The sequence below is a fragment of the Diadema setosum genome, chromosome 15 (genome assembly GCF_964275005.1).
Source record: "Diadema setosum chromosome 15, eeDiaSeto1, whole genome shotgun sequence".
NCBI classification, from domain to species: domain Eukaryota; kingdom Metazoa; phylum Echinodermata; class Echinoidea; order Diadematoida; family Diadematidae; genus Diadema; species Diadema setosum.
In genome coordinates, this window is record NC_092699.1 from 16,916,521 (window position 1) to 17,060,699 (window position 144,179).

Consider the following 144,179-nt stretch of genomic DNA (forward strand, 5'->3'; position numbering starts at 1 on the left):
TTGTTCTGTCTTCAAGATCAGTATGAAAGGGTACCGCAGGACGTACCTCGTGTTCATATACATAAGGATTTGGGAGCACAGTCATCCCGCGTTCATCCCAGACTCTGGTCTGGTAAGACATCCACGGATGCTAATATGAAAGTTGTATCACATTCTCAGCTCATAACTACAGAAGCGCCGCAACTTCTAAACTTTCGCGCATGAAGTATAAAGGTCATAATGAAATCTTGTCCACAACTGACTGGACGAACGCTGGTACATTTTGAACCTTCTACCTTCTAGCAATTGATTCCACATTAGTTCAACAATTCTCAGTTCTGCTGAGTTAGAAAGATACATGTAAATTGTGATAGTATGTGTATACCTGTATATTAGTATCTCAGTTAAGAACAATGTCATAATACGAGTCAGATAAGACACAAGACCATAAATCACGTTACGTTGTGCATTGGAAAATGGCGACACATTATTCGGCCACTCGTTTAGGAGATTCGGTCCACCAAACTGATGAATTTAAACTCTAATATCAACCCAAAATGCAATGGACTTGCCTCTAATTATTGCTGCAATATTACTATGCCGAGTATGAACTGGTTAATGTCTAATTCTTCCTTCAAATGTACATGAATATCAAGGAACATGATTAGGATTATGTCTTGATTGGAAAATCGGTACAAGAGGTCCATTGTATTTGATTAATTTGTCTGTGCGCTATGCTCCAGTTAAAGCACGCAAGGTATCAAAATGATATCATACTCAAAACCTATGCCTTACACCTTATACTAGTAGGTTCTCAAGCAAACTTTGCTCGAGTTCTTCTCTTGTTTGCGACAATGTGTGTCACCATCGATAGACATTCTCTATGCATGAGGAGTCATGACCAAAGTTTCAACCTTGTTGTGAAAACTGTCCATCATCCTTCTTGTCCTCTTGCCCTCACTCATGCCACTAGACTGACTTCTGTACGGAACTTTGAACATGCTAACCTCTGAAGACTTATACGAGTATTACGTAATAGAATTCCTAAATTATACAAGTAATAAGAAGTATAATTAGAATTCTATTAGTAATAATGAAGTATAAATCGAAGAGGTTCCCACCCAGCATCTCATTTGATCGATACTCTTCAGTTCTGAACCCTCCCTTTACAACACTGTACAGAAGTAAAAACTGGTGGGCCCTTATACTGTATGCTGATGTTCTGCTTAATTGCTTGACTTGAGATGTCCATACGTATAAGAATGCTCCGTGCCTTTGGAACAGCAATGATTGTGCTTTATTTATTGCTTGTCTGTATGATGAGAAGGACCAGCGAGCTAATTGTCTGCATTGCATCCAATACTGCATGGTGTTGCTGGTCTGTCTATTTAAAGCCGTATTCTCTTTGAAAAGATGCTTACTGCTCACTGACACGGGTATTTATAGCCAACTGGGAATGCCTGGAATTTTTACCTACTTTGAATTTCATTATGTGACTTCACTGCCTTAAACACCTGGGAAATGCTAACCTCTTCGACTTATACTTCATTATTACTAATAGAATTCTAATTATACTTCTTATTACTTGTATAATTTAGGAATTATGATCGTTCAATCGTTTGGTATCGTTTGTCATTTGTTACGTGAAAATGTTTTCCCATGGGAGAACATTACAAAAATGTTCTGCCCAAGGGCGAACATAACCAATATGCCTGCATCACGTGACTGTGTTTAGCGAATCACTAACCGGTATTTGACTAACCCATTTAATATCAGTCAATGTTTTTCTCTTCTTCCTATAAGGCTCTGTATACGATATCTCTGGGCCGTCTGTGATACTATAATAAGAGCAACGTAACGATCCTCGTGCTCTTCCTGTCGCAGCTCCATTTCCTGGCATCGTTGGGAAATGAATTGATGTCCATGACATTGGTATTTCTACCATGTTTGGGGTACGAGGTATAGCTGAAATACAGACAGGTCCCTTTTCACCGTGCTTTCACGTAGTACAGCTCAACTCCAGTGAACAATGGAAATTGCAGTCACCATACATGAAAGAAGCTATGTATACACAGGTGTAGGTCACGGTCAAGTGGCCTTGAGTATTTAAGGGGAAATTCACTCAATCAAAGTGACCCGGTTTTCTTGACTATACTATGCAGGGCCCCCCTTATATAGCATTTTAAATCTCTCTTCACTGCTATAGCTATAGGAGAATATCAAAGTCTCTTAGCATTAAGAATTATTTCTGAATCTTGGGGTACACCTATGGCACACATTCATTTAAAAAAAATCTCCCTCTCTCTAAAAAAAATCGAGTGAAAATTTTCACTCTAAAAAGAGTGAATACAAAAAAGAGTGAATTTCGAATGAAATTGGAGTGAATTTTGAGTGAAAATGCTCATTTTCACTCATTTTGGAGTGACGTCAGGGATCACTCCAAAATCTTCGAGTGATCCCTGACGTCACTCCAAAATTAGTGAAAATGAGCATTTTCACTCAAAATTCACTCCAATTTCACTCGAAAATCACTCTTTTTTGTATTCACTCTTTTAAGAGTGAATATTTTCACTCGATTTTTTTAGAGAGTAATTACTCTTTTAAATCTCCCTGATTTCGCTGTTTGGTGGTGTGATGTGTGTATGTGAATGTGTGTTCTTGTGCGTACGAATTAATGTGCATCAGGATATTTCACGACACATTATATTCTTCAGATAATAAATAAGAACGAGATATGAAACTCGTCAGACTGACGAGTTAGGTGATACGCTTGGGGTTATCAGATGTCGGTCATCTGTGATCGACAAAGAAAAGAATGTGATATAGGCACCTTGAAGTTATAATTGAGTTTGCATGCAAAACCGTTTCCCTAACCTCTCGGCCACGGGACATCCACGGAAATGGTAAGGCAAAAAAGAAATGTATAGATATTACAGGGAGAAAAGTCAATGCCCACTCAACCAACGTGGCCGCGTGAACATGTATTGCATTGCTAGACGGAAATGCGGCCTTGTAACTACTGATGTCGCTATGCCATTTCTGGCAACTTGGGAAAAATACGTGCCGTAAACATAAAACCTATAATCGGCTGGTTTTGATACCTTGCCTTTAATCACAATTTTCAGTGTGATGACGTCATCAAAGTACAAAACAATGATGTGGTCTTGAAAGACAATTGTTCAAAGTACAACACCTTCGTCGTCGTCATTACATATTATGATCAGTTTGACAAAGTCAGCCTGCAAAATTTTGCAGCAGTCGAAGCAATATGGTCTCCAACACAAAAAAGAGGGATATGGTGTGTGTGTGTGTCTGTGTGTGTGTATAGGTGCGTTTATATACGAATGTGATTTCTACATGGACGATATATGTAATACAAAATTGAAGAAAAAAAAAGTAAAATAGCTAAGTATTTTGTTTCGTGATCTTGTGGGGTTCGAACCCGCACGTGTGCAACCTCACGTCTCTGAGACGTCGCCTTTAACCACTCGGCCATACGTCTCGACGAGAAAAAAAAAAAAGAGGAACGTAAACTTATGTATGTGAAAGATGAATCAGGAATCGTTTTGTCCACATTCCATTCTCATTTTCAGTTTTAAACTGCAAAATTGTCAAACTAATAAGGAGATTTCAAAGAATAACATGCATGATTACTGCAGCTTATTGTCTCAGTTACCACACACTTAAGTTACAGAGGAAATGGAGCAAAATCATCTGAGATAAAGGTGCTTAAACGTTGTCAAGTTAATGCACATAAAAAAAAAAAATCACCTCCCATAGAGATAACACGTAAACTTGTCTGATTTTGAGTCTTTACCTTTAATAACAATTTGAAGTATGATGGTAAGTCTTCTTGAACCAAGAGTGTGGAACGCAAGCTTCTACGTGAAAGATGAATCATGACGATCACCCGTGACCGACACATCTTCAAAGGGATCAGTTATTAGAAGTGGAAGCCCTCGTGCCAAGCATATTGTCTCAGCAATTCCAAAGCAATGATACCCTTACATTTATGCATACCATAATTTCCCTCTGAAATCAATGGTAGGTATATTCATGTACAATTGCTTGCCTTGTCCATAAACTTTGCTTTACAAACTTTCAGTGAAACGTGTCATAACATAATTCTGTAACTCCATTAGCAGGGATTGACTTCATAAAGAAAGATATATCAAATTGAACGCTTAGCGCGTATAACTAAGGGGGATTTTAGCCTGATGCTCTGTTCTTCACTGCTCAGATACCAACAACACTCATTACCTACGGCTACGTATAGAGAAACAGCCATGACGAAAATAAGTTATTCCTTTTCTTTGGCAGATAGACACACAACCCCTTTAAACCACACTATAATTGACATGGAGGGACATGAAAAAGTTCATTACTACTACTGAACAGTGATGCCTTCTACTCATGTGGCACAAGATACCTCTATAGCAACATAAAACCTGTCTACAACTCCGTTATTGCGTCAAACAATAACATCCTGGAATTTCAAAGAGATGAGCGAGACGCCATACACCTGGCCTAGAGTTAATTCATTCAGTTGCCATTCCTGCTCCAGTTGAGTTATGCAAATTATTTTCCGACCTGTCTTGTGACAATATAACAGGAACAAACGTAGAGAAAAGGAAAGGGAAAAGGAAAGGTGGCAAGCGGGGCACTGTACCAAGGGCAATTTAAACAATACGTATGATAAATGAAGCAAATCCAACCTAGAGCCTCCGACAAAAAAAAAAGAGGAACTTGAGCGACTGTGTGTCGTGGGGTAGTATAATTGATAAGATAATACGATAAATGACATCGATCGGAATAAAGCTGAACTGCCAAAAGAAACACAAAGAAAGAGAGAGAAAAAAATGATAGCGTCCTGCGGGTCTCGAACATCTCGTCCTAAGGTAGTGCATAATGACCATGCAGCGCGCTAAGTGACTATAAAGCCACACGGCTGTACCAAAGATTGGATGTGAAATTTATCTTTAATCTTTTTTTATTTATATATATATATATATATATATATATATATATATATATATATTATCTTAAATATTTATACCATATACAACATGAAAAAGTTCATTACTACTACTAAACAGTGATGCTTTCCATTCATGTGGCACAAGATACCTCTATAACAACATATAACCTGTCTACAACTTCGTTATTGGGTCAAACAATAACAACCTGGAATTTCAAAGAGATGAGCGAGACGCCATACACCTGGACTAGAGTTAATCAATTCAGCTCCCATTCCTGCAAGTTATTTAAACATACATGTTCCTACCTATCCTGTTACAGTATAACAATAACCAATGAAGAGAAAAGGAAAGAGCAAACGAAAGGTGGCAAGCGGGACACTGTAACAAGGGGCAATTTACAACATTAAGTGTGACAAAATTAATGAAGCAAACCCAATCTCCAAACTCCAATACAAAACAAGGGAAATAGAGCAGCCGTGTTCACGGGTTACGTACACTTGATAAAGTAATACGATAAATGACATCGGAGTAAAGCTGATCTGCCGAAAAAAAAAGAGAAAAAAAGAAAGAACGGATAAAAGTCCTGCGGGAGTCGAACCTCTCGCCTTCCGATATGGCGTTATGAACAACCAGCGCGCTAACCGATTATGCCACATGGCTGTCCTGAAGATCGAGTGCGAAACTTAAATCTAAATACTATCGTGACAGTGTTGACTTGTGATGGCGCTATTCAACTTCCCACAAGTGGCAGCGTGGATTCGATCAATATACAGTTGCAAAGAAAAATTGGGAATCGTTCCGTACAGATTGCATTCTCATTTTCAGTTTTAAATTGCAAAATTGTCAACCTGATGAGGAGATTTGAAAACATAAAATGCATGATTACTAAAGCTTGTTGTCTCAGCTACAACATATTTATGTTTCAGAGGAAATGGAGTAAAATCAGATGAGGTAAAGGTGCTTAAACGTTGTCAAGTCAATGCATGGTTTAAAAAAAAAATCACCTCCCATAGACATAACACGTAAACTTGTCTGATTTTGAGTCTTTACCTTTAATCACAATTTCTAGTATGATGACGTCATCATATTTCAAAACCATCACATGGCCTTGAAAGGCAAATGTTCAAAGTGCAACATATCTGAATTTGGGGTAATATTGAGCTTAAACAACAGAGATACGAGCAAATGAATGTCAGAAACAGTACCTCAAAAAAATCAATTCCACTTTTTTGATTTAAAATGACGATATGATGACGTCATCGCGTATTCCTGGCAATACTGATACTTGGAATGTTACTTACAATTCATATACTTTTGTAATATGCAATAGAAATATAGGGTCAACGGACGATTTAAAGAGCTATGGCGAAATAAACAAAGACATGTTTTTTCACTATATTTGCAGAAAGACGCGCACGCGGAATTTCAACTTTGACGCCAGTGCATTCCTTTGTTATAGGTCGTAATCGATCGGAAATCAATGGATATTATTACTCAAAGTATCAGGAATCCAAATCAGTCAAAAAAATTGCATTTTCATGTTGCTAACGGGCTCTGCGCGCGAAATTGCGCGGACGGACGCGCACGCGAGAAAATGTTTGAAACGCTTAAAATTGTCGGAAACTTCGAGATTTCCCATTGGGAAGTCGTTTTGAGCCTTTTAAAATTTTGACGCGCGCTTACGCGCGCGTAATGATGACCTGTGTAACTAGCGTTAAAAAGTAAGATAGAGCGTGACCTGAACTTCATGTCCACCGAAAATGATACAGAAATGACATCTAGTTATGAAGTTATGATCGATCATGTGACAAGGTCCGAAAATCACAAAATGGCGCCTAGATGACGTCATAGATATGTAACTGTCATGAAAACCTTATTGTGGCTAGATTTTGTCATGAGACATGTTGACTGAAAATGTCATGTTATTTCGTAATGTCATTCTTGAGATATTGACGACACAAAATTGTCCAGAAAGAAAGAAGAATAAAAAAAAACGAGATATGAAACTCGTCACACTAAGGACGAGTTAGGTGATACGCTTGGGGTCATCAGATGTCGGTCATCCGTGATCGACAAAGAAAAGAATGTGATATAGGCACCTTGAAATTATTCAGCGTGCATGCAAATCCGTTTCTCTAACCACTCGGCCACGGGACATCCACGGAAATGGTTAGGCAAAAAAAAAAAATGTATAGATATTACAGGGGGAAAAAGTCAATGCCCACTCAACAAACGGGGCCGCGTGAACATGTATTGCATTGCTAGACGGAAATGCGGCCTTGTAACAACTGATGTCGCTCTGCCATTTCTGGCGACTTGGGAAAAATACGTGCCGTAGACATAAAACCTATAATCGGCTGGTTTTGATACCTTGCCTTTAATCACAATTTTCAGTGTGATGACGTCATCAAAGTACGAAACAATAAGCCAGTTCGGGGTTCCACTTTGAGCATGAGCAGAAAAAGGTCATCTGTACCAGCAGAGCATGGTGGTTTTTAAATTCACTGAGATAAGCATCTGTAATGTAATGATTATTCAACTGATCCCTATAAGTGGTGCTTGCCAGCACATCCACATGACAGCAAAAGCGGTGTCTGACAATATCAATAGAAAGAGATTGTTAATACATTCAATGCAAAATAATGAAATGGATGCTTTCCAAAATGTCAATGGAAGGATCATTCTGGTCACCTGGTCTATGCAAGTTCATCCTTTGTTTGAACATGACTGATGAATTCCATAAATTGTTACGTTGGGCAAGCTCATGCCTTCTGTCGCTTGAAACTAGTGGAGTGCCTAATCAACTGAGAAAGAAGAAAGGTCATTTGTACCCATGTGCCCATGAGCTAACCCCGAACTGGCTTATTGACATGGTCTTGAAAGACAATTTTTCAAAGTACAACACCTCCGTCGTCGTCATTACATACTATGATCGGTTTGACAAAGTCAGCCTGCAAAAGTTTGCAGCAGTCGAAGCAATGTGGTCTCCAACACAAAAAAGAGGGATATTGTGTGTGTGTGTGTGTGTGTGTGTGTGTGTATAGGTGCGTTTATATACGAACTTGACTTCTACATGGACGAATATGTAATACACCATTGAAGAAAAAAAAGTAAAATAGCAAAGTATTTTGTTTCGTGATCTTGTGGGGTTCGAACCCGCACGTATGCAACCTCACTTCTCTGAGACGTCGCCTTTAATCACTCGGCCATACGTCTCGACGAGAAAATATGACGAACGTAAACTTATGTGTGTGAAAGATGAATCAGGAATCGTTTCGTCCACATTCCATTCTCATTTTCAGTTTTAAACTGCAAAATTGTCAATCTGATGAGGAGATTTCAAAGAATAAAATGCATGATTACTGCAGCTTATTGTCTCAGCTACAACATACTTTAGTTTCAGAGGAAACGAAGCAAAATCAGCTGAGATAAAGGTGCTTAAACGTTGTCAAGTCAATGCATGGTTTAAAAGAAAAATCACCTCCCATAGACATAACACGTAAACTTGTCCGATTTTGCGTCTTTACCTCTAATCACAACTTTCAGTGTGATGACGTCATCAAAGTACAAAACAATGACATGGTCTTGAAAGACAATTGTTCAAAGTACAACACCTCCGTAGTCGTCATTACTTATACTATAATCGGTTTGATAAAGTCAGCCTGCAAAATTTTGCAGCAATCGAAGCAATGTGGTCTCCAACACAAGAAAGAGGGATATTGTGTGTGTGTGTGTATAGGTGCGTTTCTATACGAACGTGATTTCTACATGGACGAATATGTAATACACCACTGAAGAAAAAAAAAAGTAAAATGGCTAAGTATTTTGTTTCGTGATCTTGTGGGGTTCGAACCCGCATGTGTCATGGTATACCCTACTGTAAAGTCATGTAATGTCGTTGTGTTTCTACTGTCTTGTTCTCTCCTGTCTTTGTAAAAAAAAAAAAAAAAAAAAAAAAAAAAAGTTTAATGTATTCACAAGAATCCTTTTGAGTGGTTCACAATTTACAAGCATGCTTTTCAGTGAACCTCTCAGTTCTTTCTTTTTTTTTTATCCTCCAAACATAACTTTGTATTTTGCCGGTATGCATGTATAATTTCGTATTTGTTAACCATTATCTACCATGTAAAGTCGAATACATGCCTATGTTATATTTTCTGATACATTTCGTGTTATGTTTGACGAAAAAGAAAGAAGGAATGAAATAAATGAAATGAAAATGAATGAATGAATGAATGTGTGCAACCTCACGTCTCTGAGACGTCGCCTTTAACCACTCGGCCATACGTCTCGACGAGAAAATATGAGGAACGTAAACTTATGTATGTGAAAGATGAATCAGGAATCGTTTCGTCCACCTTCCATTCTCATTTTCAGTTTTAAGCTGCAAAATTGTCAACCTGATGAGAAGATTTGAAAAAAAAAATAAAATGTATGATTACTGCAGCTTATTGTCTCAGCTACAACATACTTAAGTTTCAGAGGAAATGAAGCAAAATCAAGTGAGGTAAAAGTGCTTGAGCGTTATCGTCTATGCATGGTTAAAAAAAAAAAAAAAATCCCCCCATAGACATAACACATAATCTTCGCTGATTTTGATATCTTGCCTTTAATCACAACTTCTAGTATGATGACGTCATCAAATTAGAAAACATCGACATGGACTTGATAGACAATTGTTCAAAGTATAACATATTCAACGTATGTCGTCAGTTTGGTATTGACTGGACGATCAAACACAGGAACATGAGGCAGCGATTAGTAATCTTCGCTGATTTTGATATCTTGCCTTTAATCACAACTTCTAGTATGATGACGTCATCAAATTAGAAAACATCGACATGAACTTGATAGACAATTGAAGGGGTCGATGCAATATAGTGCTAACCCACACAATGTTCATTTTGAGATAATCGCTGTTGAATGTTTGGAAAGTCCATACATTGTATATTGATAAAACATGAATGCATGCATTTTTTACCATCTTATTGGTTGAATTCAAATATGATATTTTCACGGAGGTTAGAGTGAAGGATAAGGATTATGAAAATGCTTAATCGTGTCATTAATTCCCAATCAATGACATCCCTACTATAGGCATATCATAATTTCTCATCTAAAATCAATGGTCTATAGGATTCATGCACCATTACTTGTATAGTGCATAAACTTTGCTTTTTAAGCTTTGAGTGAAACGTGTCATAGCATAATTCTGTAATTCCATCAGCAGTGATTGACATAATGAAGAAGAAATATATATCACATTGAACGCTTAGAACCTAACGGGGGGGGGGGGGTATTATAGCATGATACTCGGTTTTTTACTGCCCAGCTAGATGCCAACAACATCCATCACTCACGGCTACGCATAGAGAAACAGCCATGGCGAAAATAAAACTTTGCTTTCTCATAGGCACAATGACACAGAACCCCGTCAAACACACTTTTCTTGGCAGGGATGGACATGAAAAAGTTCATTACTAATACTAAACAGCGTATGCATTCCATTCATGTGAAGCTAGATACCTCTATAGCAACATAAAGCCTGTCTTCAACTCCGTTGATAGAACAATGACAACCTGAAATTTCAAAGAGATGAGCGAGACGCTATATACACCTGGCCTAGAGTTAATTTATTCAGTTCTCATTCCTACTTCAAGTTGGGTTATGTTATTGTAATCATTCCCATCTGCAGTATAACAAAACCAAAGTGAGGGAAAAGGGGAGAGAAAAACGAGAGGTGGCAAAAGGAAAACTGCATGCACAACTGCAATCCATAGCATTGCGTGTGACAAGTGAAACAAATGTTTTAGTTGTTATAGCAGTGTTTTATGAGCATAAACAGACAAATAGACAGACAATGTCAAATTTAAAAACCATCAATTTAATGTCAGAGAAGATGGTAAACAAGATGCATTGAAACCGTAACTAAATCGAACATATTCAGATATAACATTCTTGAATTAAAAACAAGATAAAGAAAAATAATGTCCACGTCAGGATTAAAAAAAAAAACCGCCGCACGAACATGCATTATATTCTTGATGCAAAGTTCCAAGGATTGTCTCATTAATTTAAAAGCAATGATTCCCTTACCACCACCAGCACCACACCACAATGACGTCTCTAAAATCAATGGTAGCACATATCATTGTATCTTGCATTGAATTAGCTCCCTTTTCCTAAACTACCAGTGAAACGTGCCATATTATATGGTGTAATTCGATCAGTAGTGATTGACTTTAAAGAAGAAAGATAATGCAACAAATTGAATGCTTACCACATTGCTTATAGGGCTATTCCAGTTTGGTACTGATCTGTTCTATTCTCCCAGATGCCAACAACACATATCACCTATGGCTAAACTAGTGAAACAGCCATGACGAAAATAAACGACAGAGAACCCTGTCAAAATCACTACACTAATTGGAAAGGTATTGCCCGAAATTCCTCATATAATATGAAGCAATATCAAGTCACTTCCTTCCCTGCCTGTCTTTAACTCCGTTTTTGTCAAACAATAACAACCTGGAATTCTAAACAGATAAGCGAGACGCCATACACCTGGACTAGAGTTAATTAATTCAGTTCCCATTCCTGTTAGTTATGTAAACGTACACGTTCCTAAATATCCTGCTACAGTATAACAAGAACAAAATCTAAATGAAGAGAAAAGGAAAGAGAAAAAGAATGGTAGCAAGCGTGGCACTGTTTCAAGGGGCAATTTACATTACGCGTGACAAAATTAATGAAGCAAACCCAACCTCCAAACTCCAATACAAAACAAGGGAAATAGAGTAGCTGTGTTCATGACATCAGAGTGAAGCTGAACTGCTGAAAAAAAGAAAAGAAAAAAGAAATAAAAGGAAAAAGTCCTGCGGGACTCGATTAACTTCTCTCCTTCCGGTCGGGCATTATAAACACGCAGCGTGCTAAGCGATTCTGCCACACGGAAGATCCGAAGATCCTGTGCGAAACTTAAATCTATCTATGTATGCTATACACAACACAAATTTACATTGATATTCAGTTTTTTGGCGATATACGTCAAGTGACTGATAGCGCTGTTCAACTTCCCACGAGTGGCCGCGTGGATTCGATCAATATACAGTTATAAAGATAAATCGGGAATCGTTTCGACCAGATTCCATTCTCATTTTCAGTGATCGACAACGAAAATAATGTTAAGTAGCGACTTGAAGTATAATATAATATTGAGAAATATTCGTGAAGTCCAATTCTTTATGCAGTCCTACATAATTCAGATGAAATTGTTTCTGTCATGCAACCAATTGAAAATTTCGTGTGGTGTCGGCGTGTCCAAGTAAGTTGATTGGAAAGGATATGTGAATGAATATTTACCAATAGGTCTTTATATTGTAAAAAAAAAATCAAACATGGCCATGCGGTCTTTTAAGAGCCATCTTCACTTTAACATTTGTAATTTCAAGTCCAAGTTGCCAGTCAAAGCAATGTGGTCTCCAACACAAAACAAAGGGATATTGTGTGTGTGTGTGTGTGTACGTTTACATGAAAACGTGATTTCTACATGGACGAAGGTGAATACTCCATAAAAGAAAAAAAGCAAAAGATGTAAGTATTTTGTTTCGTGTTCTTATGGGGTTCGAACCCGTACGTGTGCAACATCACGTATCTTGTGACGTCGCCTTTATCCTCTCGGCCATACGTCTCGACGAGAAAATATGAGGAATGTAAAGTTATGTATGTGAAAGATGAATCAGGAATCGTTTCGTCCACATTCCATTCGCATTTTCAGTTTTTAGCTGCAAAATTATCAACCTGATGAGGAGATTTGAAAAAATAAAATGCATGATTACTGCAGCTTATTGTCTGAGCTACCACATACTTAAGTTTCAGAGGAAATGGAGCAAAATCAGCTGAAATAAAGGTGGTGAAACGTTGTCAAGTCAATGCATGGTTTAAAAAAAAAAAATCACCTCCCTTAGACATAACACGTCAACTTGTCTGATTTTGAGTCTTTACCTTTAATCACAATTTGAAGTATGATGGTAAGTCTTCTCGAACTAAGAGTGTGGAACGGAAGCTTCTACGTGAAAGATGAATCATGACGATCACCCGTGACCGACACATCTTTAAAGGGATCAGTTATTAGAGGTGGAAGACCTCGTGCCAAGATATTGTTTCAGCAATTCCAAAGCAATGATACCCTTACATTTAGGTATACCATAATTTCCCTCTGAAATCATTGGTATTATTCATGTACAATTGCTTGCCTTGTCCATAAACTTTGCTTTATAAACTTTCAGTGAAAGGTGTTATAACATAATTCTGTAACGCCATTAGCAGTGATTGACTACATAAATAAAGATATATCAAATTGAACGCTTAGCGCGTATAAAAGGGGGATTTTAGCCTGATGTTGTGTTATTCACTGCTCAGATACCAACAACACTCATCACCTACGGTTACGTATAGAGAAATAGCCATGGCGAAAATAAGGTTTTCCTTTTCTTTGGCAGATAGACACACAACCCCTTTGAACACACTATAATTGACATGGAGGGACATGAAAAAGTTCATTACTACTACTAAACAGTGATGCCTTCTACTCATGTGGCACAAGATACCTCTATAGCAGCATAAAACCTGTCTACAATTGCGTTATTTGGTCAAACAATAGCAACCTGGAATTTCAAAGAGACGAGCGAGACGCCATACACCTGTCCTAGAGTTAATTTATTCAGTTGCCATTCCTGCTCCAGTTGAGTTATGTAAATTATTTTCCGACCTGTCTTGTGCAGTGTAACAGGAACAAACGTAGAGAAAAGGAAAGAGAAAACGAAAGGTGGCAAGCGGGGCACTGTATATCAAGGGCAATTTACAACATTACGTATGATAAATGAAGCAAATCCAACCTCCAGCCTCCGACAAAAAAAAAAAGGGAACTTGAGTGACTGTGTGTCGTGGGGTAATGACATCGGAATGAGGCTGAACTGCCAAAAGAAAAACAAAGAAAGAGAGAGAGAGAAAAAAAAATAATAGCGTCCTGCGGGTCCCGAACATCTCGTCCTAAGGTAGTGCATAATGACCATGCAGCGCGCTAAGCGACTATAAAGCCACACGGCTGTCCCGAAGATTGGATGTGAAATTCATATCTTTATATCATTTACAACATGAAAAAGTTCATTACTACTACTAAACAGTGATGCCTTCCATTCATGTGGCACAAGATACCTCTATAGCAACATAAAACCTGTCTACAACTCCGTTATTGGGTCAAACAATAACAACCTGGAATTTCAAAGAGATGAGCGAGACGCCATACACCTGGACTAGAGTTAATCAATTCAGCTCCCATTCCTGCCAGTTATCTAAACGTACATGTTCCTACCTATCCTGTTACAATATTACAAGAACCAATGAAGAGAAAAGGAAAGAGCAAACGAAAGGTGGCAAGCGGGACACTGTAACAAGGGGCAATTTACAACATTAAGTGTGACAAAATTAATGAAGCAAACCCAATCTCCAAACTCCAATACAAAACGAGGGAAATAGAGCAGCCGTGTTCACGGGTTACGTATACTTGGTAAAATAATACGATAAATGACATCGGAGTAAAGCTGAATTGCCGGAAAAAAAAAAAAAAAGAAAGAGAAAACTTCCGCGGGAGTCGAACTTCTCGCCTTCCGGTATGGCGTTATGAACACCCAGCGCGTTAAGCGATTACGCCATATGGCTGTCCTGGAGATTCTATGCGAAACTTCAATGTATGATTATACTGTCGTGACAGTGCTGACTGAGATGGCGCTATTCAACTTCCCACAAGTGGCCGCGTGGATTCGACCAATATACAGTTGCAAAGAACAATCGGGAATCATTCCGTACAGATTGCATTCTCATTTTCAGTTTTTAACTACAAAATTGTCGACCTGATGAGGAGATTTGAAAATATAAAATGCATGATGACTGCAGCTTATTGTCTCAGCTACAACATATTTATGTTTCAGAGGAAATGGAGCAAAATCAGATGAGGTAAAGGTGCTTAAACGTTGTCAAGTCAATGCATGGTTTGAAAAAAAAATCACCTCCCATAGACATAACACGTAAACTTGTCTGATTTTGAGTCTTTACCTTTAATCACAATTTCTAGTATGATGACGTCATCATATATCAAAACCATCACATGGACTTGAGAGGCAAATGTTCAAAGTACAACATATCTGAATTTGGGATAATATTGAGCTTAAACAACAGAGATACGAGCAAATGAATGTCAGAAACAGTACCTCAAAAAAATCAATTCCACTTTTTTTATATAAAATGACGATTTGATGACGTCATCGCGTTTCTCTGGCAATATTGATACTTGGAATGTTATTTACAATTCATATGCTTTTGTAATATGCAATAGAAATATAGGGTCAACGGACGATTTAAAGAGCTATGACGAAATAAACAAAGACATGTTTTTTCACTATATTTGCAGAAAGACGCGCGTGCGGAATTTCAACTTTGACGCCTGTGCATTCCTTTGTAATGGGTCGAAATCGATCGGAAATCAATGGATACTGTTACTCAAAGTATCAGGAATCCAAATCAGTCAAAAAAATTGCATTTCCATGTTTCTTAAGCGCTCTGCGCGCGAAATTGCGCGGACGGACGCGCACGCGAGAAAATGTTTGAAACGCTTATAATTGTCTGAAACTTCGAGATTTCCCATTGGGAAGTCGTTTTGAGCCTTTTAAAATTTTGACGCGCGCTTACGCGCGCCTAATGATGACCTGGGTAACTAGCGTTAGAAAGTAAGATAGAGCGTGACCTGAACTTTATGTCCAGCGAAAATGATACAGAAATGACATCTAGTTATGAAGTTATGATTGATCATGTGACAAGGTCCGAAAATCACAAAATGGCGCCTAGATGACGTCATAGATATGTTACTGTCATGAAAACCTTATTGTGGCTAGATATTGTTATGAGACATGTTGACTGAAAATGTCATGTCATTCCGGAATGTCATTGTTGAGATATTGACGACACAAAATGTGGCAGAAAGAAAGAAGAATAAAAAAAAAGAGAAATTTTGACAATTACAATAGGTGATACGCTGATAGCGTATCACCTAATAAAGAGAGATTTTGACAATCACAATAGGTGATACGCTGATAGCGTATCTTCACCTAAAAAAGTCACCGTGTAACCCTCTTCACAGTGGAGGACTCGAACTGCATGACAAGTCAACGTATAGTGTACATCATCATGTAATAATCATTCCAAAAATTTGTAACATGTGAACCCCCCCCCCCCATCAGATTGTGTTCAGCAATGCATGCCCTTTTTCCTTCCTGTTGTCTGGCTTGCAGAAAGTGTGCTTTGAATGTTGATGAATATTTATTCATCTGGTATAAAAGTGTTTCCGCATCTGTGGTTTTTTTCTTGGCCTCTATTTGGCTCGACATTATGTCAATATTTGGACGACAGTGATGAATAGCGTGACCTTCTCCACCGCCTTGTCGAGTCATGTTTTATGTTTCAATTTGTTATATGCAATTACTGCAGCTCTCAGGGTATAGGTTGCAGCTGGGCTAATAACCAATTAGCTTCAAATGTCTGTTACCCTCATGATGACGTTTATTATCACATGTACGTGGTTATTGCAGAGCCCTCTGAGAAGTAAGGCCGCGGTTGAACCTCCCACACATTCTGCCTTAATTGTTTGAATTTAATTAGGAGGTTTAATATTGGAAATTATGATTGGATATGAAATCGATCACTTATATCATTTCCTTTCTTCATGCTATGATTGCATATTAGATCACTTCGCGAGTCGCCAGTTCGCAGACTTTATCATCTAGCATCAAACAGCTCCCACCCTGAACTGGAGGGCGAATGGAGTCGGCACCATGTCCCGTCAAGCGCTCTGTTTTAAGGTGAACTACTCAGGGCTTTCGTCAGAAGTGCATTTATGTCTATATTTATATCTGTATGAACTTTGTATCAGTGTTATTTGATTTTGTTTTCAGGTGTAGTTATATAACGTTGTCAGAGAGATCACACGTGAAATTTCAGGCACAGCAACACTGGTAGTATCTGAAATTCTTGAACTGAATTTTAGTGGCAAACCTAGTATAACGTGATATCTCTGAACGTGGAAGAAAAGAGAATGAGAAGATCAAGGGGCGGGGTGTCATCCAGGGACGTGTGTCACACATGCCTGGAAAGATCATAAAATGACGGAGTTTGTTGTGGATCGAATCATGTGTGCAAAGTATGACAATCTTTTGTTGTTGTTGTTGTTGTTTTCACTCTGCTTCTGTGTCGATCATGAGTACATGTTTAGTATAATATATTTACGCTCGTCTTTAATAGTACACTGCAAAAAGTCCGGTGTTAAATATGAAACACCGAGCTGGTGTTAAATTTTCGGTGCTCATTTTTGGTGTTAAATTAACACCTGGTGTCACTTCAATGTATGAAAATGTTTTTTGACTAGTTACTTGGTTACTGCTTTTCTTGTTGATTTTGAACTTTAACAAAACGATCAAGAACTTTCCGATAAAGTACTTGATTTTGGGAAAAAAGGTGTGAAAACATCTACACCACAGTAACACTAGTTGGTGTGGTCCCTTATTGAAGCTGGGCGGGTGTTATACCATTGAAATTAACACCAGCAATATCAACTCAACACCATGTGGTGTCAATGTTGAATTAAGACCAACGCAGTGTCAGAATATCACCAGCTACAGTGTCAAATTAACACCACGAAGTGCCAGGTGAACACTTTTCAACACCATCACAAAATACTTTCAACACCTGTCGGTGTGGTCCTCTATTGACACTTGATCGGTGTTAGATTTAACGCTCGTCTTTAATAGTACACTGCAAAAAGTCCGGTGTTAAATATGAAACACCGAGCTGGTGTTAAATTTTCGGTGCTCATTTTTGGTGTTAAATTAACACCTGGTGTCACTTCAATGTATGAAAATGTTTTTTGACTAGTTACTTGGTTACTGCTTTTCTTGTTGATTTTGAACTTTAACAAAACGATCAAGAACTTTCCGATAAAGTACTTGATTTTGGAAAAAAAAAGGTGTGAAAACATCTACACCACAGTAACACTAGTTGGTGTGGTCCCTTATTGCAGCTGGGCGGGTGTTATACCATTGAAATTAACACCAGCAATATCAACTCAACACCATGTGTGTCAATGTTGAATTAAGACCAACGCAGTGTCAGAATATCACCAGCTACAGTGTCAAATTAACACCACGAAGTGCCAGGTGAACACTTTTCAACACCATCACAAAATACTTTCAACACCTGTCGGTGTGGTCCTCTATTGACACTTGATCGGTGTTAGATTTAACACCCATGGTGTTAAATCTAACACCAATGTTTTTACAGTGTAGGGTGAAGAAAAATCAGGAAATAATAGCAATGGAAACAAACTTTACATGGTGATGTCAGCAGCTCTATGTCAGCAGCTTCTAAAATAAATCCACATTCTTCTCAAGCGACTCGTCCTTTCTGATCTCTGTGTGAAAGGAATGGTGACGTTTCCGTTGAAAAGAAGTATCTTGGCTTTGTATAGATACCCGTATACGGAAGTCGCTCCTAAAATATAAACAGAGTTCCCTTTCAGGAGATTTAATGGTTTGTCGGGAAAGCTTTTGTTAAATTTTGGTCCAACACGGCTTCCCAGTTTTGCAATGAGAAAACATTCCCCGAATCAGTTTTCGTTCGAGGTAATTTCTTGTGTTCTTCACCCAAACAATGAATACATTTCGGTCATGCTTTCCTGCAGATTAATAATTAAGATTGGTCGCGTAGTGAAACTTGCAAACAATTTTGCCGTATAGTTGTTATAACTATGGTTCCTTTTGGTGATGACCACATTTACTAAAGAAAGTGCTGGGCTGTTATTTTTGTTTGTTTGTTTGTTTGTTTGTTTGTTTAAACTAGAATCTTTGGTACTGTTGTCGATGAGCTCTGTCTTCTCGTGTACCAAATTGGCTGCAGTCATGTTGCACGACTAAGTGAACTGCAAACATGGGATAATCTGGGCCCCATTTCATAAAAAAAAAAAAAAAATTGATATGATAGCAACTTTTCCTAGAATGACAGTTGTCAAGGTAACGACAAGAATCAAGCTTCCTGATTGGCTGTTGCTATGTGGGAAGTTGCCTTTCCAGCAAGAGTTGCAGTCGTCATCTTTTATGAAATGGGGGCCCTGATGTGTATCTCTCCCTCCTCAGTCACTCCCTCTGTGATTTTAATGTCTGTCTCTGGGATCAGGTGGCCCTTGCGGTTGTTGTGACGATGGCCTGTGTGTCATTCAGCTACCTCATCGTCTCGTCGTCGATGGCCGACACGATCTCCATGCCCGCCCACATGCTGGGATCTCCTCGAGCGGCAGAATTTTTCTGGGACCGTCAAAGCGACCAATCAGAAACGAGAACCGACTATGTCGCTGGAGCTGCTGGCCAATCAGAGGCGAGATCGGAGCACTTCTGGAGAGTAGGCGACGCGAGTCCAAGCAAAGGTATTGACCAATCACAGTCTAAGTCGGAGCAGGTTTTGAATCTGGCACATAAAACCACGCACACGTCTAATGCTAGTGTCATTCGCATTCCTGCTGATGCAAATGAGAAGGATACATCAGGGTTAAAAGAAGAAAAAGCGAGAGCGGCACCGACGAAGGGGAAAACCCCGAAGCTTCGATTTGAGCAGATGATGCAGGAAATCGGCGCAGAAACTATCGGTGATCCGATAAGTTACGATAGAAACAACATTCCACAGGAGCTGAGGCAACTTGCACCCCAGGTAAATTTTCCTAAAGTTTGAGATCACCAATGTTAGAGTGCCAAACGAATATATATATATATATATATATATATTATAGAAGTAACTTTCAATATTCTTTTGTGATCTTTTCTTTGTTTTTTACTTTGATGGATTTGTCAATCCACTGATGAAACAAGCATGATTCAATGATCATGTGTAGGAATTGTTTGTTATTCAAGTAAGAAAAAGAATAAAGGCTTCCTTTTTATACTAGGTGTTACAAAAAAACATTTCCCAATTTTGATGCTTAATAGCTCAAAAACAATATATCAGATAAAACTGTCATTGATATGAGTAATAGCTGAATAGGGTACAATTTAGTTGGAGGTGATTTGAATATGAAAGCCATTACCAGTTTCATGAAATCCATGATCAATTTCAAAGTTAGGTTTCAGATTTTGGTCAAATTTGAACCCTCTGTACAAAACCTGAACTTTACACAGGAACTAATGATGTGTATGTGAGTGTGTACTTACAATGACCCTGAACAATGGACCTGGATACCACCTGTTCAGAGCTCTGCTCCAAGGCACATGAATGCTTATTGATTATTCATGATGGATTGCCTTAGCTGGGCACTGCTAGTCTAAATTCCTAGCAAAGGGTGAAATGCGTGCACATGAAAAAAGTAAGCACATGTTTCCATGTGCTTGCATGCATACACCACATTTCAGAATGAATAAAGACTAGCTGTGATAGTGGAATTACTCATTAATAGATAATGGAGCATTCAAATCCTGGTCATTGTCCAGGACAGGTCTGGGTGTCAACTACACACTCCCATACACACCAATTGACTTCTGTGCAAAGTTAAAGTTTTGTTGAGGGTTGAAGGTTGAAAATAGAGCAAAATCTGAAACCTAACTGAAAAATTAATGTTTAATTTCATGAAACTGAATTATGCTGTCATTTTAAAATTGCCTCCAGCAAAATTGTGCACTATTCAGCTATTGCTCATATCAATGTCAGTGTTATCTGATGTACAGTTTTTGAACTATTCAGGATCAAAAGTGGGAAATGTTTTTTTTTTTTGTTTTTTTGTAACACCTAGTATATCGCAGGGTAAATTCAGTTTACGGACTGCGTTGATCCTTTCAGTTTTTTTCTTCACCTCTTTTTCAGTGATCAATGTCAGTTTCTCGCCAATCTTCACGCAGGTTTTCAGCCGTTTCCCCCACTCGTCCGAATTTCTTCCCGAGTACAAGAGTCCCTGTTGGAAGGGAAAACAAAGTGGCGCCCTAAGGTGTCTGCCGTATTTCTTTCTCGGGGGATTCCCCAAGTGCGGAACGACGGATCTGTGGGGTAAGCTCATTCGGCATCCGGACATGGTGAAGACCTTGAAGGAACCCCATTGGTGGACCACCACCGATAACCTGAGTAAGCGATGATTCTAATCTCCATCTGTTCATCCATGCGTTTTCTCCACCCCCTCACCTGACTTTTTTTTCTTCTTTCCCAGAAACCGTCAACCTTTGAAACAGCTTACCACACTCAAATGTTGATCTTAAAGGCTTGGAACTGGTTCATATTTTAGATCTTTCCTGTATAACTAAATCTGCAAATTAGGCAAGTCTACTCCTGCTTGCGCTGCACATTTCGGTCTTATGTTAGTCCCTGGACGGACCTTTAGCAGATATCAGCAAAAGATTCAAGCTACAAAGCAGTGTTTTATCGTGTGTTTTTTAAAGTATCACTCCATACAAACAAAACAAATTAAAACAAAGCAATTATGCGTTTTATTTTGTCTGCTGCTTTCGATAGATCTATGTCCTATCCTACCTATTTCATTCAGTAGGTGTTACTTTGTCTTTATTGTCAAGGAAGAGCATGTATATCAGTTTAATGTAAAAGAAAAGGGAGAAAGCGTAGCTTGTGTTGCCCTCTTCTATATTCGGTTTCTTCATTACAGATGAATCTGAACCATTAACGGCAGTACACACTAAGTATATAACGAGATCTGATTGAACAAAATGCGAGATTATTCGGTCCCAATGAAATGCAATGATATTCATTATATTGAATGTAGGAAAATATCAACACTGTGTTACAAAATACTGATATAATAATGTTTTTTTTTTATTCAATTATTTTTCTTTAACGAGTTTCGTACCTGTTAGATAAAAAATCAACCACTTCTTTACCCTATCGTCCACTGACTAGTTCGCTCTTGTTTTGTGAACCTCGCATTTCTCTTTACTTCCTTATTTATTGTTTCAATTATTTTGTCTAGACGTGGAGAAATACTTCAGTCATCAGTCTGCACTTGTGAAAAACATTCAGACAACAGGAAAAAAATATCTAACCACATGTAAGTATCACTGACACGAAAGCATAATTATGAAGAGCAATGTTAACCCTTTTTTATAAAATGGGTTCAAGAATGTGGCCAATTGGAAGCGCTGAAATGAGTTACGTGTGCGTGCATTAATTTCTTACTAACATGCACGCCGTAAAGTCACTGACGTCACAATGTTTACACTAGCAGTGCACGCTCAATCAGTTTTTACTATTAGTGCGTCGCGCGCTACTATACGCGCTGTCAATCCTGTAAACAACTTCTAGTTCGGGCTGCCAGCCGGCCTTTCTTGCTTTTGCATAACATAATGCGTACGTATGCTCTTATACGTACAGTACTTATATGTGCGGGATTTCCGAGTGCGACGTGCGTAAATGTTTTGGACGAACATCTTCGGACGGACATCTTACTTTTGAGCGAGTGCTACATGTAGCTGACTGGTATTGACCCACAAAGGTACGTGAAAATGCTGTTAGTTTTCGACCCATTTTATAAAACAAATGATGCACAGGATTATTTTCGTGGCGTTAGTGAAGGTGCGGCGCACCTTCACTAACGCACTCTATCCTGTGTATCATTTGTATAAAACTGCACTCGAGTGTTAAATTTGTATAGATTAAAGGGATTTTACATACATGTAGTTTCGGTTGAGACCAAACGTCGAGTTTCTAACATTTTTGGTGAGATAATGAGAAACTTGACTTCTTACAACATAATATGTAATTCCAAGAGGAATTCAACATTTATTTGACGAAAATTGGTTTTGAAATGGCTGAGATACTCCCTAAAGAGCAATCCTAATAAAAGGTGGGAAACATGTTTTATTACAATCGCTTTGTTTTACTTTGTTTGGTTTTTTATGCATCCGCCAACGAAGTGGCCGGAGGCATTATGTTTTCGGGTCGTCCGTCAGTACGTCCGTCCCGTTTTGTGTTTGTCGATATCTCAAAAACCGTGTGGTGGTTTTACATCAAACTTGGTATGAGGGTATATCCTGGGGGGATAATACTTTGTTTGGATTTTAGGATCACGGGGTCAAAGGTCAAGGGTCAAATGTCATGTGAAAATGTTAAAATTTAACTTTTTTCTCCATATCTCACAAATATTTCAAGATATAGGCCTATCTTCATGGAACTTAATATATATATGCATGTACTGACTGACAGTGATCATTTAGGGTATTTATAGGTCATGGGTCAAAGGTCAGGGGGTCAAAGGTCGAGGTCAACTCATCAAATTGTCATTATTTCCCTCTCATCTATGCAATGCCTGTAGAATTTTTCCTTGAAACTTAGTGTATGCATGGGATTGTATTACCCAATACAGATTCTCTTGGAAGTTTCTTGTCAAAAGGTCAAAGGCCAAAAGGTCAAGAGAAAGTGCTAAATTTCACTTCTTCTTTAAACTTATAAAAGGGTCAAATGTTGGGTACAAATCCCTAAATACCTGCACTCTATATTAGACAGTATAGCCATTCATCCAAATAAACCTAGTTCAAGGAAAGTGAACATTCATTGCATTTGTGACAAACCTGTCATTTTTAGTATTTTGCCAGTTATGTGAAACTGTCATCACACATTGTCAAGACATTGTGCTATAGGCCTATTCGGAGAACCATGCATTATGGCGGAGGCATACCAGTCGCCATAGCGACATTTCTAGTTTGTTTGTTTGTTGTTGTTTTTTTTTTTTATGGCTCGGCCATTTCAAAACCGATTTTAACCCTAATCAGGCTGGGCTTTTTTGGCTATGCTATATCTGGGGGGGGGGGGGCGGATTCCGCCCCCCCTTCAGATCTCGCCTATGGAACGCGCGATTGCGCCGAAAATCGACACATGCGACGCCCGCGACGTATTCTATCAAAATGTATGGTTGCTTTCTCCGAAAAATTTTTCTTATATTTTATGTTAATTAATTATTGTAATTTATGCATAAAATCAGTTTTGGGCTCTAAATCACTTAATAATGCTCCAATTAAGCTAATTTCTTTTTTTAAAATGTTTCTTGTATCATTCTTCTGAGACATAGGATAAAAAAAAATCTGTATCGAAATTAATTTCTTATGTATTTTATTGTTTTTTGAATTTCTTATGTATTTCTTTGTTTTTTGACCTTTTGTTTTTGTTTGTTTTTTGGCCAAAATTTGTCACAGACATTTTTCGAAGCATTATTATGCTAATATAGATTAATTTCGGCCATTCTAAGTGAAGATATGAATTTTTATGTGAATTAATTGAAAAAACACAATTTGCATTGGATTTGTACACAAAATCACGTTTTGGAGCAATTTTGGGGTTGACAAATTTTTTTCGAACGGGCGTCGCGTCAAAACGGTACGCGCGGGCGCAACAATTTGGGTCTCAAAAGTTGCGCGAAACTTGAAAGAAAAAAGTCATGAAACATCGCGGCGGGAGCTTATCGCGTTGCGAAGATATTGCGCGAAACGTCGAGGGGGGGGGGGGCGGATTCCGCCCCCCCCCCCCAGCCTGATTAGGGTTAATCAAATAAACTTTGAATTCCTCTTAGAATGGTATGCTCTATACTATTTCATAAGTGATTTTTCGGTATCTCGCAAAAAGTTAAAAGCCAAATCCGCTTCTCTACCACTCTACTATACCATCCCTTAAAGACTTTCAGTCCTACATGATTATCGTAGTACAATGTTTTCGTACAATTTCTACGCGACTTGAGGATAATTGTCCTGAAAAGTTTAATGTATAATTTTTTAATCGTCTGCTGACTTGTGATTTTCATGAAGCAAAGCAATACAGAAAAGACGTTAAAACAGAGATATGTAGTGTCACGGAATACATAAAAGTATAACTTTAAAATTTCTTGATTTTGTCACATCCATCAGGACGGTTTATAGAATTCTCTAGTTTTTAGCACGTTAAGAGTTTCATTGTGATATGTTTTGTAATACTACGTGTGCAGCCTTCATTCAGACCAACTTAAAGTTAAAGAATGTTTGGGTCTGTAAACTCCATCAAGACAATAGTGTAAGAAGAGTGAATGAAAATCGAGTCAGTCTGCAGCCGCCTAGCCAATTTGAAGTGGAGAAATAGAGAAGAAAATGCAATCGAAGGCAAGCAATTGAAAGCGAGGAATTATTGAAAGCGATTGGAAAGCCACTTGGGACCAAGCCAGTCGACGTCGATAGAATCAAATCTGTCGCCTCATTACAATTTCCTCAAGTCATTTGTCTTGATGTCGAATGAATGGCTACACATTTTCTCGCCCAATAGAGAAGATAAGACATTACTGTAGTCCAAGTACATTTACCTCAAGGAGACCATTAACTGGTTTGAATGGCATTCTCGAAGTCAACTCCGCGGATCTGGCCCCACAAGTTGAGCAAAATGGGACAGGTGCCAGAACAAATGAAAAAGGATTGGATTTCAGCTAGTCATTGAACATGATATCGTCCAGCAGGGACCTCGAAATAGCCTTCTTTGGCATTGTGAACCATTATGTCGCATACTATCTTTTCGTGATTATGAATTGTCTTTCATTCAAAATTATAAAAATAAAGATACATCAATCATATGTACGTCAACATTATGACTTATATAATTATGTTCATATATTATTGATACAAACCATACGGCAATTCTGCAATAAATCTACATTAACTTGGAAAAAATAGTTCATTCATAGTTAATATCAGGGTAGAGATGTTCAGGAGCGGATTCAGGAATTCCGGAAAGGGGGGGGGGGGGCGCAAAAAAAAAAATCTTCCGCCACTTCCGGGTTTCATTTAATTTTTTTTTCTTTTTATTTCTTTGGCTTTTAACAAAAAATAAAGGGGGCGCCAGCCCAGTGCGCCCCTCTGGTCCGCCACTGATGTGATAAAACTGCTGTAAAGTGTGCTTAATATGCTACTTTTCGTCACTCTCTCTTTTTTTTTTTTTTTTTTTTGTCAGGCGATGCATCTGCCCTCACGTTTCAAGACAACAAGCGGCTGATACAGCGCATGCCACCTCATCTTCAGAAGACCCTCAAGTACGTCAACTCGGATATTCTACGCGCCGTTCTTCCCGATACGCGCTTCGTCGGGATCTTGCGCAACCCTACCGACCGCGCGTACTCCTCCTACTTGTACTTTGACGCTGCGTGGAAGCGCGTCAAATCGCCGATGGATTTTCACAAGCGCATCGTGCAGGCAATCGCCGAATACTACCGCTGTACCGACGCACATGGTCCACGGTATTGTTCGTACGTGAAAATCGTAACGGTAAGGCTTGGTTTTGTTTTGTTTTGTTTTGTTTTGTTTTGTTTTGGGTTTTTTTTTGCTAACGAAATCAAATCTATATTCAGTTAGTAATACTAATAATGCACACAATACTCTCTGCTGGAATATTAATGACTATCAAATCTTCAAATGATTGCCTTGAACACTGCCACTCCACTTTAAATGAAAGAATATCGCAGAATGATTAAAGTACAAAGCGAATAGAATGATTGCTTTGCCAAATAAAAGTGCTCGCTGTCGTTTCTCTTTATCATTTCAGCACGTAAACGTGGGATGCTATTCCATTTTTGTGCGGGATTATTTGAGGAGATTCCCGCGGGAACAGCTGTACTTCTTGAGGACAGAAGATTGGTCCAAGGACCACTCACACTACATGAAAGAGATCTACACATTCCTTGATCTAGGTAAGACAAAGGCAGTGTGATGTTAGGTACAGGCCACGCCTGTTTGAGCGAACAATTCCACACACACACACACACACACACACACACACACACACACAAAATAATTTTTCATGAAAATTACGCATTCCACCAACTTGTTACAGACATTATGTTAAGGGTAATATCATTCTCCCTGCTTTCTGAAAGAAGTTAGTCAAGTGCTCTTTCATTAAGCTAGAAAAGTGAAAATATGTTGAATTCTATTTATATTTCTTTATATTGTTGTCCACACATGACCTCATGAACTCTAATAGTCTCCGTGTCCTGTAGTCTCAACACCAAATCTTTAAAAATTCATAACTTTTACATCGATTGTCCGGTTTTCCTCAAACTTTCACTGATGTGTTCTACTGATGTTTCTGCTTTCACTCAATCCACATTGCTCTTTGGGTTTTGGTTTGTTTTGAATATCCCATCATTATATTCAAATATTCTCCTTATTCGGTCTTCTTGTCCATTCTCCTTCCTAAGACCCGATGTCGGAAGAGTTTCGGAGGAATGCCTCACTGGGGGTGAACCTCAACCAGAGAAAAGTCGTTGATAAGCGAGTCGGGCCCATGCTACCCCAAACCCGAAAACTCCTGGACGAATTTTTCCGGCCATGCAACGAAGACCTGGCCAAACTATTGAACGACGACAAATACCTATGGCTCGATTGACGTCGGAGACGATCCAGACAGGATCGACTATGGTCATAGTTTAACCATGAGTTATGTGTGACGAAGTCTTTGTGTTATCCCTGGTCAAAGGGAACATGGCCAAGGTCTTTGGGTGTGGGAGGGGCCGGAATGTGCAACCCTTGAAAGCTACAGGTGGAGTGAGACACAGGAGAGCACGTGATATCCGGGTCGGACCAATCACAAGCAGGATGAGGAGAAGAGAACGACGTAAGTGAGGATCGTGCTGCCTTTACCAATGAGCACCATTTTCAGCTAATGATATTTTCATCTTGGGAAACGACCAAAAGACTAAGCTTTGCAGAGGCAACTTAACTCCTGTTCGCTGTCTGCTGCAGCCACTCTTCCTGTTCTTTTTCCCCCTTGAAACGAAACTAAGTTGGTTTCTTGTAGGGATGCAATTCAAAAGTCAGATTTGACTGAGTCGGCCATTTTGAGGACCACATGCACTTAACCAGGAAAGAAGAAATCTACATGTTGAACCATAAATCCACCGATCCTGAGACTCTCAACTCGCAAACTCCTATAGAGAGCATCTGAATGGCTCCTGCATGTGGTCAAATGTCCATTAGGCCAGTGCTCCTATCTGGCGTGTTATACCAAACGACCGGAAGTGCTGATATTCTATCTCTGAATCCTCACAAAGGTTACATAATATGTGTGATGATGTGTGGAAAGGAAAGGAGCCGGTGGACCAGGATCACGCCAATCTGTTTTCCCCGTGCATATGAGAGGGCGTCATTAGCGACATTTTCACCGAAACGCGAGGGAAATTTTAAGGCGACTTGTATTGAACATTTCAGTTTCATGCGGTGAGATGCGAGTTCTCTGCAGGATCGGACGAGATAACACATTTATACACAATCGGTCTGATTGACTGTGAAATCAGTCTTCACGTTTTCCACAATTTGCTCATCTCGTCAATTGCTCTTACACTTTGATTTCGTTATTTTTCGTCTGGGGAAAAACTCGCCAAGGAGAACAGATTCTCAGGCAGGCGTATTGGTTCGTTATTGTTTCGTCATAGCGAATGGACTAACTACATTCTCTGCACGAAGACGAAAACGAATATAACAGACTCGTGACACAGTATCAGAAAAGAAAATAATTACAGAATAACGTCTATAGTACCTTACATAGTACAAAATATTATATATAATATATAAAAATTTGTTCTGTGTGTGCTGCTTTTGATTATTCCCATATAGTCAAGCGATTGTATTGTAACAACAAAGTCTTTCTTTCCTATCTTATTCTAAAAATGAGAGGTGTATACAGTAATATATTTCAAGGTCACAGAGTTGTCGTCTTCTGCAGTGCAAATCTAGCTTGGTGTAAAAAGTAAAGAACTTAGGCGGAACTTCAGTGCTGTTCGTGACTACTTGGTATATTGAGGAAGAAATCCACCCCAAATATAAATAAAGTTCAAAAGAAAGAGAAGAGATTTTCCCTACAGAATGATACGAAAATGACAAAAATCGGATGAGATATGACATTTTAAACTTTTCACAATTTTTTGGAAAACGTTTCTTGACCAGTCTTTATGAAGATTCAAATGAGCGAGTTGATGATGTCAAACCCTCACAATTTTTCATATATGTTTTATACCCTCACAATTTTTCATATATATATCATTATGAAATTCGGAAAAATTGTTCTTTTTAGCTAATACAAGAAAAAGCATGTTCCCATACCAAGATATATCAGAATTAACATTGTCCTTTTTATTTTAGGTGTTTCTAAGACAAGTTTCATATTATCTATACAGCTGATATATGAGATTCTTGTCATTTCTGTAAGTGACATGAATAAGAATTTGTGAGAGCATGACATCGTCAACTTGTTGATTTGAATATTCATAAGGACTGGTCAAGAAATTACTCCCGAAAAATTGTGAAATGTCAAAATGTCGTATCTTCCTCATTTCTTATCCGATTTTTGTCATTTTTTATCCGTAGGGAAAATGTTTTCTGTCTTTTGAAGTTTATTTATTTTTTTTTTTGGGGGGGGTGGATTTCCTCTTTAACCTTCCCGGGACACTTGATTTTTTACACCCTTGTCGTCTATGCCTTTCTAACGAGTCATTACATTATCGTGAAGGTGTACCTGTCCGTTGTCCTAAACCATCCCCAGTAATTGCAGGGCCATGGTTTATTGTCCTGGTGAGTAACCTTAAAGGGATGGTATAGTATTGGTAGAGATGAGAATTGAGCTTTTAACTTTTTGTGAGATATTTCGAAATCACTTATGAAATGTTACAGAGCATATCATTCTTATAGGAATTCAAATTTATTTGATGAAAATCAGTTTTGAAATGGCTGAAATATCCAAAAACAAATTGATCCTGATAAAAAGTGGGTTTTGTAATGGCTGAGATATCCAAAAACAAATTGATCCTGATAAAAAGTGGGTCACACCACCTTTTATCCAGATCCCTTTGTATTGGATATCTCGTCCATTTCAAAACCAATTTTCAGTTAATAAACGTTGCATTCCTCTTATGGAATTTCATAAGAGGTTTCTCAAAATCTGAAGCCAGGTCTCAAATGAAAGTATACCACCCCTTTAACACAAGTCAGGGGCGGATCCAGGAATTCCATGAAGGAGGGGGCGCCATTACAAGGGGAGGCGTGTGTGCCCCTGCAATTTTTTTTCTCTATTCATTTCTTTCGTTTAAATAACATAAGGGGGCGCGCGAACGCTGCGCCCCTCCTGGATCCGCCACTGCCAGTAATTGCTTCTTGTCGAGGATAGACCGAAGCATGCTGTTTCCTTTTTGTGCCTAGTTATATGTCGCAAATGTCCCATAATCAGATGTATTTTGATTTTTTTTTTTTCATTTCATGTATGGTGACGGTGACGCGAGGGCTGTTTTGGATGCCATTCTAATTATGTTTACAAGTATACCGAAAAGAAATATGTGTCTTGTTTCTGCAATATGAGGCCGCAAAGTTGTCTCGGTAGTTTTCGAAGTTTTTACGCATCTATGCGTCTATTGTTATGTGAATTGGTTTGTAATTCGATGAACCAAAGACGGGCTGCTAACAAGTTTAACATTTTCACAATATCTGTAATAATTGAGTTCTTTTTTTTTTATGTATCTGAGATACTATGTAAAACAAAGTGTGGTGTTATGTAAAATGTATCTAAAATGTGCTTGCATTGTACATGAATTCACAGTATTGTAATGAAAGTTTGATGAAAGTTCTCAGGTACTTGTGATATTATTTTACCTGTTTATGTGCAATGAGTAAAACTCGTCTGCGATTGCGACGCTCTGTATTCTAGTCCTTGGGCACAATTTATACGTGCATGAGAGTTACATTCCAAGTACAAACACACGAACACACAAACACACACACACACACACACACAAATGCATAAGACTATGTATGAAAGGTTTTTTTTTTCTTTGTTGTTATTTGTTTTGTTTTGTTTTCCAGCGCCTACATCACACAAATTAAGTTACGTAGTCCCACACTTACATGCCATCAAAAAGTGCATCAGTATTCATGACGAGATATCGGTTATGACGTGGAAAATGCCTGGATCCCGACAGCGTTAAATCAAGTTTCCCCCATGTACATAACAGATATATTACTTTATATGCAATGTATGATTTTGTAAACTTTGCGATATATATCAAAATGCATCGCATATTGGGAATTCATCTCATATATGAAATTATATTTTCAATGCACACACCCTGTGTAGGTGCGTGGAATGAGTTGTGTTCCGTCCCCTACCATCTGCTGTTTAGTAGTACTGCTGCAGAAATGAATTCACTGAAATAATTTGATAGAGTTGTTTATTCAAATTCAATGTTCAGATCTGCTCACTAACAATTATACACAAGCTAAATGCATAGTTCTTGGAAATGACTCGTGGAGTGAGCAATACATTTTTTGTTGTTTTATTGCAAGCATGTCTGTGTGTATGTGTGAAACATGGCTTTATTGTAATAGAAGACATTACATGGTATTGAGAAATCATTCACCGAGGATTTTGATTTACAAAGGCAATGACTGTATGGCATTAAGTGTGTACACAATTCATAAGGTATGAGAAGACTTTTCACAACAATAAAAATATAAACAAATACACAACTGAGATTATTTTTTGTATGTGTTTATTTTACGAAAGACTTTTTTTCTCCCGAGTATAAAAATGATCACAATACAGTACGTCCTTCCAATGACATTCGATAAGTTGGGAAATAGAAGGGTCTTAATTCCGTGTATTGTCCATACAGCCTTTCCAGTTATCAACAAAATATGTACAGTCATGCTTTTGCGTCCTGGTAACAATGTTGCAGTTCAAAACAACAATAACAGTTTGGCTGGTGGAATTATTATATAGATGGATCAATGGGCAATGAATATATACTTTTTTCAACCCACATACTCCATATCTGTAGTGAAGAAGATACATTTTCGATTTGAAGTAGAAAAAAACAAACTTTGTGGACTTTTTACAGTGATATCACCCTTATAACTTCTCAGAAGGCACAGACAAATTCACAACTTCTTGGGCTTTATGAACACCACATTGATGACAAATAGCAGTATGCCAATATATCACCCATCCACTGTCATTTCTCTCAGAAAAATCAGTCTTAAAAATTGCCATGTACACACACAGAGAAGCCACTGGGAAACATACCAGCAATTTGTAGTGTGCATACATTGTACTATTTGTGCAGTCTAGAACCCCACATCTTAATATGAGAGCATGTTTAATTAAAACATGCATATGCACAAATACTTGCATACATGGTGATTTTACTGAACACATTAAAGTGCAATCTGCGTATGTCATTTTTATTTTTGCGTCACATCTATGTGTTACTGTCATAAAATGATCTGCAAGACCATTTGTCCAGAAAATCAGTGTTTGATTGATTTCTATGTGCAAGTTTGAAATTTGCTATTCTCTAATTCTGCATATCGTAACTGTGACCATCCTGGTCAGCGAAATATGGCATAATAATTGTGAAAAGGCATTAGAAATAGATATTTGTTCCTTCTCTGTTCCTTGCAAAATATTTGTGTATACTATATGATGGTAAATTACACATACATATGAAAGAAAGAATAGCATCTACTCTCGATGATACATGTATTTACAGAGTAAAAATTATTGAGGGCTGACATATCACTACAGCCTATATTGTTTTGTTCATTTGAGAATGGTTGAATCCTTCAGTTTGCCTTTTAGCTGATCACGCTCCCCTTTCGAGGATCTACAAAATAAGCACACCTCTGAATTCAACTGGAATGCAGCAAAATCAGCTCATCTGAAACAAACACATACATTTGGAGTTCTTTTTGAAATCTTTTTTTTTCCCTAAATGTATATAACACCTCTTTCTGTAATGGAAGCACAAAACATTTGTCATCTTAAAACATGATAATATACATATAATTCTTACTTAAATATTGCGGTCATTCCAATCAACTGAATTTTTACACCATGGCCACAGACAGGATTGCATATTAAAATTTTCACCACTCTTCACTGAGGCAAAAATATTACAATTATATATTTACACATAAAGCCTAATAGAATTTTTTTTTTGTCATTTTTTTTTTCAGTATTCATTACCTCAAGGAACATATGATTATAATGATATAGAATTATCTAAATGCAATGAAGAATGATAATGCATATTCATAAATGACATTTGGTAGCAAGTATTTATACATACAAATTTTCTCTGTCATTGAAAAAAAAAAATCAAATTTCTTCAGTAAATACAACCTGTTTGTAGATAAGAGAAGTGGAAGTTTAATTACCTGGTATACTCTTATCTCCTCCCCCCCCCCCCCCCAACAATGACCTCTCTCTTCTTGTCATTAAGTCCATATATACCTATTCAGTTTTAAGACACTGTGATGGGGGGGGGGCATCCAGGGGCATTCAAAATAAGAAGAAAGGATTATTCAATGGGTTATGCAATAAGTCAGCTGCATTGCTATGTCAGTGCATAAATCAACTACTGTTAGACATACTGGAGCCCCCCCCCCCCCCCCCATTGCCATGTCAATGCATAAATAAACTATTGTTACGCATACTGGAGCCCCCCCCCCCCCCCCCCATTGCCATGTCATTGCATAAATAAACTATTGTTAGACATACTGGAGCCCCTCCCCCTTCCCCTCCCCCTGATTATGGCTGAAATAGGCATTAACATGGAAGTTAAACAATAGTCAAAGAGCTGATAACAAGTGAAGCAATTTTAAGTCGATTGATTTTTCACATAAGCCTCGTAAAATATGTGAAAGAAAGTACGTTGCAGATGGATTGTAATGGCACTTAATGATGTAAATGTTTATTCCATAATAATGGTACTATCATATAATCTATTTCTTGAAAGAAAAGTAACATACAATATGTCTCAAAAGACCCTCCATCATGAATAATAATAATAATAATAATGACATTTTTATAGCGCATATAACAAATGAATGTTCCCTATGCGCTTTACAATGAATGAACAATGAATGAAATTTGCCAATAAATATCTCACGAAATATATGCACAAATTACATGCATTCGGTGTGTATGACTATACCCTCATGATAGGGAAAATTACAATATGAATTACAACAATGCGATATTCTTCTGACACTGAACATAAACATATTAAAATCTATATGTATAAGCCTTGATTGAGTGAGAAAAAGTGAGTAAAAATGTCTTGTGCAAAGATACATGTGCTGCGTAGGATTCAAACCAAGAATATTCTGTCACCAGGGAACAGAACCTCATCTGCTTATTCACAGCAATCCCAGCACTTTGGCAATATTCAAAATTTATTCTTATCTATATTTTCCTCTGGTATAATACATTTATGCCAAAGAAATCGTTCATGCAGAACAAGAAGATTGATATACAATGCGTTCTTTGTCTATTTTGAACTTGTTACTGTTTCATTGTTACATTTTGCATAGAATGATATGATACCTTGAGATATCAAGGTACCAGTAATCTAGAATAGTAAATGCACAATACTGGAATAAGACAGCATTATAAACCTCTGTGTGATCAAGACAAAACAAGGGAACCTTAGGACTACTAAACTTACCTCTTCAGATCAGTTATCTTGCTATACTCTGTACCTATTTTTTTTTTTTAAAGGAAGAGTTCTAATAGAATATTATCAGTAGTAAGGTGCAAACTCTACAATATAATAATATCTACAATTCTAATACTTTCTGTTTCACAAATACACACTTACACCTTCTCTTGTCCATGAATAGTACTTTCCTACAAATTCTGCCCTTATAGGCTCTCTTCAAAAGGCTTATTCTAATGCAAACCTTTACAGCTTTATATTGATTGTCAAAGTAATGACCATCACTTCTTGATTTTACATTTTGCTTTCATTGTATCTTTTGTTTTCCAAATTAGGTATGAAACTAGTATAAATCCTACCAAATCAGAACAAATCAAGTGTGTGTGATTGCAGCGATCGTCCATGCACTTTAAACTTATTTCTGCAAGAAAGATGGATCCCAGGCATTCTGAGGTGGTATTTGATGTCGGGGCATCATGGATAGATTCACACCAAAAACTACAGCTGGATAACTCATTAAAGGAGACCTCCGGATGATTTTCAGATTTTTACATAATGAACAACTATGAATTAGTTATACTGAGGACAGAGTTTCGGGATTTATGATAACTGGGATGAGGAATAAGAATATTTTCGAAATTTATAACAAATTCCAATGAACAAGGATGATGACATGGCAGGGTCATCATAAGAATGCATGAGTTGGGGCTCAAGGAAGCAGAACAAAAGAAGAAGTCATGCATAGAGTATACACAGGTGAACTCGCAAGCAAGCGGTATTGTAATAAAATATTACACTGAGCATTTCTAATGAATAAATAAGCCTTGTATGTCATCATCCTTGTTCTGTGTAATTTGTTTAAGGTTTTTCAAAGTATTGTTTCTCTGCTCAAGAACCACAATAAATTCCACAAATTTATACATGGAGCTGTTGATTTATGTACTACATGATGTGAAATCATGAAAATCGTCTGGACAACTCATAACTTGCTTTTTGGGTCCCCTGATTCTCAACAAACTAAAATGTCTTGTAATAATTGATAATACAAGATTTCACAATCGGGGTAATTCCATGTCAAGTCTACTAACTACACACAGCGTCATGTGACACAATCGTCACAATAAGACATCAAAGTGACATTTTTTTTTTCTGTTTGAAGCCTACCCCCCCCCCCCTCCCCTTCACACAGGAAAAATAGGGGCTTCTACTTATAAAATGACTCAAAACAAAATTAGAGTCAAGTTAATCTTGTTTTTCACTCTCGGGGGAGATAATTTGCTTTGACATAATCTTTTAATCACTGATGAGACAAATGGTCCATTCTTGCGGAAAGATACATTTTCTCATGAACTTTTAGACAGTTTTGGTGTATTTCCTCCACTTTCCCATTTGTTACCTTCAATGGCTAATGATCATAAACACTCATTGTTCTTTTTAATCAATCTCGCTTTAATTTTCCCTTCCAAATCATAGCCAATTATTTCATATTTCAGATTATAATGCGTGTTGCTGGAAGGCAGGAACATCAAAATATGCAGATTTCAATGACAATAAGTGGTACAAAAATAGAACACCAAATTGATTAAAATTTTCCATTTTAGACACTTTAACATAAAGATTCTTCCCTGTGCGACCAGCGCTTGAAACAATTCACATTTGGAGTGATTTCTCCCAGAAACCAAAAACCAAAGAAAAAAAAAAACACCCCAAAACAAGCAAACACCAAACATTTGATTATTAAGAGAAGATTTGAAAAGAACATTGTTATGATACACAGCAAACCATTTATACCAAAAGTAGTGTCGGTCATATCAGAGACGAAAAAATGATCTCTTCATAATGGAGCATATTAATTACTTTAACCCTGCATCAATACAAGGCAATGGGACAACAGCATTCCTATAGTGTCTCGCTTATATTAGCAAGATGCCAACATTATGACGGAAAAGAAAATAGCATCTGTCCAGTTCTGCAAGAGATCACTTCTACGAACCTATGACGTGAAAGCACAAACACTGCATAGCAGAGTGAAGGATTCGATTTTAGTGTCAGTAAACCCATCACCCAGGAATGCTAATGCAGCTTTTGATTTATCCAGGGGGTTAAGTTAGATAATCAGAACCTACTTTTTTTCTCTCATTCCACCCAATACGCTTCAACACAGCCAATTACCCCAGCAGAACAAAGCATCGAAGCAGAAACAGAACTACATGGTACACCTAATCTAGTGACAATGAAATATTTACAAGGATGAGCAGACAGGGGATTTTTAAGAAGCCATTCAACAAATGATTTCACAACCACCAAAATCTGGGTTCAGGAGGACACTAGTGACTACACATCATTGCTCGAACATTCAAATAAGACAGGACAGCACTTAAGAGGATATGGATTGAACAGTTCTGGATGAGCACCCGTGGAGATTTGAACAGAGGCTCTGGGAAGCCATTTATTCTATGTGAATTCAAGAAAATGCTTCTCTATTCAACAGAGGAGGTGAACTGAGAATCAACCTTTCAAGTGTGTGTGTGTACAAACTGTTGTCGCTCAGACGATTCCATGATGCCCGGATAATTAAGGCATTACAATGGCCTCTTTCCCTAGCAATGGTGACTGCCCATCTGTCCAGCAAGGACTGGCCAGGTGACCTGCATGAGTTGTTACATACTGTACTAATCATTAATGGTAAGGGAATCACTTTGATTTCAGAACAAACTCTGCAAACCATTAATATGGTGATCTCCACATCTTAAAGGCAAATCACTAGAATTTATCCAAGCTCTTCTTTAAAAAATAAACAAACATAATCTGTCAGATGCACTGATAGTCACACCAAGAACAGGACATTCGGAGTGTGTTTCTGCTAGCATTAAAGTGTATCTGTACAAATAAGACTAAGAACATCTGTACAATCGTGACCACATCGTATTCTCCCCGCACAAATATTCTAACAAATTTTGTAAGCTTTCAAATGATTCTTAACCCGTTGAGGACGGTTTGATTTTGCTACAACACGCATTTCCCATAGACACCTGCCCGAGTATACTCGGGACTCGTCCTCAACGGGTTAAGACTCTCACAATGTTCATGCACACTGCACTTGTGAGTCCTGTGTCCATGTCTTACAAGTGATGATCCATATTTATTACACACACTGTACAATATGAATAGATATATAACTGCATAAACATCATACATATAAATGCATATGTGTGTATAAATGCTCTGTGCAAGATACATGGTAATTATGCTGAAAAATATGAATACACTTACTACAGCTTCTCATAAGCTGTACCACATATATCTATCCCATGATTCACACACTCATCAAGGATCTGCAGGTGCACACTTTAGAAGTCAACTTTGTGAATGATTTTACTTTGATACCTCTCTACGTCTATCTCAACACCATGGCCACACAAAGCTTGAAGTCCATCTCCTATTTCTTCAGTCCCATGCAAGGCAAGCTGAAATCTGGAGAACAACATTGTTGCTATTGTTTTTCACTTCTTCCTTTTATTTTCTCAAACAGTCCTTTCCACAAACAGAACAAGCATTTCACATGCCAGATGAAAGACAATAGCTTGTTTGATGGAGTAAGATGACCATCATTTAAAAGCTTTCTTTCCATTAAAATTTAAAGATTTTCTAAACAGCCCTGTACTCAAACAGACTACAGGAGTGCCAGACACTTATCATATAGCAACTATTTTCATAAATCAGAAACATCTATAATACATAATAAGGGGCAACAACAAAAGCATAGGCCTACTGTATAACCAGAAATATTTGTGGCATGGAATTTTTTTTTTGCAAATTGGAACCAACGGCCTCTTTTAGTGAATTGCCGCGGGCATTCAATGCATATATATATATATATATATATATATATATATATATATATATATATATATATATATAATGTAGGTAAGATCTTTTGCGTGCATTTTGATTTTTGGTTTTACAGTATGAGATGAGGGGATGTGATAACGTGAAAAGGGAGCTATTGTATCTCCATAGTAATATGCCCTAGGAATTCTGGGAAGGTTGGGAGTGAGGGTCAGGGGTCAACAGGAAGGGCTAAATATGATCTTTCCCTCATGCTGTGCTGACCCCATCCAATCAGGAAAAAGGTATGGCATCCACAAGAAATCATTGTCGTAGGATCAGATGGCAAGGTGTGTCATACAGGATGAGTTGGTGGTTGGTTGGTTGGTATCACTCCTCTGTCATTCAGTTCCCCTGCTGGAACATCTGTAATGTGGGAGAAAGGGAAAAGGAATTCATAATGATGTATATATTTCCCCTCTTCTTCTTCAACCTGTTTTTACAGTACTATGAATGGTTGCAGATGTATAAATAAGTAGTTTTTGTCTTCACTTTCAAATGTTTGTGTGTTTGAAACAAGACATTGAACTCACTTTCTCGAGGGTTGCAGAATGTTTGTCAGTGGGTGTGGGTGTGTGTCAGGGTTTGTAGCATGTTCAGGGTTCAGGGGGTCGTGCTAGCTTTCCCCCTTCTATTCTGAGGTAGGAACCAATTTTATGCTTCTATTTTCAACTTTTTTTGAAGTGCCAAATTGGGCAGTATAGCAATTTTATGTTAATCTGGCATCAAACCTAAAGAGGTGATATGGATAAAACAATGGAAAACCACATAAGGAAGTAAGTGAATATATGTATGCAGACTGGTCAATACACGTCAGTAAGTGATAATGAAAAATAAATTCATACACTCAGTAGTAACAAACTTATCAATACATGAACAAATCTATAGACATATCCAAGACATATCCAAAAATGAATGTTCAAAAAAAAATTACCGAAATCAGCTACAGAAAGCAAGAATGAAGCAGGAATGAGAATACCTTCATTCTGTCCTGCACCGTTCCCTTGCTGACTTTTTCTCTGTCAGGTGAGGGCGCCCTCACTGAACTCCTGTTTCCAGCCGAGACCGTTCCCTCCGATTTCTCTCCGTTAGATACCTGAGACGTCAAAGGTGTTTTATGACAGACAAACACAAAACACAGATTTGATTAGAGTGGAAAGAATCAAACTAGTCAAAGTTTATTACAAACTGGACATACTATGACTAGAAAGTAATGGCCTGATAAATATCATGCGTTTTCTGGAAAGAGTAATATTCATCAAAAACAAGTATGCAAATTAATAAGGGCAATGATGATATGGTAGTCCCCTCATAGCCAATTCATTGGTCTGTACATAATAATATTTGGAAATCCTGTTTGAGCCCTAGTTCATTAACTACATGCTCTTTCCCCTTAAAGTTATCAAAGCTGCTCTATCACTGCCCCAATCTGATCCCCCTTCACAGGGTCCTGACGGGGTACACCCAGATTTGCCTAGAACAAACTTGAATCTACAGTCATCAATCTCCTTACACATAGAAGTAAACTTAGCTTTATCACTTTTGGTTCTAGAGCGCAAGATTTTCAAAGATTCCAGAATTTGGCCGGGGCTTTTAGTCCTGCACGGTTTGTCCTGATTTGAACAAATTGAGATTCTTTCACTCAAGGGATGCTACTTGCCAAGTTTAGTGAAAGTCCATCATGGGATTTTCAAAAAGAAGCTAAATATTCAAAAGGTCTTTGCACAATGCCCCATAAATGATGAATGATCACAACTGCTCATTTGATCCTTTGGCTCTGGTGAGCTAACTGCTCAAAATTACCGTGTCTTTCTTTGGCGCTGTGGCTGACTCTATCTCCACCGAAATCTTGACCAGTTTCTTGTTGATCTCTGACCACTCGCTCTGCGCCGCCTCAACCTGCTTCTTCAACTTCTCCTTCTCCGTCGGATCAGACTCAGACATCATCTTCGCTCTGGAAGAGAGAGCGAGGGAAAGCAAACAACATGATGGTCAAATAAGATTAAATTTATTCATCCTTCTTGGCAACTTTTTATTTTCATGAAATTCTATCTGCTCATAACTGTTAAAGGGATGGTACAGTATTGATGGAGATGAGAATTGGGCTTCAAACTTTTTGCGATACCAAGAAAACACTTATGAAATAGTACAGAGCATACCATTTTAAGAAGAATTCAAATTTATTTGATGAAAATTGAGTTTGGAATGACTGAAACATCCAAAAACAAAGTAAAACAAAGCGATCATAATAAAATGTGGGTCCCGCACTTTATTAGAATCGCTCTGTTTTGGATATCTCATTTCAAAACCAATTTTCATCAGATAAATGTTGAATTCCTCATGGAATTACATGCTCTTTCATATTTCATAAGAGGTTTCTCATTATCTCACAAAAAAATGTTAGAAACTTGAAATTAGGTCTCAACGACAACTATACAATCCCATTAATATTTTAGAGATTACACACTGAAATGAACTGCTATGTTGAGCTCTGGACATCTGCGTCTCAGACACACACACACAGAAAAAAAAACAACATTACTGCAAACACAGCCTTTCCTTTAATTTCATGAGAAAACATACTCTCATCTATGCCATAAATATAAGGATAGAATTTATTATATTTTTGTTAAACTACAGGGGAATCTTGTCATAATGAGAACCTAAAACCTATGACAATTACCTTGCTTCATCAAGGTACAAAAACAAAGAAATATATATAGTTGGAACCTACAAATCACCTTGTCAAAAAATGAATTGTGTTACATCTGATCTCTTTAACCCCCTTCCCCTCACTTCAGTATTATTTAAGGTATGAATTTGCTCATTTCCTCCCTTCGACAGAACTCCCCATCACTGTACTGCCAAATTTCTGAACCCCATTTCATAGACTTTCTACAGGCCTTTCCTGCCTTGGAGACCCCTAAATCTGGAACACTGCTCAATGCACCCTCAATCCCAGGTGAGCTCTTAATCCTAACCCCCGATCTCAGGACAGAAACCCCTACATCATCTCAAATAAACTATCATCATACAATACCTGGTAATATAATAATGACAATCTTTCGTGTTCATTTGTTCAAAATGGAATCTCAGACCTCATGAGAAACCTAACAAAATATCTCAAAACACACCTAACAAAAATTCATAACTCATAACACAAATGTTTAAATACTCTTTTTAAGTTTCTTGGGAGTCCACAGAGAAAGAGAGGAAGAAACCCCCCTTTTAACATGAAATCTATAGGTGAAAAGACAAATACACCCCCTTTTATTATAATTCTTAGGCAAGACTTCTTTTTGCATGAAAGAACCCTTTTGGGGAACATGCATGCATTCCCTCCTATCCTGGAGTGGGGCCTCTTTATAACTTATCAGGGCAATCACCCCCAGAGGGCAATTACCCCCCCCCCCCCCCGGCTAAATATTGGTTTGTGGTATAAAGTTTGAGTAAAGATTAGGGTTAGGCTTAGGTTTCGGGTTACAGTTTGGGTTATGGTTGGGATTAGTTTCAGGACTAGGATTAGAGTTAGGGTTGGGGGAAGGGTTCGGAGCAATTGCCCATGGGGTAATCGCCCTAGACCCCTTTATAAGGGGGTTCCACTGTAAGAGAGATACCTGAGGTCCGCTTTCTTCCTGGTGGCTGCCCTCTTCTTGTCCTCCAGCTCCTTCCTCTCCTGCATCAGTTTGTCCTTGAGGAGTAAGTGGCTCATCTCTGAGTCTTTGAACTTGTTGAGGGTAGCTGCAAAGACCAGTTTACAGACAAGAAGTTTGCAAGTTGCATTTCTTTTAAATTTCTTTTCGTTTCATTCATTTAAAGGGATGCTATAGTCCTGGTGGAGATTAGGATTGGGCTTTTATTAAACTTTTTGCAAGATACCAAGAAACAAATTATTAAATAGTACAGAGCATACTACTCTAAGAGGAATTCAAAGTTTATATGATGAAAATTGGGTTTGGAATGGCCGAGACATCCAAAAACAAAGTAAAACAAAAGTGAAACAGAAGCAACCGGCCCAAGACCTTAAACCCATCACCACTGCTCATTTGGCAGCGACACTGCCAACTGAGCTTATCAGTCAGTTCATGGCTGTAACACAATGAAGTTTACCTAATGCCTCACCTTGCTTCCTTTCTCACTGGTCTTATTGACAATTCATTAGTTTCCACAAACACATAAAGCATATACAAAGAGGATAGATTAAGGTGTGGGGTTTCTTCAATTTGTCTCCCTCTACAAATAAAATTTGTTAAGATTGCAACTGCTGATCTGTAAATTAACAAACACGTCACAAAAAAGGAACCAGTGGGACTCGAACCTGTCATCTACTGAGTTTCGGGCAGCGACAGTACCACCAGGCTGTCCCTGGTTGCCGGCAGTGACACGATGAACATGGAACAAATACCCAAGCTCCGAAACGCTGACATTATTAAGTTAAGTGGTCCACGATGGACAAGGCATATTAAATGAAAGAAAGATATTAATCAGAAGGTTGAAGGTACAGGTGTGGGTTTCTTCAATTTGTCTCCCTCTACAAATTGAATTTGTTACAGGTTGTTGTTTTTGCTCTTTTTTTTTCAGGAAGAGTGTGCAAATTGTACATGGCTCTTGCCTCTGCTGAAATTCTTTTCCCAACGGAATTTTGCGGCACTTTATGACAATTATTGCACAAGAGTGGTATTACAAACCAGAAGGTTTCCTTTCCAATCCAGGGGACTTCTTCACTTCCTCCTTCTTGACTGCTCCCGAGTGCAGGCTTCCTGGAGAATGGGACCCCGGAGACGGGGCTGGTTTCTCCTCCTCTTTCGCGGCTGCCGCATCTTTCGCTGCCCCTTCTTTCGCTGCCGCCTCTTTCGCTGCCGCCTCTTTTGCTGCCGCATCCTTCGCCGCCTCTGCGGCTGCTGCTTCCTCCTCCTTCTTCTTCTTCTTCTTGTCCTCCTTTTCCTTCTTTTCCTTCTCCTTCTTTTCCTTCTTCTCTTTCTTCTCCCTCTGCTTCCGCTCCTTCTCTGTCTCCACCTTTTCACCTTGGGGTACATCCAAGGACAGCGAGATGGCCTCCTTCTCCTTCTTCCCGCCTCTAAATTGCTATAATGTCAAATTTGTTGTGAGTAAAGAAACTGGATTAATGGTATGTCAACATTTAGAATGATGAGGCATCATGTTCACATCTTTAATGCAGACAGTTGTAAAAGCAATGTCTACAAAGAATATAAGTACCTTTAATTTCTTGATTACTTTAATTAATTTTCATGCTCAAATTGGGTAAATATAAAGTTTTTATCAATATATTTTAATACATTCATGTATGCAGTAGAATTATCTCACAACCTGGAATCACAAGAATCCTTAAAAAACAAACAAACAATAAATAAAATAACTTCTTATCAATACGAAAGAATTAATGTGTTTGTTGTTTTAAAATTGAAATCAAAGCTAAATATCAAAGTACTATAAATCAAGTATTTTTTTTTCATTTTTGAAAAGATTTGGATGTGCATACATACATGACTTGTTCTCTTTTTCTGCATGCTGTTCACATAATATTCACAACAATGGTGCATTCTACACATTCTGAGTGAAACTAGGTACACAAAATGATGCAGATTCTGCTGGACGAGTAATATGATAGTGCCACACTAGGACAGGAACATGACAGGACATACAGACTGTGTTATATCTATCACTACATTGTCATATGAATATTATATGAATTCCTCCATGCATGTACCACAAATGCAAAAGAGAAGTTGAATGATTACTGTCTTGTTGTCAGTGGCATGCATGGTGACTTTTTAACATGCAGGGCAAGACAGACAGACAGACAGACAAACAAACAAACATTGACAGATATGTTCTGGGAGCGGATGTAAAAAGAGCAGCATGCTGAGGGGGAAATACAATGTATCAACAAGTGAAGTGAATTCAAATTTACACTAGGTTTTAAAAAGTCTCCATTCTCAGGTTGCAAATGCACAGCAGATAAAGCAGTGCATGTACAGATATCATACAGATAAATAGGTACAAGATAGATAAGCAGATATATATATGTTCAGAAAACAGACAGCCATCCAAATCTACAGAAATTAGTGAAAATCCTTCTGAAATGAAAGATATCAAGATATAGCATCTTCAATCACTCATCGTGAGCTGTGAATATGAAAACTATTATTCTGTGGTGACACTGTAACACCTAAGTCAATGCCACATCCTGAATGAAAAACAAGTTTTCTTATAAGATGGTGAATGGAGACACGGGTAGGTTTCATGAAAGCAACGTCTGTTTTTTGATGGGCAAACTGCTGCTACATCACTGCGATGAAATTTCACTCATTTGCACCACACAAAGACAATTATGCAGAATATGAGGAGGAGGGGAGCAGAGGTGCAGATTTGGAGGTAAATATATCGGATGATTTTTTTTTTCTTTAATTTATTAGCATGTGTTCATGCGTGAATTTATGCCACACAAGTAGATATATTAATGCATTCAGGAATGTGTATGGTGCAATAAGAACACAACAAACATGCTGTGGACTTTCTTGCCTTGCTATAACAGTGAGGATTTCATTCACGGATTTCAGGTTTCTTCAAATGAATCATGAATATTCATCACGTAGGAATTTAATGCTGAACAGCTGAGCAAATCCACACTCTCAGAACAGCAAAAGAATTATTTGATGAATATATATTTCGTAACACCATGTACAATGGGACACGATGTACACAATATGATTTTTCAGCACGAAAAGAAATGTATGTCTATAATCATATGTATGTGCGTAAAACAGAATGCATGTGTGCATATATAATGCAAACATATATGTACATACGTGTTCATTATGTCGTCTATGTGACATAAGTGAAAAAAGTGGGGACAGTGCATGTGTTCAGTACTTTTAGGATCATCACTCAACACAAAAAGATGTATTTTAAATGAGGCAGCTGGAGGGGGGGGGGGGGGGGAGCAGGGAATGATTACAACATGTTTTTCTATACCTAGAGAGAAATAATGACTGTTTCATCATCACACACACATCATCAAAGTGCTCATGTATGTTTCGATACACAAGAGATGCATTCCGTGCATTTGGCCCATTTGTTATCATACTATTGCATGCTTCATCACAGAAGGAATAGCCAAAATGTGCAAACATACATATACAAAGAAAAAAAAACAGAATAAAAATCATATACCAAACAGTTTAACTTTTCCTGGAATTCAGGTATATATATATATATATATATATATATATATATATATATATATATATATATATCATGTTATACTTTACGCACCTTAATTTCTGTTATCAAAAAAGTGATGTTCATATCTTTTTTGTCGGAAAATGAAATAAAACATTGAATTGAATTGAATTGAATCAACAAGACAAAGTGTTCACTCTTTAGAAATTAGATATGGCCACTGGTCATCATTCACAACTCATCGTTAGTGCTTTCATTAAACATAAGGAATTTGAAAGATATGCATAAGTAAGTCAGATAGAACAAGCAGCATTGAGGAACATTATTTTGTGTAATATGCAGAATAAATTGTAAATTGCAGAATACGTAGCTAGACAGTGCACAAGTACCACAGAAGATTTGAAAGACAGCCTTAGAAATGCAAGGTCAAGTTAACGGACAATTATTCCATATCAAAACCAGGAAGACCCAGTAATAATAAGCTATGACTTATACATACAAGAGGTCTTTTTTGTTTTTGTAAATTTTTCCCTCTTTCTGTAGATCCTAAGGTTGTTTTGAGCATGAATATTGCATTAAGCCCATTTTGAAGAAACTTAAAATTACAAAAATTTCCCTTCCATATTGTAAAGAATCTTCCAGTAAATTGATTCTTCGTTGTGACACTTGCATCTCATGAAATTCATACGAACAAGTTTTGCCGATGCTTAAAAGGGATAGCCACGTTGTACACACCACAGGTGCAGTTGCTGGTTACCAAATAGTTCCCACTCCCGGATCACGTATGATGGAAACAAGACTTGGGAGATAAAAAAGCACAGCACGCAAAAAAGAAGGAAGCATGAGCCTAGGAAGTTATGCAATCCAAAATTCAGTACGTCCTCTTCTTCCACTGAAAGCTCTTCCCATCCGGCAGCAAGACACATAAAGGTGAGTTCACAATGCCCCTGAAGCACGCAAGCAAAGTCACACCAATGTACAATGTAACAGGTATTTGAAGGGAGGGAATACAAAATGCTCCATGTTTGTGTGTGTCGATGCAATGCAGGAAGGTAAATATTATGGTATATGCAATAAACGGGACTACTCAACTACTTGACTACAGGTGCCTGGCAGTGAAAATTACATGTAAACATGGAAACATTTACACTGGTACTCTTTTTCAATAGCCTTTACTAATTCCTCTGAACTTTTCTTTTTGGAAATTACATGCATGAAAGCATTTCTGTACATATCTTTAAATTTGTTGCAAGGTAATGCTGTGCTGCACTATTCATTTGAGGTCAAATTCATGAAACTTTTCACACTGTAAAATATTCCATGTTTACAGTACAATACTGTAGATGTTTGTGTGTGTGTGACGATGGGTAAGGGTCTGTAACTTTGTATGTAACCGGAAAAGAGAGACAGACAGACAAAAAAGAGACAAACAGACAGACAGAGAAAGAGAGAGAGAAGGATGAAGAGGGAAGGGAGAGAGAGAATGTGCCTATATCTGTGTCAGTCAAAACGCATGTATGTGCGAGTAAGAGAGAAAAATATAATAGATAGATATCTAGATAGATAGATAGACAGATGGATAGATAGATAGATGGATAGACAGATGGATAGATAGATAGATAGATGGATAGATAGATGGATAGATAGATAGATAGATGGATAGATAGATGGATAGATAGATAGATAGATAGATAGATGGATAGATAGACAGATGGATAGATAGATGGATAGATAGATAGATGGATGGATAGATAGATAGATAGATAGACAGATGGATAGATAGATGGATAGATAGATGGATAAATAGATAGCTAGCTAGCTACATAGATAGATAGATAGATAGATAGATAGATAGACAGATGGATAGATAGACAGATGGATAGCTAGCTAGACAGATAGATAGATAGATAGATAGATAACATAGGTGGATGGAGAGATTGGAGGGAGGGACAGATGTAGCGAGAGAGAAAGAGATAGAAAGATGGACAGAGAGATGAAGAGGGAAGGGGAAAGATAAATGTGAGATGGAGAGGGAGAGAGAAAATATGTGTGCATATATCTGTGTATGTGAGAGAGTGGAAGAGTGTGAACATGTGGTGAACAGAGTGTGGTGTAGGTCTGTGTATACAACAAAGAGATGGAGAGAGAGAGAGAGAGTATGTGTGTGTGTGTGTTTGCTTGAATGTACGTACTATAGACACACCTAGTGCATGTTGTGACTGGTTGCGACACTTTCACTTACTAATTTTTTCAAATTCTTTATGCGAGATTGAGGGGTGGAGGGGGCTTGCGGGGAGACTGGACTAGTGAGGTCGTCATTCGGGGATACCGGAGCCAAGTCGTCATCCCCGACCACCTCGAGATAGAGTTCCTCGAACGTCGGTTGGGATTTATCCTGCGACTACGAGTGGGTGATCGATGACAGCATTGAGTGAGAAAAAAAAAATCAGAAAGTAAATGATGAAATGTGCCAGCAAACTGGTGGACTTTTTACTTAAATCAGTTTGGTTGTCTCTCCCTTGAAGGGGGAAATTGGGCATGGGGAATCCACAGCAAGAACAAAGTCTGTGTTGCGTGTGCATGTGTTGTGTATATTGGTATCGGATGCAATCCATCACATCCGTTTGGTGCCACAAGCAGAAGAGGAGTGATTTCTCATCTTATCTTCTCGTGCTTCGGTGAGAGGACAAAGCAATGCTGCTAACGGTGTATATAGACCGATTCAAACAGAATTACCGGTATACATGAATCCTAAATCAAACATAACATGTATAAATCTTCCTTCTGTACAAGGCAGAAACAAGTAGCATCTACTGAAATCAAATCAATGTAATTAATTTCAGGGTGGGGAAAGGAAGGTGGAAGCTGCCACAGGAGGAAGGAAAAAAACTCTCACCTGTTGATAAAAAACAACAACAAAAGCACAAAATGGATATCTCTGCATTATCAGCAGAATATACAGAGTTTTACCTGACAGTTCAACAAATGTTCACCATGAGGGGGGAAAAGGGCATGCTCATCTTGTTTCTTCATGGCGGAGGTGGAAATCTGAGGCACTGATATGCTTCTTTTAATATTTCAACAAGATATTATATGGAAATGAAAGTTCAATAAGGTGATAAACACTTTCCATGTAAATCCAAGTGAATGCTGGGGCTAAATCATTCTATAGGAAGAAAATAAATCTCTGCCATATCCTAGTAACTACTGTCAAGAATGTTATGATATTATGATACATCAGAACAAAATTATAATTGTGCCTTAAGTAAAGAATTGCATGCTACTTGGGGAAGGTGATTGTTGATTCTTGCATGTATGATATTCCTTTGCATGGTCTGTTTTGGCAAAGTGTTTATCTATACAGACCATACCACAGCAATCTTGACCAACTTGCGGCATGCTTTCAAAACTGAATTTCAAGCTTTCTGATGCACAAATAATCAACATTTTAGTCCTAGAAGGACGTGAAATAAATGATTGAAGCCCTCAACATATTCTTACAACCTTCTTTATTGTAAGCCACTGTAGATGTTTTGGTGTTGCATACAGCTTCACTGCAAATCATACATTTCTCATCAATTATTCACGCAACAATCTTCCCACAGTAATATGAATCTTATGATAAAGGTGCTGGGAAGGGAAAAAAATGGACATGGACAAACTTAATGATACACAAAACAAGGACACACATCATACTTATTAAAGATATTCAGTAATGTGAAGTGAATTAAATCTGCAAAAATTAAATCTGAAGCTGAAATGGGCTGTTGAAGAGCAATTCCAGCAAAAATATGGGAATGGCACTGTGGGAATTCATCGCAATGGGATAACGCAAATGCGGCAAACACAACCCGAGTCATGGACACAGATAATTCAAATCCACATTTCGACACAAAATATTTGACAACTAAACATTTGAAAAATTACGAACCTTAACTGCATGCATCAACACACACATATTTTAATCTTATCTTGTCGACTTTGGACCAAAAATAAGCAAACAAACAGTAACACATATTCAAGAAAAACATGCTGCATATTAACTTGTCACTTCTATATACTTCATACACTCATCAACATTTACTCACTTTTGTGCAGGAAGTATGCCTGTTTGTGAGAATACATGATAATTAATGTGATATTGGAAATAATGCTCTCTTGTCTCTTACAGATGACAATGAAAACAAATGTGCAAAAATCTAAAACACACCCAGCAGGATACCAGTGGTCATACAAAAGATGATTTGAGCAAGAATATAATATACACCTTCCTTTGTCTGCATTTTGATATTGTGCCAAACTCATGGTTGATATGTTGTGAGCAAAAAAACCTGAACTAATGAAAAATAATTCAATGAACTTTCAATACTGACACATCATGGTGATATGATTATGCCTCTTTCTTCAGAAAACATGTTCATAAGTTTTCTTCAAACACACAGCTCAAAGTGTGATCTTATTTAAGCTAATCATCGTCAAGATTAGGCAATCCAGCTATCACACCATCCCAACATGCTTTTTAAAAAAAAATGATGCTTTTTTTTCCTTCCACGAAAGTATTTCATTACAGCAATAACAACCTCGTGATGATGACCTCATGAAACAGAAAATGATGGTGTGGAATGTAAGTCCACATTCTAATACCATCAGCTGGAGCATACCATAGAATATATAATACCAGCATACAAACATTCAATACACATCACTTCCATGGTACCTTTGAAGTACGAGAAGAGGTTTGCGGTTCAAAGCATTGTTGATGTAATGCAACATAGCTACAAGCCACATGATACCCATGAAAGCACAGACTTTGAATATTTACCCGTTGAGGACGAGTCCCAAGTATACTTGAGCAGGTGTCTATGGGAAATGCGTGTTGTAGCAAAATCAGTCTGTCCTCAACGGGTTAAAGAAGTCACAAATTTTGGACAGTTTCTCACCAGCAAGCTCGACTCCTTCACCCCCATATCAAACCAAAATCAAATCCACCACTCAAGCACACTGTGGCGTGTACACTAATCGACAGCAAACAAGAGATCAGAGGGCAGTGTTTTACATGTACAATGTAATGTACAGATTGTTGGATTTACATCTCACTTGGGATGAGCTGTTGCATTTTTTTTTTTCAAATCCAAAGAAATAATGCTATCATTTGATTGCTGTCAGTATGGTCAAGAGTAAATTCAGCTGAACAATGTCCTTTGATGTCAAATATGTAGAAAAACTTTGTATATTTCATTTGCTTATAATAAATGTTATTTTTTTTTTTTATTTTGCTTGCTTCTTTGTGTTTGTTTGTTGGTTTGTTTGAAGGGTAGGGCAAGTGGGGGCTATAATAGTCATAAACCCTTTCCAAACCATAATGGAAATAACCAAGCCATCCCATATCCCATCCCATATAACCCCTTCCCAAAGCATGGTAGAAATTAAAAAAAAAAAAAAAAATGTCCCGTCAAGTCCTGAAGTAATTTTGCTGCAGAAATAACCATCTTCTTATCCTCAAATTGGCAACTCTGAATTTCATCCTTTTCATCTCTTACTTTGGAGAAAGATTATAGGAACTGGTTTATTTTGTGAGATCCACACACACATACACAAAGAGAGAAATATATGCCAAGTTGAGAAAGAGACGGGACTGCCAATCTTCCTAGACGTATTGGCAATCTATGAATTAGTTTTAGATATGGCAAATACACAGTCTTTTGAAAATTCTGCCACTGAAAAAACAAAAAAAAAAAAAATCACATATGAACAATTAGGGGACTATACATCAAGTTAGTGGTTATCTTTTGGATATCCATGATTCTCTGGTTTCTTAACAGGAAGTACAACTGGCGCATATGGACATACAGCATGTCATCTTATCACACTATGTCATTGTCCATTTTGAGCTCAAGGTTTAGCAAATACACAGCTCTCGTCACACATATCACTTTCATCAGAGTAGAAAAGAGCAGACTGCAATAGATTTGTTAGACATCCTCTAATATGACCATGTTGAAATATTATTACAGGAGAAGGGGATGGAAAAAGCCCAACACAAACCCAGAATCTGAAAGCGTCAGTCACTAGATGTTACACATCAGAGACAGGCTTCTATAATTGATTAGACATGATGGGTGCAAAATAAGAACATCCATCAACAGCCCCTAGATAGAATGTGCTCGTGAGTAATCCCGTGCTCACATTGGACCCACATCGCGGGGGCAGTCACCAAAGTCACCAGAGATCCTATCTTTTTTATGAATGACTGGTCACACTGCTATTTACACTGTCCCCATGCTGTGGGGGCAATTGGAGCTTGGGGCAAGTCCTGCCACTTGAAACAAGACTTTGCGCATGTGCACATTTGACGAATACAGCTGGGCGCTATCAATTACAGCCCAATGTTACTCTCCCCTCGAAATTAAGTCCCTGGGCCCGACTTGCTTCGCGTGGATGGCAACAATAAGTCCCGAGCATTCACATTATGGTTTTCGAGGGGAAAGTCCCACAGCACACAAGGCTTTCTGCACGTCACGACTAGGACTAATGTGAACACGGGGAAGATATCTAATTTCAATAGAAGCAGCTCAACTCAGTGAAAATTAGAACAGCTCCTAACCAAGGCCAAATATGGTATTTGGGGTGGGGAGGGGGCAGAAGTACTCTGCACCCCCTCCCCCTGCTCTTACTCTTTAACATCTCAACACGAGAAATAAAATATTTTTGACGAAGCCTTCTGACACACTTGTCACACTCTCAAACATTACTCTGACAATTTCAAGGGGGGGGGGGGAAGCTAACTGCCCCTGCTTCTCCCCTTCACCCTAAAAAAGCTGCAGCATCATTTTTGGAAAGCCAAAAGAATAAAGCAACTGATAATAAGCAATGGGCTGCATGTGCTCATTACACACCAACTAACATCAATCTCTCAACACGTGTTACATTCAGCAGTGAAATCTTTGGATGATCTGCAATAATTTTTCTTTGTGCGTTTTTCTTTGTTATCTTTTAAAAGATAAAAGAGAAGCGTTTTTGTTAGTGTAAAAGCAAGAAGATGGAGAGAGTGTACAAAACGACAAGAACTTGTGTAGCTGGTAACAACTCACAGCCATGGAAGGTAGGGTCATGACCTTTCGTTGCTGGGGGGTCTTTTGAGGAGCAGCGGGCAAGTCAATATCATCGTAAACCTGATCCGGAATATCGCTAGGTGAGGTAGTGTTCTCATACGTCACGTCCAACTCCGGTGCGCACGACTTGCGGTTGTTCTGAAACTAATGAGCCATAATATAGTTCTACTCGATGAGACATCGTGGTATGAAAGGTCAAAGATCAGTGTTGCAACAATAGTCATACTGTACAAACCAATAGATCTCTTTATAGCCGTTCTGGCTATATGTGCGTTTTTGGTTTTTTTTTTAAAATGAGAATATATTTAGTCTCACAATGTGGTTCATGACTTGCAATCTGGCCGATGTTCTGTTTTTAGAGCAAAGATGAAAAAAAAAAAAGAAGCTGTGATCTTGTCTCTGTGAATGTGATTAAAAAATGATGCAAACTACACTCATGGATGCAATCAAAGCAAATCATTAAGTGCTGAATTTCATGCATTTCAAACACAAATATCTTTTAAAATGACATTTTTTAGATACATTTGTGAAATCATCCAACAGCTGCCTGCACAGTGAAATTTGCAAGACAATACTTGCAAGCAAATGGGAAAAACCACTGATATGAAGAAGAATAAGAAGAAATATTGAAAATAAAATCAATATGAAATTAAAACCCTTTTACATGCTGGTAAGCAAAAGTACAAATGGAAATAACACAGATAAGGCTTGAATAACAGTGATACAAGTATCTCATGACCATTTTGCTCAGTGAACCCAGAAAAAAAAAAATAGACGACAAAATAAGTATCATAAAATTGAGATCCAAGGCTAAATTGTACGAAGGATGAGTTATGACCATTTTACATATCATCAAAACACTAAACATGGGACTTGAAATGTGACCAGTCACCAAGACAGCCTGATCAAGTAACCAAACACTGATTCTCTGAAGGTAGAACTTTCAAAATTTTCAGACTCTAAACTTTCTATTACAATTTGTCACATTTAATTTCCACAACCCTACCATAAAAGTGGTCAGAAAGCCAGCCACAAGGCAAATAGAGCTTTGCAAAAAAACTGACTTTGAAGTTTAGATGGTGTTAAACTTGTAGAAGATGAGGCATATAAACACACCAATACAAAATATTAAAACAGCATGCCTAATGAAGGCAGGAAATGTTTGACGAGCTTCAATACATTTGTTGACCTTGAAACTTGAACAGGAAATAATCAAATGTCCTTCTCACGTGATTTTTTTTACCGATATCACTTTATTTATTTACTAATTTTTTGCATTTTGAGGCCAAATCAGCATTTTTCTCCAAACCTTTCTGCTTTCAATTCTACAACTTTGTCAGGTTGGCATGGCAACGGGTCACATGTTCTTCATAGCCACCTTCTTCTTGAGACTATTGGGATTTCTGCTCAGTACATCTTATTTTCTCTCTAACAAAAAAAAAAAGAAGACAAAGAGATACCCACTGATTAGTGACAGCATGTGCCCAAAATATTTGATGTACCATGATAATCATCGTCTCAGCAGCTCATTCCACAAGATCAAGAAGGCTACTCTATGGGCCCATTTTGGAGCATAATGAATTGCTGTGTTAGCTTTTACACAGTCCTCCAGTGACAAACAGATCAGACCCCATGTTAGCTTTCTCTGCGGTCCCAATCTTTACAAATAATAATGCCTTGTTAGCTATTTTTACAGTTCTCACTTTGAAAATACCACTAAATGTTAGCTTTCTAAATTCCGAACCTGAAATTGCATTGCAATGACAAATGACTCACTGAAAAATATGGACTCCATGATTCTACTATCTTCATTTTCTGTGTTTTCCTAGAGTTTTTATGACTATGTAATTTTTGTTCTGTTACTTCTAAATGGGACGACACACAATGTTCAGCTTAATAAAAAGAATACATAAATAAAATCAAACAAGCAGAGCAGTGATTATGCCATCATGATTGTAAAAAAAAAAGCAAACAAGCTTTTTTTTTTAGTCTTAAGTGTCAAATATTCTCAGTGATATCAGTCATAATCACAAATATGCAAACAAGGTTGAGGTGTTGCCATAATCTCACTGGTCACCAAAAGACACACATTTTTTACTACATTTCTTGTTTTATAGAAGATTTTCAGGGAGAAATGTATTAAATTCTGTTCGAAAATTACACCAGAAGTAAAAAAAAAAATAAATAGATAAAATAAAATAAATAAATAAAATGAAATAAATTTGTAGTACTAAACACAAGTCAAAATCTCTCGGTGCAGTCAAATTGGCTCATTTTGTTTGTGTGTTTTTTCTCGACATTTACAACCTGTTATTCTGTCGTTGTAACATGAAGACAAGTCAGATCACATTATAACTATAAGTATGTTTTCAGCATTAGCCCAAAGAGCAGTGACTTTGAAAGTGACTTATCATTTTGCATTGGGGTGGTAAAACAAAATAAATTGAAAACAAGAGTTTGTGAGCAAAATAAGACAATATCAGCACATATCTATTACTCTCAAACTGCTGTCATGTAGTGTGAATGGTGACCTGTGTACATCTCACAAAAGGCTGCTGTGGTGTTTTAATTCAAAGTGAACATAAACATTGAGAGTCACTTTATTCTAATAGCTGTGAGCGGCTGTGTATCTGGTCCACAAACGCTAGCCTCCACTTCTGTACTTCTTAACTATACTACCAAGAATTGCTACAAAATATTTCTGACATTATGAAAGTTTGATCTTACTTGTTCAAGACTCCATGCATGAATGTTTACTCTATATTGATCTGTGAGTGCAGAATCCTTACAGCATCAACACTTCATGTATAAATTATAACCATGGGTGTTGAACCTGTAATATGTCATGTGAATGTTTACTCACCTCACGACATGAGTACTAGATTAGCATAAGCAAGTGAAGAGTTTGTTTGCAAAAACCAATAAGTCCATTTTTGAAGATTTTGAAGTACGGTCTCTGTCATACAGTACAAAATAATACCTTTTAAATGATATATTGGTCACTACATATAAAGGTACATTTCTGAAGTTATTGTCAAAAGAAGCAAAAAATGTCTTATTATTCCCTTTATTTTTCTTGACCTTTAATCGCAAATATCTCCATTTGACAATTTTGGACTTATCGGTTTTTGCGAACAAACTCTTCAAGTAATCTGCCACAAACACATGCTTACGTTTTCTCTTGCAACTGGCACAGTCATTGTCTATACTGCCTAAACAATTCATCTTCATGGATTGTTATAATAAGGATGACTGATTCTATTGTTTACATCTTCCCAAAGCAGTCCAGTTTTACTTCCTCGCCTGTAAAAAAGACATGTTTTGACGAAGTTGAAATACCGAGTACTGCTTCCTAATAGAATTTAACTCTGTCTTCAAATCCATGTGGCACTGAATGGTTTGCGTCTTGGCACCAGTTGAAAACTTACTCGGCACATGAAGGGTTAAGACAATATAATCTGTGTTCATCAGACATTTAAGTACCATGTTAGATTACTTGAACTTGATGCACATTTGAGACGTGTGTGCTTATGTTAGTCAAGTGCACTAACGGTCAACGGCACAAATTATTATTATTTTTTTATATATGTGAGTGTCCTTCCGTTTCCTCTCACAATTTCATGGAACCACATATTACAGAGATGCGTGCACAGTTTAATCCAACATCACTTTTAGTATCACTGTGCAATTTGTGCGAGACTGCACTGCACCGATACATTGCGTGTGCATCTTTGGTTTGGATGAGATAATCATGAATACAAACCCCCGAAGACATCTTAAACAGCTGTTCGGAGGTGAAAAAGAAAGAACAGTGTGAAGTGTGTCAATGGTAGATGTACTCAGGTGATTACAGACACAAAGTTCATGATTTTTGGATGATAATTGATGTACGTGGCGGATGGAAACAAAATGCATAGTCACATGGGAGAGAGAGAGAGAGAAAGAGAAGTCTCAGTCTTGTTAATTCTCCGACTATCATTGCCGACAAAATGATAGTCAGGATGTAAATGGTAAATCAAAGTGTTGGTCTCTGGAGGGTTAAACAAAAGTTACATTTTTTGGTTTCATTCTCAGTGACAGAGAGGAGTAAAGAGTGGGGTCTTTCAATTCTCTGGAAGCCTCAACATACAGGAATATATCCAAGATTGTATCCTAGACTGTATATGAAACATAAATGTAGAATCTATACACAATCATATAGAATAAAATTATGTCCTAGAATATGCCTGATACTGTACAAGTGGATATTTTCGCGCAACTTATTTTTCGCGCTCGGCCGGGAAAGAAGACTTCCGCGTGTTTTTAATTCCGCAGAATCAAGACATCAACTACTGGAACATATAGCAATCAAAAACATTTGCGTGCTTTTATTTTTGCGCTAGTTTCTGGTTTGCCTGAAATGTGCAAAAATTTCAACACATAAATTTCCACTTTTAAAGTATCTGCTTATAATATTTTCTTCTTTGTTTTTAGATGAATGGTAGCTTTGTGAAATGAATACTATGTGATAGCATCTTAAAAGATGTTTGACTCGAGTGGGCGAACATTTTCACTTTACGGTTGATATAAAATTGTGTGAATATGCTATATTTCCTCATAATCATGCACCACAATATAGTAGCCCTATAGCAAAACCATTTACGGAAGTCTTGGCAAAAACAAGCTTCTCGTTTTTCTTGTAAATCAAATAAGAATGGACATGACATAAGAAAATGGCAAAATCGCTTCAATGCCTAAATGTGCTTTTTGTATATGAATCGCCCAGCATTTGTGACTTTGCTTAATATTTGCTGGTCCACAAAATCAAGAATGACTTAGATTTTGGAAATTCTGGCCACTCAGAAAGAGAGCACGAATAAACTTTTTCTTTTCCTGAAGGAAAGATTAGTACCGAATCTTTTTATATAAGAGAATACATTTGTGTAATATTGACATGCAATATAATAAAAGAATGTATCCCAACCAATGCAAAAAGACCATACATACTTTCATAAACAAAAAAAAAAAGAAGGTCAGAAATCTTTGCTGTGCCCTTTATTTGCAAATCACTCATATTGAATATTCATTTTAGTACAGTCAAACCTGTCTATGGCGGCCACCCAAAGGAGACGAAAAAAAGTGGCCATTACAGATATATGGCTGCAATTGATGTGATGGGGCCATTAACATGGCTTATCTCACAGGGGCAATTGTTTGTATACTGACCGCATACAACAGGTGGCCACTATATACAGGTGGCCGCTAAGGCAGGTTTGATTGTATGTCTTAGCAGCGAACGTACAAGCGGATTTTCCATATTTTGACTAAATTTTTGTGAAATAGAGCAATATCTATTTTTTTTTTTTCATGATTTGGGTTTTACAAACTTTTTTTGATACTTGGCATGGTGAAAAAAGAATGATTTCATGGAATAACAAGCATTTATCTGGTATGACTGCAAAGATATGACTCGCTGTGTTTGAGTTCTAAAAAAAAAAAAACCCACAAAACTACATGAATCCATCATCATTTCAAATCATTTGTGGCTTTGGGGCTGTGAAATTTGTGATTAATGTGTGTTTGCAAAGCAAATAAATGGCCAGGTGCACAATATCCATGTGATGAAAACCTCTGTGCTAATATTTGTAATTACATTTTATGATTATATCCACACAGTGACATATGGTTCCTTTCTCTCTCTCTCTCTCTCTCTTTATTTGGTCATTTGAGTAACCACTTTGACCCATTTTGGTTGGTGTGTGTTTGTTCGTCTGTCTGTTCATTTGTAAGCACTGGTCTAATGACTTGAAGTAGCTCCAGGCTATTGAGCAAGTTTAAGTGCGTTCAAGCAAAAGGCCAAAAGCATTTATCAGATCGAGGAAAATTTGGTCTGGTGCTAATGACTTCCCCCATATCAACCTACTCTAGGGAAAAAGAATAACCACTTCAAGAGAGCTTATGAATACTCAAATGAGCAGGCCAAATCAATTGAGGCAAACATGTAGGTATCACTCCCTGGGCAAAATATCATTTACTCTGGTGCTCAATGTCTGCGATTACCGAAGCAGTTACTCTATTGAAGAAGGGAGTTTTAGTAACAACAGTTAAAAAAAGTAGTCAGAGCTTAGTTTTTAAAAAAGTAAAGAAAAAAGTACAATCTTCAGAATAAGGAGAGAAAAAAAAAATCACTAAAATCATTCATCAGATGAAAATGTGTTTCATTCAAACTCACTTTCATTCTTGGGAAGAACCCTTTTAAAGAACACTAATCTCTTATTCCAGGCCAGGAGCTGGTATCAAAGGTTAAATCCAGCACTTTTCCACTGACTACTTTATTATCACCATGTTTCTGTTAAGAAAAAAAAGATCTACATTTCCTTTTTCACAAATACTTTTTTTTTCCTCATGAGAATGGACATTGCTAAAATCCACCTTGTTGTTTGTTAATAGAGCCAGTTCTACTTTGCCATACTTAGTGATTACGTATCAAAGGGGGATTACTGTATATGCCGCATATTCAGTGAATCTAGTTTTTCACGAATTGGGACTTTTCTACAATTTCACCAGTGGTTAAATCTGCGATCCGCGAGTACGGTAATGAACCAAGAAATGTAAGCGTGCACGTCCCTTTCATGTCAAGATCAGAGTTGATATTTTTCATGTGTTATTAGATTTGCGATGTGCACCCAACTAGCAAAATTCACGGAAAATAAAAACCTCATGAAATACTGTATATGGCCCAAACAGAAGTTTGTTGCCAGATTTGAGTCCACATTAGAGTAATTCTAATCAGTACAGTGCCCGATATGCCCCGCCATTTACAATCCAAGATTTGAAGTGAGTAAAATGCCACACAGGGAAAGTCAGTGAGAATACAGTGGTTACTCTGTCACATAGGAAGTAAAAAAATGAATAAATAAATGGGTTTAAGAAACCCAACTGCAAAGGAATAAGCAAATTGAAAGGCTTATAAAATGATCCGCTGTTATCAAACTGAGAAGGCAATGTACAAGAAAATCCAACCCAGCAAAGCAAATGCATTTTCATCATGCAAATCAATCTTGCAAAATAAAACTACATCAGTTACTGCTGCTGAATGTGAAGTATTATTTGGCACATAAAGCACATTAGAAGCATATGAGGAAAAAGCAAAAAGAACAGGAGAGAGTGAATACATCCTAAACTGTAGTATTTCCAACCTGTTACCTGAGGAGAAATTAAAACATTGAATTATATGCATAATATACAAATATATGATAGTTTGCTTGCATGAGAGAACTTGCAACAAGCCATAAGTGTTCTTTAAAAATGAAATATTGCATAAACATAATATGCAGTATTAATGATAAAATCTTGTCTGCTTCATTCTCCATGAATCAATCTGTGAATAAAATGAGTTGAACAAACTAGAAGCACTTTTTGTTCCCACATGTTATATCTCCAACACCCATCAAAGCTGCTCATTTGGACAATCAATCCTGTTTGAATCTTGTTAAAGGGACATTCCAGACGATTTTCATAATTTCACATCATGTAGTACATAAATCGATAACTCCATGTATAGATTTGTGGAATTTATTGTGGTTCTTGAGCAGAGAAACAATACTTTGAAAAACCTTAAACAAATTACACTGAACAAGGATGATGACATAGGAGGTTCACATATTTCAGAAATGTAGCAGTGTAATTCCATTGCAATACCGCTTGCTTGCGAGTTCACCTGTGTATAATCAATGCATGCCTTCTTCTTTTGTTCTGCTTCCTTGAGCCCCAACTCATGCATTCTTCCGTTGACTCTGCCATGTCATCATCCTTGTTCATTGCAATTTGTTCTAAATTTTGAAAATATTCTTATTCTTCACCCCAATTATCACAAATTCTTAAACTCTGTCCTTAGTATACCTAATTTATAGTTGTTCAAATGTAAAAATCTGAAAATCATCCGGAGGTCTCCTTTAATGCATTATTTTGTTTCCTGTTTCTGTCGTTTTTCCCCCAGAAACACCAATAGAGATAAATAAGGGTCTGTACCTTAGACAAGTAACATGGCGGAATTAGAGTCCCACTTAAGATTTGGTTACAATATGTGTCCATCCACAGAAACTGCTTTGAGTGCAGGCAAGCATGCCTAAATGTGCATGTACTTTGAGTTAGACCAGTCTCAAATAAACAAAACAGCTGCAAAGCAATAGCTTCAGATTTGAATTTGTTACACCAGTCCTAAATAAACAAAATGGTTGCAAAGCATTAGCCTGAAGTCTGTGCATTCTTACAGACAGCAAGGTGAATGAGGACATAAAAGACTGTAAATAATGAATAATCACATTTTTCATACAATAAATTTCATCAAGTAAAAAACTAGTTTTTCTCAACATGTCACATACAGTATACTTCTACAGAATGTGACTCCAAAACTCTTTGAAAACTTGAGTGAAATGCACTCACTTTACCTGTCAATAGAGGGCTTCTGATGAATTTTTTTTTCAAGGTTTTAAAAGTGCGCGTGGCATTTTTTGGTTTTTGTGCCTACATGAGATTATGCATTTCAAAATGTAGGCTTGTGCTCTCATTGAATGTCTGAGGCCAATTGGTGTTTTTTTTTTTTTTTTTTTAATAGCAAAACAAAAACAAAAAACTGAAAAAAAAAAGACTCACAATCTTGCCGAGTTTCCGGCGACGCGACATGGTGTCGTGGGGATTTGTTGTGATGGAACTGTTTACGTAGACACTTTCTTGACTCGGTGATTCTGTTATGCCGACATACGTTCCGTCAGGGATGTCCAAAGATGCTGGCCTCTACATTTTTTTTTTTTCGGTTGGTTTTGTTGGTTTTGATACAACAATCATTACTAAGTTCTTCCACCAGTCACGTTACACATAAAAAGTAATTACCAAATTTCCTCCATCTCTTTAGCTTATACCCTAAACACGGTGTGGATATGTCAGAGAGAGTGAATAACACTGTATAATTGTAACTTCTAACTATTCATATGCCATAACAACAAACTTGACATGATATAGAATTACTTGGATGATACATCTGTATGATGAAATGTATGCTACAAAAATGAGAACAGGAAAAGAGCTGAACTCTCAAAAATTATATAGATGTTATTGAAGAAGAAAAAAAAGATCCTATTCTTGAAATGCTCAGATTCTCAACAGCTAGTCTAATTTTCTTCCTTTATAGAGGATGCATACACACTACAAGATGAAATATAACAGCACAGAGCATACATAATTGTAAGTGAAGGGAATTACTGTATTAGATGCATCAAAAAGATATCAATGCCTCAAAAGAACACATTGAAACAACACGAAAATCTGCTGGCTGTTGTCCCACAAGAGGACTAAGCAGCATCTTAGGCACTTGAAAAACAAACAAACAAACAAAGAAACAAAGAAACAAATCCGCTGCTGATTTATTCACATGCATCACCTACAATCACCTGCAAAGAAAAAAATAAATATCAATTCATTTTGAAAAGAAAACCCAAAAGGGCAAATAATAATAACAATAATAATAATGTCAATCTCCTTGAATCCCTTCTAACAAAGGGTTTGAACAGGTCAGACATGCGTGCAAGTGAGCATTCGCTGGTGCCGATGTGTCCAGGTTTACTGGAGGAGCTGTGCACGACAGAAAGCAATTTGAACTAGAGAACCAGTCTGGAGTTATGGGCACTCACATCATACCATTCTGATTCAACATTCATGAGTCTGATCATTGCTGCCATTTTGGATTTCAGTGTTACAAATCAGCTGTTAAATACATGCACATCCACTGGATTTTTTTTATTTTTTTTTTAAGAACATCACAATCAAACACGCATACACAGTAAACAAGCCTTGGGATTTCAAGCCTAGTTGGTTTACTCATCACAGGTAGCCATGCTGGGGTGGGCACAAAAGCTATTGTAGTCCTGTCTTAGCAAATGGTGGGGGGGGGGGGAGGGGAGGGGTAGGGTGAGGGGAAGGAAGAGGGGAGGGGAAGGGGAGAGAAGGGGAGGGGAAGAATGGGGGGGGCAAAATTCTTCATAGTATACAATTATACAGGCCTTGGATTGTAAGCCTGGTTGGTATACTTGTCGGTGGTAGCCATGCAGAGTTACAACAAAGGATCCTGTAGCCCTGTCCAGGCAATGGCTGGTCGGGGGGGGGGGGGGGGGGGGGAGGGAGGGAGGGAGGGAGGAGAGGGATAATTTGGGAAAGTGGAGGGGTAGGGGTACAAGGGACGGGTGGGGTAGGAGAGACGGGAGAAGAGAGTGAAGGAGATTGGGACTGGGAGGGGACGGCAAAGAGAGAGGATGGGGAAGGAGAAGGGGCAAAGGGAAAGAAGAGGAGGAGGAGGAGGATAGGAAAAAGAAAGAAAAGAGATGGGAGGAGAAGACAAAAGGAAGGTTAGGGGACGAGGAGGGGAAGGGGTGGGTAAGGCAAAGAGAGTGGATATGGTTGGTTGGGAAGAAGAGGTGAGTGAAAGGGGGATTGGAGGGACTGGGTGGACAGGTGGGCTTCTTCCTACTACAAACCAACAAACCTTGTTTGCTTGGGTGTGACCTCTCTTGACTCTTCTCAACTAAAATTTTACCACAACAGATTCAAAGACACACAGACAAAACAATTCTAGGATTAGGGATGGGAACTTGCATGCAAAGAAAAAGTGGACAAAATGTCTTTATATTGGTAAACTTGATCTGCGCAACCTTTGTTTTATCACGCTCAATACCAAGTTTCATTCCCTTATATCTTTATAACACATTCATCACAGACACACTTGGATAAAACAAGCCACTGTGGAATGGAAGGTTTTCCCAACAAGTACTACACCCAGAAATAATTCACCTTACCAGAGAAAAGAGACGGTCATATTGCAATTATCAATGTTCAGAAATGTCAGCTTTTTGTCTTGGTCTATTTCACAGAACATTCATATTATATTTGAAAATCACTTTGTAAAGCCAAAATTCCCTATAGGTAATTGACATGTTTTCATTCTAAGGAGCTTCTTTCTGAATTTCTCTTTCATTTTTTTGACTCAATTCTCCACAGAGAAAAAAAAAATTCTCATGCCTTGCAACAGATTATTTCATGGGAAACTGAATGGCGCTTGTGTTTGATCACTGTTTACTTCATAGCCTACGCAGCTCTATATTCAAGGACTTCATTCAAAGTTCAACATTTATCCATGTGACCATACTCTAACTGCAGCAAATACAAATTGTTTGACCAACTCTGTATGTCTTAGCTCTTATGACAGTAAAGGAAATGAACACATTGAGACAATAATTGTTTATATAATATATACTCCGCGAAAGAGTCACATATATAGATGACAAACATGCCACTGTTTGTTTGAAATTAGAAAATAAGAGAAAACAACAACTGAAACATAACCAAGAATGTAGAAAATATCATGCATAAATAACATACATCCCACAGTGAAAGAGTAACCAAGAATGAATAACACAGGAATGTTATTTTTTCAAAGAACTTTCTTCACATCAGAAAACACAAGCCCCTGTCCAAATCCCTAAAAAAGAAAAAAAAACACAAATACAAAACAAAATGCAAACTAAAAGGTAATAAATTGAGCAAACAATGAACAATGTTTGAAGGGACTGAAGCCCTCTCTTACAGAAACACTTATTCTTAATTGCCAATTTCAGAAAAAAAAAAAATGTTCAAAACATACAGAGCTGGCTACAGAGGGCGGCCTTTTTTATTGCTGAAGAGAAGAGATAAAAAAAATTAAACAACAACAACAGACTTTAATACCAGGAAGATGTGTATAAAACATGAGAGAAGACACCAACGTACCTGGATGTTGTCTGTCTCGTCCGACTTTGACGAGGAGTTCTCAAAGGCGGCCAGCAGCTTCCGGACCATTCCGTCCTCCGCCGACTCATCACTACCCACTGTGCTGGTTCTGTCAGGCTGCTTGCCAAGAGAGGGCGCCACCAGCGCCTTGAGCAGGTAGCCTGCATCTAGAATGTTCAAGGTCTGAGGGGGACCAGAGATATTTGATGGAACTCATCAGACATGTGCACTTCAACAAAAATCTGTGTCTTTTCTTTTTCGTACATGCATCTCAACATGGCACTTTAACCCAATGAGGACGGTCCCGAGTATACTCAGGCAGGTGTCTATGGGGGGATGCATGTTGTAGCAAAATCAAACAGTCCTCAATGGGTTAAGATGTTGCTCGAGACAATGTACACTTGTAAACCACTAAGTCAGAAAAGAATTCTTGGCTGACTCTCAGTCACCTATTAAGATAACTTATTCACTTGACAGTGAGAAAAACAAAAATGCTAGTTTTGTGATCTGGTTACACTGACATAACATTACAGCTGGTAACTTACTAAAAAAAGAAGAAGTTTCTCACTGAATTTCTAGCATGGCATCAAATGGGACAAAGGCACACTTTGCAGATTTTTCTTTCTTTCCTGGGATTAGCACAACATACTTCATGCGCCAGTGTGTTATACTGCCCTCTTACGGGCAGTGTTTGAGAAGTATGTTAAATTGTTGTGTACAACCTTCGCCCCTTTCGGCCGGCAGTTTGTGTTGCGTGAGCATAATAAAGTTTGCTTAAACCTTAACTATTGTGACTGGTTATCCATCCCCGAACAATGTTCTTTTAATGGCGTGGTGGCAGCTACATGGGATCAAGTACCCTTCTCTTCCCTCATTACCGATGGATTTTATGCACGATATGGCAGCCAGTTGGTCGGCAAAATCGTGTCGTGATAGGTAGTTATGGTTTGCTCGCATCTGCTGTAGTCCCATACATAGCCCTTGAATGGCTGTTCCCTGTCCCCTCTTGAGGCAACGACCTCGCCCCCAGGCCCGAGAGAGAGGCCGCCCCCACCAGTATTCTAACCAGAAGTACAATGTACCAGGTACCTTACAGTGTTTACGATTCTGAGTCAATTCAAATCAAAAGAAATGAAAGCAATGAATGGATGACTGAGGATGATTATGTCGGTCTTGATTATGATGATTTCTGTGACGATTATGATGGTGAAAGTTATGACAGTTGTGATGAGCCCTTCGGGGACCCTAACCAACCTCGTCCCCATGAGGATCTAGTATTGCATGCTACTCGGTATGATGGCGTCAATCCAAGTTCATGTAACATTACTCCTCGTCCTGTCCCTATGTGTATGAGTAGTCTTAGTGTTAGTGAGTCCAGTCGTTCTAATGTTAGACATACAGTTCACAGTTGCCCAATATGTCTCGTGGCCAATCGCCCGAACGAACATCACATCAGTGATTGCTCATTCCTGCCAGAGCATGAAAGAGATATCATTACATGTGCTCGCCAAGCGGCTTCTATCCTTGGCTACTCTGATTCCCTGTGTCCATATGACAATTATCTGGATGATTATGATGAGCTAGAGTCAGAATGTGATTTCTCAGAAGTTGATGAATGTTTTGATGATCTTCATGACAGTGCTTTGGCTACAGATATTGTCTGCTTGTCTGCTAGAGTATGTGTTGCTGATTCAAACAGTACTAGTCTTGGAGATGCAAAGGATATGTCAGATTTAGACAGGTCAATAGGGTTTCAAGACAATTCTTACTGCTATGATCGTGGCTCATCGCAGTCGGATGAGCTCCACTTCCGGGTTGATCAGTCACCACAGTGTCCAGTAGATAGTCCCTCGGTGTTGCCTGAAAAGGCCTGTATGTCTCCCTACATTGATCTTGACCATGGTCAACAGACTATCCGGGTTACTCTTGCCAGTGGTTCTCCACGGAACTCCATTGGCTATTCAGTATTCAAGAGTCTTGGAGGTGTTTTTACGGACTCTTCTGAGGCTTATCCAGTTGACCATTCTTCACCGTATGCAGTTGTTGGAGGGACGTGCCTAACACTTACCAGAGATGGAAAGGCATTTCTCTTTGAAGGGTTAGTTGTTGACTCTCCGGATGTTATAGTTGAGGCAGGCATTCCGTTCATAGTGTTGCACGACATTACCATCCGTCCCGCAAAGCGCCGTATCACAATTGGTGATGGACCTTCGTACACCTATGGTCCTGATCCTCCGCCAAAGGCAGATATTCGGCTTTCCCGTACACCTCCGATGTCTCTCAGCCTTCCCCGGTACAACCCACCTTCATTCATCTCAAATAATGTGACCGAACCTTCACCAGCCAGCAACGGTCACCACCAAGGCATAGGCCTATGTCCCCGTTCCCAGGATGCTGAGCCTGAGCGTCAGTGTCTAGCTCAGTCGGAGCTAGCCATCATTCCAACCTCTGAGATGAATGACACCATCCCTGATATCTACGACGATGATTCCTGTGATGCCCTAACCACACCTCGTCATCTCTCTGGCTGGCCAGCATGTCAGCCATCTTCAGATGTCAATAACCACTGTTCCTTGGACACCTCACCCACTGATGAGCTTCCTCAGGATGTTCTCAACATCAGTGTTGGTAGCATCACCTCTCCCCATCAACACGGTGGTCCCCCAGACCATCCTCGCCTTATCGAGATCACTGACCCTCCTGGGCGCCCCCCAGATGCATCCAGTGGACCCCGTGCCTTCACCAATGCCTCCACACCTGGAGGTACATCTCGTTTTCCACGGCGTGAGAAGATTACTTCACGTCATTTTCATCTTCGCACACCTGTGATGTCTCCAACCTCAGACATTGCTTCCACTCCTCGACCAGGTCTCTCCACATGCTTGCATGTAGGACCCCCTCCTGGCCGTCCTCCAGACATTGACTGTTTATTCAGAGGCTTCATAACCTCCACTTCTGACCTCGGCTACCGGATGTTTCTGGACTCTGACTTGTGAACTGAACTGTGTGCTACATGCCTGCTTTACCTCTATAAGTTTTGTTAAGCTTATATATTTATGCATGTAATAGGATAAACTGACTGCTTTCAGTGAAACTAGGATATCCCAGGTTATGAGATATTTTTACTGCACAGGTGTATGTGAAATTAGTACTTAGCAGTGAGAAAAGAACTTGCGATGCATAAATTTGTGATCTATAAGTGTAGTATTATGTTTTTTTGTCCAAGGTAATACATGTATTGTACATTTTAGTTGACAATTATGTTAGTTACACCAGAACTTCTTCAGACAACAAGCGAAGTTTGTGTGAATTGTATAGTACTTGTACTGCAACTCATTGATATTTTCAACAGTGTTGGAAATGTTAAGTTTGTGTTTATTTATGTTTGTTTGTTTTTATTTATGTTTGTTTGTTTTTGTGATTGTATGTAATGTATCTATGCATGTATTTTTTTTCAAGAATATTACAGACTTGATAATATTCTTGCTATATGGTCTTGAGTGTTTTGCATTGATTCTGATTCACTTTAGTGTACAGAAACAGTACATGAATATTGTTATTGGACGCCAGCAGTATGTACATTGCGTAGACAGCCGGGTGATTTGAACATAGCAAGTTTTGTAAATCACATCAATATGTTTACCCTTTTTATGTATGTAGCATACATACGATGGTTTTGATGGCAACTCAGTACGTATAAGACAGTATCCTTATGTTTTTGTCTTTGCCTTTGATTTTGTGCAATGTGTATGATTCTTCGAGTTCTTTCCTGTGTCATATGTTAAAAACATATTGCACACATGTAGGAGAGGTGAGTTTTCATCATATTATTTTCGTTTGATTTCTATTGTTGCACAGACAAAGGTAGAACATCAGTAACAATGTTATTAATAAAGAAAAGATGGATGTACGTATGATGATTTGTAATTACATGTTCATGATATGTATGATAGTACATTGTACATGGCTCATAGTTTTGATGTACCTGTCACTCATTTGTTTGTTTTTCTTAGATACGAATTATGTGTCAGGTCAAATTGTTTTGAGTGATGCAGATGTAGGATTCTATTTTTGATGCATACTGTACAAAGCAACAGTTCATATAGTGATACACTTCAAGGACAAAATTATGTTTCGGAAGTTTGAGTATGTTTTCAAAAGTATAATGCATGTGTATTTGGTCACTGTTTATTTCTGATAATTTGTTTTCTTATGTCACTTCTTTTTGATGAATGTATTGTTGTCAGTTGTTCTGTTTGGAGTATGCCAAAGGGTTTTAATAACAACTCATATGATAAGTTGATGATGATACTTCGGTTTTATATTGCTGCATAAGATGGGTGACTATTTTCAGTGGCTTTTATGTACATGACTCGTTTGTGTCTTACTCATACCAATTTGCATATCGGGCATTATAATGAATACACACCATTGTTGTTTTCCATGCCATATACTATTTACTTAACTTGTAATGTGTTTATGCCTTAACTTGATTTATCTAGGGATTTTTGTTTCTGTCCTTTTGGGGCCTATAGTTGGTCATCTATTTGGTTCTGACAGCATTGTGTTTCTTTGGGGGATTGTAAAGGAACGACAGCTATGGTGTGGTGTTTATGTACTGTTGTTTCACATTCCATTAGAAGAAAAGTGATTACAGCTGTATGTTATTCATGTACAGTGTTTGATAGTGTTGTAACAAGAGTGAATGAGAATGTGGAGATCATGGTACTTATGTACAGTAGTAATCTTTCATGTTGTGAGAAAAGGTAGAATGTGAGTGAGTTAAATATGGATTTGATAGTTGACATTGTGAAATATTTTGTTTTCTCTACAGCGTAAGGTAGTTGATTTTACAGTTGTGTTAAGTGTCATTTTTTTTTATATAATTGGTAGAATATACATGAAGGCACATGTATAGCATAGATTATTGTTACATTTGTATGCACGTGATTCTGATTGTTGGTCCATTGAGTACATCGTGTAGGTATATACAATACTGTATAGCAGTGCTGATTACAGCTAATGTAAAGTTAATGTTTTATATTAGTTAGTTGCCAGTCAGTTCATACACGCTTTTGGAGACATTGAGTCTATATCGGGATAATGTTTGTGTTAGTGTTATCAAATCATTGACTGTTCGTAACGTGGTCTACCTATCCATGCAATTAGTCGGAAGTTTGACTGGCTTAATTCCACACACATTCCTGGCTTATTGAATGTGCATGATTATTCGAATGCCAAGTGTTTTCCTTTCTGTTATGTACAAGAAGAAGACAGAAAGAAGAAAGTGATTGCGCCAGTGTGTTATACTGCCCTCTTACGGGCAGTGTTTGAGAAGTATGTTAAATTGTTGTGTACAACCTTCGCCCCTTTCGGCCGGCAGTTTGTGTTGCGTGAGCATAATAAAGTTTGCTTAAACCTTAACTATTGTGACTGGTTATCCATCCCCGAACAATGTTCTTTTAATGGCGATGTGCCCACAGTGGCCTTAGTATGGGATAAAATTGTAACTCCCTACTCTCATTCTTGTGCAGATCTCTACAGTCACCACACATGTGTGTGTTCTCTTACCTCGATGTATAACAGGACCTCCCCGTCTTGAATCAGCTTGAAGGCTCCCTTCATCTTCACCTCCTTCTTGTCTGCAATCTCGATCTGCATCCCCTTCATGTTGAAGCTGAAGAGCGTCACGTCGTCCTTCGCTGTGGAGCAGGAGAACACCGTGTTCTTCACTGTGATCCACTTCTTCTTGATTTTTGGCTCGCCGTACTTGACACCATATATATTTACAAATCCTGCAAAACAGAATGTTATAGAAATTTGTTGGCTCTGGAGGCTAAAGTACTGGAACCAGCAATGCAAATTAACCAGGGTGGGTCAAGGATTTCCGTAAAGGGGAGGCGCCTTTACAAAATTAAATAGGGGTGCAAGCGCCCCCCATCCCGCATTTTTTTTCTTTTTGTTTCTTTTGTTTTAACACAAAATAAAGAGGGGGCACACACCCAGTGCGCCCCCCTCTGGATCTGCCACTGTTAACTCAGTTTACTTCATCACTACCACCATCATCATCATCATCAGCTTTAGTACCATTAACATCCTCCCTCCGCTGCTTCAACATCATCATCACCAGCAGCACCTTCACCACCATCAATATATCTTCATAATCGATCCATCATCATTATCCTCCTCCTCCTCCTCCTTCTCCTCCTCCTCTTCATCATCATCATCACCGTCATCATCATCATTGTCATCATCAGCATCATCAACAACATCAAAGTAAACTTTGCGTCTTCTCTTTCTGTTATCTCTACTATTATCCAAACCAGCTACCATCAATTCAACCATTTTCTAGATTTGTTTTTTCATCTCTATCCATTTTGGTTACCATCAACATTAGCCATGTCTCGTATCTCTTTCAGACCAACTTTACCAAATGGACTCCCAATAATTCCAGTGGAAACTTTCCAATCAATATCACTGATACATTTTTCTCTCCAACTTAAGACCAAATAAAAGGCAATGAACAAAGTTAAATGACAATCAATGATCCCAATAACACATCCACCTAATATCACCTAGATTTTTGTCAGCATCACCTCAACAGCACAGCAAATTCATCAGTATTTCCACAACCATTCATTTGGAGGGTCTTTCAGGCCACCATTTCCCATAAAATCAGCATAAAACAATTAGGAATCACCACCCTAGCAGCAAAGAATGAAGCTCTTGGTCAAATCCTTAAAGGTCCAGTTTACCTCTGGGAGCAGTGATTTAAAAAATGTCAAGATATCACATTTGATGTATGTGTGTAGGTCTGTTGTATCACAAAACATCCTACTATCTAAAATTTTTGTAATAAAGCCTAAAATATAAGGAGATATCAGTATTTTTTTAAATAAACCATAACTGTAGACGCTTTAGTCTGGAAACATTTTCATCATAATTATTGTTCACACTTTGTGTATTTAACAACACTTAACATCGATAATATGGATTCAAATCTGTACAGAGCTTGTTTCTATCCCTAACTCTCATTTTAGAACTATTCTAAAGCACTAATGCTGGGTTTTTGTTTCATCTGCAAATGGTAAATTATGCCTTTAACCTGTTGAGGGTGAGCTGATTCTGCTACAACAAGCATCTCCCACAGACAATCCCCTCCCCCCTTCCCGAGTATCGCTGGGACAAGTCTTCAACGGGTCTATGGTGACTCATCGCTGTGTCAGCAAAAAGTTGATCCGAGGAACTCTTCAGTTTATGGAAATTTGACAGGTGATTCCACCAAAATTTGCAAGGTCTGAACAAAGGGTGTAGCACATAAAGAGGTCCAGAGAAGAGGTCCACTCACCTGATAGTCCACCACCTGATTCCACAGAGAGTTGGGGTGCAACCTCCTTCTCCTTTTCCTTCTCCTTCTCCTTCTTGTCCCCTCTTGAAAACAGTTTCCCTATTTAAAAAAAAAAATATTCAAGCCTCATGGTAGGTCAATCTCTGAATCTTGTCACATACTATACAAAAGTAAACAAGCCTCAAGGTGAATCATTCTATGAATCTTATCACACACTTTCTATGTGTATCTGAATGACAATCTATCTGTACTGGTACAGATCGAAAAATATCTATTGCAGTCAGCATGAAACATTCATATACAAGTGCCAAAAAATGTTGAACCAAAGCAATGTAAAGTTGGTGCAAGTGCACCTCATTGCCTTATACTATATCTTACTTTTGATGCTCTAACTTTTTACAGTGTACCCACTGACTGAATCATTATAAAGACCAGGGTACATCACGGGACTAAAATGGGAGGAAATGTTTTATTTGTGCCTGTGGACAATGATTACACCAAATGTGACTGAAAGTTTGTTTTGTTTTGTTTTTTTCCTGCTTCTTTGCCTTCTGAACATTGCACTTCATATTCTTAAATGCTAATGTGCATTATTCTAAACAAGTGAACATCTGATGACCTGGGTTGTTGCAACTTCTTGTTACGATATCCCATGTACAAGGCAAGACACCTTTATAAATCAAAATTTCATTACAATAGCCATAAAACACAATGACAAACTACTTTCAATCATCAAATCCAAGATGGCGGAGGGGATGTTGAGTCAAACAAGATACCTTTTTTGCCCCCACTCCCTTCCTCCGGCTCATCGGCTTGGAATCCTGATGATGGAATGATTGTGTGGTCGATGGTCGAGTACCTCTTGAGAACCTATAAGCGCACATGGCAAAAGGAAAATGAAATGAAATGCACAGTTTGCGTTCTACAGGAAGAGCTTGTTGATGAATCTCTTGACTGAGTTCAGTCTTGAACCGGTTTATTGATAATCGTTTCTTATGTCATGTGACTAAACTGAAATATACAGAGAGGTGACATACTGATATATAATCCTCTGGTGAGAAATGCAAAGATTAGTTCTTGTAAATATAAGATATTAACTCAAGAATACTATCATTTTGTTAATGTATATGGTCCATATAATACATTGGAGAAAGATTATTGATAGTCTTCTGATTCTTGTCATGCATGTTTATAATATCAATGCAGTAAAATTTAGAAAAAAAAATAATGATAAACCACATCCATCTCTAAAAAAAAATATCCTGATACACTGAACAAATTCATATTTTTAACCTCCACAAAAAAATATGGCAAATACTCATAAAGTAAATGTACACAATTAAGGCAAAAAAAAACAAACAAACAAACACAAAATATCCTGCTTAAAGGCAAGATAATGAATAGAATGGAAGCAATGTTGCCAAATTAATTTTTATGAGACACTATGTCTCTTGCTTCGGATAGATTTCTTTGCAGATACATGCTCTAACTAGTATGTTTATGTTTGACATGTTTGCATCACCACAGAAACCATAGCAGTTGCATTGTACAGCAAACTGTCGGAACATTGACATGTTTTTAGTAATCTCAGAAATGCCCTAAAAATGGAAATATGACACGTCAAGACAGTTGAGCATGATTGGCTATTTATAAAGACAAATGGGGAATAGGCAAGTGAGGAAAGTCTGGATGATAGCTGAACGATGAGAAAGATTTCTTTTGTCAAATTTATAGTGGTTAGCACAGAATAGAAATATGAACTCCATGACCGACGAGAAAGCCATATCCACTGAGCTTGCAGCTTCATCAATTATAGATAATGACAGTGCTTGATTTATCGCTAGAATTCTGATTCACTAATCAATCTGAATCATGCTTGTAAGGTAAAAACTCATGATGCTAAAACTTGGACATCTTGCAATGCATAGAGAAAAAAACCTGAAAAAAGACAACTCATTATTACTTCTGTTTTTTGTTTTTTTTTTTTTTGTTTTTTTTTTTTGGGGGGGGGGGGGAGGGTGAAAGAGGGTGAGCAGAAAGCTTGATAAAAACTGTGAATGAGACTCGCCTACAAATGAGTAAAAGGTATCGCATAATGTTAAGTACATCAAGAAATAGAAATATGACTAGTTATGTCATTCCACTATGGAACAGGACGGAAGGTATTTTAAAGGATGCTGCCATTTTTTTATTCCATCTAGATTTTTGTTTTTGTAAAGGCATGCATTAAGAATTTCTTGCAATCTCCATACAGACTTGAAAAAAAAAAACACTTGCAAAGGAAAGAAAGTGAGCAAAGGAGCAAAGATTTGCATCAGATAGAAAAAAATGCATTCTGTACTCTCTTTTGAAGAGGAACGAGCACTGAATAAAAATACATCAATTCTTGTGAGGTACAAACTCATAATGATGAGAAACAATATTTCACAGCTTAAAAATCAATTCCCTCTGGACAGGAGAGAAAGAGAATGTGAAAACAAAAATGTTCAAAGTAAATTACACTTTAATAGTATATTACTTGATGACAACAAAAAGGCACTGGAGGTTCAAAGAAACTTAGATATATGCTAATTTGAAAAAGACAATTCACTTACTATATCTTTTTTTAACCTCAAATCAACTTTGAAAATCTTCTGTTTCTCACTTTTTTTTTCTCTCTCTCTCTTTCCAAAGAGAGAGGGAGAGATAAGCACAGAAAGAAAGAAATATATCTAACAGTAAATATTCATGCATGCATACAACACAATGTACACTCTGACCTCTGTTACCCAGCCATGTCGGGACCTGCACCCTTCCGGATAAGCAATTTGGTCGGACATGGGAGAAACAGCGTTTATGTACATGTACACATAGCTGCCGACCAAGTGGTAGCTAAGTTGGTAGCATACACCACAACAGTGGTGTAATCTATGCCAGCCTATGTATATCTAAAATCATTGTCCATTTTTTTCGAAAATATTGGATTATTTTTATGTAATATTGATAACAAGTTTCCGTAGGGAATAGTATAGGTAAATTGTGCAAGTTTTGTACTAGTTTTAACAAGTACAAAATCACTTCAGTTTTTTTTTTCATCTTCACCATGTGTACACATCCGAATGATAGAGAAGTTCGAATAAGAGATGGCCAGATAATGGAGGTCAGACAGTATAATGAAAAGTGTATGGTCTCAGTAGGAGAGATCGGAAGCAGATACTTACGGCAACCCATTTCTCTGCCTCTAGCTTGGATTCTGCAGCCATCAGTAGAGGGTGCTTCATACTCTGATGGTTGATTCGGAAGACGAAGTCCCTATTGGTCTGGATACCGATGTACCAGACGTCTAACCCCATCATGGGCAACCTCTGGGCCTTCTTGTCCTGATTCACCATCATCATCGTAGTAAAAATGGAAGAAAAAAGTTATCAAAATCAGGCAAAAATGGTAAACATGAACTGCAAGAATTCCTTTAAAACCATATGAAGAGTTTGTTTGCAAAAACCGATAAGTCCATTTTTGAAGATTTTGAAGTACGGTCTCTGTCTTTTGTACAAAATAATACATTCTAAATGATATATTGGTCACTACATATAAAGGTACATTTTTGAAGTTATGATCAAAAGAAGCAAACATTTTCTTATTATTCTCTTTGTTTTTCTTGACCTTTAATCGCAAATATCTCCATTTGGCAAATATGGACTTATTGGTTTTTGCGAACAAACTCTTCATATATTCTTAGAAATGCTATTTCAAGCCTCAAGGTGCAAACACCTAGGACAAATGACAATCATCCATGTAGTCTTTTATCAAGAAATGTGAAAATATACATCAACCAGTAACATTAATTGCTGGTGACTGCACATGGGAGAAACAATGGGCCCTCCTCACAAATTTGATATCTTCAGCAACTTCTACTATACCTCCTTACACTGACCTACAGAATGTCACTGCTATCCCTGAATATGGGATGGTAGGATGAGGAGACCCTCTGGGAGTGTCAGAAAGAAGAGGAAGACAAGCTGGGGGAGGAGGAGGGAACTAAGATGAAGATGGAGGAAGAGAAGGTGAAGAAAACAGAAATAGAAAAAGATGGAGGAGAAAAAGACTATGATGATGATAACAATGATTGTGATAATGATGATGGAGATGGTGGTGATGATGATAAAGATAATGGTGGTGGCAGTGAGAGTGATGATGAAGGTGGTTATGGTGATTGTGATGGTGATGTTGATAGTGACGATGATGATGATGATGATGATGATGATGATGGTGGTGGTGGTGGTGATGATGGTGATAATGATGGTAATGGTGATGATGATGGTGATGGTGGTGGGGATGGTGGTGGTGGGGATGGTGGTGGTGGGGATGGTGGTGGTGGGGATGGTGGTGGTGATGATGATGGTGATGGTGGTGGCAATGGTGGTAGTGGTGATGGTGATGATGATGGTGGTGGTGATGGGATTACGATGATGGTGGTGGTGATGGTTATGGTGATGGTGATGGTGATGATTGTGATGGCGAAGGTGACAGTGACTGTAACGGTGATGGTGGTGATGGTGATGCCGGTGGTGATGGTGACGGCGATGATGGTGGTGATTATGGTGGTGATGATGGTTGTGGTGATGGAAGTAGTGGTGGGGATATTGATAGTTGGTGATGATGGCAATAATGATGATGACAGAGACCACTTTTACTAGTCAGAGACAAAAGAATGTGTTGCTTCTGGTTGTAAAATTTCAGCTCTCTCTGCAAGACAGCTGCACAACAAACCTTGTAGCTTTTGTAAATCATGAGCTGGTTGTCCCTGGCAATCACATAGCGCTTCTCCCACTTCCCAAGAGAGATGCCTCCCTTTATCGTGCTGATCATATTGTTGTAGTAGAAGAGTCTGTCAATGAGGTCAATGTCTGTTTCTGATGCATGCTCATTCTTGAACTCTTGCAGCTTGTCAGTCTGTTTCTTTTTGGGTTTCTCTCTGAAAAATGAGATACAAAGTGCTCCATATTAGCATACAATTATCGTTTCATGCATCATCATACTCATCCACCTCAAAAAAAAAAATCATATCAATTGTAAATCAATGTCAAGCAGAGCACCATTAAAGGGACTGTACAGTACTGGTTGAGGTGGGGATTCATGTTTTGAACATTCCTAAGTGAGATACTGAAAAGCCTCTTATGAAATATGAAAGAGCATGTAATTTTAAGAAGGATTCAACGTTTATTTGATGAAAATTGGTTTTCAAATGGCTGAGATATCCAAAAAAGTGCTAATAATAAAAGGCGACATGCCACAACTTTATTAGGATCTCTTTGTTTCACCTTGTTTTTGGATATCTCAGCCATTTCAAAACCAATTTTCATCGAATAAACTTTTGATACACCTTAGAACTGCGTGCTCTTTGACATCTCATAGAGTGGTTTCTGAATATCTCGCAAAACGTTAAAAGCTAAATCCTCACCTCGACCAGAACTGTACACACCCTTTAACTTAATCATGTTATGTCACATATTCCTCAAAGAGTGGTTCTTGATATTTAACTACTGAAGAGGCATTGAATGGGACCGTACATATTGAGATTCACAAAAAATGCCATGTTAGCAATCCTCACTGTCACTGCCACACACATGCACAATTTTGCTCTAATCTCCATTAATCTGTTACTATGGTTTTCTCTTCATCATTGCCTTTTCTTCGTGATAAATTTGACTTATGCAGTGAATCTCTGTGTCGTCCATGTTCCCATATTCCAAAATTTGAGAGTAGAAATGAGTTCGGTTCATGATACTCACGTAACCTCGACTTCGACTTCATCATAATCTGTTGAGTCACTGTTGTAATCGTCCACTGGTATTTCTGAAAGAGAGGCATTCAAACTGTTTTATTCAAGAGGCCTTCACACAAATGAACAAGGAAAAAAGGAACACCATGTTTCCCCACTTATCATGGGTGTACGACCCCCCCCCCAAAAAAAAAAAAAAAAAATTTCAGAAGGTCCACTTTCTGTAGAAGACATTTTTGTTTTTTGAGGGCTTTTTACTCTATACAACAGGAAAAAGAGTGACCAGATGGTGTTCCAGCAAATTGTCAAAAACCCCGTAAATTTCGTAACTTAGTTTTAATATGCCGTACCTTATTTCTCAGTCGCACTGCCATGCCAAAAAAGTTACTTTTGTATGCACCAAATGGCCCCATTTTAAGATATAAAATTCAAAAACTCCCTACTGTAGGAAGGGGCCCCTCCCACACCCTCCCCCCGCTCGGTCGCTCCGCTCCCTCACAAAGGTAAAGGTCCAAAAATTTTTATTACGACCCCCCCCCCCCCAGAAAAAATCCTGGATACACCCCTGCTTATAACTAATATTGGTAATAAGAAAGAAAACTTAACTTGTTGGTAACAACAAAGAAAACTTAAAGTACAAAGAAAAGCCTTTGAAGACAAGTTTGTTTGAAATCACCATTCTTTTAAGAGCTGTATATTTTGTCTGAGCAAGTCGAGCAAACCTCCTGTGTACAATGTGTCTCCAAACACAATGAAAGGAATCTTTATTATATTGCTATTCTGCATTCACATTCCAAATTCCTTGAGTATAGGTATAGCATATTTCACTTCAAGTAGCTGGCCTCCTAAATGGATTATACACTGCTTTTTTTAAAATACATCATTGTGTTTCATGGGCAATGATTTTCAAGAAATGTACAGGAACTATCCCATATTCTGGAACTCATTGAATTACTGACCTACATGACAATTACTTAGAATATTCATAATTCTCATGAGAGCAGCTAGAAAGATTCAAAGCCAACTGCTATGTCCATTGGTGTTATTTCGACAATGCTTCAGACATCTGCATCCGAAAGGGGTGCACAACTCACCCCCTCCCCCATGCTGGAAGATGAACGTGCTTCCGCTTCCTTCATCACTGACAGAACCAGGTGGCATCGATCCCTGGTGGGAAAAGGATAGAGAAAGAGATTAAAAATTGAAACATGGGGGAAAAGTTGTTTGCAATGATTTCATAGGGAGACATGGACAAAAACAAAGGGATAGAAATAGATTAGAGATAGAGATAGAAATAGAGATAGAAAAAGAGATAGAGATAGGGGCATTCAGGGGGAGATATATATATATATATATATATGTATAAAGAAGGGGAACATAAGGGAAAGCTGTTCACAATGGTATCATATAGGGTCAAGGACAGACAGAGATAGAGATAGTTCCTGCAAAAGAGAAAGAGGCGAGATTAAAAGAGGAACATACATTTGTAAGGGGAGGTTACTCATGATGATATCACAGAGAGAGAAAAACTATGAGTCAGAAATAGATATGAATAGTTCCAGAGAGAGAAAGAGAGTGTGTGTGAGAGAAACAAGGGAAATTCAAGGGAAAGTTACTTTAAAATGATGCCATAGCATGAAGAGAGGGAGAGAAAAAAGGAATAGACAGATAAGGAAAAGAGAGAAAGTGAGTTAGACATAGAGACACATAGGTGAATATGTTGATGACTAAACCAATAGAAAAAAACAAAGAGAGATACAGAGAAAGGGAGTGAGAGGAGAGATAGAGGGAAAGAGGGGAGAGGAAATATATCTAGACAAAGAGTGACATGAATCATTAGGAAACACACACAGAGGTTTGGTGACTGAAAATTGAATGTTAAATACACAAGACATATGAAGAGTTTGTTCGCAAAAACCGATAAGTCCATATTTGCCAAATGGAGATATTGGCGATTAAAGGTCAAGAAAAATAAAGAAAATAATAAGAAAATTTTTGTTTCTTTTGACCATAACTTCAAAAGTATACCTTTTTATGTAGTGACCAATATGTCATTTAAAACGTATCATTTTGTACTTTATGAAAAAGACCGTACTTCAAAATTTTCAAAAATGGACTTATCGGTTTTTGCAAACAAACTCTTCATATATATACAAGAATAAAGATGGGGGAGAAATCAGAAATGAATATATTTAGAGTTGATATACGAGAGCAAGAGACTGATAGAGGAATTACCAACAAGAAAATTCAGAATACATGTACATGAAAGAACAGAAATGTGCCTTGCCAAAAGAGATCAAGGCAACACAAAAAAAAAGAACTAAAAATCAGCCAAGACAAGAGGGAATCTAACAAATTACTTGAATGAGTATAGTTTAAAAAAAAAAAAGAAGAAAAATATACACAAGTATAAATACATCACTATCACTCAGAAAATTTTTCACCACTTAAACATTAATGCAAACTCAAAACATAATCAAGTGCTTATGATATATTTTCCTGGATATAAAGTAAAAGAACAAATCAGCATATGAAAAATATTGTAAGCATTTTTGCCATTTCTTTGGCAGTTGACTGTATTTGAGGTTTGCAGTAAATCACGGCACCATCTTGTGGCCAGTGCTCACACACGCTACAAAATGCAACAGTGTTCCAGATAGCGAATACCTCTTATCACAGGCACAAGTCAGTTCGGCGAGTGAGTAAATCTAAATCACTTGGATAAAACTTCCAATATCTAATTCTGTCTCCATGAGTTTGTTTATCTGTCTGTCTGTCTCTCTCTCTCTCCATCCATCTTTACATCTCCATGTATGTATGCATATATTTATGCATTATGTATGCATCCTTTGTTTCATTTACTTATTCATTAGTAGATAGGCCCTACAGACAAAGAGATAATAGAATACTAAATACAGAGTACATAACATTACCTGTTGCCCATATGGCAGGCTGCTCAATACGCCACTCTAGAAAAAGAAAGATTAGTGAATCTCCTCTTCCCTTTAACTTTGACTTTCTTAATCATTTTTTCCATATTTTTTTTCCTTTCTATTGAATTTTTCTACTTTTGCTGGGGGAGGCTAATGCTACAGAGAGAGAGAGATGGAGCAACCATATCAAAGCTTGAGCATTCTAAAGCAGTGCATTTTATATGGCATTGCTCTTTATAGTAACATGGCTAGTTGAGAAGACTACGGTTTAAAGGGATAGTTCAGTTTTGGCTGAGACCTCAATTCAGGTTTCTAACATGTTTGGGTGAGATAATGAGAAACCTCTTAAGAAAATATGAAACAGCATATAATTCCAGGAGGAATCCGATGTTTATTTGATGAAAACTGGTTTTGAAATGGCTGAGATATCCAAAACAGAGCGATTTGAATATAAGGTAGGACCCACCTTCTATTACAATCACTTTGTTTTACTTTGTTTTTGGATGTCTCAGCGATTTCAAAACCGACGTTCATCAAATAAACTTTGAATTCCTCTTTGAACAGTATGCTCTGTACTATTTCATAAAAGGTTTCTTGATATCTTGCAAAAAGTTAAAACCCAAATCTCATCTCCACCAAAACTATACTATCCCCTTATGAAAGGAAACATTGCAAAAAGTATACTTGGCGCATGTAAGAATAGCTCTGCGATCCATTAGAGTCTGTGCTTTTCTGTCTGTCTGGCATAGTTATGAGCATGACGACCAGTGATGCATTAAGTGGGAGAAGACTTGAAGGGTTTGTTTGCAAAAACCGATAAGTCCATTTTTGAAGACTTTGAAGTACGACCTCTGTCATAATGTACAAAATAATACCTTTTCAATGATAAATTGGTCACTACAAATAAAGGTATATTTTTGAAGTTATGGTCAAAAGAAGCAAAAATTTTCTGATTATTCTCTTTATTTTTCTTGACCTTTAATCGCAAATATCTCCATTTGGCAAATATGGACTTATCGGTTTTTGCAAACAAACTCTTCACTTTCTTTTTTCTACAGCAAGATCCACAGGGCGGAAGTGCAAAAAGTTAGGCGATCTATGAGAGTGCTTTTTTTATATATATGTCTTGCATTTGCACATAATGAAGATGTGTCTATAGTTGCAAGAAGTCATGTGTGAATAAGTTATATTTTGTTCAGTGGAAGCTGCTCACATAAAAGGGAAAAACATGAAAAAAGTAAATATGTCGATTTCAAGAGAATGTAGAATACGATCAAAGACTATTTCGCTATTGTATGTTATTCCCAATCATTAACAGCCATTTTCCCGAACTTTGATACCTAACTTTAGATGTGCCTGGCATACATGCACAATTGTGACGTATCTCAAACTGAGGAAGCTTATAAAATAATGAACTAGTGATCAATGGTGTTTGTGCACCATAAGAGAGAGAGAGAGAGAGAGAGAGAGAGAAGGAAAATCCCCAAACAAATATGTCACTCTAACTTGGGTATACACTCCATGGTCATTTTGCTGTTACATTATGGTTCGACAGATTGACAATTTTGGAAATTTTGATTTTCCATTTAAAAAAAAAAAAAGGATCAACCTACCCTTAAAAAAGTAGTTAACTTTTATGACAGGGAAGGGATCAAACATAGCAGTACACAAGTTGATCACTGGTTAACCATTTGTAAAATTGAGTTCAATATATACTTAGTACAGTATATTATGTACTTCTGGTGGATGATAAAAACAATTATGAGGTATCGCTTCATAATCATATTCTTAAAGACTTAAAAAGAGTGACCAATTGCTGTCAGAGTGAGTGAATCTGACAAGCAATAAGATAAGACAATTTGTGAGTATGCGCTCACTGAAAACAATCACAGAAGCATTGTTCTTTGATTATCCCTCTGTTTGTCCGTTTGTGCTATCAAATAGTCCACAGCGATGTATTTGATATTGCGGCCAGATGTGACTTTTGTACTGATTTCTGCACTTAAGTATTCATTTGGGAAAAAACAAAACAAAACAACAACAACAACTAGTATGACTTCATTCTAACACTCACAACTCCTATTAACTAGTGTGGACTTATAACTTTTTCTATGGAGGCATGTCACTACGGTGACAAGGTACAAATAAAAGTGGTTCATAGTCCTCATTCACAAATCTATCCGTACAAAAATAAGAACAAAACAACAAAAAGTTGTCATGAATTTGAGTTGCTAGAAATTGTTTTGAAATGAGTGCTGGAATGCTTTGTTGTGTTGGGTGAGGTATGCAAGGAGAGGTGTGGTTGAATAAGAAATACTGTACCATACTGTGATGGAGAACAAAAATATCTGTTTTCCTTTTTTAGAAAAATAAACAGCGCAGCACTTACCAACAAAGATCTTATAATAATGTGCATGTAAGAAAGGACTTTTTGTGATATATGTGATGACACTCACCGATCTTCCAAATAAACTTCTTCTCTGTATGTGTACAAACACAAACGAATCCTCTAATTCCTCTGTACCAGACATATCCAAGACTAGCAGTGGCTGCAGTATGATAGAGCTAAAGTGTCCACCACAGCCACAATTGACTAGCACACAAATTAATCTGTCACAACCAAACTTTTATATGACTGATTTAAGTGCTGGCCAGCTCACATTTCTCTGTGAATCTAAATGAATCAGTTCAGGTGTCTGTAATGGCTTGACCAGTTCCACATTGTTTCCTCTACATCCTGAATGACATCACAGCATTTTTGTGTTTTTATCGCCGTCCAGTTTCCCACCAACGCCTACGTCGGCAACGATGCTGTGATGTCACACTCATTATCTACCCATTATTTACACAACGATTTGAGTGTAAACGTGTCTACAGGTGTACTTTCTCTATGATGTAGTTCCACCGTCTTCATACACTGTATGGAGTTGAAAATACAGTGCCTTTTCAACCGTTTATTTCACTTGTGTTTTGTTTTCATGAACTGCCATCTAAAATATTTCATTGTTGGCTTCATTATGGCTAAATGTGTGACACATACTAATGCCTGTTAAACACAGACATACATACACCCCCCCCCCCCCCGACAGGTTGAAAATAATTATAATGGCATTGTTAAGTTGCAGTCAATATCAGTCAGTTGTTCTCATCATATCTTTAAATGCCTTTGGTCACTCACATGTAGACTGTGTAAAAGATGTTATGAATACTACAAGGGTTGAATGATCAAACAGGACATTGCAACCATAAAGACTCTGACCACCTGTTCTCTTTGAACTACCGAAATGTACTGTGCTGTGTTTGGTTGATGATGTGCGAGTCGCTTGTATCTTTTCAGGATGATTCTAAACATACTGTGAGTTCAGCTCTATTGCCTGTTCTATCAATTCCTCTGTTTCTCCCACCATATCTCACTATCAATTTGGCGAGCAACGGACCAACTGGACCTTTTGAGGGGGTTCATCTTATTGGTAAATGTCTATTAGATGCAAATCTTATTAACAGGTAATCAACTCAAGTTTCATTCTACCTTAGTGAGATTTCACCTACTGATTTGTGCAGGCCTTATCGTACTGGCGTTGACTCACTGGGATATTGTCAGTCTCATCATTTTGTCTGAACACAGGAAAGTATTCACAAGATGGATCTGGGAGGCTATTCACATACAGCAGGGGTGCGAAAACACAATGAATTGCAACATGGGACAATACAAATTATCTTCAATGTACATTCCCACTTTATCGGATTGTAAGACTGGCAATGCCCCATCCACGGCTAGTCAATGCTGGTCTGATGAAGCTTGCAGAAAACAGTACACCTGGCAGGCGAAAGCTCACGAAGGTAAAATCAAATTTTGCCTTAGAGTTAATGAACTTTGCTTCTAATTGACCAACTGGGTGTTTGAGGAATCCGGTTGGATGGTATGTGCATACAAATTTGGCAGTAATCTAAGAGTGTTATGACAGTGTGCTCTGCTAGCATATCTAAGGCAAGAGACTAGGGGTGAAAACAAGGTGGGTGGGGAGGGGGAGAGGGCGGGGGAGGGGGAGGGTGTGGTCTCCTATCACCCTTACCCGCCCGGATTCCGTGGTGCTGTCATCTGGGTCCTCGTAGACATCTTCCACCTCGTCCACGATCCTCTGTTTGGGGATCGGTGGCCGATTGTCCATTGATGGCAGCTTGGGGGGTTCATTTGTGATGGGGAGTTCATAGAAGTCTTCAGTCACACTATAAGGGGACAAAAAATGTATGGCTCACAAATTTAGTTCAAACCCATATCACGTCATACATACAGGATGATTTCTACATGCTTGTAATTCTGTGTCAGAGATATTACATTTTAGCATCATCTGTAATATCATTTCAGTTACAATCATCAACATCGTAACTATTAGATAGCATTACTACAACTATAATATCATTATCATAATCACTACTAGTGCTACTACTGAAGTTATTACTATTGCTATCACATAAAAGCCATCATCATCATTGTAATGAAGTCATTTAACATTATAATAAAACTGACACAAGGACATGCGGCATCACTAGATGTATGGTCCTGCGTTATTTGTAACCTAAAGATCGCATGACATATGACTGACAGATATGTAGCTGTCATATTGTTACATATCTTCTGAAGTTGATATCACACTCTAAATCCTGTAAAATGTATTTGATACGATGAATGACCAGTACTGTCATTCTTTCATATCATCATACATACAGCAATACCAGAAATAAAAATGAAAAATAAACATATACCAATACTTACGTGCCAACCTGTGTGTTTTGATATTCATTCTGGAAAAAAAAAACAGAGAAAGAAATTATGTTGAAGTGGGTATAGAGAGTCATTTGGGAAATGGCCAGTGAAAAAGTTTGATTTTCAGCATTCAATTCAACCAACAGACACCAGACAACACTCTGACAGGCAATGTTAAACTGGAAAGTAACACAATCATGATTGCTTAACACGAGAATTATTTTCCACGATAGAAAAAACAACAACAATAGCTTGGCCGTCATATTTTTTCGACAACATTTCAATTACCTGTAAAAGTAAACACTTCATCTTACCACTGAGTCATTTGACTTGCTATTCCTCCATGCCTCTTGCCTCAGCTTTTCAATATCAAGTGGTCCATTACTTGTTTGGGCTGCATGGTAGAAAAAACAAACAAATGGAGGGGTTAATAAACTTCATGAGAACATTGACTATGGAAATCATCAAACAGCTAGCAAAGGGCCCCAGCTCTCGCTTTCACTTCAATGAAAGTGAAATCAGTTTCTGACTTTTCACATCACTGGCTGCATTTATCAACTCTCTCATGTTTGAAACGTGTTTCAATACCCACCATTAAAACGTGTTTGAAAACGCCTTTCGGATCGCGTTTCTCATGTCGTTGCATTTTTCGTGCTCTGTCATGAGTCAACTGGGAGGCCTTGTCACTGCACAGCTCCATTGCGCAGTTTGACACAATGAGCAGAGATGTGCAGTTAGCAGTGCTTGGTGTGGGCAGGTCCGCCCTACCAACATGTTTCGGCCTACCAACATGTTTCAAAATGACTTTGCATTTATCAACTCTACAGAAATGTGTTTCTGGCTCAAACACGGTTTTTGGCATTTCAGAAATGTGTTTCCAACCCCATTAACAGCTTTGTGCTCATCAAATGCCCAAAACTCCCCCAGAGCTGCTTGGAATCCTTTTCTATGACAAAAGTGAGTTGATAAATGCAAACACTGATTTTTTTTTTTCTTTTATAAGCCTTCTATGATGTGAACTTAAACTTGCCTTTGAAGACATATTCAACATCATGCCCATCTGCAAACTAATATACCAAATATGATGACCTGAGTTCAAGTACTTCATGCATGACAATTCAAAAGGAAAGACGAGAAAAGAAATTTGGTTCCAAAGACACATATAATTATGACATATCATCACCTCTTCTTCCTAAAAAGGCAAATCCAAAGATGAGCCATCCCTTCTGAGTAGGTACCCCTACATACATCTTGTTGCCATGGAGACATGTGCATAATATATAAATATATATTTTGTATCAGGTAATATATTCTGGCGCATGACCGATTAATCTTGAAGATTCTGTGAAAATGTAAAAGCACAAAATTATGCTGCTTGGATTAACGAATTGATTAACATCAAATGTGGTACATGCCCTCTGTTTCACATTTGAAAAAATGGAACCTCAAGGACACAAATGTTTAAAAGAAAAAGAAAAAAGGAGAAGATCTTTGCTTCTTCTTTTTTTTGGTCCAAGTCATGTGGCAGCTGCTTGTATCCTAGAGAGCTTGCTAAAATCTTCTGGCAGGAAATTTGGATCTCCCACTTAATCGGCAGAGAGGCACGATGAAAAATTTGCTTCTCTTAAAACTAGAAGACTATCCTAGCTGACTTACTTATTTCTTTTCTTTCAACCATTGGTCAGGAGAAATGTTATGTCTTAATGGTTATTGTCAAGGGGCCACTGAATATCTTTAATGTGTGTGTGTGGGGGGGGGGGGGCTGACAGTGCCCACAGGGGTTTCATCTCAGAAGAAACATCCTCTCCCTCAATCTGCAGAGAGGCTCATCAAATGTTCTCCACAATAACTGAACGACTCTCAAACTACCTATACTGAAACTCACTACATTGCCTAATCACCCATGTGGGTTATAGAACATACACTGTAAGGGAAAATTTCATGTCTATGTGGTTATTATCAAGGGCCACAATTTTTTTTTTAATAGGGAGGAGGATCAGCAAAGGGGGGGAATCTTTCTTCTTCTAGTATAGGATTCAAGGACAAAATCTTAAACATGCCCCTTGGAAAATAGATATGTGAATAGATAATGAATAAATAAATGAGCTATAAATCAGACAAGAATGAAAAAAAAAAAACACTTTGGGGGGTCAGATGGTGTGAATTTTCATTATCAAGTTATGTCTTTTCTTAATGTGCAAATAGCAAATATTTCAAGGTTGTCAGCAGAATGGAATAGCTACGGATGCATCCTAATTAGAAAGGGCAGTGGGATAAAAGCGTCTGACAAAATCTCGGCCAGTGGTCTATACATGGACTCAAGGTAAAGGCAGGGGGGCAGTCGTCTGTGATTGAGATTAATGTCGCACATTCTCACGACTCGTCGGAATCCTTTATCCTTAAATCAGCTTCCTCTCGGAGATTTGACACATGTTCCAGTGGATTCCACTGACTTCTTCATCTCCAGGTCATGTGACCCATTTGGACATATCACAGACAGCATGAAATATTCTGTGATGAGTAATTCCAACTTGGGACAGCTGTTTGACGTTTCCCTTTTTTTTTAAATCGTTTCTAATTTTCAAGCGTATAAGACTGGGTATAACTTGACTTTCGTTATTCGTTGTTTTTTATATTTGTTGAAGACAGAAATTAAACAGAAGGATCAATTCAGCTATTAGAAAGTTAGAAAGTTACTATGATAAAGAGATGATATCTAGGTCCTGGTAAATATGATTCTTCCCATGTTGCTATCATAATATTTCTCTTCATGTTCCTTTTTATTATTTTTTTTTAAAGCTAGCTTTCCCTTTTATTTCTTTTATTCTAGGCTTAACCCTTTTTTCTCCAAGCACAATCATTAGTTTCATTGAGGCTGATCTTCAAAGTAGCAGAAAGGGTTTGTGCAGTACTTATGCCCTTCTTGCTCTCAAAAGACTGTTTATCAGTCAGGTCCCACACAAACTACAAATCTCGTGGATGACAGAGAATTAACAGTTAAAAGGTCAAACTATTCAAAATTTTGATTTCAGACTTCAAAGCATGACACTTCAAACACACTGCAGACTGCAGATGGTAAAGGGGAAAAAATGCAACCACTGACTAAAACAACTGACACATATACACATTATGATGCCAAAGTTCATTAACGAAAAAGAGAGAATTACATGGATCTTTCATTACAGACTTTGCCACAAGCCTGCAGGTGTAACTAATTTGCTAAATTGGTTTAGATGGATTAGCACATCACCCGCACTGAAATATGGAATCACAAAGTATATGTTGTTGCGATAGGATACCATTTATAATTGCTGTCAACGCATGAAAATCCCCCCTCTGGAATGAGAGTTAAGGTGCTCTCAGTCTGTGAAAGAGAGACAAATTTGTACTACCCTCCCTCCTCTTTACTCATAATCATCTCTCTCCATCTATCCAGCTCTCTCTCTCTCTCTCTCTCTCTCTTTTTTATATCTCTCAGTATGTCTGTTTCTTTTTTCTTTCTTTCTTTCTTTCTTTCTTTCTTTCTTTCTTTCTTTCTTTCTTTCTTTCCTTCTTCTTCTTTCCTACAGTTCATTATTGTCTCTCCTTTCACTCCCTCTCTCTTGGTCTGTCTGTCCCCGATTTCTTCTTTCTGGTTTGTCGCTCCCTCTATCTCCCTCTATTTCTCACCATCTCTCTTTCACCCCTTCCCTTGTCTGTCTTATTCGTTTTTCCTTTATTTTTCCCTAAGTATGTCTCTCTTTCTTTTTCCATTTTTGGCCATCTCTTTTTTTTTCCCAGTCTGTTCATCTCTCTTTCTTCCAGTGTTTCACACTCCTTCTTCCTGTTTGTATCTTGTTCAATCCTTCTTCTTCCTTCAGCTTGTCTGTCTCTCTTTCTTTCTATCGTTCATACTCTCTGCTGGGTTTTTTGTTGTTGTTGTTGTTCTTTCTTTCTCTATCCCTTTCTCTGCATTTCCTTTTCTCACTGACTCAACCTATCTGTCTCTTTCATTCTTTTTTCTCTTTCTTTATTTCACTCTATCTGTTTCTCTCCTAAAGCAGACATTTCCTTCTTTAAATGGTTAAAGGGATAGTACAGTATTAGTGGAGATGAGAATCGGACTTTTAACTTTTTGCAAGATACCAAGAAAACACTTATGATATAGTACAGAGCATACCATTTTAAGAGGAAGTCAAAGTTTATATGATGAAAATCGGGTTTGGAATGACTGAATCATCCAAAAACAAAGTAAAACAAAGGGATCGTAATAAAGTGTGGGTCCCACACTTTATTAGAATCGCTCTTTTTTGGATATCTCAGCCATTTCAAAACCAATTTTCATCAAATAAACATTGAATTCCTCATAGAATTACATGCTCTTTCATATTTCATAAGAGGTTTCTCATTATGTCACCAAAAAAAATGTTAGAAACCTGAAATTAGGTCTCAACCAAAACTATATGATCCCTTTAATGTGAGTAACCTGTATCAAAACAAGGATACCCTTGAGCCTTGAAAACACTTCGTCCTCCTCACTCTACAATGCACATTTGCCACTTCAAATCCTAGGAGCATTCAATGACTGTACAGAGCACAGTGACCTTTTCTAGGGAAGTGCCATTTGAATAAGTTATTGTATACACCACATATTTTGCAAAGGCTTTTATTTTCTCGAATTTTGTGACTCGTGCGCTATTTGCCAATTTAAGAAGAGGATAAAATATGAACTCTGATGGTGACATGAATGTGACATGTATGCTAACATTTCTCCATGTCATTACTGTACTCCATAATCGCTAATTTAACCACTTATGTGCTGTATACGCTGTTATTTTCGCGTACAGATATTTTTTCGAATGAGGTCACAGACATTTTCGCGAGATGTTGTTTTCGCGAATCGACGCGGACGCTTACAATAATGCTCTATCAAAACTGCGCATGGATTCATTTTCGCATGTTGTTACATTCGCACGTTGTTAAATTCGCAATCCAACTGTGATTCGCGAAATTCGCGAAAATTAAACCCTCACGAAAATAACAGCTTATACAGTAATTGGTGGGAAGACATGCTTCACGGAAAAAAAAAGACTCACAGAACATATGGCATATGCAGTATGCACCAACTCTTTTTGTTTAGTTTTTTTCCCACAAAATTTTTCCTTTATACAGCGAGTGGAGAAAACTTATCAATCAATGTAATAGCCTTGGGTAATAGTGTGTGCTTCTTGAAGTTCCTAGCCTGGGACACAATCAGAGTCATTTCACCAAAGCCAAATGTTTACTTTTTTTACCAATTGTTCTTCTGATCTTCAAATCTGTGGGTCTTTCAGAACAGATCTTGCTGGTAAAAACGATGTGCTTTATATGCCATACCTGCAGTAGCCTGGGGGAAACTAATGGGTCCCATTACAACACTGACTCATCCCTACAAGGGAGGGGCAAGGCCCATCATAGAGAAAGAAATGTAAAGAAATGTAATGTGCTCCTTTCAATCCTGCTCCACCATCCCCATTAAATAATTAACTCTTTGCTGGCTTTTAAAGGACAAATCCACCTTCATATACATGTGGATCGAGTGAATGCGACAATATTAGTAGAGCACATTAGTGAAAGTTTGGGAAAAATCTGACAATCTGTTATATAGTTGTTAATTTTAAAAGTATCTGCGCAACCACTGCTGGATGAGATGACTACTACGGTGTATGATGTCACATGCGTACAACGATATAAGGAAAATAAAAAGAAATTTCACAAAACTTTACTTTTTGAATGAAGTGCACATTTCTTCGACTTGTTACTGATGTATGTTAAGAGTAATATTATTCCCCCTGCCTTCTGAAAGAGAGAAGTCAAGTGTTCTTTGGTTATGCGAGAAAAGTGAAAATATGTTGAATTTTCTGTAAACATCAAAAGCTATAGTAGTCTTCTCACCCAGCCGTGACTGAGCAGAAACTTTAAAAAATCATAACTTTTGAACGGATTGTCTGATTTTCCTCAAACTCTCATTGATGTGTTCTACTAATATTGCTGCATTCACTCAACCCACGTGTCTTTGAAGGTGAACTTGTTCTTTAATCAGATTATGCAAAATGTCACATCAGCTTCCTTTTTCTCAAGCATACATAACAGATTGGTCATAGTTTCACTAGTGCATGGGTATTTACAGATGCATTTTTCTTGAATAAATCCTACAGACTACTGTAAAACAAGGAATGTCGGCGTGCATTTTAATTTCCCGAGCGCAAAGATTCGCGAAATAAAAATGCACGCGAAAGTCCTTGTCTACACTATATGCATTGAATGCCAGTGGAAGTTTGCGAAAATTTCATGCCGCAAAAAAGGCCGTCGGCTCCAATTCGCGAAAAATTCATGCCGCGAATATATCATGTTTTACAGTATCTACAGAAAAATACATGCTGCAGCGCAATGGGTCGATGCTCCAGTTTTGTGATTTTTCTCTCAAATTTCCAGGAACTGTATAGCTGTATTCTATGAGTTACTTTTCTCAGGCAGGAGTCCAGAAATGTACTACACCATGAAGTCTAGCTGCACTTAGAAACTGAAACTTCGTGGTATGGAGTTAAGAGTTTCTTAACAGGCATACCTGATACTGGACGCCGACGCAAAAAAAGAAAAAGAAAAAAGAAGATAATTCTATGTGTTAGCCTTGGGCAAATAGTTTTCATTACAATGCCACCCTAGGATTAAAACGTTCTTCCAGGCAAGTCACATATCAATACAAGTTTTGATGATGTATACTTTTCATGACTTTGATTTTAACACCGATTGCCTCTGGTTAAGAAAGATAAATATCTTATGATGACATAGAATCCTATAGAAACTTAATTCCAAATTATTATCAAAGTGTCAATTTGCTTACTAATGTACAGCTGCATCACAATCATGCTAATTACGGAATCAGTTCAGCTTCCCCTAAGAAGGCATAGATGGAACATTGATTGGGATTTTTTTTCTTTGAAAAGGAAGTGAAACAGAGAAAAATGTTGTAATCTAACAAACAGTACCACACTCATTCTTATTATATCCACACTCATTCTTATTATATGAAAATATCTTAAAAGAGACTATTAAATTGTAACATGTTATGAGATAATTTTCATTAGCAGAAATGTTGATGTACTGCAGAATGAAATAGCCATGCTGTGGACCCACAGCTGGTTAGAATCTGTTTACACTATTAATCATTTCCATGGCACACCTCAACAGTGGGAAGTACATCGTGAAAAAATAAGAAATTGGTACATGGCGTGTCTGGATGAGTTTCATTTGATTACTAGTATGGAGGAAATTTGAGTAGATAGACACAAGTGTGAACATGCCTCTCATTACAACAGGATATGCAGTGGGAACAGGCTTTTCCTCACACAAACTCATTGAGGAAATGTGGTCAGCATCAAATAACCTTTAAAGGGTATTTAGTATGGTCATTATATTAAATGTGGAAGTTAAACTGACATGCATATTTCATAATTGGTTTTGATCAGCATAGCTGCATAACACTATACATACATATAAATTCTAATAATGGGATTTGGCAACTTGATCCTATATGAATTTTCAAACAACAATGACTTTCTGAAGATTTTGTCACTCTACAGCTGCAAACACAAGACTTTGAATATCATGGTAGACTCTGTGCAATTTTCCCCTGCTTGGACAATTAATACCTCCATTTTTTTTCTCTTTATATATCCTTATATTCAAATAAATGAATACATAAATAAATTGATTAATCAATTAGTCAATAACTCAATTTTTCTCTTTATATATCCTTATATTTGTGATAATTTTTCACTCTTCATAAGTTTTATTTTGATTCCATTTTTTCTCATCTTCACTCATACATTTTGATTTGTTGAAGTCCCCATGAAGATGGTCACTGAATATCAAAGAACACTCTATAGTATCTCATGGGATGGTTCTCTGAAACCATATATTGAGAGAAAGTTTTCTGATATAATTCCTTTTCTAGAAAGTTTTGCCATGGGAAGAAAAAAAGAGACATTTTCTCTTTTTTCTTTTTCTTTTTTTTGGGGGGGGGGAGGGGTGCAGGAGTAGGGGGATGCCATAGCCATGTGTTAAAATAATGACAAAAAGCTCTTCAATAAAGCACAGATGTTCAAATTACAAGAGAATTGGGGAAACTCTATAAGTATGCCCTCTATCATTCTGAGATGTAGGATCACAAAGTGAACGGAATGTGAGTTTCCTCAAAATCATTCTCTTGGGTTTTTTTTTTAACATACATGATATGTGAAGAATTTAGTTGTTCTTTGACATTCAATACAAAAGTGCACACTCTGGTGGCCTATGCCTGTGCAAGCAGTAATGGTAAGAATGACACAGCAGGTAAGCGTGGGGGGGGGGGGAGATCTGTGCATGCATCAACAGGAGGAAGTGTGCAACTTGCCTTCCCTCTGTAGTACTGTTAATCCTGAAATGAGATTCTGGATATGAAGGGTTTGTTTGCAAAAACCGATAAGTCCATTTTTGAAGATTTTGAAGTACGATCTCTGTCAAAAAGTACAAAATAATACCTTTTAAATGATACATTGGTCACTACATATAAAGGTATATTTTTGAAGTTATGGTCAAAAGAAACAAAAATTTTCTTATTATTCTCTTTATTTTTCTTGAACTTTAATCGCAAATATCTCCATTTTGCAAATATGGACTTATCGGTTTTTGCAAGCAAACTCTTCATATATATGTTTTAGACAATCATACTTGATAATGTAGCACTCAACAGCCACTTAATGAAAAATTGATATACAATCTTTCTGGGCAGTTGGCCACTATAGCCAGGTTGGTTGCCAAATTGAGTTAATACTTGCAATATAAGGCACATGCATGCATGTTTCCCACATGTGTATGCAAAAGGGCGCAATGCAGTGCTAACTACTGCACCTCAAGGGAAACTCAGACAAGGGTTAAAAAAAAGAATTCCATGTGACTGGTCCATCAGCATACTGAACGTACTAAACTTCATACTGTAGTTCTTGCATGGTCACTCACTGGGAATGAATATTTAGAGCATAATTTCCTCATTGAATTCCTGCTGCTCAGTCTAGTACTCAGAGCACCAATCATACTCAATGAGCCAGATTCTGATTCTGAACAATATTCTGAACAATATTCCGAAAAACAAGATTCTGATTCTGAACAAGATTCTGAACAATATTCCGAAAAATCACTAAGCTATCAATTATTGTCAAATGGTAGAGACAGAATACATCAGAATGTATTGAGGGAGTTGGAATGCTATTGAGGGGCTAATCACCTTTCGGTCACAGCACTTTATTTAACCCATTTAGGACAAGACCCGAGAATACTCGGTCAAGTGTCTATGGGAAATGTATGTTATAGCAAAATCAGTCCATCCTCAATGGGTTAAAAGTATAAAATACACTTGTGACAAAGGTGTATGGATTTTGCTATCAGGTTGTGCACATCTGGTCAAGTCAGATAAAATAACTTGTGGAGATCTGTAATTAGGTAAAAGGAACACAGACCTTTTTAACAACAAATCTTAATGTTTTATCAAATTATACATTACCTTCATCCCCATCGTCTCCATCTGAATCAGTGAAGTCATCGGTGACATCATCATCATCATCTCTAACAACTCCATTCATTCCTTTACTCGTTTCCACCACTGAATGATCTGCTTTCTTTTCTTCTTCCTCTCCTTCCTCCTCCTCCTCCTCTTCCTCATCTACCTCCTCTTCTTCCAGTGGCATATGCTCTTTTTTCTCATCTTTCTTTGACTTCCTGGAGCGTCTCTTGCCGCTGAATACCCTTTGGATCTCCTTGACGACCACCTCCTGTCCAAATGTTACTGTCTTCCGCTTCTCTCCCTCTTCCTCCTCATCCTCCTCCTTACCAAGACCAACCCCTATAACCCCTCCTGCACTCTTGTCAAGTTTATTATTGTTGCTGTTCATGAAGACACCCTTAAAGCTCCTAGCAAAGCTGCCATTCATCTTCTTGCTGCCAGCTGCTTTCCCTCTTGCAATTCCTCCACTGCTGCTGCTTCCTCCTCCCTTTTCATCACCACCACCACCACTTCCTCCTTCTGTCTGGTCCTTCTCATCTTCAGGGTGAGGTTTCTTCTCCTCGCCATTGGTCATGACTCCATTCTTGTCACCAAGAGCCGTTTCCAGCTTGACATCAATGGCCTCCACCTTCCTCCTGAGTTCCACCATCTCAATCCTGGTTTTATCCAGCTTGTTGTTGATGTGCCACTTCATCTGCTCCAAAAATTCCTTCAGCTCTTCGTTGGAGACGGCTGAAGATGAGACCGCTGTGTTGGAAGAACTTTTCGCAGACATCCTGGACTTTACAATGCTACCATCACTGGATTCTGTATCAGCGTTATTGTTGCATGAAAGTTGCCCCACGTCGGGCACAACTGCATATTCCGTGGAAGGCTTAGACATACAAAATAAGTTCTCCATGTTGTAGCAGTCTAGTGTTATGACTACATATAGAAATATTCAATTATACATTTAAAAACTTGTACGCTGCAAATAGAGCTCTTACAAGTCTGATGGGCATCTTCCACACAGTTCGGAGAGAATCATCGCTGAACATTTATGAACAGTGTCATTCTTTCTGTTCCCACGTTAGACATTCATGTGCAACTCTCTCAAGGTTGTCAAATGTCTTGAAGATGATTTACATTCACTATACTCACTTGAAGATCTGGGTTGCTGAGGAAGAAATGCATCCAGGAATAAGAATCTAATGGGAGGCGTAAGCCGCCCCCTTCTGAGGGCCGTGCGTCACTATCACTCACTCATAGGTCAGAGAATTAGTGTGGAGCTCCATGAATCTCTGTCATAGTCTGTATCACCTTGTACCCTGATTACATCTCATCTGGCACAAAATGGCTTGACTGCATCCTCTCCTAGAAAATCCTGCCTAAGTCATAAGAGTTAGAATGCCACAGATGTGTACCTCGATGTCTGAACGATTAGAACATTTTCCCGGCAATGTGCATTCCTCATTTATTCAGAAATGATGGAAATCGTTCAAAGTCTTATAATCACCATAATGCAGGCCACGCATCCAGAGCAGATCAAGCGCGGGGTGGGCTACATGTCAATGATACCCAAAAGGCAAGACCGGATTTGTCAGGGCAGAATGGATCACTACAGTTCCAACCACTTTTCTAGAGTTCACAGATGACAGAAGTTGGGTAATCAGAGTTCAAGTAGATGCTATCACATTCTTGAAAACATAACAAGTATGGTCTTTCATCAAAATTGTCTGGACAATCTGGATAAACACACAATTGAAATGAGACTAGAGTGAAAAGGGACACGAGTGATTCTTCTCTGTCCTGTCTGGTCTCTGATGTGCTAGGGGCTAAACACGCCCTTTGGCCAAGAAAGCCGCAGGCCGTTCCATGCGGTGTCCTCAAAAAGCCACAAGTGACGTAACGCAGGAAACAAGCAATCCACTCACTGGCAGTTGATGTCCTCTAGAAACGTCAGTGACTGAGAAGCATTCCAATTCCTGAACACGAAGATTACAACTTACATGACTTAACAACGTCACGTCTTGTGCATCCACAACTCCCCTCCCAATGGCAATTAATCATTGAACACTTTGCCTTCCAGGTACTTTATAAGCCCATTGGGTTTGAACACAGCACGCCTGGTTCCCTAAAACTTCTACAAGTCAGATTAAAAGAGTCTGCAGAAAAGTCAAACTTTTTTTTTTTTAGATGCAGCAAAGTGAGCAGGGCAATGAGCAAATTACATGCCTCCTCCTCTTTTCATTGAAGTCAGTTCTCATGACCACCTTCTGCACAATCTCCTGGATTGACACATCCTAATCCTCGTTCCACTGAGCGCTGCATTCCAGGCAGCCCCAAATGACGTCAGCACAGCGGCGAATCAATCCCTAAATTTCATCTAGCAGTCCCACCACCAAGCAGGGTGCTAACTTCAAAATAATGTTGACTGAATAGACAAATATGTCTGACAGTAAAATCTTTTTTTTCCCTTCTCAACCAGTTGAATGAACAGTTACAGAAATCATTGAAACTAAATGGTAATTGTGTCAATGTTCCTTTCTATCAACATTTGTGGGTCCTCAATAAATGGTCAGAGTAAAGAATGACTTGTTAGAAATCTTAATCACTACTTTCTCTTATGCAAACCTAAGATTGACAGAGTCGTATATTAGTTGTTACAATTCCTCATGGTTCACGTAGCTTTATCTTGCCTGATGGTGAAGGGATTTATTCCCACAGAATGTAAAATGATGAAATGTTACCAATCACAAAAGAAAGTTATCCTGTTTCTGCCTTGAAAATAATGAGACAACTATTCCAACAAATGTTTTTTTTTTGTCTTATTTTTGTTCTTACTTTTTTTTCCTTCTCAACTCAAAATGCCAAGAATCAACAATCCCCCATGTCCTCCCTTGACATGTCCCTGACGCGAATGAGCTGTGAGAGACTTTGATGCTGACATCCACGGTTAAGCAGCACTAATTCTTCCAACTTGGTTCAGTCTCCGCGGATTTCAAGATGTGCCAGTGTCGCTCAGCCTCACGAGACAATCTCTTAATGACCGTGACGCAAGTTGCAAATCCTCCGTTAACATTAACACATGACAGTGGTCTTCTCCCGATGACGGATGCCAGGTGGCTCCCTTCTTTCCCTGCCGTAAATCCCCAAAATCCTCGGGAATGCACCATGCGATCGAAACGACACAGGATGAAATCCACTTTTCAATGCAGGTATCTCCAGCTACGTGCACATTCCAATCAACTTGGGTTTCGAGGTATGATTACTCATCACTCAGTGAACAAGTATGTTCATAATAAGAGACATGATGGTTGTCTTGACAACAGGTTGAGATGGAAAGGAGCACTCCATTAACAATACATAAAAAGGGTGTATCCAAAAAGAAACTCCACTGTCTGAATTCAGTAACTCAAGTACTAATCTTAAATGTACTGCACAGCATCACAAAACAGGAGATTCATATCTTATGCGGAGATCTAAAATGCACTGGATGCTCTTGGTTTTGGCACACAGAGAGAAAGAGTGAGTGATGAAAGTCAAGTCTCGATTCTGTCTTCCCTGGCTCCACATGCAGGCAACATCTTCATGACTATGACACAAGTGAGTAAGAGCATGGGAACGCAGAGATCTTTTACGAGTTCGAGTTCAAGTAGGGTCACTGTCTGTCAACTGACCTGATTTATTACTCTCTCTCTCTTTTGGCAGCCTGATGCAAACAAGTCCCTGAAGCAACAGCAGAATTCTTGCTTTTACATGATAGAGGGAATACTTCAAATGTTTGGAAAAGCTTACAGCAAAGACAGTATGATGAAGAAAGTAAACCAAATTCTGTTCCAGTAAACTCCAAAGACAGTTGAAAAGTTAACAGCAACTTGAAGTCCACATGAGTCAACCAGCATTCATTTCTGTATATAATAACCCAAGGCAGATATCACCACAGATTTGCCAGGCTGTTGTACAAGTTCATTTTTTCACACACGATATTTCCTGAATTGATTACCTCCTCCAACTAGAATGCCACCATCTTGAAATTACACCCCGGCCAGTCCAACCGCACCAATAGTATCCATGTATAAGTCCAGTTGCTGGTGTCGCAGGATGACATCACAGGACTGGTATTACCAGCTGCCAACAGGTGTAGAGGCACAGCGCTATTGAGCTCAAGATTTACTACATATCAAAAGCCCTCCTTGCAGTCTCTGTGATTTGTCTTGAGCAAAAAGTAGGTGCCTCCCCTCCTTCACTCCCGGTACTTCTTCCTTTTCTTTGGTCTACAGTGAAGAACAGTCTAACTGCAAAGAGTTGGTTAAAACGTGATCCACTGGGCATCGATTACACAGCAAACAATCCATGTTCCTGGGATGACAAGCATCTCAAGCAGGCGGTTGCCATGGCAATGATTTTCGTTGGCCGCATATCAAGAAATGTTCCCCCTGGCTACATACAGTCTGGAGGCTATGGTCTCCCTCCTAACAGTGAGCTAGAATGACTCTTCTTCCTGGGGCATATCAAATACCAGAGTCCCTGATGAAGGAAGCTCTACCTTGTTTATTCAACTTCTATTGTTTCTCCTGTCTCTCCTTTATACTGCATGGCTCCTCTCCGTTCAGAAATGAGTTTAGCAATGCTCTTGCGTCACCACCACACCTGGGGCAAGCTCTGGCCAAAACTCCCCAGTTCTGGCATCCTGAAATAAGTCCTGAACCACAACAAGGGGGGCTAATAACCTCTAAATGGGCGATGACTCATACCCCTCCTCCGAGCTCCCTCTCTTCCTTTCTATCTCCAACATTTGGCTGCTTAAAAACTTTCAGCAAGTGTCCACAAACTTTTTGCTGGCTACCTTGGCTTCGGATCCTCAGTTATAGGCTCTCCAAAATAGTTTGAGAAGTTTCTGTGAAAGGGGAGACCTCATGCACCTCCTCTTGTGGTTAACCTTTCAATGACATCATTTTCAACAATGTGAAAGAACCAGGATAGAATAGCACAGCCTACTTAGAGTACACCTGCTCAACAGAAGAAGTATATAACAGGTGATCTCTTGGTATATCCAGCACACACCTCCCACAAGACTTAAATACATGGGTACGCAGCTAAATGTAAAGTGGGCAGCTGATCCTCTTTGGTGCACCCTTTAAGTGCGTAGTAGTGGAGGCGGTTGTTGTGAGGTCAGAAACCATGAAAGAGGCTTCTGTGTTATTGTTTTTCTTTTCTCAATCACTCTAAACCCTCTCAAATGTACAGGCAGACTCACTTTAACACATTCACAGAATTTTTCCTCAGTTTGCATGCAAAGTTGTGACCCAAGTTACGGACTATTCATTCATAATTTCGTTTGTTTTGGTAGAAAGAGCAATTCGATGGTCACACTAGAAAGACGGACCTTCTTTGAATTTGAAATGATATGTCTATTTAAACAGATGAAAATAACATAGCACACAGGCTGAATGTCAGACTAACTTGAGTGGTCAACTTGTGCAAAGGTTAAGCAGACCATGACACAAACAACAACTTGGCACAAGGGCATATTTTCAATAGCGTGGATTTTGTTTTTCATAGTGGCAGGTTTGTTTTTCTTGTTTGTTTGCTTGTTTGTTTGAAAAAGTGTTTGGAGATTGGAACTGACTACATATTCCAGTTCACTGTTATGAATGTGAGTCAAGTCAGAGAAGTTACAGTTTCAGCAAACCCAACATTTTTTTTTTTCAACCTTTTAAATTTTCACAATTGTAATTGTGAATATTCTGTTTTGGGTTGATAATTTACCAACTCCAATCCCTCACCCTTATAAAAAAAAAAAGAAGAATAAATGATAAAAATCATTTTAGCTTACAACAACAGAGAGAGTGCACGATAAGGAGCTGGAACAATTTCCAAATTGCAATCATCTGGCTTATACTTTAGTCAGTCATGATTTCAAGCAATACATTTTTTCTTCTACTTTCTATTTTCCAGATTTTGGCTTAAGAATTTGTTTATCAGAGTGAGACACTTAGAATTGGGTGAATTGCTCTGTTATCCTTATCAATATCATTCAACATTGGGTGCCATCAAATCTATACAAAAAAGACTTTCACATCACACTACAATAAAAAAAATACACTTAGGTCATGAGGCAATATCAGATGCTCCTGAACACGATTTGTCATTTTCTTGACTATGTGCTGTAATTCCAGCAGTTCGTCCAGAGTTTAGGAAGGATGCCTTTTATCATCACGTGTTAGTCAGACTTTGGGCATGATGCCCATGGAGAAAAAAAAAGAATTGACCAGGAATGTGGTAAGGGTGGTAAGGAAAATGCAAGGAAGGTGATCTCCAAGGGCAGACTTTGATCAAGCAACAGGTTTTTTTTTCCAAATAGTCTGAAGGAGACTGTGTGGAAAAATATAAGTCTCATGAAAATAATATAATGTAGAAAAAGAATTTCAACAAACCAATATCTGCAGAGGGAGTGTGTTTCTGTTTTATTGTTTGTGAATCATCTAAGACAGTTCACAGTTTAAATCTCAGCATGTGCAGGTAAAAGTCAGGCAGATAAAAGAGCTGACCTTTTCTTGAACTTGACTTGCAACTGAGGTGAAAAACTGGATGGGTCTCCATAAATATTTCTGCTTTTCAGCTTTTAATTGCTCTTCTGATTCAAAGATTAAACAGTATTTTGACAATTCTGTTGTTTACAGAGGCCATTTCAGACTATTGCTAACTATGAACTGGCTCATATCCCTTGTTCAGTCGGCAAGATTTTTAATGAGAGTCTGCAAGTTGATCAGTCAAATTTTTGGCACAAACTTTGTTTCAAAAAAGTTTCAAAAGTTTCAAAAACAATGACAAACTCTGAATTTGAAAGCTAAAGCAGTCAAACTGAAGGATGTAAATCAGAGTCAGTTTGAAGACTAGAAACTATCATGGAAAGACAAACTTGATTAGGAGACAGGGAGACATTGGTATTGATGTACCAAGCTTTATCAAATTCTGTCCAACAGATAGCCATGTAGCCCATGGGTATTTACAAAGTCATACTGTCAATGTGTACATATTTATACTATAGAGCCCTAACTTCTGAGTAATATAAATCATGAATTTGCAGCTGCTTATATTTACCATATCACCCATGATAACCCTTTTTCTTCTATCATGCTCAACTTTATTCTAAGTCTCTTGATTGGGTGCCTTAATTTTAACACAGTTGCCTTGCAACTTTCAACAAACTGTCACTTGTCCCCCCCCCCCCCTTTTTTTTTATTCTAATGTTTACATATTATGCACACACACATACCATATATGCATCCCTGTATTCACAGACATGACACAGCAAGCACATAAACAAATGGTTATGTATGTTCCTTCAGATTTTTCTCAACATAATGTTTGGATTAATGTATTGACATTTAACAAATAGAAAAAAAAATGCCCCTTTTGTACAGGCCCTTATATTTGGTGTGTAACAATCTTAGCTGATTTAATGAATAAATCTATTTGCACTGTATTTTGGGTGCCTCACATAACTAGATGAGTGCCTGAAATTGTCACTATTTGAAACCAACTTAAATACATATACATATACATAAGTGAATTATCAGTATCACATTATTTTATTTTTGCTCTGAGACAGTTTTAGCCAAAGCATTATCTTTGTTTGTAAGTGTTAAATGTACTCTTGTGTCTTTACAGGGGTTGGTACAGTTTTGGTTAAGATGGGAATTCAGATTTTAACTTTTTGTAAGATAATTAGAAACCACTTAGGCCCCTCTATATGAAATATTAAAGAGCATACCGTTCTAAGAGGAATTTAAAGTTTATATGACGAAAATCGGTTTTGAAATGGCTGGGATATCTTAATAAAAAGTGGGACCCATCTTTTATTAGGGCATCTTTGTTTTACTTTGTGTTTGGATATCTCAGCCATTTCAAAAATGATTTTCATTATATAAACTTTTCATTCTTCTTAGAATTGTATGCTCTTCAATATTTCATACAAATGGTTTCTATTTATCTCAGAAATATCTTAACCTGAATCTCCATCTCAATCAAAGCTATATCATTGTAACACAGTACTGTATTTCCTTGTTCTCCGTGGCCTACACATCTATGGGCAGGTAGTAACTGAGGAATATGTTTACATGCTATTATGATTTATGAAGAAATAAGTATGTTACAAAAAATATATATATATTTTGAACTAACAGCATGAATGGCCTAATAACCGGTACATCTCCCTTAATCTGCCAGATCTAGATGAAGCTGCGTTGTGGCTTCTGCCTAGTGGCTTGTCTAATGTAAATATCTCGGCCACTTTTAGGCTGGCATCGTACAGGAATGGACATCTCTGTGCAGTAATATCTCCATTATCCCTCCCATCAAGACATGCTTGACTTGATCCTTTGATCCCGCCCCTTAGCTGGACCTATAATCCCCACTTCCTGATTGCCAATTGTCTAGCAATGGAAGGACAAACTTAGATGCTAAACTGATTACTCCCTGCCTAGTCGTACATGTATACACACTGATATAAAATGGGGGATTATCTTACTAACACCCTCACAAATAGCTAATGCTTGAATGGAGACATGGTTTACTCTTATTTTCTCAACCACTCTTATTTTCTCAATCAGATAGCAGTGGACATTGGTTTTGTTAATAATAGCTTTGTTTTCCTCATAAAGCAATTCTCCCTATCACAAATAGCTCTCCGAATCTGAACGTGTGTGGCGCTCTAATTTTTTAACCTTTAATTCTCCAGAAAGAAACTTCCGGTTATGAATGCACGATGTGTAAATGTATGCTTTTATGCACATGAAATGCCCAAGTACACAAGTAGTATTCGTAGATCGTATTAAACTCTGTCTTACAACCTCGCGAATGACAGAGTTATTTTCTAATCTAAGCGACAAAAACATTCTCCGAAATTGGTCATCAGGTAGATCCATGTTTGCTTGTGAATGATGAGTTCTTTGCATTTTGAATGTACGATCAAAGATCCTACTCAACATAGCCTTGTGGAATCTTGATGGTACAATTTTCCAGAACCGCAAAACCGGAAGTACACGTCCCATAACAATTGATCAGATATTGTTCTTGCCAGGTGATATCGCTTGATATTGGCTATATGAGATATGGAGAATTCTAACAATACCTAACTGTAACGCTGCTTACACTTGTTATTTGTCCATGTTCCAAATATACATTATCAGAACATTTTCTTGTTTTCTCTTCGTTACCAGTCCTACATACTCCTAAGTTTTGCCCTTTCAGAATTTTTACCCAAGTAAAGCTTGGTGCAGAAACCTTACTTCAAGAAGAAGTGATCAAACTTCTTTTCAGAGTGGCTAATCATTTGGTAACTCTAAATTCTAATGACCTGCACACCATCGACAGCACATGAGATTAGCAAAACATGCTGAAAGGCATGCATGATTATCAAATTACCAACATAAAAGACTGTGCATAGTAAGCAAGATTTTGTTTTCATCAACTGAAAAGAAAATTTAAATAGGTGAATAAATAAATTCAAAAACCAGAGCAATGACCATGACTTCCATAATCTAAGCTATTATTTGTATTAATTGCAAGGTGTATATGTAATATACAAGAGAGTAAACCCTTGCTATCCCGCCACCTTTCTTTTTTTCTTTTTTTTTTTCTTCTTCTTCTTTTTTTTTTAGGGGCTTGTCTTGCTGCATTTAATTTTGGTTTTGGTTTCAGTTTTACTTGAGAGATACCTAACCAAATAATGTTCCTTGATATCCTGATAGCGGTTTCTTGATCACTGATGAATCATTCCTAGGTTGCATTCTCTGATCCTAGAGCTCACATTTATATACTTGGAATCCCAGGTCAGGAGGCAAGGTGGAAAATGTTTGCTTCAGTTTCAAGAACTTCGCAACTTGACTCAATGCCAGCTTCCAAGTCAGCTTGTCTCAGATTATGATGTTTGCATTGTTGGATACAAAAATATGCAGAACCACAGTTCCTTATTCCCAAGATTTATTCTGTAAGTTCATTAAAATTTAAAGGCATAATTTCCATTTGCATATGAAACAAAAATGCAGCTTTAGTGTTTCAAAATAGTTTTAAAATGTGAGTTAGGGATAGAAGCAACCAATGTAAAAATTTGAATCATTATAATTAATGTTAAGTATTGTTAAATGTACAAAATGTGAACAAAGTATTGTTATAATACAATGTTTCTAGACTAAACTGTTAACAGTTATGGTTTATTGAGAAAAATAGTGATATCTTCTTATATTTCAAATAAGCTTTATTGCAAAATTTTTAGAGGGCAGGATGTTTTGTGATATAACTGACCTATAGACATATGCACCAAATGTGATGTCTCAAACATTTTTAAACCACTGCTCCCAAAGGTAAACTGTCCTTTTCATCTGTAAATAACATAATATTCACTACTCTGCAGGTTTGTATTTAAAAAAAAAAATAGGGTATGTCATTTCTAAGCTTTGTTGATCCAAAAATAAAATAAGGTTCTTTATTTCCAAAAATGAAACAGGGTTCTTTATTTCCAAAAATGAAACAGGGTTCTATTTTGAAGGTTCATTAATTAGAAGACAAAACGAGGTTTGTTAATACAAATTGGAAAAGAGGTTCATAATTTGTTGACATGCACTTTCTTTTTATTTTCGTATTAACAAACATTGATAATTTTTGGATTAATGATCCTTCAGAATAACAAACTTTATTTCATTTTTGAAATTAAAAACCTTCTGAAGAAATAACCTTCGGAATAATACTACAAATGTTCGGATTAGGAATCCTTTTAATTTTCAGATTAATGAACATCTAGGTATGATAAATTTTTGTATTTTGGGATAACAAACCTTTGTAATGATCAACCTTAATTCATTTTTGGATTAATGAACCTTTGGAATAGCAAATATGACTGGTCTTATACGAAAACCTAGCTATGGATGGCATAGAGAATAATTATTCACACTTACATTTCAAATTAATGTGAACTCTCATAAAATGTCAAAATTTTTAATCCTTTTATTGTTAGTAATTATTATGTTTCTGATATATTTACAATTCAGAGCATTCATTCTCAGCATTGATACATCAAATTCAATGATATTAGCATTCTTCGTCCCCTTGTCAATTTGCTGTCTTTAGTTCTGTTGATGATATGACACTTATATTATATTGGATGGCTACGAACGGGATACCAGGGAAAATTGCACGAGTTAGGGTCAATATTGCACGAATCGAAGATGAGTGCAATATTTACCCCAACGAGTGCAATATTCCCTGGTATTCCACAAATTAACGCCATCCAATATAATTATTATCATCTACAATCAAGTAGAGCAAGCATAAACTGCACAAAAATACCGGGCTGCTCCTCGTCTTTGAAGTTGACTCGGCAGTCACATCCCAGCACTGAAAAGGGGAAGTCCCTAAACCTGCATATGAAGCAAGTAACTAGCAAAATGTTTGCGCGCTTGTGAATACTTGTAACAAAATGATGCGCACTAGTAGCAAGCGTTTGCGCACTCAGCAAGCGCTCGCGCAACAGACGAATACGGTGTGATCTTGAACGGCCAGTTACAACGATAGCCTATAGATGGGGAATTAAAAACATTGGCCTATGCGTTTCGTTCAATATGCTCTGATATTGAACGGTAAAAATTGAGCAGACAACAATACGCGTTTTTAATGCGCTGCTTTAATGCCCTATATAGACGATATTAATCATATTTCATGTTAGTCTCTGCCTGCATTTGCCTAGAATTATATCATCCTAGTAAAAGACAATGATCAGTCCATGAAATAAACACATTTCCCTGATGTCTCCACTTTGCATGTGAAGGGCCTACTGTTCTTGCTAGACTACAGAACTAGGAATCTCTTTTAATTCTTGGCAATATAGAAATTACAACATCACCTGGATATTTTCAGCAAAATGTGCATTCCACTATGTTTGAAACACATTTTAAATGCTCCTGGGCATGTTATTTGATTCCATGATCAAGCAATGTAAGGAATGAAGTTCTAAGAAAATGAGGTCTGAGGAAATGTATGTCAAACAAATCATCAAACGATATGCTGCCATCTGTTGGCAAAAATGCACACAGTCCTAGAAATGCAAGTAGGATTTTTTTTTTTCTGGTGCACAAAGTTTGTCACAACACTTTACTCACTTTAAACAGGATCCTGTGCAAAGATAGAATATACAGAGATTTACATTATTCGATCGTCTGCAGTTTTATACAGTTAAGTCGATCTGCATATTTGCGCCTGATATTTGCTTTGGTTGGTAGGTCATAAAGAGCTACACTTTTCACACCACAATTCCAAGACAATAGTCTGGGGTGATTAATGTTAGCGGGTGAAGGCTTGTAGGAAAAATCATAATTCATTCCACCTAATAGTGCACTTTGGGGCAGTCACGCGCATCGTTATGATTAACGATCCTAGACAAAGTAGGATACTGGAGCTGGAGTCAACAACTAAACCACAAATGGCTGCATTCAAGTATCGCAAATATCATAAGCACTGTCCCTTCCGCTGCTCTAGAGGGCTCTGCTAGTGTCTGCACACGCACAAACGCCCACACACTCATGCATGCATGAACGACAAAAATACAATTTCTAGACAGCATTGTCAGACAGCATTGCAAAGGAATCTCGCCATAAACTTATGGTGAGACATGTTCACTATATGTGCAGACTGGGTAGCAATCCAGGAATATTGATTGAACACACCAGTGAAGGTATGAGGAAATTCAGACTCATTCAAAAGTTTAAGATTTTTTAAGTGTCAGTGCTGCCATCACTAGATTAGAAGACTACAACAGTTTGTGACAGCACTCCAGAGCAACAATATGAAGAAAATATAAACAGAAATCAATATGTTTTCATATTTTTCACATGATAAAAGTGCACTTGACTTGCCTCTTTCAGAAGGCAGGAAGAACAATAGTATCCTAACATACGGCAGGAGCAAGTCAAGAAAATGTGTAGTTTTCAAAGATTAAAATTTTGTAGAATTTTCTTTATTTTCTTCATATTATTGTCTGCAGTGATGTCTCAAAATGTCGTTCTTTCATTTAGCAATGGTGGCGCTAAAACTTCAAAAATTCATAACTTTTGAATAGACTGTGCGATTTTCATAAAACTTACTGTAATGTGTTCTACTTATATTGCTGCATTCACTCAATCCACACATATATTTTGGTGAACTTGTCCTTTACTACTGAATGAAATGTAAGCCCAAGCAAATCTGCAGTGCAAAAAGAGCTTTTGTAAAATTTGATGATGAAAGTTAAATTCCACAGAGTCTTTGATATTCACATTCACATAATGACTGCATAATTATAATGTCCTTATTCAACGCTTACATTCCAAGAGCAAAAATTCACTTTTCAAATAAATCTATTCAAAGGAATCAAATATCTTTGTTTCAGTTGATGTGATAATCATAAACCATATAGTATCCTTGGTATACTCTCAGTAAATCACAACGAAATACCACTGGGTTTTTTTTTTTAATTGACATAAAATCAGCACCAATAATGTCTACATGTAGACAAACAAATATACAGGGAGACTATTGTAAACAACATTACAGCCACATGATGAAGAACATGCTTTTGGAGAGATCACAGGTCATTTACTTTAGATGACACAACTTCCTCCAATTCCAACAGTCACAACCTTTTTGGTATAAATTTGTCAAAATTTTCTGGAATCTTCAATGATTTGTTGCCTTTGTTTTATGTGATGAATACCTCGACAACAGATCTTTTCTCTATAATCAACAGACATCCTCCGGCATTTGTTGGAAGTTACAAACAGCACACCTATATATCCAGTTATACAGCCCACAGAATACATACCTCAAGGACACAGAATTCTCGATGTCATCTTCTTGCAGATATAATGGCAGTATGAGTCATCCATATGAGGATAAAGTTTCATGCTGGATAGGGTGAAATAACTTGGTCACGTAGTAGGTAGCCTAATCTACAGTTCTGGTAGTGATGGGGCATGGTACCCCACATATAAGTTTAGCTCTAATGTCAATGACAAGATAAAGCAGTGAAATGTGTTCAATCATGGCACCGAACTATCAGTATACTATGGGTGGTGGTAAGGTGTGGCCCCCAAATATTTAGACTTAAGGAGGTGGAGGTAGGGCATGGTACCTATATTGCGCCTATGGGTATGGGTTTTGGTGGGGCATGGCACCAACCTAGGAGTATGGGTGATGGTGACGATCGAGGGACACACTTGCCATCTATTGGTACAGGCAATGGTGGAGCAAGGTACCATCTATGGTTCCAGCAGTGATGGGACACGGCACCTACACAAAAGTCTAGATCTGCTATATGATGAATCAAAGCACTGAACCAAGTGTTCATGCATGGCACCAAACTATGGGTATGGTGGTGCGATATGGCACCCAAATAAGACTTCAGGCGGTAGAGGTAAGGCATGGTACCCACATGGCACCTCCAGGCACGGGCTTGGGTAGGGCATGTCGCCTACTCATGGGTACGATTGATGGTGACAAGGGGCACACTATGCCAGCCATGGCTTCTGACTATGGTGGGGCGTGGCACTCACCTGTAGGTACCGGTGGTAGGGGCATGGTGGGGGCAGTGAAGTGCTGTTCTTTGTAGTCCCTGATGCTCTGCTGGTATTTCTCCACCTGTTGCTTTAGACCACTGGTCAGATTGATGAGGGCCAGGTCCGACAGGAACTCCTGGAAGCCTGGCAAGAGGCTCTCCACGGCTGGAAGAGACATTCAAAGCGAGAAATTACTGCAAAGGTATCATACCAACGTTGCTCAGAACAGCAACACATTAACCCACTGAAGACGTGTCACAAGTGTACTCGTGTAAGTGTCTATGGGAAATGTGTGTTGTAGCAAAATCAGTGCGTCTTAAATGGGTTAACACAAACATATCAGAGGAAACATGAAAATAATGCCTCTAGCATCATTTGAGAACAAAGATTGGACAGAATATAAAAGACTTAAGCCACTCAAAAGGTACAAATCATTTCTTTTTTTCAAATTAATGAATTCTTTTGTCGAGTTGTTTTTATTGCAACTGATTAAAAGATTGCCTTACATTGATGTAAATATTAAAGTACAGATTATTCAGTGTTAGCCATGATAAAAAAAGAGGTATATTGGTTGAATAAAAATCACACACATCATGCATTGACAATCAATATACCTTGGCAAATACTGCAGGTAATCTCTAACATTGTTGCATTTACAGACTAATTGTATCAAAGGATTTATGTAAAGATGATGAATTTGTTTGGTTGGTTCTTTTTTAGAACATCATTTGATTGTGTTTGAGCAGCATCTGTCTATAGAAACAGTAAAGTTAGATAGGCAGTCTGATTCACCCTTGTCCTTTGTTGCACTGTTGGCTCATTCCACAGAGAAAAGTCTTGCAAATATAAAAAGGTAGTCACTGACACAATGAAAATTAGGTTGGGGCAAATACAGGCACTCATAGCAGTGCCCATCTGAGAAAAAGCATGTTTGAAAAAAAAAAAGAAGAAGAAAAGAATGGATTTGAAAATCTATTCCTGGGAGGGTATGAGTCCCTTGATATTTGTCTCAAAGGTTTATAACCTCCCTCAATAGCATTTCAAGCCCCTTGGATGAAGCATTCCAAATGTCCCCTCCCATCACACAGACATGATAATAGCTGTGCCTGTGACAATTGCTTATAGCTCATGACACAGAATGTTAGGAATTACAAGCCCCTCGTTAAGTCATACACCGAGAAAAGGAAGTTATACAGCCAAAAATTACTGACTTCTTTTTTTGTTCTTGTTTTTCAAGAATCTTAAACAGACCACTTAACAACTTTGATGCTATATCTATAGTTGGAGTAGGACTTTCTACTCCCTCAGAAATTCATTGTTTCATATTGGGCAACGGTACCCATTAACCCGTTGAGGACGAGTCCCAAGTATACTCGGACAGGGGTCTATGGGAAATGTGTGTTGTAGCAAAATCAGTCCGTCCTCAACGGGTTAAGAAACATTTGACAACTTCAAGATACACGAGTGATTATGACAACATCACACACACACACACACACACACACACACAGTACAAAAAAGAACAAACTTCGTGAGATATAGTAATTGACACTCAAAACTAGCAATCAATTGTTTTGTCCCGAACCAAGCTAACGTCCCAATGTCAGCAGCAAAGCGACTGATCGACTTCTTCGGCCATCAGCACCAGCACGATTCGCCGCTCTCTCCAGTAAGGCACAATCACTCTTTTGTGATGTCACAAAAAAAAGCACAGAGAGCAATCTGCTCACACGCTCTCAGTTTTGAGTTTTGAAGCGGACATTGTTACATCGGTCATTGTTGTTCTCTGTTTTGACAAGGCATTTCCCAGGCAGATTACTATAAAGTCAAACCAGGTATATAGTATAGCATGGCTAGTATTTTTCCAGACTGGTAAATAAAGTTACAAGCTCATACTTGTAAATGGCCCATTCTCAGTAAAAGCGTTCAAATACGGAATTTTGGTGTCGCCGACATTCCATGACAGTTTGCGGTTCCCTGAAACCTATTAGATACTATCTAAATGTTTATTATATATCCTGAGAACTTTATTTGTTAAAATTAAACACGATCAAATGCGGTTGTCTGCCTTTTTGTATAAAATTTTGCTGTTAAACTTCGTTAAGACCCCCAAAACGCAGTGTCGCCGGCTATTTCAGAAGTATGTTTTATTGCTCCTCTCCGTCCACAAACACACTTTCCGAATATCATTTTCATGGACGATGAGCATATCATATGTGCTAAGCACAATACTCAAAAAGTTCCAAAATTTTTATTGACTTCTTTTTTTATAGCCTTTTGAAACCTGTTGCCAAATTCACCGCCAGATACGTTACCAGTTTCTTTAGTGTTACAGCATTGGGAAAATAACAAGACTATGCAATGACCCTGTGTATATGAAACCCTGAGGATATACTTCATACACTGCAAGTACTTAGATTTTTTGTGCAACAGCTCTTTATTGAGAATACGGTATAATGTTTGAAATATCGGTTTTCTACACTTTTATTTGGACAGATACGTTACATACTTTTCACGCCACCCACTGCGACAGATATTGCAATGTCAGACAAATTGTATATTATACATTACTCCTCGGAATGACGCATCGATTCAACATTAAAGTTTAGTACAAGTGAGAAATATTTGGTAGATATCGCTCTCATAATAATATGATCGACCATATACGTTACCACAGATATGTTACCCCAGATACGTGACCGAATTTTGCTCATTGGTCTTGTGCTTTCTGGGGATCAAATCTGGTCAAAATTTATCCCTACACATTACATGCTTCGTTTTGTCGGACCTCAGGATTATATTCTTACACCAAAAGGACAGAGAGGTGAATAAGAGCAACACTTCCACATGATTTTTCTTTGTGCGTCAGTGTCTCACAACTTAATGCCAAGTTTTCCGACAGATACGTTACCACATAATCAAAATGCTGAAAAGAAATTGTAAATGTGTTTACAAACAAATCGTTGTGTGCTCATAAACTCCAAAGTTCTATTCTATAAAACCCAGCCACTTTCATATTCTATGCAACAACTTTGAACGTTTATTTTACAAGACGAAGCTAAGATTCAGCATATCAGTTTTTTGTTTTTCAGATTTAGCAGATACGTTACGTATAATTCAGGGCACCCACGGTGACAAATAATGTTATGTAAAACAAAGTGTTCATAAAACAATTCTGCATAGAATGACGCTTCCATAAAAATTAAAGTTATGTTCAAATGAAGAATATTCAGTAGAAATCGCTCTGTAACTTCACCGACAGATTCATTTACGGTACGCCAGATACGTTACCAAACTTTGAAAGAGTAAAAAGTGGTTTATGAAACGCTTCCGAGAAAAGTTTCAGTGTTCTGTTGCATATCTATTCCAGTGTTTTTCAACATATGAAGAACTACTAAAGATTCATTGATAAGTTGAACAATTATTTATTCATTTTCATTAAAAGGGATGAGCCAAATACGTAACCATAGGTCAAACAACTGTTTAGCATATCGAGTTCATAGAGACTGTACCTACTTCCTTCTAAGTGCCTGCAAAAATATATTTTTCAAACCTTGTTTGCATTATCCATCAAAACTTAATGAATATTGACAGTCAGATGGATAAATACATTCAGACATAAGATGAGAATATTCTGTGAATGAAGAACTCAGCTTTCACATTTAGGGCTCTTTTCCACTACATTTCATAGTTTAAATATTACGTACAATGTTTAAAATGGTTAATTTGGGCTTACATCATTCATTTTTACATCAATTCATGAGGTAAATAATTAAACAGGTGATATTTATTAATTCATACACAACTAAAATTATTACTTATATTTCACCAGATACGTTACCAAAGGTGATTCGATGTTTTTCAATAGTTATTTCCCCAGGAAAGCAATTCATATTTGTTTCCTGTGGAAATTCCAGATCGGATCGTTCCCTTTGCATGATTTGTGGGATTCGAAACTTTATTTGTAAGCGAAATTTGCTAAAATTACAAAGTGAATCTTAAGGTTATATTTCATTTCAGCAAAAAGCATATTTCAACCTACCACACAGAAATAATTTCTACCAATTAGCAAGGGATGACAACATCTTTACCTCTTGAAAAACCCCAATATCTTTAGGGGGGACAGATGTCTTTTCCTGAACAGAAATTGGATCAAAACAATAAATTTAATTCAGAGTTAGGAGTCCATTACAACATGTAAATTTGCGGTAACGTATCTGATTGGTGATCAAAGATCATATATGATGCTCTATTTCAATTCATTTTTACTCAATGAATGGCCATCATTTAGAATGTTCCACTTTTTGTTTCGTATTTGACCGGTTTTGAAGTTTCCGAAAACACATCTTTGAATGTATTACTTTGTGGTTGATTTTTCGGTTTTACTCACATGGAATTGAACACTTAATCTGAGAATGGCCCAAATATAATTTCACAACAGTTGTTGTTGTTGACGTTGTTGATATTGTTATTGTTGATGTTGTCATCGTTGTCGTCATCATTGTCATCGTTGTTGCTGCTGTTGCTTTTTTGCTTGGATATGGTTTCCTTTAATATCACTGCACACGCTCAAATCTACAGGTATATTGTACTTTCAGAACTAAATTTCACAGAATGAAATTATATGAAAGAATGTAATACAGACACATAGAGAAAGGGAAAGATAAATAGATAGGTAGATAGATAGAGATATAGATAGATAGATAGATAGATAGACAGATAAATAGATTATAGACTTGGATGATGAATTGTTCCAACTTTATATTACTTGCTATATTATCCTCTACTTACTGAATGAAAATTTAGCTATAAAATGGACATTATTTCACAGTCTTGACTGAAAATTCCACCAAAGGTTATGGTACATTTCAAAACTGCTGCATAAACTTCACTCCATGAAGAAATCATGGAGCACACTACTGCATCAAAGGCACAGGAAAGCATATACCCAGGTATTAAACTTAAACGTGATGATTCAAGACGAAGTCCCTGTATCGTTCTCCGCAAATTAGTACCAGGAAAATCATTACTTTGGAATGCTATTAAGGTGTATGTGTGGTTTGAGAACAATCAAAGAGGCCGGAGGTTACTATGGATACTAAACAATCTTGCAGGTCAGTCCAACTTCCATAGTTAACAAGTGAGTGACCAGCGCAATGATTCATACTAACTTGCACCATGTTCGTTATAATATAAATGCATTTCCTCTGTATCTACACCAATACTTTTGTTTTTGTGGCATGTACACATTTCCAAAAAATATCCAGAAATGGCATGACAACAGGTACATGTGAATTTGTCATGATACGAGGAGCAAAAATTTAACTGCAGAGCACGTATGAAATTCCGTCTGATGGAGCCAGTTATATTGTACAGGACATTGATTGTACTGTAATTAATCATAATTAATGACGATGATTTCTTACTCTACTGACAATAATTACCCTGTCAATACATCACAATTAAAATGACATTCATTATTGTAATGAACATTATTTTTAAGGACATTAACAGAATAGGATAGAAAGGGACACATGATTTTTATGACTATAAAATTCTGTGGTCACATCAACGTCAGTTCTCCCTATTGCATATAGCTCTCCGAATCTGAACACGTGTGGCGCTCTGTTTTTCACCTTTAATTCTTGGGATATAAACTTCTGGTTATGCATGTGCAATGAGTAAATGTACACTTTTATGCACATTGAAGGCCGAACAACCAGCTAGTATTCATACACGTAGATCGTATCAAATTCTGTCTTATAATCTCGTGAACAGTAGAGTAATTTTCTAATCTGTAACTTTACATTTGATAAATGGGATTCTTCTGCGAAGCAGGCCAATGCTGGGCGATGATGCCAAATAACGAAATTATGGAAAATACCAATAGATGGAGGACATGACGCGGGTGAAGTTCCCAACAGACAAAGTTCAGCGGAGAGCGCAGAAAAATCTACTTCGCAGAAAAGACCACTTTGACCTGAAGTCAAACTCGCATATTTGTTCAAGACATTTCCAAAAAGGAATGTACGATCAAAGATCCTACACTACGTAGGATCTTTGGTACGATTTTGCAGAACCACAAAACAGAAAGTATGTGTCCTGAAAGCCATCCATCAGATATTGGTATCGCGAGGTGATATCACTTGATATCGGCTATATGCAATAGGGAGAATTATAACATGGTACAGAATGGTTTCCTTAGCCTCTTAGAAGCCCATGAGTACATGTTTTCCAATTGTCAAAAGAATGTCCCAGCCCGTTGAGGATGGGCTGATTTTGCTACAACATGCATTTCCCACGGACACCTGCCCGAGTACACTCGGGACTCGTCCGTAACGGGTTAACATGATATTAAAATAAGAGTTTGAATGGTTTTCCTGGCTGTAGATTATGAAATACCAGTGATAATGAGTATAGTATGGGTAATAAATGAGTATCACAATTCATACTGAATAAAGTGCATTTACCTTTGAATTCTGAATTTTTGTGTCCCCATAAAGCAGTGTCCAAGAGAAAATTAAATTAATATATCATATATACAATATATCGTAGAAAATGTTATGTTATTTCTATGAAATGAAAAATACACCTACAATTAAAAACAAACAAAACAGGTAACTTGACAAAGATACAGTCACAAGTTCCTTGATATCTTTTTTATCAGATTCAGGGAATTGAAAGAAAAAGTTTTAAAAGCAAATTTATATAAACACACAGATCAATTCCACAATATGTTCCCTCCCTTTTTTCAAATATTGACTGTAACTATGTCAGAAGACATTTCAGGGCATAATAACTTCCTACTCCACACACTACTGGTTTGCAAACAATTCTGTCCATGTAAAGACATCATGCCATCCAAGGCAGAGATTGCTTTTGAGACTGCTTGAGTCAATATTTTGATCAGTTAATCCATTACACTATACCACATTTTGCAGCCACAAAATCATAAAACAGTGCATTCTTTGATAATCATGTTCTGCCCTTATGCAATAGTTTAAATGAGATCATTAAAAAGAGATCTAACGAAAATATTGTCAAGCACATCAAATGTTATTTCTATGTCTAAAAGGACTCAATTCATTTGCCTTTGTAATAAAATCGATAAATCGATAAATAGTTCTTTTCTTAAATAATATAATTATATTGCTCATGGGCTTATTGTCATCACATTTTGGATGTACCAAAATGAGGAAGTATGTTCAGGAAAAATTATTTCAAATAGTGTACATGCATACACAAATGTCCACAAACACGTTTAAGAATACAAAATATCACCAGAAGTTTAGAGCCATGCTGAATATCCTTGCAGCAAAAATGACATGGAATTTTAGAGCATAGATCAATGGAGTACACTCGACATTAGCACAATAGATTGCACTGCCACTTTAGGCAAACAAACAACCTAAATTAAGCACACATACCAGAGTTGTGTCTGCAATAGAGATATCTTCCATGATCTCATTGTTACACATGCCAAGGTCTTGTGCAAAACTGGCAGAAATATTTTAAGGGGAAAAAGAAGAAGCAATTACATAGATCCCATCTATAGTCATGCATGAGACTACTCTCCTTGTTATCAATGGCCCAGTACACTGTCATATGTGAAAAAAAGTAGGAAAGGAATCTAAAAAAACAATGATTTCAACTTTGCAACAGACTAACTTATTATCTACGCTTACTGTGGAGTAAAGTTACAGACACCAATATACTATTTTCTGTCAGTGTTATTCAAGCCTGGATAAATACTGTAATCTGTTGTCCATGGCATCCATCTGTATTTGGTTTCTAGGGTTAAACTCCTCTTTGGATTCACCTGTGATATTTGCACTGGGCCATCATTAAGATGCCTGGTCAGTGCGGTCTGCAGTCCATAAAAACCACCCCGAAAATGAAGTACTTCCTTGGAGAAGAAACGTTAAAACACCTATGACTAGAGTAACCTGTAATCCGTCACATTTCATTACAACTGGCAAGTCCAGTCATACCACAATTCACTGAAGGATAGGCCTATAGTGAGTGGTACTTAAAAACAAACAAACAAACAAAAAATAGATGATGCATTTACATACATGTATGTCTGCAGCAATAGACCCATGCATTTCCCATGGACACCTACCCGAGTATAATCAGGGACTAGTCTTAAACAGGTTAATGTATCTTCCCCCAATAGTTCTTTGCGTATATAGAGCATTATGCCAGCACAGCTAGGGAGCTAATGTTTTCATTCCATCCTTGTACAATGTTTTGTTTTGTTTTTGCTTGTTTTTAGCAGAGGTTCAGCTCACAAACTTGTGAATAAATATCCTTCTAAACTTGCTGCAAAGTCATGCATCAAATATTCCTCAAATTTTCCTCTGAGTTCATTGAGTATGTTCAGCTTTATGGGTTCTTCCCTCTCCTTTGTTTCCTGCAGAAAACCATCCACCCTGTAAATTTGATACATCAATGGAAACTCATCATCTATATCTGATTATGCTTGCTCCAAGGTTTACAAAGTAAAATGATAATCATCTGCCACAGTCATTTCCTATAAAATCTATGAGGTGCTTTGCCAGTTTCCCTCAAAATTCTAAATACAAACCATTTGACCTTGCTTTCAAACAGGATCCATACCAGACAAAAGTCATGTTTGTTTGTGGATACCCAAAACATTCTTCTTCTTTTTTTTAATCAGCTTCATGCCTTTAGACATACAATGATGCTGTGCCTCACACCTGTGAACAAAATGGACTCTCCCAAGTCCTCCTGCTTTGATGAGCCAAAGCTTCTGAAATATAGAGGGAATTAAAGGACAAGTCCACCTTCATATACATGTGGATTGAGTGAATGCAGCAATATTAGTGGAACACATCAGGGAAAGTTTGGGGGAAATCGGACAATCCGTTCAAAAGTTATGAATTTTTAAGATATCTGCACAGTCACTGCTGGATGAGAAGACTACTACAGCCTATGATATCACATGCGTACAACGCTACAAGGAAATATGAAGAGCATTTCAGGAAATTGTACTTCTTGAAAAAAGTGCACATTTCCTCGACTAGTCACTGACGTATGTTAAGGGTAATATTATTCCCCCTGCCTTCTGAAAGAGAGGTCAAGTGTTCTTTTATCATGCAAGAAAAATGAAAATATGTTGAATTTTCTCTATATTTTCTACATATCATTGTACACATGTGACATCACAAGCTATGGTACAATGTAGTCTTCTCATCCAGCAGTGACTGAGCAGAAACTTCAAAAATTCATAACTTTTAAACGGATTGTCCGATTTTCTTCAAACTCGTGCTGATGTGTTCTATTAATATTGCTGCATTCATTCAATCCTCATGTCTATGAAGGTGAACTTGTCCTTTAAAGAAAGAGGAATGCACACAAGATAAGAACTACACTGTAGTAAGCTATAGAGTGATAGGGGTAAATTGCTAAAAAAAAAAAAAAAAAAAAAAAACCCACCTCTTTAGAAACTGGCTATGCCTTCAATCTGGGAAGACAACACATATAGGTTTCAACATAGAGTCACAAAATGCATTCAACATTTTACATTAGTTAAAGGGTGCGTACAGTTCTGGTCGAGGTGAGGATTTAGCTTGTAACGTTTTGCGAGATATTCAGAAACCACTCTATGAGATGTCAAAGAGCATGCAGTTCTAAGGGGTATCAAAAGTTTATTCGATGAAAATCGGTTTTGAAATGGCTGAGATATCAAAAAAACAAGGTGAAACGAAGAGATCCTAATAAAGTTGTGGCATGTCGCCTTTTAATATTAGCACTTTTTTGGATATCTCGGCCATTTGAAAACCAATTTTCATAAAATAAACGTTGAATTCTTCTTAACCCGTTCCTTCCGCAATTCTCTGAGTGCCTTTAATGCCCCCAAACGAGATTCTTTTCGCCCGTCGACAGAGAGGCACACAGGTTGGTAATACAGCTGTTTGAAGGCAGTCAAGCGGTTCATTGTGTCCCCCTTTCTACGGTCAACTACATGTGCCTGTGAACAATGGAAATATCTACCGGGTGCGAGGTATGAATAGAGTGTGCGCTGATGAGCTCTCAGAATCTTTTGTTCTACGCAAAACCAGGTACCTGAATGAGGTGACTGGGGTCAGCGAACCCGCATTTCTAACATACTGATCTCAGCCTTGATCATTATGTACATGTTCGTACGAGTTTACAGCAGAACAAGCAAAACACTAAATCAGGAAAAGGTACATAATACTGTAAAACCCCCTTTTTTAAACAGCAGGAGAACAAAACCTGATAGAATAAACTCTGATCTTTTTATCAAACCCACTTTTCTGAGCATTTTAACACAAAGAAACATGGATTTAGGTCACTGAAGCAGGCACCCTTGTCTTCATTTTGGGAACCTGGTAAACCAGGTTCCCGTATATCAGTTGCTCCCACGGGAACCTGGTAAAGTTTCCCGTAAGGAACGGGTTAAAATTACATGCTCTTTCATATTTCATAAGAGGCTTTTCATTATCTCACTTAGGAATGTTCAAAACATGAATCCCCACCTCAACCAGTACTGTACAGTCCCTTTAAAACCACATGCAGTCTGATACCAATAGGTTATAGTGGTGGGGTGTAGAACAAGAGGGTGATTTGACAGCTGAAAGCTGGTGATGGTTTGGAAGCCTCGCTCACATTATGGTTGTTATTTTCTGGATCTTGAAACAATCCCAGGGGCTACAAGAAAATGAATGAGTTGGGCCTATACTTATTACACAATATCAACTTACTTTCTAATGTATGAATGCTATTGCAGTCTAGATAAGATCCTTTTCCTTTCCATGAGTCTTCACACATACTTCCGCATGCAATGGTTTTACAAGTCACAGCATTATCATTATTAGAAAACCACATCCCAGCATTCACTTGTAATTGTAATCAACATTTTTCTGCCATCAGCTCTTATTACGTTTTGTTACAATTTACGGAAGCATTTGTCCATACACTAAATCATGTAACTACAACTGCAAGAGAGTGTTGTGTGTAGACAAGTAACTGGAAATGATATCAAGGTCTTCCTAAAAAGGCTGAAGCACAAAACAGATTGCCAGGATGAAATATTTCTCCAGAAGGCCCATAATCATCAGGAAATACTGGTTCCATGTCATTTAAAGGGGATGGCTAGTAATTGATCAGTGGAAATCAGTGGGAATGCTGGGGGATGATTGTTCCAATCCTTGTGGGATTAATTTAAGAGTATGTTATATATCTATTGTTGTGTGAAAATTATTTGATCCAGAATGGTCTCATTTTCAAGCAATGTGCAGTTTAATGTTTCAAGGTTAGCATGCCTGTACAGTGACGGGGCATTAAACTGCACATTACTTGAATATGAGACTGTTTTGAAGCAAATCATTTTTACACAACAATAGATATATAATGTACTCTTAAATGAATCCCACAAGAATTGGAACAATCATCCCCCAGCATTCCCACTGATCAGTTACTAGCCATCCCCTTTAATTGCTTCCACAACAATTACTCCTATGAAATATCACCATGCTAAGCCAAACATAAATTCTACCCACACACATAACCCCAACCCTAATCTTAATCCTCACATCAAACTTAACATAAAACCTTATCACAACCCTAACTCTACGTCCTTAGAGAAAATAAGACCGGAGCAATTGTCACAGGAGCAAATATCGTGTCACCAAAATGAATATGCATAACTAGTTCTACAGTCTGCCTCATGCAACTATAGCTATGCAGCCTGGATGGCTGGCTTCCATATTTGTGTTTGACATCATATCAAGTGGAAGTCCTGTGATAATAAAGATTGCAACTTTCTGCAAGGAGCATTGTCATAAAGAATGTCACAGCTAACTAATTCATAAAATGGTATGACAGGTTACATATAGGCCTACAGCACATAACATAAGACAGAGGAATGTGACCAAAGATTAAACATAATTATGACTCCTACACAACATACATGGGATGACCGCTACAGTGTACTGCCCATCCAGTTTTAAACTTAACTTTCTGGGCTAAAACCCCTTTTTTTTTGGCATAGATTCCCCTAGATTTGTTGCCTTTCCAACTCAAACATCCCAACACAGCTTTTGGATGTGAGAGAGGCAGGTGCTTTATCTGTTTTCATGCAGATAGGATCAATATAAATGTTATCATTGACAAAGCATGCTTGCAAATTTGGCAAGGAGGTGCCTCCAAAATAGATGATGTCCCTCATGCTGGTGCTGAAAAAAACGAATAGTGTACCATCCCAAAACCAGTTGCTATGCCAGCCTTGGAAGCCAAGAACTTCCTCATCTCTTTCTAATATCATGTTAAAAATGAAGAATGACAACTGACCTCAAATCTGTGACAAACGACTCACAGACTCATCAGTGCAAGCAGTGGGATATTTTCTGATATGAATGGATGGATAAATAAGGTATAATATTCTTTTTAAGGATTTTCTATTTAAAGGTCCAGTTTACCTTTGGGAGAAGTGATTTTGAAATTTTTCAAGATATCACCTTTGATGCATATTTGTAGATCTGTTGTGTCACAAAACGTCCTACTATATACAATTTTCGCAATAAAGCCTAAAATATAAGGAGATATCAGTATTTTTCTCAATAAACCATAACTGTAGATGGTTTAGTCTGGAAGCATTCTTATTATAACTATTGTTCACATTTGTGCATTTAACAATACTTAACATTGATAATACAGATTCAAATTTTTACAGTGGTTGTTTCTATCCCTAACTCACATTTAGAACTATTTCAAAGCACTAATGCTGGGTTTTTGTTTCATCTGCAAATGGTAAATTATGCCTTTAAGAATTCTTTTGACTTTCAAAATACAGGGGGGAGGGGGCTGCAGAATACAACATGAGTAATTCTCTCAAATAGTAGCTATGACTAATGCAGAGTTAGTAACAAAGTTGGCATGAGATACATAGGCTCTGTCCTTTGAATCACTCCTTTGTTTAGATTTTTTCCACTGTCATGTTTCAAGGTTTGAGCTCTCCAGTATAAAAGGAATAAAATTACTTGAGTACTTTAAAAACAGCTAGATACAATCACCCAAGCAGAAATTTCTTCAACATTTGTTCCACTTGCAGTCTAAAAATAAGAGGAGGAAAAGCTGTCTTTTCTCTTCACATGTACACAACACACATACTGCTTATAAATCTTGAAAGTTTTAAGAGAACAATTTGAATTTCTTGAAGGAGGCAGAACAGAAGGGAAATCTGTCTTTGAAACAAAGTGGTTCCTTTTTAAACAACTTGAAGTATTTTCGTTTTGTTTTTTGAGGATGGGAGTAACTTTATCATGTAGGGACTCCATTGCTCCTCTGGATAGCAATTGCAGGCACTGTGAAAAAGACATAAATTCCTCAAAAACTGGTGCTAATCTTATAGTTAGAAATCTTGCCCAGTATAAAGCCAGAGTTTCCATGTGCTTGCAACAACAGCATTTTGATATACATTATTATACACTGAAGTAAAAGCTGAACTTGCCAAGGATGACAACTAATACACTTCATTTAACAATCAGCAGCTTAATTGCAAAATCGTAGTTTATAAATTGCATTTTGATAAATGCAGGAAAAATTGTACAGGATTCCTTCAATAAGTTCAAAGAAACACCTTTGATTGCACTGTCCTATCCTTTAACACATCTGATTTTTCATCGCATGTCATTATCATTATCTGGCAGTATTTTTACGCAAGAATCAGGATTTTAAGCCCCTCCCCCCACCATTGGCAAATTAGGCCCTTAACCTCTAGAAATCACTTAAACTAATTCCAGGTGTTATGTCACATCAAAATGTTCATTATTTTGATGAATGTCAAGTTCCTCTCTTGTTAATCTGAAAACAAAATGCATCTAAGGTTCATTATTCCATAGGTTTGTTAATCTAAAAATGAAAAAAAAAAGTTCTATTTTGAAGGTTCATCAATCCAAAAACGAAATAAGGTTCATACAGAGTAATTCTGAAGGCTTTTATGTACAGGTACACATCTTTTCATTTTCAGATTAACACACTTTATTTCATTGTCAGATTTATGAACTTTTGGAATAATGAACCCTATTTCATTTTTGGATAAACAAACCTTCCAAATAATGAACTTTTGGAATAACGCCACAAATGTTGGCATAAACGAACCTCTAGGTATAGGCAATTATTGTGTTTAAAAATAATGAACTTTCATAATGATGAACATCACCAAAAAGATCTACATAACTCCAGATGGCATAATGCAGAGTCTGGATTACAAAGGAAAAATTCAGAGGGTAGCGGAGAAAGTTGACATAAATCCAACAATATTTGAAGGAAAAAGCAGCCCCTTTCCCACTAGGGAGAAAATCACACTTCAGGAAGATATCCAAGAAAGGAAGATGTCTGCTATTCCTGAACTGGGCATTTTCACATTACTGGCAACAGAACTTGTTTGAAAATGTAATATTAAAGGCATTATATACCATTTGCAGATAAAACAAAAACCTAGATTGTCGAGAAAAATGGTGATATCTCTGTATATCAGTTAGGCTTTATAGTGAAATTTTTATATGGTAGGATGTTTTGTGATACAACTGACCTACACATAATTATGTATCATATGTGAAAACTTGAACATCTTTTTAAATCACTGCACTCTCAATGGTCAACAGTACCTCTAACTACTGTTTGCTGTCATCGCAGACCAAGCCTCTCATTTCAGTGTCTGAAGAAAGTTATGATGCATTTTTCAAACATAACCACAAATGATAGACACCTGCCAGTTGGAAAACAGAATTTAGTATCACAACATCCAGGGAAACGGAACTACTTCGGCACGGGAATTTCCCCATTGCCTTAGAAAAAGTGTTGTGTATGACCTCTTTCACTCTGCAAATTAGTGCAGTAAACACATAGGGATGTCATAAACAGATCCAGTGGGGGGTGCCCCAGGTGCACCCCCCCCCCCATCCTTTTTAAAAGAAATAAAAGAAATAAAAAGAAAAATTTGGAAGAAACCATCCTTGTCAGCCAATTGTAGTGGCAGCAGAAAATTGAGCTGAAGCCTTTTTTTTTTTGGCTTGTCAGCCAATGAATCCCAGAAGTGGCACGAGGAATGAAAAAATTGCGTGCTGAAGCAGTTTTTTTTTTTTTTTTTTTTTTTTTTTGCTTCTCACCGATGAAACACAGGAGAGGCAAAAGGAACAGAAAAATTGCGCTGAAGCTTTGTTGTTGTTGTTGTTGTTGTTGTTTTGCTTGTCAGCGGATGGAACCCAGAAGTGGCACCAAAAACATTTTGGTGTCCCCCCCCCCCCCTTTTTCGGAATTCCTGGATCCGCCCCTGAATGTGATGAACGTGTTGTATAATCCCACCTTCTAATAGTTCTATATCCATCTCCTTTGTCCTCAGGCACATTATTAGAGCACTTTATTGGTCATAAATTGAGTGAGTAACCCCATCTGATTGTTTGTCCACAATGAAATATCACAGTCCAAACATGACAAGCTATGTATATTCCATTGTACAAATTTTGTAGATGTGTGTCAAGGACTCGAGGGCTTTTTACACTTGTAAATTTTTGTTTAGTCCTGTACCAACGCCGGGGCTAAGGGGGGGGGGGGGGGCCTTATAGCCCTACCGTTGGTACGGGACTATCCTTAGCCCACTTTCTGTTTACGCTCATTTTTGCCAATGTGGGCTAGCCCCACCGATAATCCCGTACTATCTGGCCCTGCAATATAGCAGGGTTAGCACCGCAATTGCGGTGCCAAGCAAGTGAGTGTAAACAGAACAAAAAAATAATCCGGGGCTAAGCGATGGAGACGAAGTCCGACCCCCACTGACCAATCAGAAACGAGGTAATCAAGTGCTGCCGGTGCGTGCGTGTATGTGTACAGTGCACAGCGTAATCATGAATATTCATGTGGTTTGGAAAGTACCGGACTAAGAAATACGAGTGTAAAAGGTCAATTTTCTCCTTAGCCCCGGACAAGAGCTTAGTACGGGACTAATTGGCAAGTGTCAAAAGCTGAAAAAATTGGTACGGGACTAACGATAGTCCTGGGTCAGAGAAAGTACGGGGTTAAGAAACACAAGTGTAAAAAGGGCTTTAGTGTGGTAACAAAAACCAAATAGCCGGTGAATTTGTTTTGCAATGACATTTGCAAGTGTATGCACAACAATGCAAGGACAAAGGCCACATGAACATGACAATGATATCCAGGTGCACACTGAACACATAAAGTCGCATTTCATCATAAACATTGAGGTACAAGGGTCAAATATCCCATATAATTTCATCGTAAGCAGTAAATTTATTGCCCGATTCCTTGCGATGAAAAATTTTGAGGTAGATAGGCCCTACATATTGTACATGAATTGCTTTCTCAGGGCTATTAAACTGGCAGCACATATTCAGGGAAATTGTTCTCACATTCTGATTAACATTGAGACATAGATTAAAAAAAAAAAAACTACCCCAAAAAACTCAAAACAAAAACAAAACACACAAAACACACAAAAAAAGACTTGACACACCTACCTCCAGTGTGAATTATGATTCCACTGGTACTTTGAGATTTCTATTTATTTATTTATCTATTTTTGGAAATGCTTGCTCACTCCTCACTGGTAAAAACTTTTGGTTTCTGGATGACATGACCCTCTAAGATTGAACACAGATAAGCACAAGGAATATAAATGGCTACTTAAAGTTTCACTGGTATGTTATTTGGGGTCTCAAAACTATCTAAGAAAAATAACAAAAATGTCATTGTGTCTGTTTTTTTCTCTTTTTTTTTTGTAAGTGCAAACAGTGGAGCAAAACAGTAAGAAACATAAAACAGAATATCAAAGTCTTTCTGAGTTTGCTTTTGGCAAATGCAAATACAGCCCTTCTGATTTACTTTCTACTCCTATCTGTCCTCATTATCATGAAATTCACTCTTCAGCACTCAACAGATATTGATCAGGGCCTACTGTTTAAACTGCTATTTCTGACATGAAAGTGGGAGTGCAAGAGAACTTGCCCACAACTCAAACATTTGACTTCCAGCACCCGCCCAGTTTTCAGAGTGGATATAGGTTTGTTTTGTTTTGTCTCTTGAGGGGGAAGGAAGAAATCCCAACAAGCTATGCCTCAAAGAAAAGTAAATCAAATGTCACTTTCACTATTATTCAAAATTTTGACATTAGATTTACCAAAGAGAAAATGTAATTATACAATGAACACTTACCCTCAGAAGATATTCCAAATCCTGATTTCATAATCAAATGCAACACAGAGTATAGGGTGTTTTTGTAATTGCTGTTTCATAGCATTTATAGTTAAATTTGTCATGGAACTGGCAGTTCACATTTGTATAAACCTCAACCATGGATTAACTTTAAAGGGACTGTACAGTACTGGTTGAGGTGAGGATTCAGCTTGTAACGTTTTGTGAGATATTTAGAAACCACTCTATGAAATGTTAAAGAGCATACAATTCTAAGGGGAATCAAAAGTTTATTTGATGAAAATCGGTTTTGAAATGACTGAGATATCTAAAAACAAGGTAGTATAATAGAAGGCGTGACCTGTCAATTTTATTAGGATCACTTTTTTGGATATCTCAGCCATTTCAAGGCCAATTTTCATCAAATAAATGTTGAATCCTTCTTGAAATTACATACTTTTTCATATTTCATAAGAGGTTTCTCATTATCTCACCAAAAAATGTTGTACCTGAATCCTCACCTGATCCAGTACTGTCGAGTCCCTTTAACTGTAAGAGGCATGGTATCCCAAAACATCCACTGCAAATAGCCTACTTTGCACTCTCCTATTATGGTCATTATTTTTCTCAATCTGAAAAAGGCAGGGTGCATATTTAAGATGACTTATTTTGGCTGTATGACATCTCCAAGACAAGTTGACACTTCTGAGAATTTACGACAACCTACTGCCATCAAGACTTTCCAAATGAATGGATGGTGGCATCCTTTCTAGAAACTATCTGCCAAATGCCAAAGAGAGCTGAAGCATCAATTAATCTACAGTATTAAATGATAAATATGATGTAGTCTTATCTACCTAGGGTAGTATCTCTAGTTTATTAAAGTTTGGCGCAAGTTCTGATAACAAGACTATCACAAGTACATATGATAAGCACCATTAGGTCAGAATCTCTGGACACTCTGTTTGAACACAACTGCAACCACAGCAACTCCCTGCCATTTAACATAAAAGAACATGCCAAGTTTTAATTACCAAAAAGAACACTAGCCAATTAGAGAAAATTTCATCGAAAAAAAAAAACAAAGATTAAGATGCTACAAGCTTCAGAAGAATACTAGATTTCAGTTTGATGTTTGTCAACATCCCTGTGGGGGGAAAAATCCAAACATATGATCTGTAATGTCTCTCATAATACATGTTAAAGGACAAGTCCACCTTCATATACATGTGGATTGAATGATTGCAACAATATTATTAGGACACATCAGTGAAAGTTTGGGGAAAATCGGACAATCCGTTCAAAAGTTATGAATTTTTGAAATATCTGTGCAGTCACTGCTGCATGAGAAGACTACTACAGTGTATGATGTCACATGCGTACAATGATATAAGGAAAATAAAAAAAGAGAATTTCACAAAACTTCACTTTTTGAATAAAGTGCACATTTCTTCGACTTGTTACTGACATATAGGAAGGGTAATATTATTCCCCTTGCCTTCTGAAAGAGAGAAGTCTAGTATTCCTTTGATATGCGAGAAAGTGAAAATTTGTTGGATTTTCTTTCTTTATATCGTTGTACACATGTGACATCACAAGGTATAGTAGCCTTCACGTCCAGCCGTGACGGAGCAGAAACTTCAAAAATTCATAACGTTTGAACGGATTGTCTGATTTTCCTCAACCTCTCACTGATGCGTTCTACTATTGTTGCTGCAGTCTCTGAACCCACATGTCTATGAAGGTGAACTTGTCCTTTAAAGAGAAGTTGTGTTTGCCACAATTTTTTTTTTTTCTTTGACTGGTGTTGTGCCAGGAGTTCACATGATCCATGTTCTGTGTACATATAGAGAGGGATAATTTGATTAGCAGGGCTGAATCTCTTGTTAATGAATTCAGGAAATAGAATTGGGAAGGATAAAGGGAGATTCGCACTTGGTTAATGGCCCTTGACATGAGTGAGCAGATCTTTGCCATGGCGGTGATACTCAGTCCACAAGTCTATGAAATCTTGTCTTTAGAGTTTTTCATCAAATAGCTGTTGGAAGCAAGGTCAGACCAAAAAGTAGGCTATCGTTTCAAGGTAATCAACAATGTACATCAAATATTAAGTCATGCATGGTAAATACAAAGTGAACATGTTCTCTTCTAAATGTTACCTTCGTTGAATTAGGTGTCTATAATTATATTGCACCAGAGAAGTGCCAAAGGTGGAGAAAGAATTGCTTCACTCTTTTGAAGTCATACTCGGCACCGCCGAGAAGTTATGTGCTCAACTACAGGTGGTACCCACCATATGGTGCTTTACATGTAACTCATTGGCCCGAATTCTCAAAGGTGGAATAACTTTATTACACCGCTTATTCCGCCGATTTGTTATGCCTCTTATGCAAATCAGGCCCTCGTGACGTAAAATGACGCGATTTATTCCCCGGAATCTATTCTCAAAGGTGGAATAACTTATTCCCCCGAATAACTTCCGCGGAATAGTTATTTCAGCTTTGAGAATTCGGGCCATTGAGGGCAATGCCGTGTATAGGCCTACTCAGGCAAGTCTGTATGGGAAATGTGTGTTGTAGCAAACTCAGAGCTGGTTCTCACTGGGTTAATGAAAGAGAGCTTTATTCAGTAATCAGGACTCACAGAAAAGACTTCTCCATGCTGCAATTTGCTCTCTCTCTCTCTCTTGGAATGGGCTGGCAACAATTAATAAATGTGTGTGTGTTTTGAACTGGAGCAGCGAATCCTTCCCAACATCCCCACATATTATGCCACTGAAGTTACATGTATAATATAGGAACAGGAAATATACATATATGCCACTGAAGTTACATGTATAATATAGGAACAGAAAATGAAACAATGTCAAAGTTTTCAGGGAGCTTCCTGCTGAATTAGGGTTTTATAGTGGTCCATCATACAATGATATTGACGACAAAAGACTGGTATATCTCATTCTCATCCCAATTTAACCCATTGAGGACAGACTGATTTTGCCACAACATGCATTTCCCTTTATAGACACCTGCACGAGTATCTTTGGGACTCGTTCTCAATGAGTTTATCTGTTCCAGAACACAAAAGAAGTTGTTCACAGTCAATCTAGATATCCTTTTCACAGTCAGTACATCTTGAAGTACCTTTGGTACACCGATCTTCATGTAGACGTGGAACAAAATCTCCATGAATTGAATGCACATGTTTATCAAAGTTGTCTTTAACCTGATTTTCTTGTGAACACTCTTGAACAGCTGCTAACAAAGCAGAGCAAGCTTCTGAGGTAGATATTTTTATATGCTACTTGAAAGCTTGACCAATGACATAAATTTTTGTATTAAAGTTTAAATTGTTAGAGAGTTAAGAAAATTCGAATTTCAATTTCTAATTTATTATTCCTCATATAATTCAAGGTAAAACAAAAGATCATCATTATAATCATATCATGACATTATGTTACAAGGAAATGAATACAAACCATAATCATTAAATTACTATACACCAATATCATGTGGTATTGAGAGCAAGCGAGAGTGAAAGAAACATGATATACCACACACAGAAGCAATTTAATTTGGAAAGTTGTTGGATCTAAAAATGAAAGATAATTATCAATTACAGAGTGCGGTTATATAATTTGGCAAAAAGTGAACATATTACTGTGGTATGGATAGTTAGAAAGCAAAGTCAAAACTAAAAGTCATATTTAAATCTATATTTAAAAAAAAAAGAAGAAGAAGAAGAAGAAGAGGAAGAGAGGGCATGTGAAAATTCAGTTGAAACCATTGCTATGTTTGACAGTAAAAGGAGGTACAATATATGTTCAGCATCCTACACTTTCTTTGAAAGCTAAGATCATCTTGAGTAAGTCCTTCCCTCCCAGAACCAAATGTATGTAATTCCTATCCCACTAAATTATTCACACTGACATCTCACTATGCACCAGTACATTTACACACTAATTCCTATTCAACCTCCCCTCCCCCTAAAACACACAACATTTCACAAATATGCGCTCTTTAGGAGTGACTGTACCCGGTAACCTTCATGCTCAGTGGCTATCAGAAATTCCATTCAGGGCTAGTGAGCCAGATCCAGACCAGTTTCTGGGCAATTAGGATGACTAATGATTGATCACAGAACTCAAAACATTGAAAATTGATGACATCAAAGAGCGCCCCTACCATCTGGAGGGCAAGAGAGGTGGACGTTCAAGGGACTCTAGATTGTAAGGAAACATCTCCACATTATTACAGTATACTGTACATACAGTGCATGCATTAATCGTACCAATACCATGTGAACATACACATTCTGTCACTTTCTAACTTCACAGCTGTATTCTGTGATTTTGCTTACGTCAAGCTTGATGTCACTTACTACCCATTCTGATTATTTTCCCATAGAGATATTTTCAAGAATGCCAGTTGATCAGATATTTTCATAAGTTGAATTCTGTGCTTTCTGGTCTTCTCATTACGATGATAATTGCAATGTCAACAATTACCACTGGAAACTTTCACAAGAAAATGTGACTTCTCAATTAAACCATTTTGTTGAAGCATTGCATGAAATTGGATCAAATCTCTCAGAAACAAAGTACTTACATTCCCAGGATTTCAGCAAGGGGCCCAATAGCATTACAGAACTTATACCCCTTTCAGGTAATCGTGGATGCGGATAATAGGAGCACTAAGTCGTAAAATTTCGATTACATGAACGGGAGAGGAGTAGAAAAGTGCGCATTATTTTGATGCTGCTATTATGCGCATAATTGCAGCATGAGGAGTAGATCGAGAATACATGAACGCGTTTTACGACTTATCCGCACTAACATTCCACAGTTCGGTCAAAGGTCACTCGATTTCCCGCACAACCGCTGATTGCTGAGCTTGAGCGCGCGAGAGGTGTGCATACACGTGAGGATATTCACCGGAAACATTACGTCATTATAGAGGCGTGCGCCGTAACCATGACAAATAACTCCGTCCTTCGCACCATTATATGAACGGGTGCTCGTAAAAGTAGTGCGCACTTCATGGGATATATGAACGCGATTTTGACTACTTCATCCGCATTATTTGGATGCGGATAATTGAACCGCGATTACCTGAAAGGGGTATAAGGTTCTACTATGAGTCCCGAGTATGGGGCCTTCATGGGCAAGTGTCTATGAGAGATGCATGTTGTATGCAAAATCAGCCCGTCCTCAGGGAGGTGAGCTTCACCATCCTGATTGATGCTGCAATGCTTGTGTGCTTGCGTGGGACAGTAACGCGTGTGTGACAGACAAATTTTTGTTTTCATATTTGACAATATGTCACAATCAAGAGACAATATATATCATCAAATTCATGAAAATAAAACCATTGCAAAAATGTCAGCAATTACAATTGGGCCTACCTAATAAAGTCACTATGGACAGCAGGTGGTTCTTCACTTTGCATCAGACTTTACCTGCATGATTCCTCGCCTCAAGGAGACCTTTGCAATTGTTCACCAATAAGAGCATTCTCTGAGACACTTTTGCGCAAACGATCTGTCATCTTAGAGCTATACATCAACCTTTACTTGAAATTTTATATGCAATGTTACTGGTACTTTGTCATCATTAACCCACTGAGGAGGAACTAATTTTGTCATAACATACATTTCCCAAAGCCACCTGCCTGAGTGCACTTGGGACCAGTCTTCAACAGGTTAAACACTATTTTCTCTGGTAATTGAGAACAAGTCAAAGAAGCCCTTCTTCAGTGGAATACAAAGTAGGCCTAGTCAAGAAAATAAATTCATATTAGTAAGTGTCATACAACTTTGCAAAATTCCCCAGTCACTTTTAACGCTTATATGATATTCCACAAATTGGAACTTGTAGCGAACTTTCATGAGTGGTTGAATACATAATTGAGACCCAGTATTCACAGAATGAGAAATAAGCATAATTAGCACTTTTTTGAAATATAAATAAATGGTGGTTTCCCACCTGAGAGACAATACACAATGCATTTAAATTCCTGGTGGAAATATTTTTCATGAACTGTTCATTTCTTATAGACTCTCAAACCTGAATTTGACAAATGAGTCAATGTCACTCAATTTGAAAGATACAAGACTTGCTGTGGAGAACAAACACACATGTTAAAGATTTAAAGGGAATGTACAGTACTGGTTGAGGTGGGAATTCATGTTTTGAACATTCCTAAATGAGATAATGGGAAACCTCCTATGAAATATGAAAGAGCATGTAATTTTAAGAAGGATTCAACATTTATTTGATGATAATTGGTTTTCAAATGGCTGAGATATCCAAAAAAGTGATAATAATAAAAGGCGACAGGCCACACCTTTTATTAGGATCTCTTTGTTTCACTTTGTTTTTGGATATCTCAGCCATTTCAAAACCAATTTTCATCAAATAAACTTTTGATACCCCTTAGAATTGCATACTCTTTGACATCTCATAAAGTGGTTTCTGAATACCTCGCAAAACGTTAAAAGCTATCCTCACCTTGACCAGAACTGTACACACCCTTTAAGTATATTGCATGTACTTTGTACTTGTCCTTCACTGTAATTTTCATTATGCTTGTCATGGAATGTCTTCCATTGCATATTTACGTGAAACTGACACATATTTGTAAAATACATACTGCTCAAATGAATTATTTTGATGCATGCCCCCAGCAAATGCAAACCTCATACATATTCACAAATTTTGATGAAACTAGCGTTCTATATCCCAGTGAGCGTAAACTTCTTAAAATGCATGTGGGAAAGCATTTTATTGTTTAATACGCACATTCTACTGATCAATAATTCAGCGCTCAATGAATGAGGAAGCATGGGTATACAGCTCAATGTTTTCTACATACACAGCCACGGAATTACAGGCCACATTATGATTATAACAAATTTCCTTTTCTGTCATAACATTAAATCTTGAGGGTTTTTTACACTGGCAAATTTTTGCTTAGTCCCGTACCAACGGTGGGGCTGAGGGGGGGCCTTAGCCCCACCGTTGGTACCGGACTTTCCTTATCCCACTTTCTGCTTACGCTTGTTTTTGCAAAAGTGGGCTAGCCCCACCGATAATCCCGTACTATCTGGCCCTGCAAAAAAGCAGGGTTAGCACCGCAACTGCGGTGCCAAGCAAGCGAGTGTAAACAGAACGAAAAAATAATCCGGGGCTAAGCAACGGAGATTAAGTCCGACCCCCTACTGACCAATCAGAAACGAGGTAATCAAGTGCTGCCAGTGCGTGTGTGTACTTGTACAGTGCACAGCGTAATCATGAATATTCATTTGGTTTGGAAAGTACGGGACTAAGAAATATGAGTGTAAAAAGGTCAGTTTTCTCCTTAGCCCAGGACAAGAGCTTAGTACGGGATTTATTGGCGAGTGTAAAAAGCTGAAAAAATTGGTACGAGACTGACGACAGTCCTGGGTCAGAGAAAGTACAGGGTTAAGAAACACAAGTGTAAAAAGGGCTTTGAAGGATGTTGTGATATCACCTTTTCATGCGGTGGTGAATTCACAAAACATGCAACAACGACAACAACAACTGTAAAAGAATAGAACGATAATGTCAAACACAGAACATTCTTCTATAAGAGGCAGTTCCTGTTTTCACCTGAAACTTGTGGAAAGGTGTTTAGACAAGCTCAGGCTACAAAATATTTTAAAAATCCACGAAAAAGAATTGTGATCACAGCTTTTCTCATGTTTCTCATGATATAAAAGCATTTAAGGAAGTGGAGAATCTGCTATGAAATTGCAGAGTAATGGTTTGCACACATCCTGTTTTTAGATTACATAAATTCTGTTGTTAAAACTCAGTTTATGTCAAAACATTCTCACTCATTATTTTCTCAACACAAAGCCAAATTCCATATCAAATATCACAAAGTCAACCAGAATAACTGATAATTCAAACTTTTCTACATTAGTATAATTGTGCTATATAAAACTAAAACAAAGTAAACCAGAATTTTAATATTCAAACTTTTCCATGTGCATTAACACAATTGTGCTAAGCCCTTTTTACACTTGTGTTTCTTAATCCCTTACTTTCTCTGACCCAGGACTATCGTTGGTCCCGTACCAATTTTTTCAGCTTTTTACATTCGCCAATAAATCCCGTACTAAGCTCTTGTCCTGGGCTAAGGAGAAAACTGACCTTTTTACACTTGTATTTCTTAGTCCCGTACTTTCCAAACCACATGAATATTCATGATTACGCTGTGCACTGTACAAGTACACGCACGCACCGGCAGCACTTGATTATCTCGTTTCTGATTGGTCAGTGGGGGGTCGGACTTCGCCTCCGTCGCTTAGCCTCGGATTATTTTTTAGTTCTGTTTACACTCTAAGGCCCCCCTCCTCCCCTCTTAGCCACACCATTGGTACGAGACTAAGCAAAAATTTGCAAGTGTAAAAAGCCCTTTTGACAAGAATAAAAAAATTCAACATACCAGAACTGGTTTAACTATTGCTTGTTTTGTTTTTGTTTTTGTTTGTTTTGTTGTTGTTGTTGTTTTTTTTTGGGGGGGGGGTAACATGAAGATGTTTGATATCTGAGGCAGTTCAGTTTATAAATGGCAACAGCAAAATCTGAGCCCCCACAAACAGTCTGTATCCAATTCAAATTTTCTTGATATTACATCAAATAATAACAGAAGTACAAATGGTAGTCTTCTGGAGCATGTTTTATTTTTAAACATATGTGACCCGCTACAACAAGAGGATCCTAAAGTCGCTGACGGCTGAGCCGAGAAAATCGAGTTTGAAGTCCCATCAGCAAAATTGGTCAAACAATCAGATTTCTGTTTTTGGCATAATCTTGTAGTCTAATGTTTTGTCTATCATCTGCCGAAATTTCGATGCTAAATGATCAAAGGAAAGGCAAGAAATCAGCGTTTTCCTGGGCCATGATTTTCTGAATTTCAACGTAACAGAAACGTGCATGTCCGAAGATTTGGATTTAGCACCGCAACTAGACTCCGCCCCTAGCAACGAGGGAGTGATCTTATTTGTCAGTGCGTGGCATCCTGATTATTGACTGGTCGTGCGTAGACCGCTGGCGCTAAGCTTGAATGGACATCACGGAGGTCGCTAGGAGCATACCTTCTATTGTCAAGCTGTGAAAACTGTCTCGCCTCCCCTTGATTATGATAGCGTGGGAAGGAACATTTGCAAGGCGTTTTTCTCGAAACTGATTTCCTCAACCACTTGACATGCGTTGATATAATCATCGATATCTCCGCAACCGAGTACTTTTATGAGTTGTGCTATATATGAAATTAAAGTAGAAGAGTACGGGAATAATGCTGTGCCATTTTCAGAAAATATTCCTCCTCAACTTTTGGATCCTTTTGTTGTAGCGGGTCACATATAAGCAAATATAAATATTACCCCTATGTTTACCTCTTATTTTTAATGTGACATCAAATATATCAACAAATGCTTTTCTTTCAATGATTATGCTTTACCTGATATCTGATCATGGTCCAATCACCAGAGTAAAATAATGTTGTAAATACTGTATAAAAAATAACATTATTCTCATTCACTCAGTCTATAATTTGAACTATGAAACTTAACTGACACATATCATTCTTATATCAAATTAATTTTTTCACTGAATACCATTTTGTAAATGAGATTTAATAGAAATAGGGTTGGCAGAAGCATTTCATTTTACTAATACTGAACACCATAACAAAACTTTGTCAATAAATTTGCATTGGCGATTACTCAATATATTCATTAGATGTTGAATTAGATTTGTTGTTTTTCCAACCAGTGTATAATTACAGGAAGGCAGTTAATGTGATGTGAACATTTACATATGTGACCCTGCATCACAAAACAATACAAGTCACCATACGTGGATTTCTAATTAAGATTAGATTCTGAAAGAGCAGACTGTAGGCTTTAAAATGACATATATGCACATTTCAATTCAAATGGACTTTCTACGCTCAGCTAAATAATGGAAAGAAATTATACAACTCCAGAAAAGTGTTTACGGAGAAAAGATGCTTTGGTGTTATTGGTCTAGTCAAGTGCATCAATTTACCCTGCTGAGCTCTCTGCAATGAAAGGAACAAACAGCACGAGATAAGACTCCATAGCATCCACTTTACAGGGATAACTAAACTAAAATGAAAGTTTGTACATCATTAAAGGAATAGTATAGTTTTGGTTGAGACCTAATTTCAGGTTTCTAACATTTTTTGGTGGGATAATGAGAAACCTCTTATGAAATTATGAAATTAATTCTATGAGGAATTCAACATTTATTTGATAAAAACTTGGTTTTGAAATGGCTGAGATATCCAAAAAAGAGTGATTCTAATAAAGTGTGGGACCCATACTTTATTACGATTGCTTTGTTTTACTTTGTTTTTGGATGTCTAAGACATTCCAAACCCAACTTTCATCAAATAAACTTTGAATTCCTCTTAAAATGGTATTTTCTGTACTATATCATAAGTGTTTTCTTGGTATCTCGCAAAAAGTTACAAGCCCAAATCTCATCTCCACCAATACTGTACCATCCCTTTAAGTACATTCTATTCATGACGGATGCTAACATCCAACACAATATCATTATCCTTTCAAAAGTTATTAGAGTTGAAAGTGAAAAGTGTTTGAAGGGTTTCCAGTGCTCTGAATCCTAAATCAGACCAAAACAAAATGTTCTAGAACTGAAAAAAAAATACTCTTTTTACAATGTAATGATGTGGGCGCTACATTCAAATCAATGTACCTATAAATTTGATGGAGGAATTAATATTTGTAATCAACAGTGCGTTTGCTACAGTTTACTTTCATGGGTTTCATTAAAAATTCATTTTGGGTGTGTGTTTTTTTCTTGTAAATACTCTGTTTAGCCAGTGTTCAAAATCTAAAATTGAACAGTGTGATGGCTCACGGGCAATGTATCAATAGGATGCAATTAGATGTTTCAGATTTCAATTATGTTTGGACAATACAACACTACCGAACACTTCTTTTGTTGTTTTGATTTCTTTTTTGATGGGGAAATACCTGCAAACTAAGAATGCACCTTTAAGCCAGCGGAAGCCGCCCATTGTGCATGATATCTTATGTTGGCGTCGTCCGTCATTCACACCAAGTGGCATTCTCAGACAAAAACAGGGAAGTGACATGATGCTCCGGAGGAAGGGAGGGACGAGGCGGTTGATATTAACCCATCCACTCCTAAAAGAGTGATGAGGAGGCTGTGGGAAGGGGGGCAATATCAATCTCAAGCCCACTCATGCCACCACGCATCACTATCCAGAACAAGCCTCCCTCCCGAATCCCTCATCGATGCCACAAAGTGACTCCTCAATGCCATCTACACCCCCTTCCCACCTCTTCAACAGAATCAGTCATCTACTGTAACCTCTCACACTTTTTTTCTCCTCTCACTTCTGCACATTTGCTCCTCTTTCTCACAGTCCTACGTCTAGCACCAGTGACTATTATTTCATCCACTCCTCTCTTGACAGTTCTTGTCCCTAATAATGATGTAGTCTATTTCTGACAAAGTTCTTTACATCTATTATTCTTTTTAATCACTGTGCCTATTCATGTCGGCAATATCACAACATAAAGTATCACAATATTTTAGATTCTTCATTTCTATTGCAACAACAAAAGATGTAGCACACAGAGATACAATATTGGAGCCTTGTTTAAAAATAATATAATGAGCTACTTGACACCATTGAAACTGTTCCTCATTACCACAGGCATCTCAACATATTAGAGATACAAACATAAGAATGTAGAAGGATGGGACTTGCAATATAACCTCGTTATTTTTAGTATTTTGCCATATCTGAACCTGTTACAGTGATCTAGGTTTCCGTATCAGGACAATTACCGTACCCCCCCCCCCCCGACAATTATTCCCAACCCCCCCATCGCTGAATGCTGGTTAGTATTAAGATAAGAGTAAAGATCGGCGTTAGGGTTAGAATTTGGGTTTGGGTTTGGGTTAGGGTTAGGGTTAGGATTAGGCTCAGGATTAGGATTAGGGTCACAGGGGGTCAGGGGTAATTGCCGGGGGGGGGGGGGGGGTGAGCTTTCGCCATGGTAACGTGCATGCACAATTGGCTCGGCTATGAAGGTTATGAAGTAGCAATACAGCCTGGGCAGATTCCTGGATGTGTTTCTCTTTCTGTCAAGAGATGGTCATGTGAGAAATAGATTGATCTTTCTGTTGTGAGTGTTCTCATCGCAACGTGGCACAACATTCTTCACACAAAGTTAGAAATATTGCAGTCCAGTCCGCAATTTTTCCGTCAAGGTTTCAAGTGGCTATCGATCAGCAGTTGCAAGCCTAGCAATCTCCTTAAAGTTGTCTTTTGATGTCTCAAGATTTCACTAGCAGTATGAATGACCCTCATATTTCTGTAAGTAAAATTCATTAGCTGATGCATGGTCAGACAGGACTATTGTAAGTCATGATAATCTTTGGTGTTAGCAAAATGAATAAGTTAACTACCAAGGGTAAAAAAAATATCTCATTCAAATGAGCGTAACATTTCACAAATTGGGATTTGTATGAAAGACAATTTTGCAAGTGGTTGAATTTGCAATCTCGAACAACAAGGAAGGAAAGAGGAATAAAAACTGTACCTTTTTTTGTGAGAAAAGTTGGTGATTTCCCCTCTTGGAGCTGACAATCGTTATGTTCCAGCTTCTGATGGCAATATTTTCTTTTTTGGATAATTTTGTGAGTGTAAGATGATTTGATATGAAATTCTTAAAAATAATTGCATCCCAAAATATATGACATTAATACACATTATGAGTTCAACACCCCATCTAACAAAACAATGTTTCAGTTTTCATCAATGAACCAAGCAGTTGATATCATTTCCTCTTTTGTGGAACAAAACTGTACCATTCAAACATTGAAATATTCACTCTTGACACTATATAACTCCAGTTGTCTGAAAAAGTACAAAATTACATGCATTTCTTTCACCTGTTTAAGTCCAAGAAACCCAATTAAGTCTCATATTTAGTGCTTTATCCTTTCATATAATTTTTACTATTCAGTGTTCATGTTTGATACAGATAAACATCTTTTCATTTTAGCCCTTTGTGCTTAGATACAGTGCTTTGTTTTGGTTGCAGACTTTGTATAAGCCTCTTTAATTGTTAAATTCTAAACTGATCCAGGCATCACAGTTTAAATGATTACAGTTCCTGTTTCTCTCTTAAAATGGATACATGAATTTGACCAGTTGCATCTGCTTTTTTCTCTTGAAATTCAGAGGTGTGTGATACTCATGTGATAATGAGATGATGAGTTCTGTTGCAGAGTTCTGCAGGGATTTGATGGGTTTACATATCTATTGAATAGAATTTATCAAACAATTGAATTTATGTTCAATATCTTGCTAAAATGTATGAACATGACTAATACTGTGCTTTCAATTTGGATGTTTTCTTTGCCATAAATGGCACAATGGAAACATTTCTATTGTACATAAGTGATAAAGACACACACAAAAAGGAACAAATAGAATGGGAAAAAAATTGTACAAAAGATTTCAGTTTCAGGGACTCATGCTGGCAATCTGACAAGTTCTATAAAGTGCACAAACACACAGTTATAAACTAATAACAGTAATCAAACAAAGACGCACAAAAAAGGAGAAGTTTTTATCAGCCTGCCATGCATGCCAAAAAATGTCGCTTGTCATGAGCACCATTGACAACAATTAGCTTATCACTCATCCTCACGAATTGTTCCCATTGCCACGGTCACACATATCTGCAGCTAACGCCCCCTGGCCTGGGACACTGAACAGGAAGCAATAGAACACGGAGGGGAAGGAAGTGAACAATTTGTCTGCTTAGCCAATGTGACAGTCCAAACCTGGACAGCGACCCATTAACAAGTCTATCACATAGCAACAGAAGTTTGCGGCTTCGGTTTTCTTTCTTCTACTCTGTCGCCTCTATCCTGGACATGTATGGATAGTGATATCTCCTTATATTTTAGGTTCTATTTCAAAATTCCTATATGGTAGGATGTTTTGTGATACAACTGACCTACCCATATGCACTAAATGTGATAACTTGAACATTTTTAAAATCACCGTTCCTGATAGTAAACAGGACCTTTAACTCACCTGACATCACAGATTCTCAACTCTCTTACTGTCAATAAAGAAATGTTATTTAGAAGATTTGTTAATCCTAAATGAATAATGGTCCATTATTCCAAAAATTTGTTAATCCACATAGGAAATCAGGTTTGTTTCATTTTTGGATTAAAGAACCTTTGGAATAATGAACTCTATTACATTTTTAGATAAACGAACCTTTGAAATAACAAACCTTATTTCATTTTCTGATTTAATGGATCGTCAGAATGACATATCTTCAAAATAGCACTAGAAATGTTCTAATCAATGAACATGTTTTCATTTTCAGATGAATGAACCTTCAGAATTACAAACCTTTAAATGTAATTTTTGGATTAACAGACCTTCAGAATTATGAAGAACACTGAACCAAACACTGTCAGGATTTTATTAACAGTGATTTTATAAAGTTCTATGGTCCTGAGAGAGTTTCAAAGATATGGGTTCCTTGCTGCTAGAGATGACACATCATGGGATATAAACTTCATGAAAGTAAATTTCTTCTCAAACTGTAAATGTGTGCATATATCTAAGCAAAACACACAGACACATACAGACATAAACACAACTCACACACATATCTTTGGTATTTGGAAATATAAAACAAATAGCACAAAGTATGACATCCTTTCAGCAAGTTGAGGAAGATCAATTAATAGTATAATGACTGCCAATAAATTGATTCCTGCAATATAATTTTTTGGTCATCATGACAATGTAATTCTTGAAAAAATATACATATTTTGGGGTCTGTAAATAAAATAGATCATAAACTATAGGGCCTATATCTTTGTTATAAAATATCTGTATCACTTTTCAATTCATCACTACGATGTAATATAACCTTGATTAGACTTCCCTCTTTTTGAAGGAAACTTACATTTTAACTTTAAGTTGTTGTTTTTTATTAAGAGAGTTAAATGTTCTAAATCTAAGAAATACAAAAACCCAACAGATGATACAAAACAGGACATTATCATCTCATGTAATTTACATATTGATATAAATGTGATCATTGTGTCATGAAACACACAGAATTTAAACATTTTGCATTTTTAGTATTCATAAGTTTCATTCAAATTAAACTTTCACCATTCCATCTGCTTTTAATGATCAGTATTGAACTATCACATTCAATGGAATTTCTCTCTCAAGCAAGTGTGAATTACTTCTTTAATTGCTGTGAATGCCACTGGTTATAAATACTGAAGAAATATCTACTGTATTTCACATTTTCACCTGTGTAACGTAGATACATGTAAGCTCACACGTAGAATGATATGCAATACCATCTTCAGACAAAATAGAACAGAAACTCACAGAGAGGCACTAAAAAGAAAAGATAACCACTATGCAATCCTTAAGTCTCGGCCACACCTTGATCATCATTCCGGATATCTTTCACTTTTTGATGACATTTCAAGAATGCACACAATGCCAAGGGCATTCGGTGGTCTTATAAGAGTTAATCAACTGATATCACCATCATATTTTTAACTGTCCCATGGGAGAAGGAAGTTGGATAATTACCCCACCCCTTTCTTGGCACTCGGATAAGCACACGCTTGCCAGTGGCAGAGGTATACAAAGAAAATGATAACATCACTTTAGTTACGTTCACATGACATTCAAAGTTTCAAACTATGATGATTAGCCAGCTATTTAGTACCATGTAGACACATACTTGAATAGAGATTTGATGATCAGAACCACAAGATTTCTGAGGGTTTATGTGCTATCCACGAGCTGACAGGGGTCCCCACACGTTAATTTAGCATTATGTGGACACAATAATCAACAAACTCATAAGTTAGCGTGACCTCTCAGTGTAACCTATTCCCCTTCAGCTTTAGGGTCAATCTCCTGAGTATATTGTAGGCCTACATGTATACTACATTATTGTACTGTATTGTCATGCGATTATTGGGTTTATTGGTAGTCATGGTGCTGCCTGTATGTTACAGGTCCGTAGCTTTATCATAGAATGGGATTCTCGCCCCAAAATACAGTCTTTAAAGGGACTGTACAGTACTGGTGGAGGTGGGGATTCATGTTTTGAACATCTTCTAAGTGAGATAATTAAAAACCTCTTATGAAATATGAAAGAGCATGTAATTTTAAGAAGGACTCAACGTTTATTTGATGAAAATTGGTTTTCAAATGGCAGAGATCAAAAAAAGTGATAATAATAAAAGGCAACAGGCCACGCCTTTTATTACCTCTTTAAATTGTTTCGCCTTGTTTTTTGGATATCTGAGCTATTTCAAAACTGATTTTCATCAAATAAACTTTTGATACCCCTTAGAATTGCATGCTCTTTGACATCTCATAGAGTGATTTCTGAATATCTCGCAAATCGTTAAAAGCTAAATCCTCACCTCAACCAGAACTGTATACACCCTTTAAGATTAGGCATGATGCCTCGACATGCCTCGTAGTTTAGGGGGCAAGACCATATCAACAGTGATGAGCTACCATCAATGATAAGCTATGTTGTGAATACATAAAAGGCAGCTGGGGCTCTCTGAGTTTGGTCTCCATCCAGTGATCTCTCCCTAATATTTGAAGACATCATTTCAGAAGCACAAGATAATCACAAATACATGTACTGTAAGGCAAGAAAATATTCGCAGCATGGAAGTTTTGCAAGACGGCCTTTTCACGGCATGAAATTTCTGTGAAGTGCCACAGGCAGCCAATGCATCATAATACGTAGTGTAGACAAGAACCTCAGCATGCATTTTAATTTTGGTAATCTTGGCTCTCGTGAAATTCGCAAAATTAAAATGCATACAAACATTTCTTGTTTTACAGTAGCCTGAGCTCGAATGTACTTCTTGTTTTCCTCAGATAACAGAAGCAATCATGTCCAGTAGCTATTATAAAATGCTTGTGATGTATACTACAAGGAAGTCCATCGGTATCGAGAGACATACGAGATTAACAAGCGAAAGCAATTTTTCAAGAACAAAGCCATCCGTCACGCCATAGATAAGCACTGAAGGAGACTAATTTGTTATCGTTTAATCTCTCTGAACAGTCTGACCTTTCAATAACCATACTTTCCCACAACCCTGAAGGAATATTTATCAACTCCTCACCTCCTCATGGGTCCATTTCTTTGAGATGATTTATTTCAAGTTCTATGAGATTTACTCCACACTATTTTGTTGATCAGTTTTAGGTCTCAATCAAAATCAAACATTCTGGTTGGGACATTCAGAATAATCTTTTTGACAACATAAAATCTTGTTCAACCATTTATGCTGTAAAAGCTGCACTTAAACAGCATTTAATGCAATTATATGCTCGCTCTCTTGAAATTAAAACAATGCAATATTAAAGGT

The 144,179-nt window shown here is 37.6% G+C and overlaps 2 protein-coding genes across 2 annotated transcripts; one reads left to right on the forward strand and one right to left on the reverse strand.

Moving 5' to 3' along the window:
• Positions 1-16,752: 16,752 nt before the first annotated feature.
• Positions 16,753-28,005, forward strand: LOC140238974 (carbohydrate sulfotransferase 15-like). The gene is made up of 7 exons (XM_072318869.1): positions 16,753-16,870; positions 19,236-19,763; positions 20,942-21,161; positions 22,015-22,092; positions 26,004-26,314; positions 26,592-26,736; positions 27,247-28,005. Exons 1-7 carry the CDS (start codon positions 16,844-16,846, stop codon positions 27,432-27,434), a joined length of 1,497 nt encoding a protein of 498 aa, XP_072174970.1. The 5' UTR covers positions 16,753-16,843; the 3' UTR covers positions 27,435-28,005.
• Positions 28,006-38,763: 10,758 nt separating this feature from the next.
• LOC140238567 (uncharacterized) lies at positions 38,764-95,796 on the reverse strand. The gene is made up of 22 exons (XM_072318468.1): positions 95,059-95,796; positions 88,249-88,300; positions 85,651-85,730; positions 85,346-85,374; positions 84,645-84,798; positions 78,733-78,805; positions 77,649-77,712; positions 76,627-76,831; positions 75,078-75,236; positions 72,654-72,747; positions 71,878-71,976; positions 70,101-70,324; positions 64,530-64,712; positions 61,368-61,508; positions 52,713-52,877; positions 47,864-48,022; positions 43,315-43,503; positions 43,107-43,218; positions 42,036-42,159; positions 40,222-40,372; positions 39,398-39,514; positions 38,764-38,784 (listed from the first exon to the last, which is right to left on the reverse strand). Exons 1-22 carry the CDS (start codon positions 95,794-95,796, stop codon positions 38,764-38,766), a joined length of 3,333 nt encoding a protein of 1,110 aa, XP_072174569.1.
• Between the last annotated feature and the right edge of the window lie 48,383 nt (positions 95,797-144,179).

Excerpts from the sequence above, each read along its gene's own strand:
- LOC140238974 (XM_072318869.1), top strand. The coding sequence starts at position 16,844 with ATGTCCCGTCAAGCGCTCTGTTTTAAG. Across the intron at positions 22,093-26,003 it reads AAAAAAATATCTAACCACAT|GCGATGCATCTGCCCTCACG; the intron begins GTAAGTATCACT and ends TTTTTTTGTCAG. Across the intron at positions 26,737-27,246 it reads CTACACATTCCTTGATCTAG|ACCCGATGTCGGAAGAGTTT; the intron begins GTAAGACAAAGG and ends CTCCTTCCTAAG.
- LOC140238567 (XM_072318468.1), bottom strand. The coding sequence starts at position 95,796 with ATGGAGAACTTATTTTGTATGTCTAAGCCTTCCACGGAATATGCAGTT. Across the intron at positions 52,878-61,367 it reads GCCGGAAACTCGGCAAGATT|TTTCAGAACAACCGCAAGTC; the intron begins GTGAGTCTTTTT and ends ATGGCTCATTAG. Across the intron at positions 38,785-39,397 it reads CGGTGCAGGACAGAATGAAG|ATGTTCCAGCAGGGGAACTG; the intron begins GTATTCTCATTC and ends CCCACATTACAG.